This window comes from Sturnus vulgaris, chromosome 1, assembly GCF_052056855.1.
Source record: "Sturnus vulgaris isolate bStuVul1 chromosome 1, bStuVul1.hap1, whole genome shotgun sequence".
Taxonomy (NCBI): Eukaryota; Metazoa; Chordata; class Aves; order Passeriformes; family Sturnidae; genus Sturnus; species Sturnus vulgaris.
The window spans coordinates 108,861,123-109,005,301 of NC_142243.1; the positions used below are offsets into that span (position 1 = coordinate 108,861,123).

The window sequence follows — 144,179 nt, forward strand, 5'->3', positions numbered from 1 at the left end:
ATCCATCAGAAGAATCCCTAAAATGCTAAAGATGGATATGACTGCAGCTCAAAGATGTGTTGGTAGCAGACAGCTCAGATGCAGATCTCCAAATATTTGAAGACATCACCTCTGTACAGCTAGCAGGCAATTTTTATCCAGAGTCAGAGCTGAGTCAATGCCTACAAGAGAAAAAATCTTGCAAAAAATATTCTCCAAAGCCGTTAGTATGGGAGCCTCCTAGTCATTCTTTCGAACTGTCCTCTTAAAAGTATTCACAACAGGCAGCCACCATGCACGAGGCAGCTGAAAGGAAAAGGCTCTTTACATCCCTACCCATTAGAGCCAAACTGTGCTGTGCACACAGCCTATCCATTCATTCATCCCTCCTTTCTCAGATCAGTGCTGTTCACCTGCCTGGGCTTCAATCTCTGCTGCACATCTGGGGAAACTTCAGGGTCCAGTTTTGAGAGCACCTTTACCTCATCTGAACATAAACCTTTTATATCAACAAATGAGAGCATTTAAGACTTAAGATACTTAATCTGTAGATGCAGATACAAAAAATTATGAGAGCTAAATACTGTCATTTGACCTCGAACATTTTCTAACATAATTCTGAATTGGTTTCCCATTCATTTGCCCATTTATAGCAAATTGTCTAGCCATTTGGTTTAAAAGGCCTCATACTCAGAAACAGGCATTTTGTCCAAATAAGGACTGAGCACACCTCGAAGGTTTGCCCTTCTTCAGTTGTGATGGAAATTGTTTGCATTATATTTATTTCTTTCTGCTATGTATAATTTTGCCATACGAGAGAATAGACAAAAACTGGGATTGTCCTTATAGTATCCAAAATGCCATGCTTTTCAAACCACTCTGTTCCTGTAAGCTTTATGTCCAACCACACAGTCAGATCTGATTGCTTATAAATTCATACTTGTCAAAAAGAAGTGAATAAATATCCCTGACTATGCCTTCACAGGAAGCTTCACTTCCAAAAGTGCACCCTGTTGACAGCTCCCAAAGCCTGGGGTGCAGCCTGGGGCTCTGGCCAGCTGTGACCATGAACAAAGCCAGGCTCAGGGCACCACAGCTCCCGTGGGATGGATGAGACCAGAGCCTGCCTCCCCACTTCTGCCGGGTGATAAGTGAGGCTGCCTGCAAACAGCGGGACTTCACGCCAGCTGAATCCCCTCCTGCAGCAATATCACACACACTCCTGTCACCTAAAGTCTTGCTGGTTGGAAACACTGGGGGTTTGGTTCTCTCTTCTGCTTTACAGGATGACCAGGAAGGTTTATCAGCAGTTTAATAAAAAGAGGAAAAAGGGCAGGGGCAGTGGGCTGTCACCGTTAGACAAGAGCACATCCCCCAACCAGCACAGTGCCTTCAGAAACAGAACGGAGAGCTTCCCTGCAGAGATCCCTGCAGCAATTTAGTCTGAAGGAATATGCCTCCCTCAGGACTCTTCTTATGGCTGCCAGAGTTATGAGGGCCAAGCACCGCCACATCATTTATACGGTGTGTTTAATTAGCACATACATGTTTGTGCTCTTTCTTTCGAAATAATCCAAAACCACATGCACCGTGCAAACTCTCTGCGTTAAAATAACATAATAAATCGCAGCAATAAAGGCAGCAATCTATGAGAGTAACACATTGCAGAAAAAAAGATCAAGAACAAGAAACAGAGACAAATAAATAGCAAACTAAAATAAAGAGATAGTGAAGAAGGGAAGGAGTTAATGGAAGTCTTTATAGGACACAAAAGATTAAAAGAAGATTTTAAGGCATTAACAGGGCTAGCATTTCTGGAATGTAAAATAGCATTCAGATTACACAGCTCAATATCATGCCAGGACTTTATATGCTCTGAAATGTAGTAGAATTTAAGAAGGTCATTGTTTTGTGTAATCATGGTCCTTTTGGTGGTGTTCCTGTTGGGATTCATAAGGTGATAGTTTCTTATGGAGGGTTGGCAACTTTTCTTCTTAATGAACAAGATTTCCTCTCATCAATGGCAAGATAATGAGAAAGGAATATTTCCACATCCCAGGTTCATTAAAGCCTGAATTCTGTATCAAAGAATTTTGCGTAGCTTTCCTCATGTGAAGAGATTGTGTTCAAATGGATCAGCAGAGATGCTCCCACCAGCCATCCACACAGTAAATGTGGAGATGCTGCAGCATGAGGACCTTAGCTAGCCCTCCCTTCTTGGCTTGATAGAGCCTGAATTTATTTCCTTAATGGCATGGTTCAAGGTCTGCTGATAATGCCAGCATTTCTCTGAGGAGTTTTAGCACACAGCCAAGTTATCACTGAGGGTCTGATTGTGGTTTTATTTATCCTTTATATTGGAACTTGCTTTGCATCTTTTGTCTGCAGCTGCATACATGACCTCAGAGACCTTTTAAAATTAAGAACACCTTATTAATGCGAGTGTGAGCTCCTCATCTGTTTTTCCTGTTTGTGCAGTTCCTAGAAAAATGGGGGGCTTGACTGTGGCAGAGCTCCTAGTTGCTATGGCAATACAAGTAATAAATAAATAGTAAAAATAATACATTGGAATAAAATATTCTGATTCTGTAAGCATGATCTCCAGAATTATAATAACTGCACTTACTTACAATTTAGCATTTCTGAGCAAATTTCTGAGTGACTGGGTGCCCCAAAGCACTTGTTAACTATCACACCTTGTACACACCAGAAAATGGTAATGTGGCTCTAACATGTATTGCTGCAGCATTTTGGCAGTTCTGGTCGTGACTTTGCATGTTGCCAGAGGTGTGACTGGCAGGAGACGTGTGTGTGTGGGCATGTGAGTGCACAGGTCAAAGCCGGGCATGTCCAAACCCGTGCGTTGGCACATATGGAGGACACCAATAACTTCATGGGCTTCTCTTTCTCTGCAATACCATGACACGCCCACTCTCGTTCAGATGAGACCTTTTTAAACTTCTCCAGCTGTGCAAAAAAAAGACACAAAATACCTTTAATTTACATTTATACTCGCATTAAAGAATAATTATATTTATTATATAACAATAATTAAGCTCATGTGGCCAAGATGCAACAGGAAGCTGCAGGTCAAGAGTTATATTTGAAAGAGCTACAGAACTGGTGTTTCTTGAATAATCTCCAAAATATGAGATTCTTCAATATCCCTTTTTTTTTTTTTCTGGAGTGTGCAATAACATGCCTTTCCACTGTAGATGGACATCAGTTTTAGAAATCAAAGCCATGCAGAAAAATAGCTGCTCTTCCTCCTGTTTTTTAGGGGAAAATAACAAATATTGGTAGAATCTGAAGTGCCTATAGATTTGGTTTGTTTATTGAAACAAAATTATATTTAATCCTATAAGAATGGTACATTAAGTTCATACAGAGAGAAATAGCTATGTTCATATGCATGTGTATTGATCACATATAAACTACTGCTAGGGGTATTTAGAAATTAAGGAAGTATAAATCTTCATTATTGCAGTAACAGATATATCTTATAACATCCAGGAGCTCCACCGGTCATTGGAATGTTTAAGTACATTTTTGCCTGTTGACACTTTTCTAAAAGAGATGAAAAATTAAATGTTAAAAATAGGAAATGTAAACATTGCTGGCTTGCAAAGAGAGAAGAAAGTTAAATCTACAGTTCTCAGAGATAGAATAAAGACCCTAATGATGTTGTGCAGATATAAAAGAAGCTCATGTTTCTAAAGACAAACCTTGAAAAATTAAGTTGATAATTTATTGCATCTTCCTTGCAACATATTGCACTACATAGGACTAAGGACCAGCAGTAACATACGGGAACTGTGGTTGCTTACTACTGCAAGTTTTTTAAAAAGTGACTTATTCTGAAATAGTTATTAGTTACAGAAAACACTTCTGAAGAATTAAAGTACAGCAGTAACAATTTCGTTTGGTTTTTTTTAATGGCAGGCCTCAGCAGGGAAGAATGGCAAAATAAAAAAAAATATCCTACCTTTTCCCAAATCCTCTGGTTACAGAAGACACTCCTCCAATTCACATCATCTTAACAGCAGCACAGCAAAGAGTAATATGGCTTTATATCATAACAAGCATTCTTTGAAAGAAGACATTACTTGTGAGAAAAGTTAAATTGCAGTTCAACCACAGCCAAAGTGGCATTCTGCTCTTTTGAAGACAGCAGGTTATGAACGATCACTCTGACTTTTCCATGGGAAAACAAGTGGCCAGAGATGCAACCGGGGAGAGCAGTAGGATGAGCCCCCTATTTCTCCAGCTCACAGCTAATCACTGGCGTCTGCCTGATTCTGCACCCTACAGAGTCACTACAGGGGTGACATCCCTCAGAAGCACACCTAACAGACAGCACCCTGAGCAGTGAGTAGGTGAGGTAACATCTGGATCCTGGCAGACAGCCCAACACTTGTTCATGTCAGGACATTAGGCAGTCAAGTGGAAATGTCTGCCCACAGAAAATGTCTGGCCACAGAAAACTGATGTGTGTTGCCAGGACAAGGAGATACACCAGTGAACTTCAAACATCTGCACAGCTGGGTGGGAGGTACATGAACACTGTGCTCTCTCAGGCACCAGGCCATCTCCTCCTCCTGATGTCTCCAGCCCTCAATGTCAAACCCTAGGGTATATCTATCACCAACGAACAAAGTAAATTTATTATGACAAGCACAATGATCCAGGAGCATCCAGTTCATGCTTTACCTCAGATCAGAGACAAGCTGCTTGTTAGCAGCAGTAACCTGATGCACATTTTTAGTGCCAACTTTTGCCCAAAATAGTTTTTTTGCTGTGTGTTGAAAACCCAAAATCAAGTGAGAAAATGAAGGCATATAGTGTGGTAAAAGAGAAGCCTAATACTTGTTTTCCATGTCTTTATCCTCCTAAAGCTGCAAAAACATTCAGTGCTGCTGGTTAGGGAGTCAAATTTTGAGCTGGTAAGTAGTGGCAAACTTAATGTTCAAATTTGTGTCATTTAAACATTTAAGCCTAAAAAAATAAGATTTGTAATAGGATGTGCACTATCTGTTCAGAGTTAGAATAATCAATACAAGTGGGTTCCTGCATCAGCTTTACGTAGAGAATAGCCCAAATTGTCAGGCTAAACTGGGTTACTCTTAATCTTTCTGATTGAGCAGAGCATGGCTTACCAAAGGGCCACCCACCCTCCCCCTACACCTTTGGCAAAGGCATTGGGGCCACCCCTGCAGAACTGATCCCCCAAGAACTTTTCCAGGTTTCCCTGCTGAGAGTTAATTAAAGAGAATAACATTTGTGTTCAATATCATTCTACATCAGTGTCCACATTAAAGCACTGTCTGCAAGTGCTCATCTGCTGCATTTGCAAGTGGCAGCAGCACAAGAGGGAAGCCTCTCTGAGCTCCCCTTTGTACTGACCATGAATGTTAAGCTGTGCAAAAATGAGGGTTTGTGAAAAAAATTGTTGAAACTTTACCACAACTGGAAAGACAGATCTCCTTCACAGACTCTTCCATGTGCAGAGTGAGGAAAGCAGAGGGCTTGGCTTCTCCAAGGCTGATGAAGGCATACAAGTAACTGTGGGCATTGTGGAAAGGTATCTGACTTGGAGCTCACAGTCATTACCACAATTACTTCTAGCAAAACTGGAACTCATAACTCTCTCTCTTCTCTCTTCTAAAATCCTTAAAAGTTACTCCTTAAAAGGATTAAAAGTCCTAAAATGCTCCTTAAAAAACAATCTGATTACTTTTTGCTGGCTTGGAAACATAAGAAAACCCCAGCACCCAACCTAACCTCAGTGTAGATGGCACTTTTGAATCATCTGATATTAATTGCACCCTCTTTTCCACCAAGATGAAAAACTCACTATAGAATGACACTCTCTGATCAGCTTGGCTTTTCCCATGTGGTTGGCATAAGTTACTCAACAAAGTGATAGATCTGTCAACAAAAGACAATTTGATATGTGTGCATCCCTATCAGAACGGACCTCAGTGCTGAAGCTCAGCTCCTTGCCAATACAAACCATTACCTGAAGTTTTCCCTGACCATATTGTCTATGTGCTGGCACCAACAAACTTTGCTGGTTGAGTTGAGTCCTCTTTCCTGTAGGTATCTTCTTATTCTGTAGCACTATTCCCCTTTTTGAGCTACATGCAGACTTCTTGCTGAATTCATGGACTCCCACTTGCCTTTGCTCCTGACCATGAGAGGCTCTTTGCTGTGAAACCTGCCCTGGTGGCAGCAGAGGTGGTATGTTGTGGAAGCATCACAAACAAACATTTCTTGTCATGGGTGTAAAGAACACAGTCTGTTATTTTTGTCTTTATAAACCCATCTGGACATCTTCAGCTCACCAGATTTTTTTTTCTGATTAAGGCAACCAGACTCTAACAAAGCCCTGCTGGCTTATGTCTTTCACTGTGATGCAGAGTATCTTAGTTCCAAGTGGTTGGAGAAAGGCAGCAGCATTTCCTACCCCTTTTGTATTCCTACAGCAATAAGCCTAGGCTGATTTCTCTGCATGCAGAAAGTCATTGGAATCCAGAGGGAATCTGTACTTGAAAGGGCTTCAGCCATGAAATGCAGCAAGCCCCAGCAGCATCTCACCGTGAGATTCAAAGGAATATGACATTCTTTAGGTATTGTGAATCGTGACAGATATTTTAGGGGTATCTCTTTTTGCCTACATGGCTACACTATAGTCTCTGTACAATTGGATGTGTGTATATATATGAAAAAGATAAAATTTAAAAAAAAAAGCAATTCCAGTTTTTGACCAAGCTGGTGAAAGTCTCAGACTGGGCGAAAAAATATGTGATTTCTTCAATCACTACAAGTTGTTGGGCAAGATGTGGAAACACCTGAAGCTGGTGTTCAAATATGTGGCTTTGCATTACAAAAGCACACTGAAGCACTGGTGGGTTTACTTGTGGTTTCGTTGCAAAAATTCACTCCTAGGTTTCAAACTCGGGCTCTGGAGCTATATGGAAAGCATCACAAAGCTATCACACAGTGCTTTCTCATGGTGCTCATTCTAAAGGCATTGTTAGAGAAACAGAAGTCAGAATGCTCCTGAGACACAAAAAGCCGTACTGCGTATAAACACAAAGTTTATAAATAGCTTGAAAGTCATAGCAAGAAATTTTAATAACCCCTAAATTGTGAACAAGGTAGGAAGAATGGACAGAAAATAATAATTCAGATAAAATTTGTGTATTTTTTTCATCATCTCCAACAGCCAACATGTATCCTGTCTTGGAATATACAAGTAATGATACTTTGACTTTAGATACTCAGAGGTGTCTTCAGAGGGTTGTTATGCATGTAACAATCTAATTTATCAAAACACAAGAATGTATAGTGCCTAACTAAATTGGGATATTCATTGCTAAAGTAAAGTTAAAAATAAAAATTTACTTTAAAAGGTAGCCACTAAATCAATGAATGTCCACCTGGTCTGTTAAACACTCATATAGAGGCAGCTTATATATAAGTAGCAAGTACTTAATTTACTGATAGCCAGATGCTCATTTTGGCAAAGATAGCCCTTTGGCATGCCCAGATTTAGAGACATTTCTTAAACTGTTGATGACCATCAGAAACAGGCTGCTGGGCTAGCCTTTGGCCTGGTCCATATGGAAGCTCTTATGGTCTTGCTAGTAGAGCAGAGCAGGAAAGCAATCAGTTCTTATTTTTCACAATTCAAAGGTGGGGGAGCAAAGTTCTTCTGGTTTGGTGCCTTCTCGAGGCCTCTGCACAGAGCTGCAGCAGAGCCTGTGGACACCCCCTGTTCCTGCCTCATAGTCCAGCCTGTCCCTGAGTGCAGGCATGGTATTCATTGCCATTTAAAAACTAATTTTCCACCTGTCTTCTACCTATAACAGGGGAATCTAACAAACTCCTGTTGGCTTTTGTTTTCACTGTCTGTACATCCTAATTCCAGGCAGAGGCATTTTGCTGAGGAGTCAGAGGATGCATTATCCCTCTTTTATCAGTACACAACCCCAGTCATAATGTATGCCCACAGGAAGAAACGTTTCCCATGCAGGGAATGACTCAGACTAGGTCAAAGCAGAGATATAAAGAGTGTGGAGAAAAGTGAACAGTAACTGCAGCTTATAAAAGGTAGCATTTATCTTAACAGAGTGACAGCTGCTCACAGCAAAGTTACAAGGGAGTACTGTGATTTTCTGACTCTGAAGCCCACCCTTTAGGAACCACTGATCTGGAATACAAAAAGACTGCACACACTGAAAAAGTCTTTTTTAATGAGACAAGGTCAGATTTTGATGAAGCTCACTTAGGTTGAGTACTCAGGCATTCTCCTTGTTTTGGCCCCATTGACATTAACACTATAATTATTAGCAAAATAAAGGTGAACACAATGCAAATGCAATTGTGTTCCTGTTGTGTACTAATAATTGACGATTAATAGATTTCAATAGATTCCAATGTTTTTATTTTTTCTGAGCGAACACCTCTACTGAGAGGTAACAACAGTATGGGGTTGCCCTGGTAGGACTCTTGTAATGAAGTGAGGTACAACAACTATCAGGCATGAAGTTGACTCTCTGTTTATAAGATTAAACAATGACTAAGCTTTAAAAAATGCATAAACAGTGGTGTAGTAAGGCTGTCATTGAAGTATAAGGACTAAAATGAAACTGGTAAAAAACATAACTACATTTTATCATAGCAAGTGAAACACAATCAGAAAACTTCTTCCTTTCAGTCTAATTGTTCTACCTGCCTGCATACAGCATGCTGCACAAAGTCCTGGGCTTAATCACCTCTTAGCTGTGTCATGGCTCTTTCCTGATGCAAAACACAGCAATGCACCAAATCAACTAGACACACCAGAAATTATTAAACATGCATAACCTTAAAGAGTCAGGCCAGCCTTTCTTAGTTTTTGTGTATTCATTGGCCCAGGAAAATAAAATAGATAAAATCTACAGAAGTTGTACAAAAGCAGATTAACTATTCGATTTGTATCAGAGATGAGTCGTGCCTTGTAATGTCTATCAGTTGGGCTGTGCTGAGGACAGATGCCAAAAGACTGAAGCTCTAACCCGTGTGGCACAAGAAGTGCATCCTGGGTCTGACACAGAGGAAGAAGACTCATAACCTGAGAACAGCCTGGCTGCAGCTCATTTATGGAGAGAATGCACTGGTCTTCCCTTGTTCTGGCCGTGAGTCTGGTTTCAGAGGTGTCTCTCAGAGGAGGAATGAGCTGGATTCCTCAGGCTATGGTGTGCCAGAACCTGTATGATACCCTTGGGCTAAAACTCCATGAGGAAACTCATTGGCCCACAGAAGGTCTTGGGAGAAAAGACGGCTGAAGAGAGTGGCTGTGAGTAGCTTTATATGAGGCAGATACAAACAGAGGTTGTGCTGAGCGGGCTAGGTGGGTCTGACTTTGCTCAGCTTCATCTTTTTTTTATCCTTGAGACTGGGGAAAGCTGCTTTGCTCAGTTATCATTTGAACAGACCTCACGTTTTTCATTTGTGCTTTTTAATCTCAGCACTCCTGAGAAAGATGTCTCAAGGTACTATTTGCAAGGTCATCAGCTAATCTGACTTTAAAAACGCAGATACCTCATTAAATTAAACTCTCTGATTTACTATAAAAGACTAGAGAATCAAGATACATTTAAAAATCAAGCAAGAAACTAGGAGAAAGTGGGAAGAAAGTTTCCTTTATTTTTAAGCACCAAGAACGAGAAAAGCAGAGATGTAAAGGGAAAAACTTAGAGCCAGAAGATCCAAACTTCCCCTTGATTCTAAACTTAGCTCAGCCACTGGCCCACCGTGCAGATGACTCAGTGCACTTCCTTGAACTTAAATCATTCCTCTTACAAAACTTGTTAAAGAAAGACGTCAGTGTAAATTAGATGTTGTGTCTAAGTTTAGCTATGGCCAATACATAAATATCGAAACTTTAATGTGTTCTCATTCTTGTCTGCTTAAGAAAGATGTGTATATACATGCACATATGCATATATATACATAGCAAGGGAGAGAAAGACTTCTTTGCGCTATTTTTACAGTTTCATTTGCATATATTGTTATTTTGCTGGTGACATAAGAGCTCACAGCTGAATAGAAGTTTAACCATTTTCAGAGCTGCCTGATTGCCACAACGCCCAAGCACTCTTCATTCTCTCAAACTGTCAGGAAACTTTCAATCCCATCCAAGCAGTGGGAGCTGAGAGAGTATACATTCGGCATATAACATACATGATGGCTGATTTCTTGTGACACTAATCTTCACTCCTGGGGGAAAGGCAGTCATTTATTCATAACTCCACCACTCAAAAGTAACCATTCTTCTCACCATGGAGATAAATGTCAAAACAGAGACCATCCATAGGCTGAGTCTAATCTAATCTGTCCAAAATGAATATATATTTAGATCTGTTGTCAAATCTTGAATAGCAAACCCTTTAGCCTGGGCAACAATTTCCTCAGTCTGCCCTCTACTTCTATAAATATGCATATCAGAATGGATATGTGCTATCAGAGAAACATATTAATACTGCTAACATGGACAGGATATGGTGCTGACCAACCTTTCTGATACAAGCAAAGAGTCAGACAACAAAGCACAAGACTTCCAGAAATGTGCAACAGAGAGGGAAAAAATATATTAATTTTTGTTAAAATATCTCTATCATTCAATACACACCTAAAATCAGCAGGCCCTCCACTCCCAAGTGTCTGGTCCAACAAATGAGAAAAGCAGGGTCCTACCTGGATGTCTGCAGAAGATGGCAATGGAAATTTCCTTCCTCATAAAACTGTTAATTCTCATTGTCCCTCTCCTTTCTCCAGTTCACATTTCCATTTTGGAGATGTCAGCTGGGAGATGTTTATTTATGCTACATCCTTTCCCATCAGATTGTACCTATGGAGTTCCTCATATCCTCTTAAAAATGGTTGTCACAATTTTCAAGAACGAGGATGACCCCAGAAACTACAGGCCTGTCCGTCTCACTTTGGTGACCAGTGAAATCATGGAAAAGGTTATTCTGGAAGGTATGGAAAAATACCTGAAGGACAATGCAGTCATCAGTTACAGACAGCATAGCTTCATGAGGGGAAAGTCCTGCTTGCCCAATTTGATTTCCTTCTATGACAGGGTAAACCACCAACCTGATCTAGGAAAGCCAGTAGATGCAATCTTTTTGGACCTCAGCAAAGATTTTCATATTGTCTGACACAGAATCCTTCTGGATAAAATGCTCTGCAGGCCTCCATTATTGGTCCTGTCCCCTTCAACATCTTCATAAATTACTTGGAAGCATGACTGGAAGGAATACTAAGTAAGTTTGCCAATGCCACTAAACTATGAGGAGTTGTTGACTCCATCAAAGGCAAGGAGGCCCTGCAGAAAACATCAACAAATTAGAGATATGGGCAGTCACCAATCATGTGAAGTTTAACAAGGGAAACTGCCAGATTCTGCACCTGGGATGGGGCAATCCTGGATGTACATAATGCTGGAAAGCAGTGCTGCAAAAAGGGACTTGGGGGCAAGTTGAATCTGAGTCAGCAGTGCCCTGGCAGCCAGGAGGGCCAACCCTGTCCTGGGGTGAATCAGGCACAGCATCACAGCCGGGCAAGGGAGGGATTGTCCTGCCCTGCTCTGAGCTGGAGCAGCCTCACCTCCAGTGCTGGGGGCAGTTTCAGGCACTACAAGATAAAAATAACATTAAACTCCTAGAGCGTGTCCAAAGGAAGGCCACAAGGAGGGTGAAGGATTTGGAGGAAAAGCCATACAGGGAGCAGCTTAGATCGCTTTGCTTGTCCAGCCTGGAGAGGAAGAGACTGAGTGAAGACCTCACTGTAGTCTTCAACATCCTCACCAGGGGAAGTGGAGGGGCAGGTGCTGATGTCTTCTCTCTGGTGCCCAGTTTCAGGACACAAGGAAATGTCATGAAGCTGAGCCAGGGGAGATTTAGGCTGGATATCAAGAAAAGGTTCTTTACCTAGAGTGGTCAGACACTGGAACAGGTTCCCCAGGGAAGTGGTCACAGCACCAACCCTGAAAGAGTTCAAGAAGTGTATGGAAAATGCTCTCAGGCACATGGTGTGATTTTTGAGGTATCCTGCACAAGGCCAGGAGTTGAACTCAATGATCATGATGGGTTCCTCCCAGCACAGTATATTCTATGATTCTATGATTCTATGATTCTATGACTCTATGATATTCTATGATATCCTGGTACTGAGGCACTGGACACCATAGAAAAAGCAGAGGTGACTGTTCTTTTTATGTCCACTCCTCTATTTCATACTACCATGAATCTCCATGAAGTTCTTTTTGAAGTGGAATTCCTGAAACGTCTCAGAGCCTGAAGAGAAAGAAATCTTCTTGCTGTGATCCTCACAAAGGAATTGTGCTGTTTCAGAGAACCACATCTCTATCTCTTGTAGATATTTCATTATCAAAGTTGCACAACAAACACTATTGCATAAATGGTAAACATAGTTTACACTGCTTGTAAACTGTCCTATTTCTGGTGCTCTAATATATTTGTTCAAAACTAAATTCCTTTTTTACATATGGATGAATCTTATCAGCCAATTAACTAATTATTTCAAAATATTATTTAGGTTTTACACTTATTCTACCTTAGCAGTTCAACCGCATTACCATTAATGCATCATGAACCATTTTTCTTTTCTGTGTATTCCAGGTGAGTAACTGAGCCATGGTTGTATTAAAAAGCTCTTTCAGATGTCCCACATAGTTATAGAGTGAATGGGACCTCAGCTATGCCGGCATGGGATTGCCTCTAGGAACCCAAGTGCAAAAGGCCAGCAACTTGCTATGAGTCACTCTGACTTGCTCTGTCACAGGATTTGCACTTACATGTGGGTCAGATCCTTATCTGGAATAGTAAGACAGATCTTCACTGCAGCAGGATTGAGCCCATGTATCACAATGCACAAATACGCAAGCAGCCTTTTTAGAAAGGGTCTGCTTTCTAAAGGTGGCAGAAATGAGTACCGGTGACAGCTGAGATGGCACAGAATGGTCTTTGCGCAGGAAAAAATGAATGTTTTGCAAAGTAATAGCTCAGTAATGTAAAATAACCAGGAAAAAACATACTTTAACACAACATAAAACAATAGTACAAAATAGGAACCAAGAACCGTGGTGTCACTTCCAGGCCATGGCTTCTGTGCATGTGAAGTAATCATCTGGAAAAGAAGCTAGCTGTGGGAGAGGATTATCAACAGGTTGTGATCTCACAGCATGACAAAATGGCCAAGAGAGCAAATGCAAACCTTGCAATGAGCAGCACCTGCAGAAGGAGGACTTAAAGAAGAAGTTGCTACTTTTTGTCATATCTTCAAGGTGGTCGTTGCTAGGTACTGCAACCATCTCTAGTCTCAACAAGTTAGCAAGGATGTTAATAAATACAAATGGTTCAGAGATAGTGCCACCTGAGGAAAATCTCCCTCATGCTGAGCACTTAAAGATCAACTTCACTACCTCAAAGAAAGGGCACAGAGGAAAGCAAATCTCTGCCTAAGACTACCTATGTGGAGAGGGAAATCTACAGGCATTAGAGATTCTTCAGCTGGCTACAAATCTCTTGGACTCAAAAATGAGACAAAGAACAGAGTGCTAAACTGCCACATTTGGAACAACTTATCCAGTAAATTTGCCATCTCTGCTAGCCTTGTAATCAATACTGCTGTCATACAGAATAGTTCATTCAGAAATGAAATGCTGGATGAAGGAGTGTATGAAATCCTATGCCCTGTATTATCTAAAACAGAGTAGATGATCATAGGAGTCCACTTGGCTCTTAAAAATCCATGAGTGTAGTTCAGAGGACATGTAGTTCTAGAGGTCCTTACATTTTTCAGGATGAGATTTCCCTGAAGGTTTTTCCTGAAGACAAAATTATTTGTCCTATAACTGAAAAGCAAGCTGCAAAGGTATGAAGTAGCAAGCCCCCAAAAGATCAAATTTCCTCCTGTTCTCCTATTTTCCTTAATTCTAGGTGAAAACATGTACAGACATTAGACAAACTTTGTGTTTTGAAGAAGACCGAAAGGTTCTGAAGGCACATGGAGAGGAGGTCAACTCGCTCACAAGCAAATCTTGTGAAAGGCAGATACTGGCTGCATCTGCGTTTACAACAGGACTTTGTAGAAATTCGCTTTTCTGGTTTTGATGACCTATGTAGCTCTGTGACAGATGTGGTGTTGTACCACATTTCCAAGGGGTGGAATCCACAGCCTCCTTTACTACATAACTGGATTTTATCACTTTGACTGAATGTCAGGAGGTTTTTACCTCCTGTGAGGCTCCAAAACCATGTCTTGCCATCATTCTTGTTTCCTCAGCCAGTTTTATCCATTTCTGCTCCTAGGTGTATAGCAGCATACAGAACTCCAGTAATGCCCACAAAACTCCTACTGTAAGACTCAGTACTGCACATTTTCCAAGGGTATAATTTAAGATGGCACTTTAAATCACTGGGAACTGAGCTGAGCTTTTCCATTAAATTGTACTTTGATTTGGTAAAGAGGAATTTCAGTAGAGTGAGGCTAGAACTATCTCTATGTGATTTACAGCAGAATTTCCATCTTTTGCACATCTTCAACATATACCAGGACTTGATGAAGACCTTACTTTTCAGGTGGACCAATTCTAAGTTTCATGTTCTAGCTACCAACACGAAGAAGGTATTCAGCTTGATTGTCTTAATCACATTGTCAGTTTTGATGGGCAGGAAATGTAGTGTGGTTATATGTGTGAGCCCTGAATAAGCTTAAGAGCAGGTGTTTGCTGCATGCTGGTTTTGGGAAACAGTGGCTGGATTTCGTTATGCTGTAAGTCCGGGAAATCACTCACATCTCCCCCTCTCCCTCAATAGGTATGTTTTGCGGGGCATGGGGGGTTGGCATTCTTCTCTGACCTGGTCTGCATTTAATCAACACTTTTATCTCATTTTGCAGTAACTCCTAGCATGTACCTCTGACATCTTCCAGTTTGTCAGTGAAACACTGCTGTTGAAACCAGTTTAGAAGGTGAATTCATGGCAGAGAGGACATGACCAGCCTGTCTCAAATCCTGGACTTAGAGTTTTGAAAAATAAATTGCTAGGAAATTGTCATTTAAATTTCCGTGCTTTGTTTTTTAATTGTACTATGTTAGAAAGAAGTAGAGTTTAGTTTAAACTAAATTGCTACAACTTTTCAACATCCTTGAGTAAAGTCCTGGAGCTACAATAGAAATAATTAATATAAGCAGCTGTTGCTAAGCTAAAGTGAGAATTTAAGTTCTGACTCCACTTTGTGCTGACAAACTACCCTGTGCTTTTTTGCTGTAGCCACATACTACCCTGAAAAACTCAAGGAACTCTTTGTCGTGTAATTTGCAGTGTAATTTTTTTAGGACAGCTAGTTCATCTTTAATCCAAAGAAAGATGCTGCCGTTGCCCAAGCCGGGTGACACTTGGAAGCACATTATCGCATACAGAATGTTCATTAAAAGCGGATTAGGAGAAGATCTCATCAAACATACCAATTCCGCTTGAAATAAACGGCTTCTAAGCACAGGAATTGTTAGAGGAATGGACCGCAGGCGCCGACTAGTTTGGTTTGCATATTTTAGAGAGGGTTTTGAGCTGATGTGTGTGGGACTAAGCTCTTTACTCCGGCAGTTCTGCTTAGTTTACTCGTACAGAGTAGAGGGGATAAAATGTGGAAACAGTGAAAAGATATCCCGGGCATGAAACACTGCAGAAGAATTCTGCTTAATAATAAACTAATTAAAAAACAAATTAAATGAAATGCAGCTTTCACTGTCAGGTTCTAGATTTCTCTCCCCCAAACATTAGACGAAATTGCATTGTTTACAAAAATTTATTAATACAAACTTTACACACTTTATATAACAGTTATCAAAGTCCTAGTTATAGATATCATGTGTGTAATAATACTTTGTTTAAGTTCTTTTTATATTCATTTGCACACAAAATAAGTTCTCCAAGACTAACATCTACCTACTATGACTGTATCTCAAATCTGCTCAAATTTTGGTAAGGCTGTTGGCGTTTCTGAAAAAAAAAAAAAAAAAAGGAAAAAGAAAGAAAGAAATCGTACAAAGGATAATAACCTAGGTGATCACTTCGTAATGCTTGCGACTAGCCACTGAACTCTAACTGATAAGGTCATAAACAAAAAGTCAAGAGAGCCCTATGTAATTATACCACAGCCGACACAAACACAGCGCACTCTGCCCATGGCCAAAGAACAGAAGGACGACTAAAACGCAAGCCGATGTGTTGCAGCATCGTAGGGCCACTAAATAGCCATCCGTGAACTCGTGGCGATTTACAAGGTGAAGAGAAGGCACGAAAGCTGCACACTGCGCCCCGCGTCCCCGCGCCCCGGGAGCGCGCCCGGGCAGCCCGAGCAGCGCGGCCGGAGCCGCCGGGGCAGCGCGGGCGGTGCCGGCAGCGCCTGCCCGCCCCGACGGGCTCGGCCCGGCCCGCTCCGCTCCTCCTGGCCGGGCAAGGAAGCTTTTACCCGCCAGGGTTTGTTGGGGGGGTTGGGGGGTTGCTTTCCGACGTCTTGAATGCGGGGCTCGTTTTGTGTCTTTGGAAAGACTCCTGTAAGGTTTGTGTGGTGAGCTGGAAGGAAGCGGGTACCTACGTGTCCTCCTTCGCTCCCGGCCCGGGCGGGGGACGGGACCAGCCCCCGGGCAGACGGTAAGATAGGAGTCCGTACATAGAGAGATGAGGTGAAAATGGTTTATCTCGTTAGAAACCGGACCACAGGTGAACACTACACATTCTTTTATGACAAAAGTTTGTTTTATGAAATAAATTTTACTAAGCAATAAGCCAGAATGTAGAAAAATACATTTTACCTCCAAACTCAATAAACAAGGAACAAAAACTTTCGTAGTAGTGCATAATTCTTTAGTGGTAGCTACAACAGGGGTTCCTAAACTTGTACAATAAGAGCTTGCATAAAACAGAACAAAGGAGTGAGAGAGCGTTCACAATCTTTTTTTTTTTTTTTTTTCCAAAAAGAACATAACCCAAAAAGGTGACTCAGGTGGGTTAAACAGAGCTCGGAAAAGTTCGAAGAGAGGATGAGAGGCGGGAGGTCCTACAAGAAAAAGCAATCAAAGAAAAGAGCAACTCCGACCGAAAAATGCAAAGGCGAGAACCCTGCTCATTATTACACATGATGAGAAGCATGGACAGCACTGGAGAGTAACACACTGTACTTTGCATCCAGGTCCAGTACCGAGCTGCCCGGGGCAGTTGGGTAGCGGATCGGAGGTGGGATCGCCTCGTCTTACCTCGACCCTGCGGCACCGGCTCCGGTACCGGCTCCGGCCCCGGGGCGCGCCGGGGGCCGCCCCCGCTCACTTCCCCACTCTTTCCAAACGGGTCCTGTCTCTGCTTTGGCTTTGTTCTGCAACTCTGCCCAGACAGCCTGAAGAGCAGTGCACGGGGCTTAGTACTTACTACCCTTGCTGCTGGTTCGGGATTTTGGGGTTGGGGTTTTGAGTTTGGCTATTTTTGGTTTTATATTTAATTTCTTTTGTTGTTATTATTATTTTAGTTTGGGGGTTTTTAACTATTTCTCCCTCCAATAGGCAACAGAGATGCAAAATTTGGATCGAGCTGTTGTTTTCACAAGATAATTATCCTCTAAGCTCATTGTCTGAGGATACACTAATAGAGATACAACTGGAATCAAAGAAAGCAGGAGAGAAAAAAAATAATCGAAATCTAGAAGAAAAGGGACGCTGCCCCTTTAGAGAGGCTAGTGGCAAAGGAGCCTGCCTTAAGACTCACCAGGGGAAGAATCTGCTTCACCAATTCTCCCAAATCAATTTCCTCATAATCCCCCTGGGAGCAGGTCATCCTTCTCTATGTACAGTAGCAAATGGTGAAAATTAATGTCTTCGACCCTGTCGCGGATAAAAATACTATCCTTTTAATTTCTGTTACAAAAATAGGAGTAATATTCAAAACAATGATTGTCTCTTTTTTTCTATTTATTTTATATAAAAACATAAACAGCTCAGGCGAATTCTTGTTCTTGTGCAGGCTTTTCATGAAGAATTGTTCTTTACTATTCTTAGTAGTATTTATATATATATATTTATATATTATATATAACTTAATGATTGGTCCACAAAGTAGATCTGTGCGTTTCTCTAGTGCTTTTTGTACAAAAGAAAAACAATATTATTATCAAAATATTCATTTAATGGCTTTACTTCATACATAAATACATGTTTAGATAACACAGGAGCGGTGATTGTTCAGTCAGTTTGGAAATGACTTTTGTTTTTGTTTAGATTTTTTTGTTGTTGTTGTTGGGTTTATCTCTCTCTCTCTCTCTCTCTTTCTCTCTCTCTCTCTCTCTCTCTTAGGACTTTGTATACACAGGAGTGGCTGGTTACTCACATCGCTACAAATACGCTACTCGGCGTCCTTTGTTTTTAACTCTTTGTTTATACCTTTTCCCCAGGACGGCTGCTAAGTATTTCTTGACAGCCATTTGTTTCCGGTAGCGGCTGTAGCTGTCCGTGAAGATGCCGTCTATGTGCCGCTTGGTCAGCGGTTCCGCATCGTCCCCCAGGCCGCCGCTGGCACCGCTGCAAGCACCGAGAAGCACAGCTGCATCAGGCGGGGCCGCTCCGCCCCCCTCCGCGCCCCTCCGCACCGCCCCTGCCCTGCGCGGCCCCGCGCCCGCCGCTGCCCCCGGCGCAACACGTTGCGCGGAAGATGCGCGGGGAGACAAAGGCCGCGCCGAAACCCGGTCCCGACGCTGTGCGCGCAAGTGGCGGCGGCGGGAGAGACAATATCTCCCCGCCATGAATTATTCATTAAGGCCGCGAAAGCTGCTCTCCCTGGGGCTTCATTAACGTGTTACCTTCTGCCGAAGGACAGCGGGTGGCACCGGGCTCGCCCCTGCCCCCCGCCAGCGGCAGGGAGCCCCGGGGAGCCCCGCCCGGCGGCTGGGGGTGCGCAGGGCTGCAACCGAGCCTCCACTACTGCAGCTGAGCCCTCGATCATCGCTCTCCGTAAGCTGCTCCCCCCGGCAAACCGTAAGGGCTGCCCAACTTGCTAATTTTAAATCGGTTGATTATAAAAATTTATAGCGACATTATAGGTAGATAGCTATAGATATAGATATAGATATACAGACATGCATGTGTGTGTATGTATATCTATATACACATCCTTATGCCCGAGCGTAGTAACCCAAACAAACCTCCGCGAACACCCGCGCTGACAACCTGAGCAGGGAGCGGCCGGGGGTGGCCAGTGCTTGGGGAGCCGGACTCCACCAGACTCATCACGGGTACAACACATTCCCGGCTGGGGCAGCTTTGTTCCCCCCAGCCGCAGCGCTTCCAGCGTCTCTGCTCCAGCAGCACCAACGCCCACCGCGGAAAAGACGAAGCAGAGAGCCTTACCCGACCCGTTTGGCCATCAGGGAGTGCAGATATTTCCTGGCAGATAACTGGCCTAGGAGTTTCCTGTAGGCTTTGTTGAAGATCCCATCGGCGTGCCTGGGCAGAGGGAAGAGCCCGCGGGTGAGCGGCGAGGCCCGGGAGCCGGCTGCGGCGGGTTGCGGGAGCCCGGGCGGTAGCGGTGACCATCCCTCTCCGCCGGCGAGCGGAGGGCGGCATCTCCCCGCGTCCCCCGGGACCCCTCGTCCCCACCCAGATCCCTCCCCGCCGCGCTGGCTCGGTTCCGCGCCGGCTGGGCATTTCTGCTCCGTTTGCGGGAGCATCGCTAGCCCTCCTCGGCGCGGGCGGCTCCCCCGCTCCCTCCCCCGCGCTGCTGGAGGTAAGGCGGCTTTTCCATTTCTTCTGAGCTTTACACTGGGCACCGGGATCTGGGCAGTACTGTCGTTCGTTTGGGTTCGGGATTTTTATTTTGTTCTTGTTGCTGTTTGCTTGTTAGGTATCATTACTATTTTTCCCCCAATCGGTTCTGCCAGACCCGTTTATCTCCCTACTCCAAATTCGCGCCTGACACCCCCGCGAGTTGCAGTCACCTCTTTTCCGGTGGGTAATACAAGGTGTACATCTCGCCGATCATGGAGGACGGATTCGCTATACCGAGGGGTTCGTGGTCGTAGGCGAAGTCCTGCAGGGTGTTCCCGTCCTCGTCGTAGACTTCATCCTCCAGCCTGGCAACGAGAGCAGCAAGGAGAAGGAGTCAGCCGGGCTCCGCGGGGCGCTCCCCTCCGCTCCCCACTGCCGGCTTCCGGCTGCCTCGGTGGCCACCCCTCGGCGGAGCCGACCCGGGAGCCCCGGGAGCCCCGTCCGACTGCCCCATCCCCTCCCTGCACCCGCCCGCTCCCCATCCCCGCCCTCTCCTCTGCGGGGCAGGACCGCGGAGGAGGGAACACACCCGCCGTCAGCCGTGCTCCAAGAAACCCCCCAAACATGCCCCCCCCCTCCCCCCGCCCTCTGCGGCCCACGCCCCGGCCCGAGAAACATCCCCTCTCTTCCACAGCCGCGGCTGGTGCTTCCCGAGCGGAGCGCACGCCCAGGCGCGCAGGCTGCCGCGCACACACGCGTTCGTGTGCCAGGGGCTGGGCTGGAGCCGAGCAGCCTCGGCAGCGGAGACGGGGCGGTGAGCGGCAGCCCCGCCGCCGGGGCCGGGGACCGCGCCCCGCTCCTCCCCGCAGCGCCCGCCGGGACGGGGGGGCTTCGCCCGTTAATTTTCGTTGAACGGTGCCTCTGCCCTTTGAGATCTCGCCAGTTTTGTGTGTGTCCCAGCCCCCCAGCCCCCGCTCTCTGCCTCCCTCTCTGCAGTACGATGTAGGTCATTGCACGTTACAGGCAGCTATTTTTGTCTGTGAGCTTTAGCGGAGGTATTAATAATAGATGCCGCTAAAGTGTTTCACTCCTGCTAATTCAGGCGCTTGAATGAAGAAAGCCGGCTTGCTGCCGGCTAATGGCCCCTCAGGCCACCGAGCCCTCTGCCCCCTAGCCGCACTGCCCAGGAAGATGACGGGGGCTGCTCCGAGCCAGCCCCAACGGGCTCCCGGTTACTGCAAGGACACCTCGGAGCCCCAAAAAGGACACCCACCTCGGACAACCTTGTGCTCCTGGCATCGCCCCCCCCCCCACTTCATCTCCGCTCACCGCACGGTAGTGACCCCCGCAGAGCACCCCAGAACAGAGCCAAGCGCCGGTGGAGCAGGACGACAGCACCGAGCCCAAAACTCCCCCCAAGCCAAGCAGCACCGGTCGCCCGAGCAGGCGACAAGCAGGATGAGAACAGGCTGCCATCGGCCGTCCCGGACCAGATGCCTTGAGCCCCCAGCCGCAGACCAGCGTAGGAAACTCCCTTGTGCTGGTGCCTCTGGGTGTCCTCCACTTCTGCCTCAAACGCAGAGAGATTCAAACACCCACGGCTCCCAGCTGGAAAGGGACAGCACAGGCATTAGCCTGCGCTGGAGCCCAGCAAGACAACTCCGAATACAGAAAACCAAACAACCTTGTACCAGCCCCTTTCCCTCTTGAGAAGGGCTGTCATACACAGACAGGTAAACAGGGGGAGAGACCGAATCCCCACGAGCTCCAATGCCACTGCACGAACCATGACAGCTCCCACATGCTTGCAGACAGCGGCGCACCCGTGCCCGCGCTCCGCTTCCCCTGAGCCGGACAGGCGATGCCCGGCGCTCACCCTGGACGAGCGGGCAACCGGAGAGTGCCAAGAGCTCCGCAGAACAGGGGGCAGACGGCAGAGGAGCTTTTGGGCCCCATCGACATGCAACCGGGACCTCGGCCCGCTCCCACCGATACGCAGAAGAGTCCCCCACTCCCGGGGACTCCACCGGGGACAAGAAGCCGTGGGTTACAGCACCGGGGTCCCGAGGAGCGGACCTGGGGGATGCCAGTGCTGCAGCCGGAGGGGGTCCTATGCTGCGGTGGAGGGGGTGGGCACACAGCCCAAGAGGAGGGGATTTCCTTTGGTGACTCTACTCCACATCACCTCTCATTTTCCTCCCTAGTAATATTCCGCTGCCCTTAGCTAAACTGGGGCTGAGAGGGGCATAAATGGTCCCGACGGAGCTCCCGAACAGCTGACGGACCTACCTGAGCGCCGGGTACTGAAGTCCGGCCGCAGGTGAGCAGTAGACGCTGCAGTGCATTATTATGCCATAGACCAGGAGTGCTAAGATCGCTTTGCTACACATTGCCACTCTGTGCGGGAGGGAAAGGAAACTGCTGTAAAAAAAATCCACAAAAAAAAAAAAAAAAAAAAAAAAAAAAAAAAAAAAAGCAAACAAACAAAAAAAAATCACTAACAAAAACCCAAAGAAACCACCCCACGGCTCACCAAACCCCTGGCCTCGCCTACCGGAAAATGAGGCAGCGCGGCCCCGAGGGACAAGCGCCCTGGGCACCGGGTGCCGGCGCGGAGCGGCACGGAGAGGAGCAGAGCGGTGCCCGGTTCAGAGAGCTGCGGCCGCCGCCCGCCCCGTCGGTGCCCGCTTGCCCGCCCGCCCCGGGACCGCTGCGGGAAGGCCCGGCGAGCCACCTCGTGTCCTTACCATTAAACTCTAGACACCCGGCACTGAGAGCGTTTGGCTGCGAAACTAAAACGGCAGGTCTTGGGGGGGTCGAAAAGAAATAAAGACCCAAAATAGGGAGGGGGAGAAATCGAGCTCTCTCCCAAGTTGCGTCCAAAAGGAGTTAAAACCCTCGTGACATCCCCTCTCCGATGGGCGAAGAACCGTCAGGATGCAGAAGATGCAGAAGCGGCAGCTTAGTTGTTTGCTGGTTTTAGGGCAATCCACTCCAAAAAGAAAAAGAAAGACAGGAGGGGGGGGGCAAAGATAAAGGAAAAAAGTTTGCAGGCAGCAGCACAGATCTGGAGTGGAGTCTACAGGGGAACTGAGAAAGAGGGATGGAGCGGTATGTCGCCGGAGAACCGAGCACTGGGGAAGAGGGAAGAGAGGGAACGAGTCCGGGAGGGAGCGGAGGCGGGAGCCACGGGCTGGCTGCGTGCGATGTTGTCTTCCCCAGATCTCTCCCCTCACTGAGCGCCTTCAGCCTTCTCTTCTTTTCCTGCTCGGTGGCTCCAAACTTGACCAGCCTTCCGCAGCCTTCCGTCTGATACGCAATTAGCAAGAAAATCTTTGCAAACACCCGGCTTCAGCAAGAGCCCTCTTCGTAAACATTTGCCTGCTTGTTACCTTAGAGGACGGGCAATATTGTTTGTTGCCCCCGTAGTGGTGTCCGGATTTTTATTCATGAATCAAATGCCTTTTTTTTTTTTTCTCAGTCACGTAATAATCGGGTATCAGAAAAGACGTCACCACCCCAATTCCTCAAGGAACACAGTTCTGTGTCGTCCTCAAAGATGAGCTTATCAGGAGTCATAAAGCTTCTCATAAACACCAACTCACACTCCCCCCCCCCCCCAAAAAAAAAAAAGAAAAAGAAAACCCAACAATCAAACAAACACGCAGATAAACCCCACCGCACAAACCTAAAAGGATGTTCGCCACAGTAAAGTTTTACCTGACGTGGGAAGGGAAGCGGAGGAGAGCAGTTAGGGGTGGGGTGGGGGTCCCCGGTCTTATTGGGCTCTCCCACGGCTTTGCTCTGGGTCTTTCCTCGGGGCCGGCTCACCCCACGCGCAGCCCGGGGCCGCCGCTGGGCGCAGGCCCCCGCGGAGCCGCCCGGCTCTGAGCGCGCAGGCGGAGCAGCCCTGGCGCGGAACCCCCCACTTCCGCGGAGATTTAAGAATATAAGTACCTATTTTTTTTCCCAGCCCCTCCTTTTATTTTTTCTTTTCCCCTTTTTCTTTGTCTTTTCCTTTTCTTTTTTTTTCTTTTTTTTTTTCTTTTTTTTTTTTTGTTAAGGTTTGTTAATATTGTTCTCATTACACAAGGCTCCCCCCCCGGGGAAACCAGCAGCTCCGTGACCACTCTGCGTGTATTGAAGCCGCGGGGCGTGGGGGGCAAGCTCCACTGCAGAGCTGCAAGGAGGGTCCCACGCTCGGCTGGCGCTGCCCGGGGAGGAAGGGGAAGGCTTTTCCCCCCCACTCCCCTGGCCCGACCCTCTCGTCTCTCCGCCTTGTGCAGAGACAGATGTGCGGCTCGCGGCGCTTGGCAGAGAGGGAGGGAAGAGCATCGCCATGAGGGGGGGGGAAAAAAAGTTGATTTGCCGGAGGGACCGGGAAGGAAATCCCTTCTCTGGGGACTTCCCCGCCGCCGGAATAATTTTCCCCCGAAGTGATGCGCCGGGCGCGGGCCACCGGCGGGCTCCCAGCCGTGCAATTGCTGCTCGTCTCCGCACTCCCCTCCCTCCGCGACCGAAAATGTGCCCTTCATTTCCGAGAATTACCCAAAGAAATCCAGGCTGCAGGAGCCATTACTCGACATTTTAATTATTGGGATCATAAGCAGAGCGTTCAGGAAGCAGCAATAATATAGTTCTCCTGTTTCCTATTTGAATGGGTTTGGTGTAACATGCTTGGATGAGTTATTTGAGCCCAAATCGATTTCTCAAAAACAACAACAACAAAAAACACACTATACAATTACATTCCTATTACGGTCATTTAAGGTTTCAATATTTTCCGGAGATAAAGGAAAATTGACGTGAATGAATGATTCCCGTAGAAATGGCCAACGACGCGATCCCGGGCAGGGACGCAGGACTAGGGACGGAGTGGGACGCTATCCCCGTTGTCATTCTTTCATTTGTGTCAGGTGTTTCGGGCCGGGAAGGACCGCCGACAGGAGAGGGAACGGGGCAGGGCAGGGCGCCAGGCGGGGCTGCCGGGGAAGCGGTCACTTCACCGCTCCCGGTAGGAAAAGAGTCACCTCACCGCTTCCGATAGGAAAAGGGTCACCCCTCGGCTCCCCCTGGGAAAAGGGTCACCCCACGGCTCCCCCTGGGAAAAGGGTCACCCACAGCCGCCCCCCGGCCCGCAGCGCTGGGGCTCCCCCGCCGCTCCCCGCGGGCGCGCACGGTCCGTGAGCGGAGGGCGCCACCGCGCGGGCAGCTGCGCACCTGCGGCCGCCGCCGCGGAGCCGCCGTCGGGCGGGCGGGACGGCCCGGCCCCGTCCCCGACCGGGAGAGAGAAAACCCCGAGGTCCCGCCGGGCTCCCCGGCGCGGCTGTGAGAGACCAGCGGGAAAGGGCTGCCCGCTGCTCCCCTTCACCTGGAAAGGGCTGGTGGGGTTTGTGCTGGGGGTTTTTTTGTTTCCTGTGTCATGACTTGGCGGTAGCAGGTGTAAACACGGGCTTTTCTACCTTTTTCTTTTCTTTTTCCACATGTGAATCACGCCTTCTAAAGAACACACACTCCATCTAAAGAGCAGGAAAAAACATTCCTTCTCTCCAAAATGACGAGACACACGCAGGTAATACATTTTAAAGCTGTGGCTGTTTTCACTTTAGAAAAGCCGCTTTCAGCTACTTTTGATAGATACAGCAGCATATCCTCTCCTCCAGCTCCTCTCCCCTAGGTCCTTACAGAAAGTATGAGGATGCCTGAAATAACAGGCATTAGCAGCAGAGAGGTAGAGATACACATAAAACAAACCTGAAGCTACAGACCCCACGCAGAGACCCTGTACCACCCTGGTGGTACTGTGCATGCAGCAGCAATGTCAGGATGGTTTGCAAAAAATGCATCTTCTAAGCTCTCGCTTATGGCGAGTGAATAACTCACACACAGTTTGTACCAATAAAAGTTTCATATCATCTCAGTCTACGTCACAGGGGTGTGTGTGCAAAGTGAATATGATTATGACATGACTGCGGTTTAGGCTGAGGAAGTAAAGGTTTTAATCTGGTCTCTGCGTACAAGTAAATTTCTCAATAGCTGTCATTTCAAGGCTGAGAGGGATTTAAGGCATATAATACTTGCCTCTCGGGCAAATTCCTAAGGCAGCATCTGAAGAAAAGCAGGTTTTTTTTTTATTGGCAGAACTTCTTTCATCTTCCCCCTACCAGCTTAAATTAGACCTTTTAATTTATCTGGCTATTCTATTTTAAATATCTATTTTATTAACTACAGCATTATAATTCTATAGAAGTTTCTAGAGGAGCTTGCATCCTGTGAGCCTTGTCAAGCCTGACTGCAGCTGATTGCAACTGACTGCTTGAAACCTTGCTGCTATAGCTCTAATTCAAAGGAGCATATTTCATCATGTACCATGATGGGCATCTTTTTGACTCCTCAGAAATCTCCTTTTTATATTTATGTATATGTTATATAATATACTGTGAGTAATCTATCAAACTGTCAGGAAACCCTATTGGTCCATAAAGCCAGATATCTCACGCACACTGGTTGGATGTCCAGCCAGTATTTCTATTTTCTCAGTACGTCCCAACTTAGCTGTATATTTTAAAAAGAAGCTGGAAGAATTGATGTACCTGGAGTACATAATTTTATCATGAAAGGACACATGTAGTTCTTCCAATCTATAAAAGGATGAATTCTTCTTTCTCAAAAGCAAGCAATCCTGTCAAACCAGTTGTCTCTCCCTCTCACACACACTTTAGGGGTTTACCATCTATCTTGTAACTACCTCTGCCAGGCCTCCTTTCTTACTGGAGTGGCTTGGGGAACCTATTACTAACCAGTATGCCAGTGGATACTTGTCTGCATCTGTTTAACAAACATGACACCAGCCTTCAGCTTTTCCTGGCTTTTCTGACTCCTCCTCCTCCCCAAGGGCCAGCTCCTGGGTAGGATGAATATGTCAGAGGGAAGATTAACCCTGAAATCCATGAAATCATTCAGCTGTAGCTGTGGTCATCTGTAAAAGGCTAATTAGGAATAGCCTGGCATCAGAACAGAAGGTATTAATAGCTCAAGCATGCCTTGGAGGACATTTCAGCACTTCCAGCTGAGACGTGGAACCTGCAGTAGAGGCGGAAAAGCCCCACTTTCCTCCTGTAGGCTAGATGTCAATCCACCCAGGGATAGAAAGAGCTGAAGTATTTCGTTCACAGAGTTGTTTTTCTTTTATTAAACCATTCCTTCTCATGCTTTCCTTATGTCAAAGCCGCTTAGGCACACCGTAGAAAACACAAACATCTGTGTGCTTTCTCATGCCCAAAGGGACAAAGCTGCAATCCAGACAAGCTTGGTCACCCAGGAATATTCTGGGCAGAATGTACAAATTCCAAAAAAAAAAAAACAAACCCAGAGAGCAAAAAACAGGGACAGTATTGCGACTACAAATCTCTCAAGAGATGGTAGAGGCAAGCCTCACCTGGTGGCCAGGACCCTTGTCAGCCTCTTTGCATTAGACCACCAAGCATTAGCAAAGTCTCTCTGAAAATCTTCCAGATAATTCCTTGCTACCTTTTATAACCTTACTTCCAAGTAAAGAGTATAAAAAGAAAAAAAAAAAAAAGAAAAAGACTGGCCTTTTTAGTTTTTTTCTTTCCTTCTCTGAAGTGAGGAGGCAGAACAGTACTTGCCATGGCAGCAGTGTAGGACCACCAGCAGCCCAGTCACTCTGCTCTTGCCACTGCTTAGAACTCACGGTGAGAGACAAGGCCAGTGGGTTGCCTGTGTCTCGCATGAGTGCCCACACAGAAGCAAAATGTTCAATCTTACCCCGTGGGTGTCCTCCTCCCCTTATTCAGTAAATGAAGGCAGATGACTGCAACAATACAGAGGCAGAGTCATCCCCATCCAAATGCAAAGGCAGGAAAATCACTTTCTAAATAAATGAATGACCAAGCAGTGGACTTGGTTTCAAGCGGAGGTAGCACCACGCTATGCCTGTGACAGAAAATTTCCTTGGATGACCAATAGGTTTATTTATAATCTCTCATCTTTCACCCAAATAAACTCATATGCTGCAAGAGAAGAAAAGAATTGTCCTTGATGCTCTCTGACAGTGGTTCTTTGATCAATCATTTATATATGAAAACTAAAAAAATAAATTATGAAAGGCAAAAAATAACAACAAACAAAGGACTTCTTTTAAGACTTAATATTCCAAAGGCCTATTCTACACTAAAGCCAGCAACCTATAAAATGCCACTAAAGACCTCACTAGTCCACAGGGCAGAATAAAAGGCTTAAGCACTGGCAGCAGATCTATCCCCACTCTCATTTCCATTTGGTCCAGGACTCAGGGGGAGGGTAAACCCTTAAGCAGTCTGAATATACAAAGTTTCACAAGTGCTGCCAAGATACAATAATTTATATTGGACAAATAACAGCCACAATATTTTTGTGTTCCGGGTTGCTTTAGATGCAGCTGTAGCCCAAGGTGAATGACGAGTTCTAGTTTTGTACCCAAATGTGACAGAATTTTGGGTACACCTTTAGAAACAGTGGGACTGCCATGTGCCCGTGTCCAGAAACAAAAATCCATCTGTAGTTCTGAGGTATTGCTAATGGCATAGCTAAAGTTATTCATAGTTTACATTTACCAGAAATAGTTGGAACAAATTAATAATGAATTAGAACATTTCTTATCATCGCAGGGAGCGAGAGGGAATAAATAGAATCATCCATATTTTCTTATTACAAAACAGTGTGCAGCCTATTACCAAACACTAATTTAGTGTTGCTTGTACTGGAAAACTGTTGAAGGGTCTCTGGCTCCTGACAGTGCAGCTTAATTCAGTCTGACGAGAGCAAGGCTGCAGAGAAGCAGTGCAGGGTGAGCAGGTGAGGACCATCCCAACAGGGGTGAATCCCAGCCTGCCAGAGCTGGGCGCCGCTCAATAATTCCAATTAACCACGCTAAAGATGACAGGGACGGGTCACGCAGAGCCCACTAAATATCAATCAGAACCACATTATTTTGATGAGAGAATAGCAAAGTCTTTCTCATTAAGGAAAAAAGACATTTGTTTGGGTATAGAAGCCTGTTCTCCGTGGCTTGTGCACCCTGCAGTGCAGCCTCTGCCTTGTGGGGCTGGCAGACCATGCTGGCCACAGCCAAAGCTGCCCTGAGCATGGGAGCCCTCCACATGGCTTAGCTCCCTGTTATGTGCCTAGTGAGCACCAGCGAGAGCCCCCACATCCCTTAGCAGCACAGGAGGGCCTGTGCTCCATAGCTCCAGAAATGTGGGGTGGGGTGAGACTGGGGAGCTCGGTCTTCTGGCCTCTGTGCCATGAGTTGGCTGGACAGCAGACACTGGGGCCACCAGCCAGACATAGGGGCCAGGCAAGAGCACATCATCTTTGCTGTCATAACTTAAATGAAGTACTCGAGTCTACTTAGCCTAGAGGAAAATGTGTGGTTCTTAGGTTTTTATATTTAAAGATAGCACAAAGAATTTCTTGTGTGTGGCCTTATGGTCCGATCCATCTCTATCTTCTAATAAAATGCATTTCTGTAACAGCCAAGGCAATTAATCACTTAAACAGAATTGGATTACAATCTCCATTACTAGAAAATCTTTAAAGTCAGGCTTGCTATCTTTCTAAAAGATCTCAAGCTATCGAGTCATTCTTTGCCCTGCTTTATGCAAAGGTCAGACTGGATGTTTGTAATGGCCTCTTCTAATGTCAAAAATCAGTCTCTGACCCTTGTAATGCCACTCACTGATTACAGACAGAACTGCACTGGATTTATTGACCCTTCTCATTAGGAATGAGGATTGTCTGCAGAAACTCCTATGTGATTTCATAACTCCAGGTATATGTCTATTGAGCTCATTATGTAAATACTGATGTCTTTAGTCGGTTTTGAATTTCATAGGAAATGAAATGAAATTTGCAGAGTACAGCAGAAACCAGAAATTGCTAGGACATTGAAAGAGTGAGCTCTCTCTTTTGATCCCCAAATCTGTGTTCAGTCTCCAGAGGTAACTGTGTATGTCAATAACAACATAATTGTAAACAATGATACTCTATAGGTATGTTTTAAATCCTGAAACTTAAATATGGTTGTAGAAAAAGTCAATTTCCTGGGGATTTCTTGCTTCCAAGGGCAAGCATATTATTGACTTTGATACATGTTTTCAGAAAAAACAATTATTTCCATATAATTTGGAGTGATTCTTTGACATATTTTACTCTATAGCAAACGTAATTTTGCTCTAAGTCTCAGTAACACTTGAGATTGGTCTAAAATATGTATTGGTATTAACTGTTAATGTTTTAAACGTTTTTTAAATGTTATTGGTTTTAACATTGCATAAATAACTTTGGTTAGTTTATCTGATGAAATATCTGCATGTGACATCAATTTGCTCTGAAACACAAGAGACAAGAAGTTTGAGCAAGGAAATGCAGAAATATCATCTAATGCTAACACTTAAAGGTGTTTCAGCTTTTGGGTTTGGCTCTGGTTTGATTTTTTTAGTAAGGACTCCACAGGGAGATATATTTACATGTTTCACATACCTTTCTGGGATAAAAAATATTATCCCGTTCAAAAGACAGCCATTGTCAAGAACATTATTTATTCAAACATCTCCTCTATGGAAGGTAAATAACTCTGGTTTTAATATAGCTCCTGACCCTTATCTCCTCAGATCAGTTCTACCAGTTCTGTTCTAAGACAGAATTACTTCTGATGTACTGTTCATTTCCACATAGTCTCTCTTTCTTTCCTCCCATTCCTAATGTAGAATATTTTTATATAATTATCACAGAGGTAAACCTGTTTACTACAAGATAAATACTGGAATAGGAGAACAAAGTTCTGTTTATGAAAGGGGAAAATATTTGTTCAGGATTGAGAAAATTGTGCTAAAACCCCCACATCACAGATTTAGAAAAAATAGATATTTTATTTTAAATGAAAACAATCTGCATGTGACCTGGGTATATGCCCATACTTAATGTGGGTTCTTTATCCTTATAAAATATGCTACAATTACATAATAAGTTTCATCTAAATGCATCTCACATCTGAGATGCATTCATCTGAGTTTCATCTCACTAATCTCACAATATTCTTATGTCATATAATTCTTCTAAGAATAATTCTAATAAGCCATAAACATATTACATCTGTTTTATCCAGTAAAGTACGAAATACAGCAAACTCAGTGACTTTCTTGGGAGCACATAGCTAAAACACACAAATAGTTCTAAAACAAATACCTGACCCCATTGATGCCAAAGGCAAAGATCCTGACTACTTTAGTGGGGTCAAATGGTCACTTTTGGTAATCTGACTCCCAAGTTTTTACCAATGTTGGAGGTTTACCACTCGGGAATAATACCTCTTGTGACTCCAAACACTCACTGCCGCTAATCTATAAAGTAACTATCTGCCAGTAAGTTCTGTCATGGGTTCAAGGGAGATTAGTACTTAGCCTCTCTGAAGAGTGATTTCAGTTGAAGAAAGTCCTGTCCCAGCCCCTAAACTTGTAATCACCGTGTGACGATCTCCACCAGTGTATGTAGAAATCAGTAACACTTAGATGGCAAAGAAAATGTCTCCAAGAAAAAGAAAATGTACAGTCAATGACATGAAACACAAGTGAATCCATATATTTGTTACTAGTTTGAAGATGATTAATAACCTTGAACTAAACTAAAAAGAATTAAAACAACATTACTCATTGTCTGAGAACAGGGTAATCAAAGGAGATTTTGCAACTGAGTAAAAGCTGTCCTTCAAAAGAAATCTTTCTCCATCTTCCAGTGTTGATTAGTGAATAATACTGCTAGTCATTACACTCAATAGAATTTGTGCTCTTCCTTGGTTTTCGTGCAGGAAGAAGAGGCAGTAAGGAGAGCTGAGTCACAAGTTTTCCTCATATTTTTTCTTAATGAACAATGGTGAACACAGCTGCTCTGGAAAACAGTGACAGGTAAAGTCAGCACAGTCACTGCAATGCACTAGAAAGATGGCAAAGGTTCCCAAGCATTGACTCACAGATAAAAGGTATAAACTTGGTATTAGGATGTGAAGAAAAGTGTAATGTCCAGTGATTCCTCTTGTTTTCAACATCTGCATTTAGTTTAAGTACCTAAACCTATAGTAAATACTTTTTTCAGGATGCTCCTCACCATTCGTGTAGATTCTACAGGATGGGAGACAAACCAGACCAGAATGCATGATCCATAGTTACAAAATTCAGGGATGTTAACTGGGAAAAGTGTTGCAAATCATTACATCCTGGAGGTATTTTGTGCTGTGATACATTAGTCCTAAATGAGCCTGGAACAAAAGGGAAGCTGCACTTGAAGAAGAAAACATTTTTTAGGTAATATAAGACTGAAAAGTCAAAGAGATACTAAAATTCAATTTTTTAAACCAATAAGAAATGGAGAAAAGGTGAGAGGGTGGTGGGGTTCTCAATTCAGATGGTTTTTTTGGAAGAAGCAAGGTGGATTGAAGTCACGTACAGCTTTTTAGTTCCCCAGAGGTCTGTGAGCAGAGCACTTACAGTTGCTTTAGTTCATAGTTGCTGCCTTACTTTTGCTGAGCACTGCATACCTGCAACTCCCAGTGAACTATTACATGTGACTAATATCCTTACATGGTCTGGAGTCCTATTTATAAAAGCAGTAAGTTTTAAATATATGAATACAACAAATGGGAGCTCTAAATGTTTGTCTTCCTTGAGACTGGGCTGTTAATGGCACCTGCATAATATTGGCTGTAGGAACTGTTTATTCCACAGTGTCTTAAACCTTTCGATTATCTTCCAGGTAGAATGTTAAGGCAGGGTAAAAGGAAAAATTTTAGGGATGACACCTTCACACTATTTTCCCAACGGGACCAGCAGAAGCTGTACCTCTGATAGAAGCTCCTTAAACATTTTTTGCACAAGGCATCTGAAAGTAAGTTATAAGGAAAACCTTGTCTGTGAATGAAGCAGTATTGCAGAGAAATCAGTAGACACATTGCAAAGAAAATCTGTAGTGCACTTTTTAATAACTCAGCATCAGATTTTCTCTCTTTCTATCACATCCTCATCCCTCAGTTTTGCTTGGGCAAAAGCTACAGCAGCATGAGATGCATCCATCCACTCTGTCCTGTCCTGTCCACCCCTAGAAAGCCATAAGTGTCACAGATGCATCATATACAACAGAGGTATCACAAATATACCAAGGAGGGGTTCATCTGTGAAAGAAAATCCAGTTGTATTCCCACCATAGCATCACCAAGGTGCCAGTGCAGAAGATTGTGGCAGACTCCTGTGTAAGTGATTTGCTCATTTTCCTGGCTGTTAGATCTGTTACAGATTAGGCTGTGAGCAGCAGGACTAGAAGAGATATTGGGAATATCTGCTGTTAGTTTGATCTCTCACTGCCCTGTTACATAAGACCTGCTGTAGCCACAAGAGTGCTGTGGGCATGGGGTACACTTGTGGAACAGACACTTAGGGATCTGGCCATCTCAGCCAAGGCTTGACATTTTACGTGTTGGAGAGGCATCCTCCAGTGCCACAGGCCATACAAAACAAAGCGTGATGGACATCCTGAGGGACACCAGGAAGGGAGGATTTGTGCAGGAGCAGGTGTACGCACAGGCTGGTTTTCACTTAGCCAGGCTGAGAAGCAGCAGCCTCAAGGACACAGCGACCCTGGCTTTGGCACACAAGGCTGCTCCGCGGCTGTCCCACTGTGAGCTCTGCGGGCCGGGGGAATTCAGCGGCAGCAGCAGGAGCGATGGCCGGGCGCTGCTCCACGGCACACGCCGGGCAGGGGAAGCGCAGACCCTTCGTGCCACCTTGTGGCTGCCGGGTGGCGGCTGGCACAGGGGGATGCGCTCCCGCAACAAAAGCACTCTCGCCTCCTGCAAGCTGTGGGGATGTCAGCGCGTCTCTTTGGGGGTGAGCCCCCTCCCCGAGCATCTCCTAGAGGCGCATTAAGGGCCTGAGTCATGCCGAGGTGCGCTGGGATGCAGCGAGCCCTGTGCAAGGCGAGCAGGGGCAGTGCCGATCCCACCGGCTGTGCCTGCGAGCCCGATGGAAAATCGCCTCCCGGGCTGGGTACGCGATGTTCTAAGTGCGCTCTCTGACTGGCCATGGTGAGAAAAACATTTTCTTGTTCTCTCCCAGTGCATTATGAAAACCCACTAAAAGGTGCTTTTCGCACCACAAAACCTTTTAAAAGGATTCTGTCAACACAAAAACAACACTGACAGCAGTTGCCTTTAAAAGTTCTTGAGTCTTCAAACTCTGAAATATGCTTTTTTTTTTTTTTTTAATTTTCCAGACTTGGTCTACTACCAGGCTTCAGAGAAATGTTTTCTGTAATTGCATTACAGTAAGAAAATGCATTGTGAGATTAATGCACATAAGTGTTATTAAAACAATTTGTAAACGTATTCTCCACAAAATGGATATTAAAACATGGATCTTTGCCTCAGTAATAAAATAAAATTGTTGCAGAGAAAATTCATCAGACATATTGACAGGACTATGAGACCCATTTGCATGTGGTGCACATGGCCCAGGTCATGACACCAAGTGGTCACAGTTTTCTGCTGTATTTTTTTTTCTCTTCTCCTTTCATGTGCATCACCATCCTGGCACTCCTTCATTCATCTGTATCACCATCCTGGCACTGGGTGATAGGATGCACAAATCTGGTTTTGCTAACAGATATTTTCCTCTGCTTCTGATGATATTTAGAGACAAATTGCCACACAGAAAGCAACATGCCCATCTCACATACTTCAAGTACACTGATGTCATTGCTGTCTCTGGGAAAACATATGGATGGGCCACAACTTTCACCCTCTCCTTTCTCAGCAATTAGAGAAGCAATTTTTGATCATATAGGATGGGCACTCAGAGTCCTGCAACTTCTTTGGCTTTCATTCTGATCATCTCATTATTGTAAAACTCGTGTAAATGCTTCCTATAGAGCAATTTCAGCATAGAAATTGGCAGCTGAAATCAGATAATGAGTTTACAAATTATGAGTCTTCCATATTTTTGGAAAAAACCTACAGCTGTGGCCACTGCAGCAGCATGCAGTTAAGGAAGAAAAAAACTAGAAAATCTTAGTGTTGGAACTGTTGAGAAGGAATCATGTGCTGCAGTCGTTTTTTGTGCTGAAAGAAATTGGTATTACAGTAAGGAAGCATTCACTGTTTTGGAATAGTACCAAACAGCAGCTTATTTTTTATTTTAAAGGATTTTTATTTGTTCATTCAATAGGAAGCATCAAAGATGCTAAAAGCTAAAAATTAATCACTCTGCACCAAAATATCCTGCTTCCAGAAATAATCATACAAGTGATAAAACCACTGGTCATCTGTTGCTTTGGAAAACTTTTTCAATTTCTAAGATGGAAACCCACAGCTTGCATCAATGCCTTGGCCAGCAGAGATTAGCAAACCTGATTGGACAGCTAGTAAAAATGAAATTTCAGCTATTCAGAACCAATTCATCCACTGAAGACTGTAGAGCTCAGGTTAACTACCAACCCTGACACCTGCCAGTAGGAGTTTCATTTCAGTGCTATGCAGTAACAGATCCCCAAAGAGCTTCAATATTTTGCCCTTATATCAGGAACTCAGAAGCAGTCACTGGAGAATATCCTTCGGTAAGGATAATTTATGGTTATAAAAAATGCAAAATGCATAATACAAAATTCAACTGTGGTGATTTCTGGTTTGTTTTTTCATTTTTCTTTTTTTTTTTTTTTTTTTTTTTTAGGATTAAAACAACATGTCCAAAGAATAAACAAAACCGACCTCACATCAATACTGAAGACCTATACCAAGGCTGCAATATAATAAACTTTGAAGACTACAAAAGATCCATAAGGAACATTCTGCATCTAAGGATCCTGCAGAAAGGTCTAAAAGATGGAGGTGACTAATCTGGCCTCTTTAATGACTAGGAAAAGAAAAAATTGGAAAATAACCACCTCCCAGGCCTCACTTTGTGCAGTGACCTGGAAAAGAAACCCTATTGGCACCAGCAATCAAGCTTTCCTGTATTATCTTCCCAGGGGGTTGATTACACTGTCCTAAATATTGGGTGAGTGCCTGAGGTCCAGAATTCTTTACACTGAAGTTATTCCTCAAGAATCCAAACACAATTAGAAAAGCAGAAACACGCAGTGGTAGTCAGTATACAGTCTGGCATTACAGTAACAACAGTTCAGAATTGCAAGTCAGGAGGGGCAGCAAAACAAGGATAGAGCATGCCAGCTGCTGCCTTTATGATTTTCAAGGCACCTTTCACAATAGGAGCAAAAACGTACTTCAGAAAACTGGAAAGCATGACAGTATCACATCTGTTTTTCCCAAACTGACAATTTTTGTAGTCAAATGAAAAAAAAAAAAATCATAGAATCATAGACTCATTGAAATGGGAAAAGACCTCTAAAGTCATTGAGTCTAGCTGTGAACCCAGCACCATTAATTCTACCCCTAAACCACATCCCCAAGTGCAACATCTACATCCCTTTTGAACACTTCAAGCATGGTGGTTCCACCACTTCCCTGGGCAGCCTTTTCCAATGTCTAATAATCTTTTCAGTGAAGAATTTTTTCCTAATATCTGTTCTAAACCTCCCTTGGAGCAACTTGAGACCATTTCCTCTCATCGTGGTGTTTCACAGGACCTGACACTTTGCCTTGTTGAATCTTGTACAATTCAGGTACCATTCTCCAGAACCCATTCTCTTCTAATCTACTAGAAAAAGTTCTAGTTTTATCTGGCACATATGATTTAATCAAAGGATGCTTGAAAAGTAAACTTCTGAAGCCAGCAAAAGCCTTTAAGCATTCTAAATAAGTGATGGGTTTGTTTCTCTCACGTTTCTAACTTAGATTAAACCAAACAAAGAACAGAAAATGTTTTTTCAATATTACCTTATTACATTGGCAGAGAGCTCCTCAATGTTCCACTCACATTTTTGCTCCTACTATGGTGAAATCACAATGTGCTGGCTAGTACAGGCAGTGCACTGTCAGGCACTGTATGCACTTGTTGGAAACTGTTCTTACCCAGAGGCTTCACAATCTGAAAAGAAAGGACAGGCATGAATAAGAAACTGTAAGGACAAGAGAGACTGATTCTCTGTGATTATATAGGAAAAGTGGTCTCAAAGTGGGAAATAAACTCCACATCCGCTGCTCTCTTTCAGCACATTACTTAGAAGTACACAACCAGGGTTTTTTCTCTTCATTTTTTTTCATGGTTTGGGCATTAATTAGCCTTGGTTTCACTGGCCAATTCCAGCTAAAGATCACGGGAAATGTGTTCTGTTAAATGCAAGTCTCTGGCCAAATTTTTGCCTGCTACCTAATCTTCAGTATTACTGTGCTGATAATTTCTTCTCTTGTGGTGTTCACACTTGAAAGAGAGGTCAGATTGTATGGACAATTTTTTGTCTTCAATCTGATAAGCAAGTATACCTGCTGCTTGGACTCCTGCAGGGAGTTCACATCCAGCACTATAATTTTCAATTCCTTAGCCCAAGTACTATTGATGTTTCATTTCATAGCAGGCAGAAGAGAAAGAAGTGGAGGTTTTTTTCTGCTCTCAGAGGCCTTAAGGAGGAAAAAAATTAAGAAATGTAAGGAAAAAAACAGTAAAATTCACATGACAGTTGCATACACCCTTATTGCATCACTAATACACTGCAGTGGAGGTCAGCTGGTATTAAAGATCACATATTCTTATTTGCTTTATATGCTAATTGCACATGCTTGTTTATTGTAAGGTCTGGAAAAAATACCCTTCTATAGCAAATTAATCTCAATCACATTACTTTAGTTGGAAATTGTTCTCAAGAAACTTTGCTTAAAGTGCTTTAAAGATGGAAGACGTGCATATTTACACATTTTATTGGATTCATGTTATTGTAAGGATAAACCTGAAGTGGACATTTCTTCTGTTGAGCTGCAATCTGATTTGAGAAGCTTTTTAGAAGTAGAGGTTTTACATCACTCTACAGAAAGCTTCAGCCCTGAGGTGATGATATCACCCTGAATGCCACATGGAGAGAATGCCATTCAGTAAGCAGGGATCTAGTTGAAAAGATCAAGAAAGTAATTTGTGGCCTTTTACATCTTTAATGCAGCACAGAGTTTAGTCATTTTGGACTGAGATAAATTAGATGTGTCTGGGTGAGTAACCTGAGGGCAATTCATTAATTAGGGAGAACATGCAGCTGCATATGGGCAAAATTAGGAAGAAAACACATTTGTAGATGCATGAATGGCAGCATGGACAATTCTTTCTCAGTTTTCTTGCTTAAACTGTCATAAAAGCTTGATTTTATTCTGAAAATTGATCATTTCTTTTTGGACATTCTAGAGGTGCCTGGATAAGTACAGGTGGATGAAGTCCATACAACTGAAATCCTATTTCAAATTGCTTTGCTTCAGCTCCTAATGGTTCATTTCAGATCTGCAGTGTCTGGTGTTTTGGGCAAGTCAAATACTGTGTTCAACTGACACACGAAACTAGATTTGGGACCTGAGTGGCTGAATGGTAATAAGCAAAATAAAAGATCAGACCCAGTAGTGCAAGAGAGGTCATGAAATGAAACAACTTTTATGAAACTGTAAATATCTGGTACCGTCTCAAACTGCAAATTTCTGATGAATAAGAATACATACCGAAATCCTATTTAACCAATACTGCCAAAATAATGAACATCACTAGTCACCATTTCCCTGTTCTCCTGGGAAAATGATTGCTTAGAGACTACAGATAAAGGCAATTTGAAGTTAGACGTCCCTAAACATGGTGGAAGAAGAGGAAGAATTGACAGTGTAGTACTTTCTCATTTTAAAGAACATTTTCCTCTATACATTATACTTCAAAGATCAGACATATCACTTTTATTTGCACTTAATTTCATTACTGACAGAAGATACTGAGAGAGGAGAAAAACAGCTAAGCAAGCAGAATTGCAAGATTCTCTGTTTAACACAAGAAATGAGGATTCAACATTTTCCTCCACACATTTTATAAATGAAGATGTCCCAGTTCCCACATTTAGACCACCTGGAATACGCTTTGTGGTTCTAAAGTAATAAAAATAAAATATTTTAATATGCTGAATTTTCTATTTGTATTTTATTACTTGAAATTCTAGCCAAAGTGTATGAATTAAAAATAATAGAGAAAAGTCCTCAGGCATCAAGTGTAACAAGTAGGCAAAGTAAGGAACACAGCTGGGTGCTATCATACTATTATTTCCTAAAGTGATCATGAGTACCTCTAGCTGAGAAACGTCTTCAATTCCTCACCAGCTCAATTGAATTCCCATTCCTCCCCAACCAAAAATACTTGCAATGAAGATGAATGATGAAATTTAGCAAATAGTGGGATTGGTGAGAAAAAGAGTCATAGCTGAAGGCTGGGTGTTTTGAAGGTCAGGCTCAGATGTGTTGACAGGGTAGGAGTTTGTGCAATAAACTCATCTGCCCTGCCTGTTGAAAGGCTAGTGCTGGTAACTTCTGTATGCAAATCAGTCAGATGTAATATAGGCTTAGACTGCCAGAGATTTAGGTGATTTCCATGCATGGCAACAGATTTTTTTTAATGGAACCCAAGACTTATTTTGACTATGCTTAATAACATTGCAAGTCAGCTTTCTTTCAGGACTATACATCATATTTTGGGAGCCTGATGTCATAGAAAAGGTGCATGTGAGTAGACTCCCAGAAATACCCATCTCTCACTTGGGCATCAGAAGAGGTTCCAGAAATTCACACACTTGGAAGTGAGTTCTGGGTTTATTTGAATATCTGGACTAGAAGTACTGCAAAGGTGAGTGTTTAAAAGCTTGACAGTCATTATCCCTTTGCAGGTGCTGAGTCTCTTTAATAATCTGTCTCTTAGTAAGTCGTTGAAAATTAATATGCTCAAAACAGTATGGCAGGAAAGATAAATAATAACATATTATTAGAGAAATAATTTGGCATGGCCATTCACTAAGCTTCTGAACTGTCAGGGGTTACCATTCCTGGTTTTTTTACTGTTTTATCTTAATTGAACCATAAAAGCCTAAAAGACATCACAGCAGTGTCAGTTAATATTGAAATGGAAGCCATATATTAAAAAAATATATAAAGAATCACGAAACAGAAATGCCAAAGACAAAATGAGACACTATTAACAAATGACTTCTGTATGTGCCTGATGAGGAAGGGCACAAGAGCATGAATAATGTAAGTTGTGCACATACTTACAGGAAAACAGGTGCTTACAAACTTTAAGACCAAAAACCAAGTATAAAATCCTTCAGCTACCATAGTTACTTTGCTACAGTGTGGATGGACTTCAAGTTAGTAGTTTTGAACATGTCAGAGTGAAAGTAAAATCCTTGGCAGAATGCAAAACTACGATAGCTTAAAAGACTAATTCCTTGAGGAAAAATGTGAGAGGCAGAACAGATGTTCCACTTTGCAGATAAGATGTCTTCAGCAAACCCATGTATCCACTGTAGTTTAATTGGAGAACTGTCCATCCTACATTTTCAGAAGGTGAAGGAGACTCTTGTTTACTGATGGAAGGGAGTTAACAGTTACTTCTTCTTTTCCAATAAATATTTCATTATATAACTACAAAGAGAGACAAATGAAACCTCCAAACACCAGCTAATAGGTCCAAATCTTAATGGTTTTTTACAAGGCAAAGGACACATGACAGTTCTTCCCCATATTTTCGTAAAATGATTAAGCACCACCATTCCGAGAAAAAAAAAAAAAAAGTATTCTGGTAAATTACTTTTGTGACATCAGGAAAAAATAGACTTCTTTGCAGACATATAATAGTCTCTAATGGCAAGATATTTATTTACAAGTAAATATAAACAGTCCGTTTGGGGTTTAGTCAATTCATACTTCATTTCAACTAAAAAAGCCAAAGAGGATAGGAAAAAATGTCATTGTCAGATGACAGTATATCATATCTAACCTTGATTTGTGACTTTGGAAATTTAAGAACCTGGTTTTGAGAGAGGCTCTGCTTTCACCCAGGAGGCTGCATCTCTGTAGTCACGAGTGAATTTCTTCAGCCCACATTTTATTTGGGAATGAAGGACTGTGACTCAAACCCACAGCAGTGAATAGGAGGAACTGTGGCTCTGCTCTTGGCAATTCTGATCCATGTTTTTCAACTTTTTTTGTTTCACACCAGAGGGGAAAACTAATTTGTTTAGTTTCATTTATTCAATATAATTTATCTAAATATAGAACCAAATAAGTTTTGAGTTGACCAAACCTCATTTTGGCCAAAGAAACAGATACGGTTCTGAGTTTGGTTTGAAGATATTTAGGAACACAAATTTGTCTCCTTGTCATAGCTTGTCCCAAAGATCCTAGCAAAACCTTGAAGGAAATCTGACTCAACCCAAAGCTTATCCAGGCAATAGAGAGAAACATGATGGGATTCATTCCTTACTACCCGAAGAATTCTTCATTTGACATTAGTTTCAGCAGTTCTTCATGCAGACACGTGGAGAGGTGACAATATCTGAGCAGCACACAGACAACTTGGAAAAGAAGGCAAGTGTCAAGTCTTCAGGTGTGCCCAGAACTTAAACTGCCCAGCCCTTGCATCTGCTGCTCTGGCACTGTGCATGCTACTGGGACATGACCCATTTCAGACAAAACATGCTTACACAGATATTTTATCAGCATGACATTTTTCAGCTCTACATATCTTGTGACACTTAGAAAGAACTTTTGACCCTCATGTTTTTCATAGTTGGATTGATTCATTGATAACTCTGCACAGAGAAGGACCAGGTTTCTGCTCTATGGAAACCAACTCTGCCTTGCAAAACACAGATAAAAGGAGTGCACTAGTCACAGCACTCGTGCCAAAGGATAGTATCAAACTGGTTACTCTAAAAAGACTTATCAGCACCTCATATCCACCAGATATTTGTGCCTTAAGTGCAACTGGTTGAGAAGGATGGAGAGGAGGACAAGCTTCAAAATTCAGGCAGTGTCATAGCCCTGAGGCACTGCCAGCCCTGCTTGTCCCTCTCCATCCCTCCAGGGCTCCCCCTACCCTGCCCACAGCCCAGAACTTCATGTCAGCTTGCCGTGGCCATCAGCCCCCTGTCCCAAAACCAGAGCAGGGCCATCTCCAGCTTCCCACTGCCCTGCTTCAACCCACAGGTCCACACCTTGGCCTGTCCCCAGGGAGGTGCCTAATGCTCCTGGCTGTGCTGTGGGATGAGCCCCAGCTGCCAGAACCTGCCCTGACAGACCCAGCAGGGAGCTCTCATGGTCCCCAGGGAGCCACCAGCTCCCAGCCCTGGAGGTGCCCTGATGGGATGGGAGATAAATTTTACAGCTCCAGTCAGATGAGCTGGATTTTCCAACACGCAAAAATGCCACTGGATTTTCCAACAGTTTTCCCTGAAGAAAGCTGCAATACAACTCTAGATATATGCTTTTGAGGCATCCCTGTGCTGTCACTTCAACAGTGTGCCCCAGCAGCAGCACAACATCTGCTGCAGCTGGAGCCCCTCCAAGTCCAGTCCTGCTTCTTCCACCCTTTCAGATCCTCCTGAACAAGTTAATTTTGAGCTTTTCCTGGACTTTTTTTGCAAGTCTTCTTGAATAACCTGTTTGATTTAAAAGCACAGGGATCTTGAAGCCGCACCAGGAGTGAGAAGCAGCGATGGAGTTCAGAGAGTTTAGTTTCTCTGATCCCAGCAAGTGCTTCTGCAAGGGCTGAAGTGTGTCCTAGCTGGAAAACCCTTCATGGTGCTGGTGGCACCAGGGCAGTGTCAATGTGTTAATGTGAGGTGACTGCAGGGCCTTTTTTCTGACTTTATTGAAAAGGATGGAACACCTCTCCCATGAGGAAAGTCTGAGAGAATTGGACTTGTTCTGCTTGGAGAAGAGAAGGCTCTGGAGAGACCTTATTGTGGCCTTTCAGCAGGGACTACAAGAGAGCTGGGGAGGGACTTTTTGCAAGGCCATGCAGTGACACAAAAAGGGAGAATGGCTTTAAACTGAAAAGCGTTATGTTTATTATTAGATATTAGGAAGGGATTCTTTACTGTGAGGGTGGTGAGGCACTGGAACAAGTTGCCCAGAGAAAATGAGGATGCCCCATCCCTGGAAGTGTTCAGGGCCAAGTTAGATGGGGCTCTGAGCTACCTGGTCTATTGGAGGACAGCCCTGGCCATGGCAGGGGTTTGGAACTAGATGGCTTTTAAAGTCTCTTCCAAACTGCCAAATCTCCTTCGTTCAAGGCATTCATGAGTTATTTGACAAACATCTTTGCCAGTGGCCTAGATATACCTGATGCCTTTCAGCAAAAAATTAGATTAGAATACTTATTGCAGTCTTTAACATTAGATTTCTATGATTCCTATTTCTACTACTGCTAAGAGCAAGGAATTTTTGCACTATAGATTTAAGAACAGTATTTTATCCATATTTCTTACATAGCATTTAACCACATGTCTTTTGCAGCATGAGCCTCTCATAGTCCAAAAAATAGGAAGAAAAAAAGGAACAAAACCATGTTTTGCTCCTGCCACTCCTAAAAAAAAGATTGTCTTTGATACCTTTGCATTAAAACAAAATTGTGGAAAGCAGGAGGTTTTGCCAGCCTTCAGGAAAATAAAAACAAAATAAAATCCAGAATGAGAATTTGACTTATTCTTCCATTTTAAAAGAAAACTAAAAGGAAGAAGGAATCATCTCTTCTAAAAGTGCTAATCCCAGAAGCATTATAATAGCTGAAAAATATCTTCTTCACATTCCCTATGCAAATAATCTTTATCCACTTTTAGATAATGACATTTGGTTAGAGAAGAATAGGTTTCCTTTGGGAACGCTTTTATGTCATGTGGCATGCAGTTCCTGAAAACAGCAATTGATCTGTGATTAAGATATGATTAATATTACCAGAAATTAGTCCCTCAATAGTCTCTTTTTGAGACACAATACCAATAATCAGCTGGCTTCATTTCCATGCACACATAACACATACCATATTGCTGTTACTTTGCAGAGTTTGTATTTAGCATTTATCCCATTTTTGGATTCACTCTTTTGTTGGTATTATTAGACATAAGCCCATAAAACTAATTTCCACCAGCATTAGTACAATCTACATGGCCCGAGGCCCACAGTTTTAGCAGTATTTTTGCTATATTAGCCACGGATCTCTTGTGAGAAAACTGCTGTGCAGAAATTTTACTGTGCTTATGTGACAGCTGCTCACCATGTGTTTGAAAGGAACTATCAGGTGTGTTTCTAATTAAAGTGTTTAAAGAATCATCAACTGAAAATGGCAGCTGACAAAATCCAGGTTTTCCCCTAATCTAAGCCAAGGTTTTGGTGAGAGGAATTTATTGCAGAAACAATAGCAGACGTTAATAACAGTTTGCTGAGATGTAGGTTTGATACCCTGCTCCGAGCACTCTGACATTTGCTTGGACAGACACAGGAGGAAATTCACAAGACCTTATAGATACTATAAATTTCTGTGGATCTTTGTTTTTTTCTTTTATGAAAACTATTCTGCTTAGAATACTTGTATGAAAAAGCACTCAGCCCCACATTTGAGGTGTCTTTTTGCAATGCAGTACATCCAAAAGGAAGCCTCTGGGACTGCAGGACCTAAGAGTTGTAGTGAGCAGAGCTGGAGATGTAAAAGCATCAAAACTGTTTAATTGTGTCAGACCAGTGGTCCATCAAAACTGCTTGCCTACCTCCAATAGCAGCTGCTAACAGATGCTTAGGAAAGACCACAAGAACACCACATGCCTACATTGACACTTTTCCCCCAAAACTTACAGATTCTAGTTGTTTGTGGCTCAAGGAATTATTGAGGTATTAAGTGCATCCTCATTCTGATGTTCTGTCCTTGTTTGACTTTTCCTTATGAATGTGTCTAATTGCATTTTGAACAGTTTTATACCTTTGACTTGCATCAGCTACGTGAAATGAGTTTCACAGCTTAATTAGACGTTGTGCCAAATCAACTGTCTATTCCAGGCTGGACTTTCAGGTTTGTGTCCCCTCCCTGTCCCCACCTCCCTACTGAAATCTTACTTCAAATGTGACTAGAATTTCAAAGTTAAACACTTAATAAGTGAGAACTACCACCTACTTCATTCCTTTGCTGTGAAATTGCACTCTGTGGATGACAGCTATGTGCTTCATTTACATATTAACATTACTGACTTGTCCCTCAAACATAACCAGAGTCCACAATGAAGTTTGGAGACTGGGTACTGCAAAAGAGTACCTCCAGGAGCCTGAGGACAAACATGCTCAGAACTTATTGCCAAGCAGGTTTAACTTACACTACAGCTCTGCAAGTGAGGCAGATGTGAAATACCAGTGTGGTATGTCCAAGTGGCTACACTCACCTTATCAGGCAAGAGGAAGAGATAAATTAATTGTTTGATCAGGTTTAGCATTCTCAGATAGTACTGTGTCAGCAATACCTGTTTATAAGCAAAATTCATTCAATATTGTAGATTAAAATGTTAGTTCTAGAGTAGCCAGTTATGCAAATGGCAAAGAACTGCATCTCAGTTTTTACATCAGAGCAATGTATGGTGCCTGCTCTATGCTGACCAGTCTGATACCCTGGAGGCTTCTCTGAGAATTCCCCACCTGCAATTTATATAGAATACTTGGAAAGCCCAGAGTTGATGTGAATCTACCCACTGCTGTGCAGGTAAGGATGAGGGTTCAATAACATTTTTCAGATGTATTAGACCATCCATTTCAATGTCAGTGCAGGCTAGAAAGAAAATCATGGCCAAGAGGCACACAGAATGAAACTAGTGAAAACCCCTCAGGCCCTATCTTGTCCTCTCCTAGAGACCCTAGCACAAGGAGCATTTCAGAAAACACAGATTATGGATTTGTGCAGGTCTTTCTCTTATGCCAACCATTCCCAGATATTTCAGCAGCCAACAAAGGCAAATGCAGCAGAGATTTAAAATTACTAAAGAGCCCAGTACAGCTTAGGATCTGAGTGGCTGAGGAGAAGCCTTGCTGAAGGGTCCAGGAACACATCAAAAGCTGAACATGAGTCAGCAGAGCATGGCTGCAGCAACAAAGTCAAACTGGACCCTGGGCTGCAGCCACAGGGGCATTACTGGCAGGGATGGAGATGTGACCATTCCACTCAGGGCTGGTCAGGTTGCATCTGAACTGCTGTGTCCAATTCTGGTTACTACACTTCATGAAAGACAGAAGCAGACTGGAGAGGGTTCAAACGAAGGCTGCAAAGATGATCAAAGGGCTAGAGAACCTGCCCCATGAGGAAAGGCTGAAGGAGTAGGATCTTTCATCCATGCAGAAGAGAAGACTTATGGAGATCTCATCACGGTATTCCAGTACCTAGAGAGCAGATACAAGGAGGAGAGAGGATCCTTCTTCACAAGGAGACACATGGAAAAGACAAGAGGCAGTGGGTACAAGTTGTATTAGGAGACATTTCATCTTGATTTAAGAAAGAAATTTTTTACAGTGAGAATAATAAATAATTCAGTGGAACAACCTTGCCAGGAAAATGATCCCCATCACAGAAGGTTTTCAGTTTGAGACCCATCAGGTTGCTAGACAATCTCATTGAGGCTCCCTTTCCCAAGAAAACTTGGATCAGATGAACTTTTGAGGTCCCTTCCAACCTGGGCTGTTCCATGGTTCTGTGATTCTATGATTTAAATTAGGGTAGGAGTACACTGCACAAAGGGCCACTGCAAGCTCCAAGGAGATCAGAAGGTTTGTGCCATTTTTCCAGGCTTGCTCCAAGAGGACATCTTGCTCAAGTTGCACTGGACCCCACAGTTGTAGCTGGCATTTGGTTGCAGAAGTGCTGCTCTTTTTTGAGGCAGTGTCTGCAGAGCTGTTAGAGCTGGGCCAAGCACTAATTGTACAAAATTTTCAGGGAAGGGGACAAAATTTACCTCTGAAAGACAAATGAACTGGTTAATTGACCTTGTTGAGAAAACAATGTCAGAACATAGAATTCACTTTCCTTATCATTGATGCATTTGCAAAATAGAATAAGTTTCTCAGTAATTTAATTCAACAAAGGAGAAAAGAAAGGGAGAGGAGTTGTGAAAATTATGCACAATGTTCTTTTGTCATTTGTAGAAAAATTCTGAAGTGATTTTTTCTCTTCCCCAAAAGGACTGTTAATTTAATTTTATATTTTATCATAAAATATTAAATTTCCACATCTCAAAACGAAGTATCCAGGTCGACCCAACACTAATTCTTTATGAAATATACTTCTGCATAGAACTTGTGGAGTTATTGGTGCCATAGCTAATGAGGATGAGTGGGCAGTCTTTTGCCAAAGAGAATTTCGGTCTTCTGCAAGTCTCTGCTAATAAACTGTGACTCCACGGGGTCTGGAAGATCATGTTCTTTTTCACTGCACACTTGCAAGAATCATTTCCTCACCATGGATAACAGCAGCTTGGGGACAAATGATTATATGGTCTCAATACCAGATTGCTTGGCCTGACACAACTTCTTCTGAATGATTTCTAAGTTAGTTTCTAGGAGTTAACTTTTGCTGCTGATGTTGTCCCCAGCTCATGTAGCATGGATACTCATTATTTCTCCACTCTCTCACAAGGTTTTTAATACCACAGTGTGGTATGGTGGTAAGCTTAGAACTGTGCCCATCCTTTTATTACTGGTAGGTATCATGTCTTCCATCACCCTTTCACAATCCACTTATTTTTCTCCTTCATCTGCTCTAGCTTGTCTCATAGCTGATGCTCTCTTTGAGGCACATATTGTCATTTTCCAAATGCATGGGCATGACACCAACCACAAAGTAAAAGTCCAGGACATCTGAGAAATGCTGTGACATAATTGCCCAATAATTGTAATTATCATCAGAGACAGGTGCCTAATTACAGGCAGGTTACTAATCATAAAAACATCTAGCCTTCTTTTCTGCTTCCTGTCATGTTCTTATTTTCCTTCTTGCATTTCTTTATACTATTTTTTTTCTGAAGAGACGCCTTCAAATAACAGGCTCATCAATGGAACTCTCCCTCTGCATTGATCTGGTAAGAATGCTGACAGCATCCTAATTCCAGACTGTCACAAGTGAGTTTTTTTAGGTGACTGGCTAAATTTATGTCCATTTCCAGAGTGTCACAGAAATATTATTGTGCTGAAGTTAAATACGGATGTGCTCTGGTTCATTTCCCATGCTCTGCTGCAAACTGCATTAGCGTTCCTTCCTGGAGAGAGGTGGCTGCAAGCAAGGTGTCAGCTAAGAAGCATCTGCCTGAGCCAGCTGCAGCAGATTTCATAGGCCACTCGCATACAAGGCTGGCAATGTCCCACATGTCACCTCCACGGCCTCAAATCTTCCTTCTGTCCTAGCTCAGCCAGGCTGCCCTAGTTCAACAGGCAGACAGATGGATGACTCCTACTTCCCTTATTCCCCGTCAGTGAAAGGAAAACTAAACTAAACTGGGGAGACAGTGCGAGTCTATCACTACTCAGCCCTCGCAGACTTGGCTCTGCATGCTCCGTGATTTTGCTTCATGACCACAAGATGTCTCCTGTAATCCATGGAAACAGCGAAAGGCGGGCAGACAGGCCAAGGACGTGCACCCGTACAGAAAAAAGCGAGCAGCCTCCAGGAAACGCCTGAGAGGAGCTTCACGATGCACGTCCCGTCTCCCGCCCGAGAGAAGAGATCTCCCATCCCAGAAGAAAATTATCAGCTTTGAAAAGAGAAGGAAAATCTGATTAAACTTCTCCTTGAAGCAACAGATTAACTGGAGCAACTTGTAAACATTCACAGTTTATAAGCACCCCATGTTTAAAGGAAAGACCAATAGACTGACAAAGCGCTGAGAAATGGCTGTGAAATACACATGCACAGAAACGAGCTTCAAGCCTCCTTGAACTGCATTATTTCCACGACAGAACCTTGAAGAACCATAATTAATTTGTTTGGGCAAACGCAACAAATATCAGGCTCTACTTTTCGCAGACTTCCTTTCTAGCCTTGTCCAATATTGGTTATTGTCTCAGTCCACAGTGGAGCAGCACCGTGCGCAGCCTGCAGTCATTGACTCCCATCATTTCCAGGCAGGCCCGCGGCATGTTTTGGTTAATGAATTTCTTTATCCATACTCTAATGTCACACTAAAGAGCAGACTTGCCCTTGCACTGCTCTGCTTCTAGTTTTGGTTGTCCTTTTAGGGATGCAATTGCTTGTAACATGTAATGTAACTGGATTTTCCACTTTGAAGTTAGAGCTAGTCAGGATGCTTGAGGGTATATATTTCTAAAACTTTCCATTAAAAAGGAACGGAGGGGAAACTGTCATGTATTTCGAAATTCAGCACACTGTTAAAAAAAAAACAAAAACCCAAACCACCTGACATTTCCACTGTCAATATTTTTTCAGCCTGAAATTGGGGGAATTTTTAAAATACACTAGACAAATCTTTAGAAATCTCCTAACAAATATTTTTGCCCTCATCAATTACCATTTGCTGGAAGAAACTCATACTGAAACAAGTGCTTATAATTGAAAGTATCTGTCATATTAAATGATACACTCTTGTAAGTATGTAATTTAATTTGCAATTTCTAATTGCAACTTGTAAGGCACAAAAGCATGCAAAACAAAATTAAGTAATATTAATTGCTTTATTCAGACTGACAGGAGAACTCCCATGACTTAGGCAAATCATAGAAATGGAGGAAACCCTGTTCTTGGGATTACCAGTGGTGTAGTAGACCAACAGACCTGCATAGACTTCTGAATCAGATTTCCCACCTGAAGTCAGTGTCAGGGTGGTTATCATGGTACTTCCTCAAGCAGCAAGCTCTGCAAGAAAGAAGCCTTAAGGAACAAGCAGATGTTGAGAATGATGGCCTGCAGTGTAACTCCCAAAGGCTGTGTTTAAAACTAGAGCCACTACAGACAGACAGGAGGCTAACTTGTTCCTCTTCTTTCTAGGCCCTGGAACCCAGTATTAGAGCATCCATCCCAGCAATTGGCTTTAACTCCACATTTTAAGATGCCAAAAGCCCCACCCATTTCATGCACTTGTCTGCTATTTACCTCTTTTAGAACAAGCACATGTGATACATGTATTGGTGTAGTTGAAGGCAAAAGTGTCTGTTGCAATGAGAAGGGTGTAACAACCTCAGTACTTTTGCCATGTTCATTTTTATTAAAGGGTGGTCTCTTCCCAACAGCGTTTTGTCTCATGAGCAGCTCCACTGAGGTCAGTGAGACTGCTTTACAGGCTGAAGGATTTACCTCTTGATAAATATAGTCCATAAAAAGACAAGTGGAAAATCCTCCTGGCTTTTGAATAAGGTTTTATAAGATATCTACATGATTCTAGAGGTGGTTCCGAGGTATAATACTGGCTTGTGGTTTTCATGTGAAATTGAATAAATACCTCCAAAGTGTATTATTAAATATTCTAGTATGAAAGATCACTCTGAGCACTTTTGTAAATTTCTATTCTTAAAATATTGATTCAACTGTTTTGAAGAACACTATGGTTTTCTATAAACACTAAACCAAGCTAGCCACAAAATTTGTTGTATGAGTGCACAGGCTACTGCATTCCTCTATGCAATGTGCATTATGCAATTTATTATTTATGTATGCTGTTCCTTATCCATGATGAATAATCTGAGATGAGCTCAGTTGATTAGAGCATGGTGCTGATAACACCAAGGTCACATAATTGATCCCCATATGGGCCATTCACTCATTGGACTAGATGATCCTTGTGGGTTCCTTCCAACTCAGAATATTCTGTGATTCTGTGATTGTTACAAAGAGATGTAACTAAAAATACTTAGAAAAATGGGTGAATGGTTTACTTTAAAATTAACTGTGGAAAAGGTATAAATAAATTGGAATTACTATTGTCTGAGTTCTATGATGGTAACTACTGGGCTTAATGAGAATTTGAGTGATAGCCACTGTCTCTGATAAAATCGATAACTAGGCCTTGAGCTGAAGTATTCTGTTTTTCTGAAACCTTCTCACAGTGATACCTCAATTCCTCAGTTTTCTTATAGCCCATACATTTTATCACATATGTGTGTGTGTGTGTGTGTATTTCCTGCATGGGACACTGAGAACACCAGTTAATGTTTGATTTGTACACACACTTTTTATATAGGTGTGTTTGTTTTCTTGCTGGTCTTAGCCAGCATACCTGACACCTGAGTAAAACCTTTGAACTCTCAAGTGTCATTTATCGGTGGAGTCAAACAATATTTACTCAGCACTAGCTCTAAAGTAATCAAAATTGGCCTTGTCCAATTTAATCTATCCTGTTCTTCCCCAAAAATACAATAGCTGAACTTTCATTAGGAGGCCCTTGCCTCCTCTGAAAGAGTCAACATTGCCAGAAGCAAGCACTAACCAAAACAATCTTGAACTAGTCTAATACTTCCCTCATCTTAGCATCTACCAGGTTCATCAAGAAACTAAACCATAATCCTTTTAGAAGTTCCTCCATTTTCCTGAATTCTTCAGATTCTTGTGAACCAAACTTTAACGTTAACCCAACCACAGAGCTGACATATACCAATCTTCTCCATCACCAGCCCAAACAGTGAGTTAATTTTCCCTACCAGGGTCATCTGCAGCCTGACTCAACACATCTCTTCAATCCAGCAGTCATTTGGCTCTTCAGGCCTCTTAAACCCTGGATTAGGGTGAAACTCTAACCCTAGTTTTAACCAGAACTCAGAGTTTAATCTGTAGTTGTGACTAGCATCACCCCTGCTACCTCTCTGGATCAGCCTTTCCCATCTGAACCTCTAGCTGCAGCTCCAGCTTTCACTGAAAGAACCCATATCCTGTCCTGCCCAGTTACCCTGAATTGTCCCCTACCAGCCTTAGTCCCCATTCTAACTTTAATGTTCTTGTAGGAATGCACAATAAATACAAATTTTCCAAGTTTTCTTTTGGAAAACACTAATCTTTACCCCAATCCTAAGACTAGGCTCAGAACTGACCCTTCTCAGTTCATCCCTACCACCTGCAGCCACATCCCATTTCTGTGACAGCAAGGAATGAAGAAATTCAACAATATCCTTCAGCATGCATGTGGAGAAGGGCTGAGGTTACTGTAGGAAAGGAGATTGTTTAGGTGTAAGGAGTGGGTGATTTTGGGTCCGTGATGCAAGGCATGATTACAATTAGAGCTAAAATTCACCAGCAATACTGAGACTAATGAAGAACTTACATTCCTAGTCCCTGCAAAGTGCATGGTGTTAGGTAAGAGCTTCTTCTGTGAGGAATGAGTGATGCCTGCAAGATTTTGTAGGCTGCATCTAGCAGAGAATGTTTAATATTCAAGTTAGTTTTCAGAAGAAATGAGCTGAGGGGGGATTTTGCTGATTGTTGAGATTTTCAAAGCCTAATACTTGGAGCACCATCTTAACTGGATGTGGTGGTTGAACACCAGATGGCAACTAAGTTCCATGCAGCTTCTCCCTCACCTCCCCCCAGCGGGCTGGGGGAGAGAATTGGAAGAGTAAAAGTGAGAAAACTCATAGGTTGAGAAAAAAGACAGTTTCAGAGGTAAAGCAAAAGTTTTGCACACAAGCAAAGCAAATCATTCACCATTCCCCATGGGTAGGGAGGTGTCCAGCCAACTCCAAGAAAGCCAGGCTCTATCCCACTTTACAGTGACTTGGGAACACAAACTCTGTCACTCTGAATGTTCCCCTGCTTCCTTCTTCTTCTTCCCCCAGCTCTATATGCTGAGCATGATGCCACATGATATGGAATATTCCTCTGGATAAGTGGGGTCACCTGTACCGGCTGTGTCCTCTCCCAGCTCCCTGTGCACCCCCAGCCTGCTCACTGGTGGGGTGTGAGGAGCAGAAAATGCCTGGACTCTGATTTAAGCACTGCTCAGCAACAGCTAAGACATCTCTGTTATCAACCCTATTTTCAGTATACTTAAAGTGTGGGATAAGGGGCCAGTGCCAGGGATGTGGGGCTGTATCTGTTACAGATGCTTAGGAGTATAAAGTGGGGGATCAATACTAGGAGTTGGAAATGGCTTTTTATTATTTACTAGCCATGCAGGAACTGTTTTAGGCAGTACTTTGTAATATAGGTTGTAGATCCGTGGTTTTCAGCAATGGGTTTCTTTTTAAATGAGGCTGAATATACTCCTTTCCCCAAGAGAGACTGGGAAATCAGCTGGAGTCATGTAGAGACATGAGGCATGGCTACAGTGGTGAATTCTGGGTAGGTGAGCTTGAAAGAAACTTGGATTACAGAGCACTAGGTGATGTGCCAGGATTTCAGCAGGGAAGTAACCTCTGTGGCAGGCACCCAGGGAAACAGGCAGGCTGGTTCAAGTGCAAGACACTGCAGTGTGGGATCATTGCTGAAGTGCTCAGAGTGATATAATTAACTTGAAAGGGGGATGCAGCTGCATAAACTTCACATCCATACTTGCTCTAGAGGAGGAGCAAGCTCTTGTGGTTGAAATGTGCTAAGAGGATTCCTTCTGAGTTTGGCAGCATGAAGTGTGCACACAGAGCTCCAAAAAGCAGCTTTTTCATACATGAGGATGCTTGTTAATTCTTTTTCCTACCAACCTCTGTGTACTTCCATGCCCTGTAGAAAGATGCAATGAAATTACAATGTTAACAATCATGAGGGTACTTGGCCAGTGTCTTCCCCTTTGTGATAGCCCACAGAGACCAAAGTCGGCCAGGCTGTGTGAGCCACCCCCTCTGGAGACCGGCAACCACAGCTGCTCCTCCTGGGTCAGCTGGCACAGTGTCAGACCTACCACTGTTCCACCAGAAATACACAAAGTGCAGCAGATGCCTAACAGGGAGAGTAAAATGAGGCTTTACCCTCATCTGGGGTAAAGTATCATATTACTGACTGCAGAAACGTGTACCATTCCAGGATGGCAAAGGTCCTTTAAAGCACACAGCAAAAGTGCAGTGGAGAAACAAGCAGAAATACAAATTTTAAACACTGTGGAACTTCAAAAATGCAGAAGTTGTGTCATAGGTAAGACAATGTGAGCATCAGACCAGGACTTCTGAAACTCAGCTTCAAACTTTCAATCATCTTGAATTGGGTTGCCCCGCCCAGAGGTGTCTATAGGTTTTATTTCACTGCTCAGCGAGACATGCTGGCAGTGCAAGAACATGTTCAGACATAAAAATTCAAATCAACTCACCTCATTAAATTCTACATAGGGGATACATACATACATACTGTATGACAGTTACTTTCTTTTCTTGTTTCTGGTGTTGTTTTTTTTTTATCTAGCCATTTGCAGAGAGCAAGACAAATTCTTCCATCTTTCTAACTGACACCAAATCAGATTATGGTTAAATTCTTTTCTCTGAGAAAGAGCATCTGTGCTGTGGCCCCTAAAAACAAGTGCTACTTACCTCAGACTTTAATGCCTTTGAATACTTCGTGTATTAGAATCTATATTTAAAAATTTCAATATAATTTATTTTAAAATTACTCATGGAAAATGATAATTTCACAAATACCTTGTTACTTTTGGGCCATTTTTGCTCTTTTGTCAGTGTCTCTGCTTATGAAGGATACTATGAAGGATATTTTTTAAAAATCATTTTTCCTTCATTTAATTTTAGTCAGGAAGTCCTTGTGTCCCTACTAACAGTAAAAAACAACAAAAAAAAAGTTTGAGGCTTTTTTTTCAGGAAAATTTATTTCCTGCAAACTATTTTTCTTTTTTTAAACTAAGATAAATATTGTACAATACTCTGTGCAAGCCCTTATAATGCAGAGTAGGAGGTGGATATGCCAATATATATGCTTCAGAAGTTAAAGGAGTTCTGGCTTCCTCTGCCTCTACTTCTCATAGATCAGAGTACAAATGCATTCATGACTTTAAAGGCACTTCTTTTATCCAAAGTGTCTGCAGCAGTTGCACGGAAAAGATGATAGGTTGGGATTTATAAGAGTTCAAACTTAAACCTTCTTTGTGCAACCTAACCTACTCCCTTCAGAAGTGTATATGCCTTCAAAAACATGCACTATTTCCATTAGCACATACAGAGAGATTGACATCTGTATTCATGGATTTGTACAAATAGAGAAAGAATATAAACTATTTTTCAGGTCTGTGCTGGATACTTATACTTAATTATTGTCCTTAGACTTACTTGTAAATGTACAATTTCTATGCATATAGCCATACCAACAGTTTCTCTTGAAAAATATATTATGACAGAGATTCCCACAAAAGCCACGGGCAGGAAGGTCTCCCAGGGTGCCTTTGAAGGTCTTCCCCACAGAAGTTTGTCTTCAAAAGTTTTCCCGGTTCAGACATTCCAAAGTTGCAGCTTATTCTTTTGAAGTTCTCCAGGAAGCTTTGTTGCTGTGTGGCCTTAGTACACTTCTGCTATTTGTTTTCTTTTGACTAGTTCAGACAAAAATTAACCAGGTGGTACCAGGAAACCAAAATAATCTACTTAGCAGCTTCCACAAGAGGGTGCAGTTGCATTTTGTTAAATCCAGAGCCGACCATATTTAATAAAAGGATTGCAGCAACAGCTGCCAAGCTGCCTACAGAAATGACTAACGAAACAATTATAGAAAAAAAATCATCAAATGTGGTGAAAGATGAGAAAAATTATATTGAAACAAACTGATTGTATCAATAAACAGCACTGTCAGGTGATGTTGAATTTTAAAAAGTGGCCTTTCAAACCTCTGTGGGATCCATTCATAATTTGTTTTCTTTGAGCTAATGAAGAGCCATAAACATTCCAAGGGAAAGCCCCCAGCTATGAAATCCACACTTCCATTTTAATTTGACTTCCCAGACATTCTCAGAAACATCATGAAGCAAATAGAGCATTTATTGATTTCACCAGGATAAATCCGCAGTGACCACGGGCCCTTCAATAGCTCACCCTGAATTCACTGCGGTGTGGTGAAGCTCAGAGTTGTCAGTGGCCATTTTGCATACTGGACTAGCAAAGATTGTTTATTTTACTATACTTTTTATTATGAAAGTCCCTAACAGACCTGCTGTAAGGACCAGTATTCATTGTGAAAAGTGCACAGAGAAAGAACATAAAAAATTACACACTCCTGCAAGAACCAGGTGAGAGTTCACATAAGTTCACTGACCAAATGATCCATGTGCCAACAGGCACGATGCCAACAAACATCTTCAAATGCCCATCAGCCTTTGTTTGTTGCTCTGCTCTCCTTCCTTGTTGGGCCCTTAAGCCTGTTCTGCCCAAAGCTCTGCAATCCCCATCTCTAAGAGCCTTCTATCCCAATGGGACACTTCAGACTGGCACAAGAGACAGGGTCCAAATGTGGGTGCAATTGGAAAAGTGGTGATAGATATTCAAAGTGCTTGACACTGGCTGGTCTGTTGGTCACTGCTGCACTTAAACTTGGTGAATCACCTGTTTGTACTCAGAAAAGCATGTGATTAACTTGGGTAATAGGGAATAACAGGCTCTGTCTCCTACCCACTCTTGACAAGATGAAGCTTGCCCTGATGTAGGAAGAAGCCAGCACACACTTTGTCACATTTAAAGCACGGGTTCCCTGGACAAATAAGCATTGAGATAGCCATCAGTTCTAGCAAATCAGCAACTCATGGCAACTTCTACAAGGATATAAAATGTCCTGGCAGGTTATCCTAACTACCTGTATCCTAAAAATTCAGTAAGAATATGGCAACCCTTATCTTTCCTGAAAATACTTTGCTGTCTTAAAAAAGAGGTTTGTGCCCATTTTTTAAAAACAAATTTAGGAATATGCCTCGAAACATTAAATAATGATGAATTTAGCTACACATTTTTAAAGCTAAAAGTTTGTTTTTAGACATACAAATTTTTGCTTGGTGGACTGAGACTTTTTTTTTTAAAGTAATGTTCACTTTTTTCTTAAAATGCCCAGTCCTAGCAAAACAGTTGTGAAATCTCAGATGTGATTTTTCATGTCAAAGGCCCAAGCCTTCACCAGAGCTCTTTCAAATTTTTACAGTTCTCAAGTGACTCTGTCAAACATCATATTTCAAAGGTGTTGAAACACACCAAGTTATGCTACATGGATTTCATGAGGTTATGTTTGTTGTCTAGGAAATACACTTACCTTGAAATAAAATTCTTATTGCTAGGTTGGAGCAGTCATAAGATTCTCCTGAGAGGACATTTCCAAATGCACTTGGTTTTGGCTTGACTACTTCGCTCTATATCTGCTCCAGAATTTTCTGTTCACAGTTTTTAATAAAAAAGTGGTTTCTGTAATTTTTTTTTTCCACAGGAAAAAGTTGGTTGTGTCAAAACAATATAATGTCCCTTCAGGAAAATAAAAAAAAAATAATCCAAAATGTTTTGAACTGTCCAAGCAAATCTAAATGTTTGGCTTCAGGATGGTTTGTCATTACTCATCATGAGTTTTTCATGGTTTAGGTTCCTCATTTTCCCCCATCATCTCGGGTTCCTGAATGGATTCCATTTTCCATCAAGAACAGTAATGTCCCTTCTGCTGTTATGATGATGCATAAAAGATGTCCGAGCCCACATTTTAAAACCAAGATACTTTGGAACTTTCTGTGTTTTTGTTTTTCTTCCCAATTAGAAAACAAAAGCAAAAATGTGGGGCAATTTTGAACACACAGTCTGATTTACAATAGGCTCCATTTTGAAGGAAAGAGGAGTAGGGAATCCTTGTGCTTTGGAAAATCTCACTTTAACCAAAAGTGAAAGGAAAAATAAGTAGAAGGAAGCAGTATGTGAGCCATATTACTAATGTAATCCTTAATGTCATACAACTTTCTTTAGTTGGTATTTTCTTCTTTCATTTAGCTACATTTATCTGCATATTATTAACTAGCATTGTCCCTTTTAAGAATTTAAAACGTATCTTTTTTTCCCATCACTTAAAACTTATGCCATGAGAAATGAAATACCAACACACAATGGTATCTGGCTTCAACAAACTGTTTAATGAAATGTATGAAACAAACGAAAATAGTGGAGTATGTTTTTACTTTTAAAAATAAATAAATAAAGATTTTTACATTCTCTCCGAAGTTTTACAGTTATCTGAAACAACAGGATCAATTACTTGCATATTCAAAGAAGTAGACGGGGGGAAAGGACTATTTCCCAGCTGCCTTTCTTAGAATTACTCAAAATTTGTATGCATATATGTTGGTAAAACCTCTCTTTTCTAAACAAATTTGTCTTTTTTATAGCTTGCAATTCTAAATTCATGGCATATACTTAGTTCTTCTGAACCTTTATAGCAGTCTTTTCTTTTTTCTTGTGAAGAGTATGAACAAAAAGGTTCTGGGCAGCTGTGACGTACCATCACCAGCTTCAGCACTCATAAGGCTTTTTTTCAGGCTCAGGTTTGGTTCTGTTCTGCTCCTTTTTTTTCTCCTGCAAGCCAGATGACCAAGAAACACAGTGATAGAACACCAGGACAAATCAGAAGCCTGCAGAACAAAGAGAAGAGTAACTCAAAAGTAGTTTTCCTTCTTTATTAATTCATGTATATTTTTTTTTCTTTTTGAGCTAAGGGTAGAGAAGGTTAGAGCTGCTAATATTTTCCCACAATAGTTCTTGCATGGTGGGAGGTTTGATCCAGCTCTGTGTTCCTACCTAATTGCAAAGAAGTGCTGGCTAAGCCTTTGAAGCCTTGGAACAGAGCATCTCCAACCTCCTTGGAGAGTTTTTGGAGAACTCACCTTAGATCTACCAAGCCTCTACATAAGAAGTGAGACTGTGCAGAAGCTTACTTGCCTTTGGATCAGGTATGGATGTACTATTAACACCTGCTGCAAAATGCATGTCCCTGACATCTGCAGGGGAGACTTGGGACATTTCAAATGGTTGTGTCCAGTTTGGAAGCAGAAGTGCTGCTCTACAACTTAGCTGGCAAAGTTGCTTCCTTCTAACATGAGAAAGCAGCAGATTTTCACCTTACAAATGTCAGAGCAGTGAGTCAGGCAATTGCCAAGAACAATCTTTGCCTAGAAAAAGTGGAAGCTGGATGGTTATAGGCAACTGAAAACTCTCACACTCAATAGCAACAACTAACAACAAGGAAATCATACAAGCTCTGCTTTTAATAAACCCAGGCTTCTCTTCATGTCTTTTTCAGATGTTAAGAATCAAGCTCTCTACAAGTGCATCCCCTTGAGTAGCTGTTACCTGGGCTGGCTCCATGACTCCCTCATTCAGCCCCCATAGAGATGCTTGGGGAAGAATGGAAGAGGCTGTGGCTGCTTCAAGGTAACACAGCAGACAGTGATAAGCAAACCAAAGGGTATTTACCTGAAGTGAGGTGGAAACTGAAAAACATTCATGCATAAACATGTAACAGTTAAACATCAGGAAAACAGAGCCCTCTAGCCTTTCCTATTCCCCAGCATCATTGCCCTCTCTTCATTTATTAATGCAATCACACTGGATTTTCCTAAATTGTGAAATTTCAGAAAATTCAGACTGTTCTGGCTGTAGGTGGGTTAAGTCACTGGTGTCCCTATGTCATTATCTCTTTGCTCATGCCAGTGAACACAACAGTATATACATAATTCCCTAGCAAAATTGCCTGAACATGTTCTTGGTTTATAGAAAACTATTAGGAGACATAAACTAAGATCATGTTGGCAGAGCTGAAAAACTGTAGGAAAAAAAATTACAGTTGTAGTTACAGTAGACCTGAGGGGACTGTAGCCTCCACCTGAAGGAGTGGTGATGAGAAAATTAAAGTCATGAGGAAAACAATAGAGAGGGCATGCTGAGAAAACAAGCCCACATATCTGACAGATGTCCAGTTTTCTCAGATCTCTAAATGGTGCACAACAGTGATGTCCACCTCTAGCGACGAACAGCCCCATCCTGATCCAAGCTCCATTCTAAGGATTTGTTTGATGTCACAGATTGAGGGGATGATTTTGCTCCTGGAACTATTCCCAAAGTAATAAATTTCATCACATTTATCTCTAAATTAAGAAGGAAGGCTTTCTGATCCTCGGGGTTGTGACAAACAATTGTCTTTAAAACATACATTAAGGCAGAAAAGATCTCTTAAGCATCAGAGTATAATAAAGGGCACTCACACAGCCTGAGGAATTTATTCATCTTTAAGCAAGGTGATAGCTCAGAGGAAAAGACCATACAGAGTCCCAAGTAAGGTTTAACTACTGATGATAGGAGAATAAGATTTTTTTAAAATTCTATTTCACTTGGCTTTGTTTTATGAAATCATGTATAAAAGCACTACAACAGCATGTGTGTTCAACAGTAAAAATTCAGGATACCTTGGAAAATAGGACATTTTGATGCAGAATCCCCTGCCAGTGCTCCCTAAATGCCATTTTAACTTCAATTCTGCAGCAACTAATAATATTAAGCATTACTCCCACAATAATGCCTTAGGTCGTCTGTTCAAGAAAAACAAAATACCTATAGCCAGTATGTACATGTGCAAGTCTTCCAAAGTCAGCAGAAATTACCTCTTTATATTGGCTATCAATGAGGTCAGAAGTCTCTTAAAGGCTATGAAAGATTCTGGCAGTGATGTCAAAACCAACCCCAGTTCAGGTCAGCTTTAACTGCACAAACTTCTTTTCCTCCTACTCTTTGTCCTTTTCCACTCTCCCTAAGAGTACATGACCTGCTTTGTGAGGAAGGCATACATTCCAAATCTCTTAGAAGAGCACAGTGGTACAAGTAAATATATTATTTTGTCTGAACATGTATGATTTCACAGGTTTCAGATTTTTCAAATATGAAATTTAAATGAAAAATAAAAAAAGAATGTGTGCAAGCTTCCCAGCTGAATCATGCAAGAGCCAAAGACACAGGATGTGAGGTTGCTGCCAAAGCAGGGTTGAGTGTTAAGCGTTCATCATATATAGCACTGCCCTTGAAACAAAAGCAGTAGTTATTTTAAGTAACCATAAGCAATACTCGTGTGCAATTCAAAGGAGATCGGATATAACGAGATAAAGATTAGAGTACAGCAATACGGCTTTCATTATACAATGTAATCCAGCGTGTCTGATGTAACTGGACGTGACACAAATGTAAATTAGCAACAGGTTTGGGAATACAGGCTTTTCAAAGTCTAACATGCTTTTAAGCATAACTTTTAGTAAGTTCAAAAACAATCTTTGAAACAATGTCTTTCAAAAAGAACCCTCCACATATTTGCTAGAAGTATAATATGCATAAATAATTAGACATGTTATGCAAGATCAAACAGAAGAGCTATTTGAGAGAGAACAGAGTATTTAAATACACAAATAGATGTAGGCACCAAACACAAAGGTCCTTTGGCCATTTGGAGACGCAGATGCATTTGCAGGCAAAACGGGACATCTTAAAATTTTTAAGATTAACATAAGGCTTAAATAGGATACTTGCTCCAGAATAGGAAATAATTACAGATCCACCACACAGTGACTTAGCACTCCATTTCCTTATTGAACTACTATACTGGCATGTAATTTGCATTATATCCAAGGAAGATGTTTCACTTTTAAACATCAATGATTTTATTAATAGCTTTTGGAATATTAAATAGAAATTAACATGATAAAAACCACCCACTTATTCGACTTATGCTTAGAATATTCGGATTCAAAAGAAATATATTTGAGATTAAAAAGAAATATGTATATTTTGCTAAATAATGTGTTCTTAAAATATTGATCCAAGATCTTCAAAGTAAGCAAGTGACTAATACTAATTCCAAGATGAACTGCTTTTTTGTAATGTGATCACACAGTACAATGAGCAATGGGAACTTTGCACAAGAATTTTAAGAGGTGCTGCTATAAAATACCATTGTTTTCCACACTTTTGAAGAATAATAGCTAGAATGAGGGCTTGACTACCTCAGTTATTTCTCAAAAGGAGGGAATTAATTTAGGTCCAGAAACATTTTTTATTTCTTTTAAAATAAAAAAATTGTTTGCCCATGAACCACTATAGTGTTTTTCTATTTATTCTGAATTGTTAGAAAGCAATCCCACCAAGTGTTTTCAAGGTTAGTGCCATGTGTCCCATAGATTAACTTTTGGCATGTAGTGTTAAAGTTTTTCAGATAATCAATCTGCCCATCTCATTCAGTATCTCAGATGCAAGTCCTGTATGCCCAGTTACAAACCACTGAACCCATAACATTGTTTGAAATAGCTTAGTCTGCCTTTCTCCATCTCTCTTCCTCTGTTCTTCCTTCTTTCTGCTCTTACACCCCCATATTCCCCCATATCACCCTAAAATACTTTATTTGGCAAAATATGTACCTGATCCTATCAAATATTTTTTGGGTTTTTTTCCAAATTATTCAAAAACATTAAGGAGTGTATAAGTATAAACGATTACTTACTTTAGAAAATAATTCAAATATATGAATATTTCAAAGATGGTACATGGAGAATGCCTTCCTAGATATAGGCTATTTGCACAAATCATCAAGATTAACTAACCACGCAACACAGATGAGGAGTTAGTGAATGCTAAGCCTGTCTGAAGGGCTATTTGGGAAACTGTGTCCAGAAAATGTCAGCAATGAACCCCTGCATCACTAACTTCCTATACTATATTCCAGCCATGCTAAAGCATTCGAGGGCAGCTCCTCCTTCCTCCTTCCCCAGCAAGGTCAAAAATATTAATTTAAAACAAAGGAATAAAAGAGAGGGGAAATTCCTAGAAGCAGGCACTGGCCTTGCCTGACTAGCAGCTGAGACTTGTGGTAGTTTTGGCTGATTCACTCAATCTCCTAAGTGAATACCAAATGGTGTCCGTCCATCTGCACTGCAATACATTTGAGAGCCCACTCAGGAATGGCTGTGGTAAGGGAGCTTTACCCAGGTATCATGTGGCAGACAAGTTGCAGACTGCCTGGCTGGCAGGTAAAAGGTGGCAATGACACCTTGAGTCCCATCCTGTGCAGGACTAATCAAGCTGAACCACCAACAGTTTGATCATTTTAAGTCACCTGTTCAACATTTCCTTATAAAAGGCAGACTGAGGAACACTCAGACTATCAGTGGCAAGTGCAGGACAATTTAAGATGCAGCCAATTTTTCCACTGCAATGAAAGCATGTCTAGCCTCCAAGACTCCCAACTCAAGCCCTCATCTACTCTTTCATGCCCATATGGTGTGAGTCTGAGCTTGCTCTCAGCTATGGGACTGCCCAGCTCGTCTTCTCCCCAACTGCTCTGCTATTTTAATCACACTGTGCTTGAAATTAAGCGTGACAGTCTCTCCCACTACTGACCGAGTCAATCACTGGTGCAGCCCCAGTACTGTCTGCGGCAGCCAATAGCACACATACACGTAAGACAGCAAGTAGAGGACACAGTTAATAGCTCAGCCTTTCAGAAACCCACCAAATCATTCCTTATATTGGTCTTTAGGGGAGAAAGCAACAGGAGAGGTGTGATGAACTGAGAATCCCAACAAACCTTTCGGTACTACACAGGCATCGCCAGGTGCCGTGAGAAAGGACTACGATATAATCCCATCCATCAACACCAAACCTGAAACCCAGAAGTCAAATTACAGCGACAGCTGGCAAGAGCCAGTATGTCTCTAACCATGAAGCTTTAGTCCAATGCTGCAAAATTTCTTAAGCGAGTCATTTCAAAACATAAGGAAGATGATAACACAACTAGGTCTCATGTTTTTCAGATATGCAAGTTATATTGTGCTGTAAAATTAACCAATCAGCAACACTTGCCTATGTATACAAAACCTCACAATGATACTGGAGTTCAAACCTTGCTCTCACTCAAGATTACCATAAACCCAGTTGGAGCTGTGAAGCCATGGCAGACCTAGAGCTTTAACCAGTCTGCAAACTGTTAAGTAATTAATTGCCAAGGTCAATTTGTAAAACTCACAATTACTCTTTAAATTAAAAATCAATTATGTATAAAGTGAGTTAGATTTCTGTCAGAACAGGAAATGATAAAACTCCACCACTCTAAGAGGGTTGCATGAGAACAATTTGTGGTATTGAGTCTCCAAATGTAGAACAATTTTGTGTATTTCGTACTTTGTTAACTGTTTAAGTGAATCTATGGTCCTCTAAAAGAAAATACATGTATTTGTTTTATCTGAAATTCAAAATACAAGTTGCTCTACTCTGCAGCATTGCCTGCAAAATAAACTGGACATCCTGACTCAATTCTTTTTCTTAAGAATGAACTGTATTAGATTATCATTAGTGATTGATACAATTACTCTTTTATGATCAGCCTTTAAAGAAAATGAAGCAGGGAGAGATGTACATTTGACTACTAGAGAGCTGGAAACAATAAAAAGATAATGCTGAATGAGAATTACTGATTTACCCATGTAAACCACAGTAACTTTGTCTCTTTAGGTTCATTTTTTTCTGTTCTTTCTGTTCTGCTCCTTCCTGCAGTCTGCATCACCTTTTTCCATGAAGCCCACCTTGACACAGACCCGATTTTTTATTTCTTAAAACACGAAACACTGATTTATGGAACCGCGACGAGTGGGAAACCCGTAGGGTAAAATTCCCCGGAGTTGCTGATGCGGAATTTGCAGGCTCGTTCTTTAAAGGCTCGGTGTTTGGCGACAGGTCTGTTCCGTGGTGCCGCTCCCCGCCGCCCGCCGCAGCACCCGCACTGCCGGAGGGCCATCTTTGCTTCTGTCTGACCCACTGGAAATTAAACGTACCGAGCCTAAGCCGTGGCCCACCTGAAAATGCCTAGGCGAGGAGTTTTAAAAGTTATTTTGTTCGCTTTTCACGCCGCAGGGCTCCGCTGCCGGAATCTTTCACGTTCACCTTCTCTGGGGCAAGAGACGCTCACGGAGCTCACCAGCCCAGCCCGGCACGGCGGGAGGAGCAGCTCCCCCAGATTTACCCCGCGGCCCAAGGCCGGGAGTAGGCGGCCGCCCTCGGGCGAGCCGCGGGGCAGGGCAAGCCCCGGCTGCCTCCCCGCCGCCCCGCACGCCTCCACCATGTTGTCTCGGTGCGCAGCGGCGCGCAGGAGGCACCGCCGCCGCCAGCCCGGCTCCGCGGGGGCCGCCCGGCTCCTCCCCGCGGCCTCCGGTTCGGGAGCGGAGGTGTTGCCCCGGCCGGGAGGCGCGGCGATCCCGGCCCGGAGCGCATGGAGGGAAACACGGTGCGGAGGAGGGGCCGCGGTGCCCAGCGGAGATCCCGGCCATAGGGGCGGGGAGTCTCCTCCTCCTCCTCCTCCTCCTCCCGCAGCGAGGCTCCAGCTCCCCGCACGCACCGGAGCGCTCGGCTCCCTCCTCCTCGTCCCTCCTCCCTTCCCCTCCTCCCCGCTTCCCTCCCCGGGTCGCCGCGGCTCCGGGAGGAGCGGGGGGGCCCCCGCTTCCTTCCCTCCCCCCCTCCTTCTCCCACCCGCCACGCCGAGGAGAGGCAGGTGAGGCCCCGGCCGCGTCCCCGCTCCGCCGCCCCACGGGAGCGGCGGCCGCGATGGCGGCGGCGATGGAGGCGCTAGGCCCCGGCCGCCCGCCCCCGGCCTCGCCCCGCCGCCGCGCCCCGGGGGCGGGGGGCGTCCCGCACCCCCGGCCCCTTCTCCTCTGCAGAAACTTTCTCGGCAACTTTCTCCCGGGCCCGAGCCCCAGCCCGCGGGGCCGAGGGGTCGGGCGGGCGGGAGCCGGGCTGGGCTGGGCGGGCTGCGTGGGGCGGGCTGCGGGCAGTAAGTTGGTGAGGGAGGGCCCCGTGCCCCCCGCTCGGCCCGGTTCCCTCCCGGCCCTGGCCCCTGCCCCGGCTCCCGCCCGCCGCGCTGCCGCGGGCGCTGCGGGGCGGCTGCTCGTCCCCCGGCGGAGGCGGCGTCCACCGCCCGGCTGGTGCTCGGCGTGAGCCGCTCCCGGCTCCGCTCCCGGCGCGGGGCCGGAGGATGTAAAAGGGCAAAATTCAGGAGTCGCCTGTAGCTTGGCCTGCGCGGTTTTATCTTCTGTTAATTTTTCTTCCCCCCGCCCCACTGTTCTGGTTTATATCCCATTATCGAGCCTGGGACACGACCGCTTTACGTTTCTGAGTCATTAATTTCAATGTTCAATTATCACACCTCATCAAGGCTCCTTGTCTTCCTTACAGTTTAAAAAAAATGTGTTGGACACACACAGGCCCCTGTTCCTGCGGAGTCTGCACATAACTTTCTGCTTTGTGTGGACCCGCAGGTTTGATGTGCTTAAAGTTGTGTGCTCAGGCCAAGGGCTAGCATGCCGACTTCTCCAGTATTCAGTAGTACAAATATGTGAAGTTTATAATATGGTTATTTATTATATTTATATATGGGCGTGTCTTGTATGCATGTGGGTATGGTCCACTTGGCACAGGAAAAAGTAGGACAGAAATATTTCTGAAGCTCATTGTAAAGATGTATTCAGAGGTACCTGCTGGATTTAACCCTAGGCAGAGGCCGGTCATTAATTAAAAATTAGATGTTTGAATTTACTTAAAGTGGCAGAATGTTCCAAAACCAGTTTTGAAAGTTGGAGTATGTTGACAAAGAAAGTGTACTGGTTTTCACGTAATAATTCATAGACAATTGAATGATATTTCAGGCAAATTTTGCAAGTGAAATTGATCTTAAATCAGGGGAGCTAGATAGAGAAGTTTACTTCAGAATCTTTTGCTTTCTTTTTTGGAAAGTAAGACGTTGAAGAGGGATAAAATTGCCTTTCAGTTACCTTTGTAGTACCTCTGTTGATAGGTAGTACAGTTCAGCCATAACCATGTTTTCATAGGCTTCACAGAAGTAAGAATATTTTCTTTCCAAAAAACAAAATCCTGCACTTCCACTCTTCTTTCTGATGTGCATCTGTAAACTTAGTTATAGGAGGTTCTTACTGAGCATAAGCATAGAGTGGAGGCTATGTGTGTGTTTTGCACAGCCAGAGTGCTGTGGCTAATGTTGGGACAAGGTAGCATCTGTGATGGCAGCAGAGACAGCAGCATGGACACTGTGCTTCTGCTGAATTTCAAAGAAAAAGATCCAGTGGTACCAGGTATGACAGTAGTTAGTAGCAGGAATTACCAATAGATAATTATTCCACGTGCTTTGTTAGCTTTATTTCTTTAACAGGTGCAGCTCAAATAGAAGTATAATCTTTGTATGCCTTCAGTGCCTCTAATAACACTTCTGGCTGTTAGAAGATTTCAAATAAATTTGGCAGCAGAGGTCTCCCAGGTGAGCAGTTTCTGTAAAATTTCTGGAAGTAAGGAAGCCAGGTAGAACAGAGCTTTCAACCTGCACGCCGGAGAGTTCACGGCAACGCTTACCTCAAGCTGGAAATTGATGCAGGAAATGGGGCCTCCCTGGTTTTGCTGCTTGCAGAGCTGGTTTTCAATAGTTATTTAATACCTGGACCCCAGCGCTGTTCTATCTGGAATGAGACTGGTGAGCCTAAGGTAGCTTTAATCTGTATTTTGTATTATAAAGACAGCTTTTCAAGGAAATATTTGTTACTCAACAACAGTTCTTTGGCTAGAAAACAAATGAATGGAATTGAAAGTATACTTAAATTGCTGCTTATTTTGAAATAGCTGGAAAAATACTTAATACATTTTTGGTGTGTTGCATACCGCATAACGGAATTATTGAAAAACTTCACAGTATAGGGGGTTTTATCAATATTCATGCAACAGAGCAGAGAACTATTCTTCTGCACTAAATAAATGCTCTTTCTTTGGAGCACTTCTGCACACTTCTGCAGCCCCTGAAGAATGAAATCATTACTCTCTTTGGTCTGATAAATCATGGCCGTCATGTGACAGTGATATGAAAGTCTGCGGTGTGGCGCATGTCAGATTATGTGGTCAAAGTTTACTTTTTGAACAAACTGGCTGCATGGTTTTACTTTTCCATATGCACTACCTGTGGACAAAAGCTGTGTATTTTTAATAGATAATTCCATGTGTTCAAAACATTAGTTAAAAGAAATAAGTTCTTTCATCCATATTCCCTACTTGCATCCAACCATTTTGCTGCATGGTTTGATCCCAGTTGGAGTAAGATCCCTTGATGTTAATTTAAAAATTGGTGTCAGTACTAACACAAATAGGACTTTAGGAACACATCCTTATTCTGCTGTGTCGCATCAAGCAGCCTTTTCCAGGTAGGACGCCTTCTGTGCGTATGTACGCAGCCTGTGGTTTCTGTGAAGTCCTCCTCAAAGGTTTCAGGCTTCTAGTATTGGAAGTCTTGTGCCTTTTGATGGAACAGATTGATCCCTGCAGTTTCTCTAAGTACTGTAACAGAACGGGTTCGTTTTTGTCTTGGAGGAACCATCTCCAAATACAAGTAGATAACAAGGTCTGAGGATTTATTTCATTCCTGTTCTCCTTGAGAGTGCCAATAGGAGGCTGTTTCACAGTGATGGATTTTATGATGTGGCAACAACTATTTTTCGTAATTCTTTAAAAATACAAATTGTTTTACAGTTGCCATATGAGAACTTCTTTCAATCACTCCAGTCCCTGTCTGCATTCACACCAGTGATTAGAGCTTTAGGGTTCCAAATTGTATCACCAGTTGCTGGGTTTTGAAGGTAAACCTGGACAACTTCCCATGCGTATGCTGAGTTTAGTAGGGAAAAAGTAATATTGAAAAGATGGACAAGTTTATTTTTATGTTATGAGAGGTCATTCTTAATGCCTTTTGCACTTATGGGGGTTTATCCTTGATGGTGCCAGTGCATTAAAACAGAAACTGGCACCAAAGTTATTGAAACGAGTAGAACTGCACCCTTAGGTAAAGTTAACATGCACGGCTAATTGCAGGATCAGAGATCAAGATTTTAGTAACTTTAATGCTAGAAATTGAGTAAGTAAACACTATTACTTATGAATGAGTTTTGTTCCCTTTAGATTTAAACACATATTCTTTGAAAATATAAAGGGTAGCTGGAAATAGGATAGGAAACACTCTCTGTTATTATTTTGGGTAGGCACCACATGGAGCGCTGGGTTTCATGCTGTGTCCCCTAAGTCAGTGGACCAAAGCCATGCACAGCTGAAATGAAGCCCTAGAGCTGGACTTCTAGCTAGTCCTGGCTTGTATCCCAGCCCCACAGCTCGGTGGGATACTGCTGCAGAGATCATCGCTAACTGCATTTAAGGCTGTGTTGACTGCTGTGGCCAAGACTGGGGTTTTGTTTCGACTTTTCTTGACTGTAGTATTAGGTAATGTTATAGAGCATGGCTGGAGAATGCTGAGGAAGTAAAATCTCAGACTGGAATAATTTGTATTTTACCTTCTTGAACATTGTTAGCTGTTGAGTAGGGAATTGGATAACGTTTTTGCTAACCTGGCTGTATTTTATCTTTGTAGTTTTGGAAGGCAAATGCTTTTATAGTAGTGTTACTTGAGGCTTTAATAAGTATCAATATTGACAGCACCTATATCTTAAATGTGTATATAAATTTTGAATTCTGATGGCACTACTGAACATCAAATAATTTGTCTTTCAAATTGTCACTTCAGGGAGATGAAAAACTTATAGTTTAAGATGTTCTGTGGCTTTCTTCGCACCAGAAGTCTAGAGTAGTCTGGGAAAAATAAATGATTCTTCAGAAGTGATGAACCCTTTTCGTTGAAATTTTAGGATTATCTAGACCAGACTTACAAGAGTGAATAACTTTATTTAACTCAATTGACAGTGAAGTTGAGTAAACACACCCACATAAGTAAATCTTTGTAGATCAGGACCTTTAACTTTGTTTTGGAGAAACTTTCCTGAGAATTTTGTTGCATTAATTACACGTGTAAACTCAGTCTTCTTATTGGAGGAGCTTGGTTTAGTAGGGTAACTTCCTTTGCACATGCCCAAAGCACTGTCTCGTGTTGCAAAATTGAGGCAGTAGTAGTGTTTTATTCATAATGTGAATTATGGAGTATAAATGCAGTCAGGCCTCAGGTATGCTTCCCAGGACTGACAGCCCTTGTAGAAAAGAAGAGTCCAAGATGGTGTTCATGTTCCAAATGTTTGCCCATAGTTCAGGCACACATTTTGATGGTGCGTGCAAACTTCAGAAATAAAGTGTCTGGGCTAAAGGTTTTGAAATTTTCAACCCTACCTAATGACCTCACAATTGTAAGGAAAGGCAGTGCTTGTTCGAGGTATTTAAAGAGTAATTAGAGGGTGCTATGGATCTCTTGTGTATTGCAATTGTATAGCATTATAACTGTTTTGGCAGTCAGCCAGGAAAGGGAGACTTAAAACAAATTAATACTGAACAATCCAGTTTTAATAAGTTATTTTAAGTATGGTTAGATAACAACATTACTGTTTATGCTTAAAGTGTGACAAAGAAAAAACAGATCTCAGTTGTATCTTCTTGCTTTTCAAGAACATTTTATTGACAACTAAAATCACGACTGACACTTGTAACCACAGAAGATTAGAAAAACCCTCCAAAGTCCTCTTTCTTTACATACTCTTCCTGTATCTTTTTGATTTTTTACTAGCTCAGCCTGTTCAACGTAAAGACTTTATTTTGCCAGTAATAGTACTCCAAAGTCCAGAGGCTAAAAGACTGCACCAAGGACAGCATGGCCACAGGCTTTCCTAATTCTTAGGCTCCCTTCCTGAGCATCCAGTATTGCCCAGCATTTCAGATGGTGCAGGCCCGTGGTGAACCTCTGGTCTGACTCAGAGGTGTTTGGGCTTGATAGACTTCTGGTCTAATTCATAAAAACTGGCCTTTCAATAGGTTTAACATGTGCCTCACAGATGAACAATGATTTTAAGGTTTTGGTCAAATTATGCCTCACTGAAAAATGAATATAGAATTAATGTCTAGAAAATAATCTTGTTTTCAAAGTGCACATATATCTGAAACTAACATTTGTTTGCCAAACTTGGGAAAGAAAACATTATCGAAACTGAGGTTGGGTGAGGAAATTTAAAAATAAATACAAAAGTTCTGAATTCCATGGTAAAGTGTTAAAAACAAATCACCAGGATTAGTCATAGATCTTTTTAGTTCGCTTGCACTTCCTTTCTTGGCCTTGATTTTGATCTGCTTTTTTGGGGGTCCTCAATTTGAGATAAAAACCTTATGTTACTGATTCCCAAACCGAGGTCTTCAGAAGAATATTAACAGGAGAAATATGTAGCGCTTCAGTTAGAAGTTGATCAGACTTAGTCTGTGAGACACACAGAGTTAAGTGTGACATTTAAGTCTGAAATTTGTATAAAACAGGGATCTCGAGACATCTTCGTAATTACAGATCTGCACCAAACCTGGTAGCAAAGTTCAAATTTTAAAAATCTCTAAAGACACAGCATTTATATTCATGTAAAGACTAAGCAAGGGTGGGATGAAATGGGAGCAACGCTTATGGTGGTTTGCGTCCTTCATCCTGTACCTTCTTGAGCTGAAAACAGATCATGCCAGCAGAACATTTTACGACTTCTGGTGTTTTGTTGATACCTAGTATTTAATGTTTGTGGCCAGCTCTGATTGCAGAAGTTCTGTTGAAATACTTCACGTTCTCTTAGAGATGTGAACTTGTAGCCATGCTCTGATGAAGCTGTGAACGTACTTAGTAATGCATCTCATGAGCTCGTAGGTAATCTTTCCCAATAGAAAATCCTGCAATACTTCATTGGCAGCCGAACGTGAAAATATGGATTTTGTCGTCTTTTTCCTAATGCAGATTTATGCAAGGCTTAAGTAAGTTCTGCAGGGCAAAGATCATTCTTTGCTCTGTGATGACTAGCCCAGGTGGGTTGTGTATCATTCTTAAAAGATGGCTGTCCCTTACTGAATAGGGATGGAAGACTTGTAGTTTTCTTGATTGTTTGGGGGTTTTTATCCTAAATCTGAACAGAGCTTCTCTTTGACACACATGTTCTTTAACTGAAGCTTACTGAAAGAGCAGTTGTTATAAATCAGATTGGAAGCCTATCTAGGCAAATATTTGTTGTCTTGATTTTTTTTTTTTTTTTCAATCCACTCCATTCAGGATAAATTCTTAGTGCCTCAAGTAAAAGTTCTTGGAAGTTTAGTTAGAGCCTAATTTTCAGAATGGGTTCTTTGAGCAACAGATGGTACTTCTCATTCTGCCTGTTCTAAATAAAAAGTATTCAGGTTTTTCCAGCAGCAGTGTCTTAAAATGTAAGTGTGCTCTCTGGCTTCTGAGACATGCGATATGTGGAATTTTGACCAAAATATGTTCTTTGGTTTTGTTTTTTTGGGATTCCCCCTGCCATGTGTTTTAGAATAGAAGTTGCATTATAGAATGACAAAGCCCTTAAAGCAAAGAGAGGATGGGTTTGTTTAGCTGATACTGATGTTAAATATTTGTTTAATGGACAATTAAAGGTTATAATAGCCTTGGCCACATCAGCTCATCTATACCTAACTGAAAAACATTCACTGGAGAGAGAAAAAGAGTATTTTAGTTTCACTGTAGATAGTCATGTTGAATTAAATTTTCATAGTAAAGTTAAATATTCTATTCAGGAACACTTAGAGCATAGAGCAAAATACTATTCCTTTTGAAAACAATTACCCATGAAGAAAAGAGAAGGGAAAACATGGGTAATTCCTGAGATGTTACTACTAGTCAGATGGGGAAATTTTCTGGAGTAACATTTGTTTTCTCAAGCCTGAGAAGAGTGTATTAACATTCTGTAGTTGGTGGGATAAAAAGGGTTATGTGTTTTTGTTTAGTGGGTTTTATGAGTTTTGGTAATTTTTTTTGTTGTTGTTTTTTGTTGTTCTTCTTCTTTGGTTTTGAGTGAGACAGCAAAATGCAAGTACAAAATTTTCAGCTTGAGAACACACAAGAATTAAATGCTAACTGGATATTGCTTTAGAGGCTAGGATGCAATAGTAATACGGGTACCTTTTTTCTTATTTTCAAGTACAATTCTGTACTTTATTTTAAGTACAGCTACACACTTAAAACACAATTCATAAATCATAGTGATTGAGGCTATTTAAAGTGATAAGCTTTCAAAATATCTTGCTGAATAATTGCACATTATGTAATTTGCTAAAGATATCCATCTTTTTCGTTTTAGGAATTATTTCTTGGCTTGTATGCTGTAGAAGCCGTAGAACTGATTGATTCAGGCTATCGTGATGTACGTAAAATGAGACAAGTGTTAGTTTATAGATGAAAAATTATTTCCCTGGAAACGTTTGACTTGTTCATGCATAGTAGGTGTATTTAAATATTCTGGAATTCATTTGCATTGGTTATTAAATCTTGGGCTCTTTGATTACCTCCCCTTCCCTTTTCCTTAGGTCTGACATATCATCAGAATACTATTTAAATATGGTGTATGCATGGTGAAATCATAGCTAAGTTAATACGTGACTTACATTAACAAGCATGATACCTTTATTTTATATGGTTATTTAAAATTACTATTTTACCTCAGACTTATGCTTGGGCTTCTTCGTTCTTTTCCCAAAGAAGGAGCTTGAGCCTTACTAGTCAGTAAAATATATTGACTCTACATATTAGGTTTACACTAATCCTGTTAGCTTTTTGCCAGGGGCATAGATTTTCTGTGTGTATATTTAATGTAATAATAAAGTGTCTTAATAATTCTCTTAAGCTATATACATAATTATTTAAGCAATGAAAATGTAATTTCTATGCAAGACATTTTTATTTCTTCCTAGTTTGTGCTCAGTGGCATTTGAATGGAAATTCTGATTTAAATTCATATCAGTCACCAGTGTTACATTTTAAAGTACAGGTTAATACGTTACTTCCTGGATAAGGATATAGAGGGCAATAATTCTCATGCAAGCCCAATTTTGCTTTAAATCTGATAGATTTATTTACAAAAGAGAGTATTAGCTTTAGTTTGAGAATAATTTTTGGTGACCACAACCTCCAAGGCATTAGAATGGATAGAGCCCATACTTCCAAGTTTTCATTTTCTTTGAAAGTAGAAACAAAAAAATCTCTGTAATTTAAACTTGTCTTGACTAAATGTTTCTAAGATTCTAGATAACATTGAGGGGTGGAATATTCTTTACACTTGCAACAGTTTATGTTACTTTAGATATTTGAGTATGCAAATTGTGATTTCAGGTGGTTATGAATTAGCTCTGCCAGTTTGGTGATTTAAATTTGTTTAAAGCTTTGGTGGCTAACAACATCGTTTGAATATGTTTTAAAATTCCGTATAGGTTATCCTAAAAGTAAATCTGTGTCTTTCTAAAAATTTCAGTTTAAAAAAGAAATTTTCTCCAGTTTAAATATTAAAAAAATGCCATCAGAAGAGTAACTTACTATTATAACCATATATGACATGTGGTCAGTGAGCATATGACTTAATTTGACTTCATAGGTGTGTTGTACTCCATTTTTGCTGTTATACAAATAGTCAGAAGTAAACATTGTTTACTGCATTGTGTGCATTACAGTGTAGCGAGGTAATTTATGTGATGGAATCAAATCATATTTAGGCCAACGGAGTAACCTGCAAAAACTTCTGAGCCTGTCTATTTATTACAGCCTAAGAAGTTCTTGAGGAAATCCTGATTGCTCTGATGGAAAATTGAAAAGTTTGCAAGTGTTACTGCTGCAGGATATCTACAGTTTGGAAACCATGCCATTAAACTGTTGCTTCTCTTAAAATACTTCCTCGATTTGATGGATTTTTACTTTTCCCTCAAGTTCCCCTGGAACTGAAAGCCAAAGCAGATGCCGATTCTACAGTTGTTCAGTCAGAATATCTGAATGGGCTCATTCTCTTCAAAAATATTGCCATGTAAAATAACTTCTCACATGGTTTAAACTTAAATGGAAATTTGACTTTTTTCCTTTTTAAAAACTTTGTTTCAGGATAGCTTGATTGTCTGGGGCATTTTTTGGCTAATTAGGAACTGGAAAATCTGAACCTGTTTTTATTCACAGATATTTTGGCGCTGCTATTCTAGGATGTGATCCTTTTTCACACTGAAGTCAAGTGCAAAATTCCCCTTGACTTCAGGGAGAGCTGGATTAGCTTTACACAAAAGGACTAAATTGTCCTCTGGGATAAGTGGAGGCAACTCTATTGAAGTAGACTTCATTAGAGTATGAAATGAAGACAAAAAAAGCGTTGCCTGCCTTAACAGGCAGTGAAATTGGATCTGTTAGCTCAAGCAGCTAGGTTAATTTAGCAGTTGAATCAAAGATTTTTGCCCTTTTTCAATTGGATTGTAGTTATATTAGTTCACTACATTGAGCAGTGAATAACATGTGTCACTTAACCTTGACTACAAATATTTTACAGAAACTAGAATCTCTTTATGAACCTCTTTGTGTGGCATAAGAATTATCATGAGAAAACAAACATTTGGTAAACGTTAAGCAAACTTTTGAGGAGTTTATCCTTAAGTAGATTAAAGGAATCTGTTTAAATTGCTGTTTAAATCTAGGCTTTATATGACAAGTTGTGTGAGGTTTGAGGAGCCTTATTTGTACTTTCAGCCTCAGGCTGGCATCCTGAGTGGCTTTATGTAGTCTTGCTGAGGTGAGAAGTGGGTAATTCATTTACACCGAAAATTGAACTGGATGTTATCTCAAATTGAACTGGATGTTATCTCGGGTGTTTGCTGGTGGTGTCTGGAGTAATCCCATAGAGTTCCACAGTCGACAATAGTGCGTTTGGCATCTTCCACTAATGCTTTATACAACGGTATCTGTTTCGTGTACACAAATGATGAAGAAGTAATATTTGACAAATTAACTCAAATGCAGAGATTACATATGTAATATTCTGCTATGCTTCTTTTAAAATTTATCATTCGCACTCCTGCATATCAAGTTTTTTTTCTGGTGCTTCTGGTATCTGTTGGAATCATGAATTAATTCAATTGTCTTTGTAATTATTATGACCTAAGCACTTTCTGTATGGTTTTCTTATACTTCCTCTTTGAAATATCACAAGGGGAGGGGGGATGGGAGTATTGTAATCCCCTTAGAATAATTTGAGAATGAGCCCTTAAATGCTGCCCTGCATTTCTTTATTAATGCTTGAGAGGCGAAACAAAATCTACTCCCCAGGAAACTTCACAGAGGTCTTAGCTGTTTAGCATACATAGCTCTGGAAAAAAACCCTCCACAAATAACTGTTGCTGCAATATTTAGCTGGTGTTAGGGGTTTAAGTAGTAAACTGAAATTCTCTGAAACACTTGAGATGCTAAATTTACAAAACAAGGCACGAGAACTGTTTTAAGATTAGTCATAGTTAGGAAGCTTATTGAAGTACCGGCATCTTCCTGGATACATCCTGTACTTTTGTGTCTTCAGCTTGCTTCATCTATTCACGGTCCTAACTGCTTTTTGGTTTTTAGAAACTCTTGCTGCAACTTCTTTTTGACTAAGATGCATTGTCAATCAGTCGGTCCTCCCCATGCCAGCCAACTGCCCCCTTAATGCAGCAATTCATTGGATGAATAGTGCTCATGCTTTAAGGAGACAATTGTCTACCAGAGAGAGTGCCAAGTAGATTTAACTTTGTACGAGTGTGAAAGAGTTTTTAAATGGGTGCTGTCAACTAGCATTGGCCCAGAGCATCGGTTGCTTGAAAATTGTTATAATCTGATTGGGATTACATCAGAATTTGTTCAAAATATTTTAGTCAATCACTGGGCTGCAGAGAGCATTAGTACCCCAGAGGTGGCTGTCAGACAATCGTCCGTGGTCGGTCGGAACTGTAGCAGACGTGTCCTGGCTGGATGTACTACACAGCTTTTAAAATGGACTCCTTTTTGGCAGCACATTGCTAAATTAGTGAAAGAATACAGGATTTATGTTGCGATCTGCTCTTCCAGTTCCATTTAATGCCACAGTGTGTGTTTGAAACACTTAGTTGGATGTGTAATACAGTGTAAAACCACAACTGTAGCCTGTCATTACTGTAGTGTCTACAGAGCTGAGCTACCATTTAGCCAAGCCAGCTACTTGGATAATCCATTACCTGGAACGGTTTAAAAGTGGAGAGAATTTATGAAAATTGCATCGTTTCTTTACTGACCGAAATTTTTGATGCATTTTTAGTTTTAGTGGAGGTTGAAAGGATGCTTACCTTCTAGGTACACCATCACTTGAGTGCAGAGGGTTTAGTGCTGTGCTTTCCTTCATTCCTGATAGTGTAAGGATGGACCTTTCCTAAGCATTGTTTGGGTCCTGATACTTCTTCGCTGCACTTCTGAAGGGTAGGGAGAAGGTAAAAAAAATTAAGAAAAAAACACATGGAGAAGATGCTCCCTGAAATTCCTCATGTTTCTTTTTCAGGGAGGCCAGGAAACCTGAAAAAAAAAAGTTATTTCTGTCAAGAGCCTGACAAAATATGGTTATTATCCTAAATGTGTAGAAAGGATGCTGTTAACAAAATACTCAGTTTAAAGGAGAGAAAATTTCTTATGGTCCTGGTGGTAAGTATATTTGGGGGCAGGGAGGGAGAGTGTTTTCCTTGCTTCTCTGAGGTCATTAGGCCATTACAGCTGCAACAACATTGCTACTGGCTTACATACATTTGTGGAGAAAAAAAGAAGCATTGTTATTTCAGTGCCTGGCTGAAATGAGTAGTTTGTTAAGCAGTGTTGTGAGATTGTTAGTTGTTTTAGGGACATCTCCATTAGTAGATGTGCAACTATTAGTAAGTGTATTGTAGACATCAAAAGAAACAAAACAAAAGCTTAGATTGGAGAAGATGAAGAACAGGAGCTAGAATAACTTTCAAATATGAAAGACAAGACGTTGATTTGGATTTGTCAGCATAGCATGGAGAAGAAATCATGTTTAACCACCTTATGTGATGAGATTGGCTGGGTAGAGAAGAGCAGTGACAATTGTTTATCTTGACTTCAGTGAGGCTTTTGCCATGATCTCCCATAGCATCCTTCTAAACAAACTGATGAAGTGCATGCCAGGTGGATGAACAGTGAAAAAGACTGGAAACTGACTGACCTGATGGACATCAGTGGCACAACGTCACAAGTGGCTCAAAAGCTGGTGGCCAGTCACTAGCAGTGTACCCCGGGGCTCAGTACCAGAGAATCCTGTTTGACGCCTTTGTTACTGACCTCGGGGTCACACAGAGGTGCACCCTCAGCAAGCTTGCAGGAGGAGCTGATAGACCAAAGAGAGTTGTGCTCATGTCCAAAGGGACATTGACAGAAGAATTGTCTGATGGGAGCCTCCAGAAGTTCAGTAAAGGGAAATTCAGTGATCGTGGGGAGGAACAACTGCAGGCTCCAATATGTGGTAGGGTCCAATCAGCTGAAAAAAAAAAGTGCACTAAAGGACCCAGGGGTCCTGGTGGGAAAGATGTATGTGAGCCATCAATGTGCATTTTAAACAAAGAAGGCCAGAAGTGTTCTGGATACATTAGGAAAAGTTACCAGCAGATCAAGGTGGTGATCTTTTCCCCCTACTCACCGCTGGTAAGGCCATGCTTCGAGTGCTGTGTGCTTCTGGGCTCCCCAGTACAAGAGAGACAGGGACATACTGGAGAGAGTCCAACAAAGGGCCGCTAAGATGAATGACTAAGGGTCTGGAGAATTTCTCTTATGAGGAAAAGCTGAGAAAGGTAGGATTGCTCAGCCTGGAGAAAAGAATTCTGGGGGCACCCTACGTGTGTAAAATAACCTAATGGGGTGGAATAAAGAGGATAGAGTCAGGCTGCTCTCAGTAGTTTCTACTGATAGCATGACGTAATAGGCACAAATTGTAACACAGGAAATTCTATTTAAGCAAAAGAAAAACTAGGTTTTTTTATGTTAAGGGTGATAGATCGCTGGAACAGGTGCCAAAAAAATGCTATGGATTCTCCGTCCTTGGCAATAACTCAAAACCCAGCTAGACACAGCCCTGAGCAACTTGCTGTCATTGACATACTTTGAGCAGGGGGGTTGGGGTAGGCATCCTCCAGATGTCACTTCCAGTTTCAGCTGTTCTTTAATTTTTATTAAATTATTTAAGAGGGCCAAACAAGTAAGTGTGGCAGTTGAAATGAAACAAAATACAGGTGTTGAAAGGCAGAATATTTTTGTTTGTATTCACAGACAAGTTTGTTTGTTTGTTTGTTCCTTCTTATGACAGCTTAGGAAGAGGGGAGAGAACTCTTTGCAACTGCATTGTTGTCTTAGCTTTCTGCTATTAATATCAAGGCTGTGTATGGCTTTATTGTCAGCTGTGTCCTCTCACTCCTGCAGCAGCAGCAGCAGTGAGGCTACTGTTAACTTTCCTGCTGCCCAGAAGACTGAGCAGCATTAGAGGCTTTAAGACAAGGAAAAGTTTTCATCTCATATCAGAAAGATGTTTTTTCAACATCTGTAATTAGGGTAATTTTTTTTTTTCTTCTTAATGCTGTAAAAACATAAGGATGTGAACACTATGCTTACTCCAGTGGTCTTTTTACCAATCTTGATAGTGTTTTTATTTTCTCCTTACATTTGATTTAAACATACTGAATTGATGAATCCATGCTGCTCTTCTGTTGTTATTAGAACTACAAGCTTCTATTAGACTGATGCGAAATACGGAGGTATAAAATACTGATGCAAAAAGGAGCTGAAACAGTTGCATATGGATTTAAACACACAGTTATATGTAACTGTAACATCCTGCCAGTAGAAATACGGTCACAATGAACCTGGCATTTGAGCTTGCACCACAGAAAAGCACTTGATCAGTTTTTAAGACTAATTTTTAACTCTTTGGATATGTAAGTTAAAGAGATGAAAGTTGGCACTATGTTGAAGAACATTTGTGTGAATTTAAACCTGAAACTTAGATGGCGTTTAAAAACTTTTGTGTTGTAAAATCAACTTCACACAAAATTAGTGAGCCTAAAAATACTTGTGTACATTGATTTAGTCCTTATCTCAAGTTACCTGCTCGTTGGTTGTAATTTCCACAGAAGTTCTCAATTCTAGAAAGATGTTAAAAGTTTTACTTTTCTTTGAGTGCTATCTCATTTGCAAATGAATAACTGTGTCTTCACAAGCTCATTTGTGTTTTCTGGTAATTAGGACAGCTATTACATAGTTGAATGGCTACTGCTGCACAGGAGCATATATTTATGGAATTATTATTTACAGACTAGAAAGATGAGAGAGACTTTTTGATGCAATTAAATGTTTGTAGTATTACTGTTACAGTAAATTTTTATCATGTACTGATCTTCCTAAAGATAATGCTTAAACGTTCTGTGGAAAAGATGAAAACCACTTCCATATCTTTAGAGAGGCCTGCTTTGCCTTTTAGAAGTACAGCTTTCCAAACAGCAAGCAAGCAAGGATCATTGTACTGTAGACAATATGCAACAAATACAACATCTAGGTAAGATACAAATTTGTGTGTGTGTGATCTATAGTGTCCTAATCTGTATGTGGCACTATTTTTAAAAAAGCCTTCAGGACAGATCTGGGGAGCTACAGATTACTAAGCCTGACATCTGTTCCAAGTATATCAGTCAAAATAATAATAATGAAAATAACATGGATAAACATGATGTATTGAGGAAGAGTTAGAAGCCTGCTGTGAAGGGATGTCATGTTTTGCAAAATCACTGGAGGTTTTTTGAAGGCAAGTACATGAATAAGCAAGATCTGACAGAAGCAGTTTCCTTGGATGTCCAACAAACATTTGACAAGGATCACCACCAAAGAATTTTGAAGAAAACAAGCAGTTACAGGATAGGGGGGAAATATTTTATGTGGTTAAATCAATGACTAAAATATAAGAGGAAGAGTTGGAGTAAATAGAGTAGAGAGGGGCTCCAGGTAATAATTCTCCAGGATTATGTTAAGAGAGCATGTTCAAGTTAATAAGGTGTATAAAAGAAAAGTGAGTTCACAGACTTCACTGATGGGTAGCAGATGCAAAGGCAGACCCTAGCATTGCACAGGGGCCTGACATTGCTCAGCAACCAGACATTAAAATGGCAGATGAAATTTCCCATATATTTGGAGGTGGGGAAGAACAAGCTTGCATCTAAAAAGATGAGTTCAAAGCTGACTGTTGCCAGTAGAAATGGTTAGGAAAGAAAGGGAGAATAATGATTATAACGTTTGAGAAATTCAATCATCTTATGTAGTTTTGCCCTGCTTACACCTATCCCTGTCATTGCTGTAAAAATAACATAGTTGAAGGAAGAGAAGATCTGAAATATGGAACAATTTCTGTAAGAGGAGCAGCACGAATCTGTTAAGGTAGAAAAGGTGACCAAAAACTGGTGTGACCGCATCCTGTTAAGTGTTTAGCAACCAATGGGACAAAAATAGGAGGTGTTTATTCACTGTCTTGTTTTAGTGCACGCACACTAAGAGGTATCTAATGAAAATAGCAGCTGATGAATTGAAAACAGACAAAAGGAGGTGGTTCACAACAGAACGTGTAATTAAGCTATAGAATTTCTTGCCTCAGGAATTTAAGGAGTCTAAACATTACATCAGTGTAGAGGGAAACTGCTGTTTCGTGGGAGAATCATCAAATATCTACCTATTCTTGTTCAGGAAATCCTGCTTCTGCAAACCTTTGGGGGATCAATTCTGGGGAAACATTGCTGTGTATTTATTGTATTCTTGCATGCTGCACTCTTGACTGCTGTTAGTGAGAGAATATTTGAATGGACACAGACCTCTGGCTCTTGCTTAGTACAGCCATTACTTTGTTTCAAAGCCTGCCCTTTTTTTTTATTTTTATTTCTCTGTTACTAGTTTTCCAGAATCCTTTCTAACAGTAGCACTCAAACTTTGGCCCACACTGGGGTGCTAAGATATATAAGGGGGGTTTTAGGGCCACTGGTTACGTATTCTTTGTGAGACTGTGTGCGTGCCACCAAAATATAAAATCTGATCATGTTCAGACCCGGGATAGGACTGCAGGTACGTGTCAGTCAATGGCTTAATTTCATAAGACTTTATCCTCTTACTGGTGCAGAGAACATTTTGGTCATGTAATAGATGTTCTAAGGAAGAAGTGGTTTTGAGTGTGTATGGGTCGAACAAAGGCATGGACTGGGCTGCCTATAGGCAGATTATTTCTGCTCTCCCTTCTGACTCCTTTGCAGTAATTTTGTATTGCACTTCCTCCTCCAGACATGCTCATTGATAAAAATACACTTCTCTGTGTCTCTAATGACTATTGAAATAATCAAGAGATCTTACTACTTGTAAATTAAGAAGTAATACTGTGTCAAACGGCAATATTCCATTTGAAAATCTTCACTCTTTGAAACAAGAGACTGCTATTTAGTACAGCTGCCTTGTTCCTTTTGTGAAGGTGGAAGCTCTGCAAATAACAGAATTTAACTGTTTGGTTCAATCATAATAGATTATTTTTATTTGGTAGTATACTTTGCTAAGTAACTCATTATTAAACCCTTAGTTCCTGCTTTCTGTAGAAACATTTTTGAACTTTAGGCTGAGGTTAAGGAATTAGTAGACTTCATAAAATATTTTCATCCACATTATTTTCTGAAGATCTGGACTTCCTGATAGCTTTCTTTATATAGTTGCCTTATTTTAAAATAACTATTTCCTACTCAACAGATACCAAGATTTGTACAAAGATGTCAGAAGCATGTGTAATTTTATTTGAAAGGTGTGCTTATTTTTCCATGAACAAACGTCTATCTCTTGTGCAAGGGGGAAAATAGTGGGTGCTAATGTTTACATACAACTTAATCTAATTCCAGTTGCTAATTTGTGGCAGTGCTGCTTCTCGCCCTGTTGAAGGATAACTTTTCTAGCCTCATTTTTTGAGTCAGTGGAAGGGGATGACCATTAGGCATGCCATGCCACCTAAACTTGTGCATTAGCTGTCAGGAGACAGGTTGGTTAATGCCAGCTTTGGCATGAGCTAGTTCTGTAGGCTCCTGTTATAGTCAGTGGAGAGAAATAAGCACTTTCACTGCATGATTCATCTCACCCCCAGATGGATGTCTAAATTTGGAAGATGAATTCCACCTGAAGTCCATTACAGAATATAAATGTCATTAGTTTAAACTAGGGAATTGTTTTTAAAGGACACTAGTTGGACTGGCACAGCAATTGAGTAGAAGTCTTTTGTTTTCTTCCATGAATTGCGTTTCAGAGGTTTAAAATCAGCGCTCTGTAGCCTGTTTCATGTTTTGTGTTGTTTGGAGCAGCTCTGCTTTTACAGCAGGTTTGAAAGTTACAAGTCAGATACATTCATATTACTTAATTTCTAAGTATCTAACTCTGCCAGGCTATCTGACTCTTCCTGACAACTGGTTTGATTGGTGGAATAAGGGGATGACAACACGGTTATGTGCCTTGCTCTTCTCATTTTGGTAGCTCTTGTTGTCAGAAAGATGTCTTTCTGCTTGGAACTTTCTGCTAAATGTTAGAAATTTTTTAAAAGTTCAGTGTCCCTAAAATCACTGCTCCTCTACAGGAGCCTGTGTCTCTACAGTGGTTTTACACAGTGTCTGTGTGAGGTGATCCAGCTTTCAAATTTTCAGGTATGGAAGGCAGGCAGTGCAAATACCTTTTTTATTTCTGTTTGTCTGAAACAGACACTTGGTATGACTGGTATCCTTTTAAAGTGCTTTTCATGCTGTGCCATGCTCACCCCCTCCCCCTGCTTCATTTTTCCTGTTTATAGGTCTTGATTCCTGTCGTGGGCAATCTCCTGTTCTTTTCTTTCTTTTTTTTTTTTTTTTCCTTTTGGAAACTACTTTTTATGTCATGATTTCTGGCAGTTTTTCCCTCATGATTACACTGATCAAGTCTTGCCATCAGATTCTATCCTAATACTTGAATCAAATATAAAGAATTATTACAGTCCCATTGCTATTGTACCACTTTTATTTTTCTGTACCATTTACTATTCTTACATTCAGTTATCTATCAAGGATGGTAGAGTACTGTTAGGTTTGTTGGGTTTGGGGGATTTTTTGCATTGAAATGAGTGGTTTTTAGTTCCTACATCAGCCTGAAGGTTCTAGAAAAGTAGTTGGGGATTAGAAAATGACTCACAAGAACATTTGAGGTTATGTATACAATAGAAAAGTGTATCCTTTGAACATTTTACTCCACCAGATATAACCACGGTGAGGAGAGGAGTTCCTTACTAGGAGCTTAGGAGAGATCAGTAGTTGGAAACTTGGACTCAAAAGGTTATTTGGGTTCCTAATTGGGAGAACTGGATGTTGTACAGATATTGTATAGGCTCCTTACTTGTACTGACAAGTAATGCAGTTCTAACAAAAATAGCAAAAGTCAGAAGTAATAGCTATGTCAAACTATGGAAAGATACAAGGGCAGGTAAAACACATCACCAGCCCTCAGCTCTAGCAGAGAGTTTATCATGTAGAAATTGCCAGGTGCTTTTTAGAAAAAAATATTTTCCCTCAAAGAGGGGACATAAAAAAAAACCCATTAATGTCTACCAGTTGAGAGTGGTTGGATAATTCTCCCCATTCCTAGCCTGGCAGTTTAATGCTTGGTGTTGTATGAGCAGAAAATACAAACCTGTCAGTTTGTGTGATAAGGAGCAATTGCTGAGCTCTCCGTTTGATGCCGAATAGGACTTTGCTTGGGGACAATATCCTTTCTTCCTGTTGAGTTACAGCCAGTACTTGGTAGAAATATGAAGTGTTACCTGCTGCTTCCCTGTAGGCAGTTCCAAAGAGTTTACTTCCTTCTGTGTATTTCTCCTTTCTTTCTACTGTGTATTTGGGTTTAGTTTTGCATTGTGCTGCTCTTACCTTAGACCGATCACCAGTGAACTGTGCCACTCCTTTGGTGGCTGCAGGTACAGGTATTTACCTCTAATTCTGTTCAGGCTCAGTCATCCCTCTTAATACTACTCTTAGTGAATAGCACAGATTGCACTAAACAGCTGAACCCGTTTTACAGCAGATCCATTTTGTGTTTAGTCCAAAAGATAGTCTTCAAAAACATGCAAAATTAATTCTTAAAGCTAACCTGTGGAATGATAATTTCGCATTGCTTCCTACTAGAAAGATGACATTTAGAAGTATTAAGTTTATAAAGCTGGTAAGGACTTAAGGCGTTTTGGAAGTTTAGGAGCTTAGCTAAGAAATCCCTCTTCTGCTGGATAGGCATGATATTTAACTTTTTCTCAGATACATCTTCCTATGTCAACCTATGAGAAGTGAGAAATGCAAGTTTTTGCATATCTGTAAGCCATCAGTATAAGAAGAACCAAAACAGTGAAATGAGTAAGAACACTACATAAAAGGACTTAAAATATGTCACCTCCCCCACCTTCCAGAAGAGACATAGAGCATTCCTTTTTCTTGTTTTATGGTGACATGATAAAATGGCTTTATTTTAAATGCTTATATTTTTTATTTGTTTCTAATAAATACATGGGCGTATTGGAATTTTCAATCAGAGATGCAAATCTGCAGCAAAGTGGTTTTCATTTAAGCTGGTTTCTTCATGCTGCTTATTTTTGAAGATTAACAGTTCTGTCATCAAAATATTAGGCAACATTAGTTCTTTTTGAATAGTGTAAATTCGTTGTTTCCTTGTTACTCATTACTGAAATCCTTCTGACCTGGGACCAAAATTTTAACAACTCATGCAGGTTACTAATGAGTAAGTTGTTTGATGTGCATGCTTCTACTAAATCTCTAACATCTTCCTTCCACCCTTCAATTTAACATTTAATTGAAATGGAAATTGTCCTTCCTTCTGGCAGTACTTCTGGAGTCAAAATAATATCTCTGAAAGCCCTGCTTACTGGTTAGCAGCAAGAATATTTGTTACTAAAGAGCAGTTATTTAGCCTGAAGAGAATTCTTAAATATATGTTGTTTACTCCTGAAAACAAGGTACCTGAGTGATTGAGAGCACGAAATAGCCAAGGCTTTTACTTACCTATTTAGAAATGCATTGCCTGAACTGATCAATAAAAACTGAAGAGTGTCTTTGTGCTGTGGTGTACCCTTTTGGACGTTAACAGTATTTACTTACATGAAATGTGTCAAAACTATTTCCTATTGCTCTTTGATTATTAGTGGTTTGTTTCTCTTTTAAAGATAACTTTTGGCCCTCTAGTTGTTGTTCCAGTATCTGTTCACTCTCTTTTACTCGGCCTTCTCTCATCTCTTACAGTTTTATTGGGTATCGTGTGCCATGGCTAAAACTTACCAAAGTTATCTGTTGTGTTCATTTTGCTCATGTTCGGGGAGTAATGACTGGTAATGTATGTTATGTGTTGTTGGCTAGCTCATGCTTGGAATATGCTAAATTAGAGGGAAGGCCCATTGGCTGATATGGAAAACCTTTTAAAAAGAGGAAACAGAAAACTGATGTCATCTCTAAAATATCATTAGAAGACTTCAACATTGTTTTTAAGCTGTATGTTGATAAAGCTCCCCATCACAGGAAATACTAAAATGACTTCCCTCTGTTTCACTCCATCAGATAAGAACACCCTCAGGAAAAGTTTTTCTTTGACATCTTTTGTAGAAATGCTTTTAAACTGTGTTTAAAGCCCTTACAGTGGATTTAAGTGGTAGAGTGAAAATCAGCAGAAGGGGCGTCAAAATGAAAGCAAACAGAGAATGGGAAGCAAACACTGTGTTTTCACGTTACATGCCATCATTGCAGGCTTGGTACAAGTCTCTAATTGCTAGTCTGGAGCTCGAAAGGGGCGAACATTTTGATCCCTTAAGCAAATGAAACAACATGAATGTAAGGGAAAGTAGTATCCTAGTTTTAGACAGCAAAGAATGATTTTTTTTTTTTTCAGTAGCAAGTTAATGAAATCAGTAGTGAAATATCCACATTTGGAACAAAATTTTTCTGTTGGAGACAGGATACACCTACTTTGTAGGAACCAGCCCTTGTTTAGGGCAAGTGGCTGTAACCTACATATAATAAATAATCGTCCTGCTTACAAAGACAGGAAGAATGGAAGTGCTTTCCTGTGGTGGTGTGCTTGCTGAGGTGCAGCAGAAATGTCTTCATCCTGCAGAAGCAGATGAACTTGGAAGGTAGAACTGCTGCATAGCTGAGATCCATGCACATTGCAAAACATGGTGCAAGTATTTGCAGGGCAGATGATGAGCAAGACAATGGAGTGTTGGAGATAATCGTAAGAAAGGCTGGGTAGGGTAATGGTGAGACTCTTACTGTGTCCTGATATGTCCACTTTCAGATGAATGATAGACTTTTGAAATATTTTTTCCAAATTTTTCTCACAGCACCAGGATTGGAGTTACCTGGATTAACTGAGACACATGCCTGTTTAATACAGAAGAATTCTAATAGTACATTTAGTACGAAGGATATGCACCACGCTTTCAGGATGTGGAAATTTCTGTTCAAAGGCAGTGCTGCAAAAGACCTAAGAATCATAAGGCTGCTATCCAAAATAAATGCTAAAGATCTCAACTGGACTCGGGGAACCATCATGATTTTCCACTAGGTAAAATGTGAGGTCCTGCTCCTGGATCAGGAAAATCCCTAGGAGCAATACAGACTGGAGGAGTAATTAATTGAGAGCAGTCCTGCGAAGAAAAAATAGATGTTGGTGGATGAAAAATTGGGCATGAGGCGGCCATATGCTGGGCAGCATCAGAAGAGGTGTGGCCAGTAGGTCAGGGGAGGTGATTCTGCCCCTCTGCTCTGCTCTCTCACTACCTCGCCTGGAATGCTGCATCCCCAATGCTGGTGCCCCAAACAAAAGAGCAGTGTAGAAGTGTTAGAGCAGTCCAGAGGAGACCATGAAGATGATTGCAAGGCTGGGGCACCTCTGCTATGAGGACAGACTGAGAGAATTCGGATTGTTCGGTCCAGAGAAGAAATGACTCCAGGAAGAGTTATTGTGGATTTTCAGTACATAAATGGAGCATGTTAGAAGCATGGAGACTTTTACCAGAGACTGTAGTGACCGATCAAGGGGTAGCAGTTTTAAACTGAACGACCATAGTTTGGTATCAGATACAAGTAAGAAGTATTTCAGGATGAGGGTGGTTAGACACTGTAACAAATCTCACTTGGAGTTGTGGATGTCCCGTCCCTGGAAGTGTTCACAGCCAGGTTGCATGGGGCCCTGAGATATCCCCACTCAGGGTCATGTGGGCTGGAACTAGATGATTTTTGAAATTCCTTCCCAATCCAAAGCATTCTGTGATTATATGAAAGAAGGATTATGGGATATCCCCTATCCTGAATGCCATGTCTGTTCCTAGTGATCACTGTTAATGGAAGTTCCTGAAAAACTGAAGAATCTTGGAGAAAATGAGGTGGTTGAGTGACTGAAGAGCTGCTTGATAGACTGGAGTCTAGGGGGTCTGAACAAGTCTTGTCCAAGGGAAGGTTTAAGAGAGCTGTGATCTTTCTTACACAGGAAACAGGAACAGGGTAGTGGTAGGTCTCCAAGGCAAAGGTATTTCCTCAATGTTGGTATTAAATTCAGATGGGATGTGAGGCATGTACTCTTAATGGTCACTGTGTTCAAAACGTAGTATTTGTCCAGACTGTGGGTGAGCTTTCCATAACAGTCATTTTGAATGAGTTCGAGTATGTGTGTACATTCAAGACCATAAAAGGAAAAAGTAATTTAGGGCAGCCCTATGGTCTCTGTTTTGCAAGATGCCTGACATGGTAATTAAGATAATTTCTCCTGGTCTTCTTGCCTATGAACACTACTATATCTGTCAGTAGAGAAGCAATAGAAGAGCACTAATGATAGCTGTTAGGGTAATAACTTTTGTTTAGTTAAAACATCGTCCAGCTCTTTTCTTTTCATAAGGAATTTCATTTTATTTCACAGGTGTAATTTTTTTTTGCTTGTTTTGTTTTGAATTTCTTTGCAATTTAATTGTACTTTTTTATGTACAAAGGAAAAACACAAGCTATTGATTAATGAAGAATAATGTATATGTGTGTTTGTAATTGTTTATACATACTTTTACTTTTTGCTTTAGTCCAAAGGTTGGTATTTTCCAGCTGTCTTCTTGAAATCCTGTTGTTCAGCAAAGAGCTAATTGTTGAAAGAGGTCTGGGTACATGGTCCTTGAATAAATGAGCTGCAAATTTTGTCAGTAATGGACTTAAATACTTTAATTACTGATTTTTCTTAACGTGATAATCATGTCAAGTATATTAGGATGAAACAGCATTGAGAATAAAGGAGAATTTGCTTTCAGTTTAGGGTGATGTTTGGCAAAGAGTAGATGGGAAATTCATGGCAAAGCAGGAATATGCAAATGTAAAATACAGTGTATCAAACACACAGCAAATAATGTCTTAAGTTCCATGAGATTTCTTATCAGTGTGCTGTAATTTGGGTGGATATAACATTGTAGGGTCTTTCATTGATTTATCTTTTTAAGTTGCTGCAACTGTTCCTTTCCTTTATATTTCTAAGTTGACTAATGAAGTTGCAAGAGGATTCTTGCTGATACTGAATTTCTCTGTCATCCTAAAGTATGCCCAGCTGACAACATGAAAATGATTCATAAAAATTTCAGGATCTCTGAGTTTCTGGGAGCTTGCAAATGTTGTAGTCCATTTTTCATATGTAGTTCATAGTTGAACATTGAAAGAAATTGCTTCTTAAATTATCTTTTCAGAACAAAAATGCCATTTGTTCTTCTACCATATAAGTTTTGTGTTGCTTTTTCTGTAAGACAAATGTCCCTTGGGAAGATGTTTTGCATGCTTCGTGCTGTGAGGCCCAGAAAGCAATGTTAGTTTACTTCAATAAACAAAATTTAAAAGTGGTTTTTAAATAACTTTTGTAGAATTTTTTTTTAAATACTTAAATAGAATGTCTGAAAACTGATTATGTGAAAATGATCTATGATATCAAGCGTAGGTTTGTTGTTTTCCAAATAAAATTAAATGAAAACAAAATATTTCTATTTATAAATTGATTCCTACATCCTGTCTAAAATATCCAGGATATCTTTGACAAGGTATGACATGCCTTAGAATCTGAAACAATCTTTTGGCCAGACTTCTTAAACATACCAAACTTTCAGCTTTTAAGATACTTGCAATTATTTGCAAGTTAATGAAAATTGCCATTACTATTTAAAAAACCCAGCAGAATGGTTCTTTTCTGCATTTATTTATTGACTATATACTTAAATGTTCAAGATATTAGAGCAGCAGTAATATTGTCTAGACAATATATTGGTTGTTTTGTCTGTGGTATCATCCGTTGTCAGAGAAAATACTTTGTGTGGTAATGGCTTGAAATTGTATGGCTAGACATTGTAAGTCTAAATTTTTAAAATGGTCTCATGTATATATATATCATCACATAAAACTACTTTTGCAATTCTAATATTTTAGTTTATCTCTCCCTTGTGATCGTGACTGCTGGAATAAAGAAAATTTATCCACCATTTTGCATCATCTGCCTTTTCACCCTCTCTGAAAGTGAAAAAATAAGTTGACTTCACTCAAAATTCAGTATACATCCTGAAAACAAGCATTTTTTTATGTAGAAGCTCTATTTGGCAGTTGGTAGGGATTTAAAAAATTAATTTTAACTATTTAAGTTTACCATATTTTCTCTGCTCTGCTTTCGAAGTTAGAAACAGCTCCCTCTGGATGCATGTCAGCTACCCTCAGCTGGCTTTGTGCCTGCTGCAGGTGGGTTTGGGGTGTTAGGGGTTTTTTTTTTGTTTCCTTGGGGTTTTTCCCACCCAGCAACTTCTTTCTTTTGTGCTTCCTATTGTTTTGCACAAAAGGTGGGCAGCTTCCAGCTGAAGTGGAGATTGCTCCTGTGGGCAGCTGGAAGACAAGGGGATTGATGGTGGGAGTGTGCTTTTTCAGATGCTTGAGCAGTTTGGATGAGGAAGCCTTGCACTCGTGTATCAAACTAGAAGTCAGGCTGCTACAGTTGCACTTGCAAGGTCTTAGTCCTGGCCTTGGCTGTGACACCCCTTGTGGGTTTTCCTAAGCCTTATCTAGATCAGAATGTTTCTGATGTTTAAGACAATGTTATTATAGTAGTAACTAAGATATACTAGAATGCAAATCCTGCATTTGTTGATGTTGCATCAACATAAGTACGCTGGTTTAAATTCATAAGCTGGGACATAGCTGTTGGAGTTTTTTTCAGGTAGCTGAGTCCTTTGTCTTTGAGTGGAGTTTCTGAGCTACAGGTTGGTGGAGGTCAGAGCAGTCTGCACTGATCCTGCTTGTCTCGTGTCTCAATGCATCTGCTGATGGCTCTTTATAAAAAGACACAGCCTTACTCTTTGTCACAGTCCAGACCCATGGTGAAGATACAACTCCTGGTTAGAGGCAAAGACCACTATTGAAGACAGAATACTAAACTAGGTCTTCTTTCACTAGAAGCGTGTTTAAAATTGCAGTAGGCTTGCTTTCTTCTACCTCTGGTCTGTCATTCTTGGCCACTTCCTAGTCTAATTGGAAGAGCCACCTTTTCGTGCATATAACATCTATTCAAAGAAAAGCTACTACCCTAGATAGTGTACGTGAAACTGACTATAAATAAGCACAACTTTATGAACATATATGTTTTGCAGAGCCAGCCACGTATCATCCATGACATGGTCATTGTCTCCAGTATGTTCTTGGAGCCTTTGTCTGTCTCTAAGGTGAAAGGTACTTTACACAAATATGTACCTCTGCAAATTCAGCTGTCCTGGTACAGAGTGACTGGGAGGAGATCCTACATATTTGGCCCAGATAAAAGGAAGAATGTAACTGAGATGAAAAACAGAGAGTATCACCTCTCTCCTAACTTTGCCTCACTGATAACCCTCAATTCCACTTTTGATTTTAGAACTTTTCATTGCCATAGTATATTTTTCCTTCAACTTTGCAACCTAGTATTCAATGGGACCTTGCAGTTGGATTGCTAGGGCCTGTTGTGCTCTGGTATGAGGGTTGTACCGCCTGCTGGGGCAGTTCCATCTCATACCCATTAGTCCCAACAAGGAAATAGGTGTTTCTTCATTAGAGAAGCCTTTGTCTGGGACAATCCAAATTGGAGGACTAAATCCTTAGACTCCTGCATGGGTACAATGTTGAAAGTCTGATACATCTGGGCAAATCTCCCATGCCAAAGCCATTCAAACCTCAGAGGAAAAAAACTTCTATTGAACTTCTTCCATTTAAAAAAAAAGTCAGGGAATCAGGGAAGGACATGAAGGATTGAAGGACCTTATTCTTTTAGCAATTACTGCTTCTCCTTATTTTTCAGGTAGTATTTTGGAATACGGTTTTCCTTCAGAGCACAGTTGCTGTGATCTTGTAAACCAGTTAACTGGTTCCTCCAGTAGAAGGATCAGTATCAATCTAATTTAAAGCAAATTCAAAATTCTGAGTCCTGTAAAAAACACAAACCAGAATAGAAATATGTAATATTTCTGATATCTTTTGACTCTGAAATGCAAAATGTCCACCCAAAAAGCATTTTTATACTCGTTTTTTCTCTGTACAGAATCATGTTTGCTACAATGGGTTTGCTAGCTGTAGCTTTATTAGAAAACAATCTGGGGGTCTGTTCTGCTGCTGTGAAATCAAAATCATAACCACAGCAGACTCAGATTTTTTTGTTTAATATGCTTGTATAGTCATGATTAAAAAAGGACTACATCTGTGCAACTATTAGGATTCAAAAGTTCAGATTGCATTAGTAATAAAGAGGATGGTTTTAAATACCTATTTTAAGTGTATGGGCCAGCTAAGCTCTAGTAATACTGGGTTATCGTTATTTTTTGGTGTAGAACTGCACAAAGATGTGTGGTAAACATTGAAATTCAAGTAGCATAAATGCTTGCTTCGGTGGGGTTTTTTATAATGCCTCTTCCTTTATCTTCAGTTTTTGCTCCTTATTAGATTGTTAATTGCAAGGTCATGTCAGTTGCATTTTAAATGCATAATGATGCAGACTCTCTAAGGCCTCATTACACTAATGTTACTGATAATTATAAAACTGAATACAGTAGAACATCATTCTTTGAAATGTCATGGGTTGTTCATGGTAAAGTAAGCAAACCCTGCAATTTATGACAGCTCATAAAAGATAAATTATATCCCATGATAAAAGCCGCATAATTTCTAAAAATTTCATGTACTCTGCAAAGAACACAGGGCAATTCTTTAGTTTACTGTCCTTTATAAATAAGGCAGGTTGTTTTGTAGACAAGAATGCTCACTCTTGTTTTCATACCAAAGCAGTGACCTGTTAAAGATGGACTGAATTAGCTGGATGTTACAGTATTGGATAAAGACTTGTTAGCCTCTTTACTAGTGGTTTTCATTTTTTTCAGTCTATGTCACATCTAATAAATGATTTTTCAATACCACCAGCTGAAATCAGCTGTTTGGCTCTATGCTGTTTGCTCAGTGTACAAAAAGCCAGTGTAGGTTCTATGTCTCCGGTGACATGTGGAATCAGCTCTACACTTGTTTGAGCAAATAGACAGCTGCCAGCTAATGGATCCATTAGCAAACTTCCCACTGAATATCCTGTCTTTATCACTGCATGAAATTTTAATAACTTTAAATCATTACTATAGTTGAAAGTTAAGAAGGCCTTTTTGTAAGACCTTTTTTAAGGCATTTGTTTCACAGAAGTGAAGACATGTCTTTTCTCGACAGATTATTTTTTTCATGCTAACATTGAGAAGTGAAGCTGTAGTAGCAGTGGAAATCTTCAATGTTTTCTTCATCTTTTTATTAGCCATTTATGAACCTCAAAATAAATTATTTTTCTGTTAGATAGCATGAGGAGTTACTTTTTAGTTGGAGGATTTTTTGTATGTTTTAGGCAGTCTTGCCTTTGTAGTGAAAAATCACGTATGTGCTCTTTTTTAGCCATATTAATAATTTCAGAAATGAAAAGTAATGAAATCAAAATGTTGCAAACTGCCCTTCTTATTGATTTTCTTTTGCTGTACCTCTTAGTTTTGGTACAGTACCCGGTTTATATGAGAAGTTGAAAAGAGAGGAAGGCCCTAGAGCATATGTCACTTTGTGGCACATTGAAACTGTTACATGTGACTGTCACTCCTGGCCTTACCTCAATGGTGAAGTCTCCAGAAGGCAACTGGCACATGCTGCACTGTAATAGAAGAGCAAGATCAGAGGATTTTTCAGTTGGCCCAAAAAGGAAAAACACCAGTTTTCTTGGGTGATTTTTGTTCAGTTGTTGTTTTTGTTTTTCGTTTCTTTTTTTTTAATAGTGTATGGGTTTTGTTTTTAAACACATTACAGCAAATGAAACAAACATGAGGCTCTCCCAGCCCTTGGTCTTCAGGGTTTCAGATGCTAACACCTGTCTTCAAAGTGCTGATGGGTAGAGTATGGGGGAAAGGGAACAATGTTTGGAGATATTTGCAGGCAGCTTTGCTCTAAGACATGTGACTGGAACAAACAGTTTATCCACCCAAGTTGAAATCACCTCTTTCAATGAAAACTTTATCTAATCTTCCTTCATGCCAGTAGGAGACCTTCCTTGAGCCACTCCTAACAATGCTGTGTCCCAAGGAACCAAGGAGTAACTTCTTTAACTGCCAGCTGGACGGAGCAAAGACACATCAGATAAATAAGTGGTTTCCTTGTGACACCCACCTCTCTGGGCTGGATGGAGAGCCTGTGGACACCCTGAGCGAATTTGTCATTATGCTAAGATACAATGGCTTTAGAAGAAAAATTTGTTTTTCTTGTTCTAGTAGCTCATCCTTAAAGGAAAGCAGAAAAAAGCCAACACAAAGACTTTACTGGCCACACTTTTCAATTGTTGTTGAAAGCTTTCCTCGTGATCTGGCACTCTGCTATAAAAAGGAGTTGGAAAGATAAGAGGGCAGCATTGACTTTCTTGGAGCTCTCATCTTGTCAGTGTTTCTTAAGGGTCTACTTCATTGTCTGAGATGTTTGTAGAGTATTGAATGAAAATTAACTGTTGCCTTTTATAGGACTTCTCCAAAGAGTGCAAATCCAGAGATGCTACTAAAGATGATGCTGTTAAAGATGATAAAGATGCTCATTTGATTCCTACTGAGAATACTGAAGTACTCTCATTCTTCTATTGATTTCGGTGGGCATCCTGTTAACCTTCAACTATCCTTAACAATGATCCTTTTAGCTTCTGTTTCTACTTGAAAACATTTGAATATAGGTTTGTTTTCATCTAGAAGGCAGAACAAGACAGCTGGGCATGCAGTCCATGCCTTTCTGAACATGGTTTCCTGATAGAGCTCCAGCAAGCTGACTTGCCACCTTCTCCCACCCAAAATGTATGGGCACAGTGATCAGAATCAATAGGTGAATGTTTGTTTCAAAGAAAGAACGAGATGCTGAAGTTACTCAAATAGGTTGCCTCAGACACCAGTCTTGTGTGAAATAATGATCTGACTAGTGGGAAGTCAGTGGCTTGTGAATAAGATACCTTGGGACAGCATTTCTTTAAATAAATGGATTTCTGGAGTGCAAATAGGAAATTTTCCATCTGAATCTATTTCTAAAGAGTTCAGTGTGTCAGAAAGAGAGCTGTTAGCTTTTTTGACAAAAATGTATTCCTTAATGTGTTTTTGCTGGCCAGGTAAAGGTTGATAAAAAAAGTTTTTTCAGTTACATACATTTTTGATAACAAATGCAGTACCAGAATAATCAAATCCAACATTCCGCATCAGCTGCTTAGGGATTTTTTGTTCTTTATCCAGCAATTTATTACAAGACTAAACAGTACTAAGTCGTTGGGGGTTTCCCCCCACAGGATGGACAGTCAGGGTTTTCTTACTACTCGCTCTTGGTTTATGTCATCTTCCCTCCCTTCACGCCTCTAATTCCTCCTCACAAATGCATATACGGAGTCTTACTGCAGTTTGCAACTGGTTTTTTTGCTTTTGAAAGGTAAGAAATTTGCTCAATTTTGTTTTGTGGGTATGCAGTTATAAAAGTAGTTTACGTTTATGTCTGCTTATTTCTGAATGTCTTTTTCTTTGAAGTGCTGATTGAATCTCTTGAATCTCTGCAGTTAATCTCTTTAACCCCTGAAAGAAGATTACCTTAACAGTGAAGTGGCTGGGGAGGGGAGAAGCAAGGGAGAGGCTGATTCTGTTTTTCTAGAATGAATTCAGGTCTTCAATAAAGGCTTTTTTTGTAACCCTCAAGCATACCAATAGTAAGTTCTTGTCACTAACACAGCCTTAGGAGGTGAGCACGTATGAGTGATAGTTAAGAGCCGTTCAATCAAATCAGCAATTCCTTGGGCAGAATCCAGCAGTTTTACCGGACTTGGTAAATTTTTTACTATCTTCTTTGTTTGTTTTGTTTTTTTTTTAATATTGACGTCTTATCAGCCTGCTACAAGTTAGATAAATGCCAGAAGGAAGGAAAAGCATTTGTGATGGACATTTGGACTGATGTCTCTGTACTTCCTTTTCATCTACTTGATTAACATTTGTAGTGTGCTGGACTTTTGAATTGTGTGCTTAACTTCCAGCCAAAGGCAAGGAATCAGTGCTTTTAGAAAAGACATTTTTGTAAAGGTGATTGGATTTTTATTCAATGCTAGAAAGAAAACATTGATTCAAGTTTTTTAAAAATAGTCAAGTAGGTCTCAGAGGATGACAAGAATTCACAATAGGCAGCCACATGGCCAAAAGAAGGTATTTTGGATTACAGTGTCTCTTTGCAGTGGTAGAGAAATTAAAAGGATGTGATTCTGATGTTTGGCTTCTATTGTGAATTAATAACTGGCTTTTCTACTGTAGATAATAAGGTGTTTTCTGTAAAGTAGTTAGGCACATTGCATTCATATGTGTATATTCAAGCCTTGCTCTGTTAACATTTGTTCATAGATAATAAGTTGGCATTAATAGTCTAAGAAGTAAAAATAATTGAAAAGGTATGCTTTGTGATGATTTGTTATTCTATGGAAAACCTTAAATGTGATTTGTAAAAGGGCAGTTACTTGACTTTGTTGCTGCTTGTTTCTGCATCAGTAATTGTATTACATTGCAGTATTAGGGGCTGAAATGACAAGGTGAATATACTTAATCTTTTTGAGCATTAAATTTTATAAGGTATTTCACTGTCTGTGGACCTTGTTCTTTCCAGGAACTCTGATTCATGGTTCTTGAGGAAATGACAGTATCTTTATTATTGTAACAGTTAGCTATACTGAGGGTATTATTTTCTCAGTGTGACTATATTAAGGCAGTGTTGGTTTAGTAAAATTTGCTTCGTTCCATATTTCTGTGTCTAATAGTTAACAAGGTAAGAAGGAATTGAGAAGGAAGAAAAGAATTAGTCACACATTGGGAAATACCGTGTTTCCCTAATTGTTAGTTAGTCCATGAAATTATTGTTGTACTTATCAAAATACATGGTTTTCATGCTTTCAAACTCCCGCCCTTTATTCTTTTTATTGATTCGTTAGAGAATGTGGAGTAGTTGATTTCCTGTGTCTGTAGTGGTTTTACTTTTGTAGTTAGAGCAGATTTTTAAATCCCCTCCTGCAAATAATGCAGGACTTTTTATGCCATACTAGAGCTGCATCTAATAGATGCTGCTATTTTCTTCCTGATTTGTTTCCCAACTGGGGTAAGCCAGAAAATGCCTGCTACCATTTGTCACCACGTGATAAATGGCAGGTGGTGACTTCTTAAGGCTCAGCCGGTGTTAATTGCTGGCGACAGGTCTCTCTGATTCCCTTCAGCAGCAGGTAATAGGTGCCCCCACGGTAATCAGCTCTGGCACTGTCTGCCTGTAGTGGGAGCTGGTGGCAGCCCTGGGCCATTAGGGATATAAATTATCACCTGTCCAGGCACGGTTCTGTTTCTAAATCCCTTAGGATATTGCAATTATTCTTGGTTTTTCTGTAGTTTTAGTTACTCTAGAGCTTAACCCTATCCTGTGGCTGTGAATATCTGAGGTTTGTTCGTGAGTTGTATTTGGGGGCTGGCAATGGATGAAAACTTCTTTGTCTTTAAAGATGTCACCAGTTGGTCAAGACTTCATTGCACAGATGCTTAAAAAAGAAAGCAGGAATGCCTCATTCGTTTTCTTTGTATAATTGCTTTGGATTTGCTTCGTATAATTGACTCTGGATTTGTCACATCTGTTTCCCCCTCCACACTGCTATAGAAGACTCCAGTGTTTTTTCCTCATTTGTTGCCCAATTCCCCCTTTCGTTCTTTGTTACCATTTACAGTCCATCAAGTAAGCAGGATGAAGAATCCAAATGTGCTGTTACTATGTGAAGTTGTAAGGGAAAATAATTAGGGCTTCCCTGGTCTGGTAATAATTTAGATTTTATTCCAGAACACTTTTTCAGAGTTTACACTCTGCATGGGGTTTAACAAGAATAAATTAGCATTTGGATTAACTTTTTGGGACTATTCTCTGCTAGCTGTCTAAAGACAACATGAAGGTGAACTCTTTTTTTTTCTTTTTTTTTTTCCCCTCTCATTCTCACAGAAGCAGCCATGGGGTGTATTAAAAGCAAAGAAGGTAAAGGCCCAGCCATGAAATACAGAACTGAAAATGCTCCAGAACCTGTTATTTCCCATGTCAGTCATTATGGATCAGATTCCAGCCAAGCAACACAGTCGCCGTCAATAAAGGGATCAGCAGTTAATTTTAATAGTCATTCCATGACTCCTTTTGGAGGGCCTTCAGGAATGACACCCTTTGGAGGAGCATCATCTTCATTTTCAGCTGTGCCAAGTACATATCCTAGTACTTTAACAGGTGAGTGTTACATAAAATGATGCTCTTATTATTTAGTATTATAGCCACTTGACAGTCATAGTCAAAAAAATACTATGACAACTTGCCACACAGAAATAAATCGCAAATTTAAAATAAATTGCCTTTTAGAGATTCCTGATTTTCCATATCTTTATACTGCTCAGATAATAATTCAGCCTGTATTCACTAGTGACTGAAGGTTGAGTGTTAAGGCTTTTATTTTTGTGGAGACAATTAGGATCACAGCATAGAGAAATTTAAGATTTACTAAAGACAATAATGGGAGTAGTTGATACAATTAAATTAGAAGTTTTAAGGTCTTGAAAGGATGCATATAGGATAATGGCTTTAAATTTGGAGAGGTGAGCAAAATGAAAAACACTTCAGATTCAAGAAATTGAAAGTAATCAGACTTAAAATCAGTTTAAAATATCAAGTTATATTAATACAACATTGAATCAATTTATAAAGCTAAGCAGGATTTGCATTATATTCTATGTACTTTACTATGGGAACAATATGTGTGAAATGAAAGAGCAGAATTCCCATTGTTGGTGGTCGTATTAAAACCAAAATGGAAAATGTAAAAATAGAATTTGCGACACAGAGAGACCTTCTTGGCTGAGATATAGGAGATACAGTATTTTAAAGCAACATGCACATTTGATGTTATAAACCCACCTTTCTATCAAAATCTTAAAACTCACAAAAATTATTTTGTCCATATAACTAAGTTCATGGTTTGGTTGGATATTTTTGAGAAGAAGCTGTGATTTACCCTTTTTTTGAGAGACATTAAAAAGACTAATTTATTCTAGAAGCTCTGTACAGAAACTTCACAAAATAATAAAATAATAATTTCTTATTAGTCTATTTCTAGTTTTCCCTCTAATGTTAGCACAGTTGTGGTGCTTAAGTGTTTGGATTGTTCCAGTGGCATATAAAGTCTTTTAAACACAAGTAATTTGAGATCCATGAAAATGCATTCTGACCTTGGCATTAAGCAATTCAGGAAACCAAATATGAATTGTCAGGTAATGATCACCTCGTAGTCCTTTTCTTGGGAATACATTAAAGACCAAATAATTAAAATGAACATCTAGCCTGTATCATTTATGAGTCAGCTCTGAATCCCTGTTGTGGATGAACATATGCAGAAATTAAAAATGGGCAGCATTCCTTTATTTCCTTTATTCCTTTATTTTCATTAGCCCTACTGTGTTGTATTTCATTTCCCTCAAGAGCCTTGGCATATTTCTTCTTACTAGATCTGGTTGTTTGGTCATGTAGGAAGCTCCAGCAGTGCATGCAGGCACTCCTGTGCATAGTCAGACATCAGAGATGTAGCCCCCCACTGGGTACCACAAATCCTTTGCTGCAAAGACCAGAAAGGATGTCCTCTTGCCTGTTCCTGGTGGTTGTTAAGCATGTTATATCTTGAACCAGAGTCAACAAAAGAGATTTCTCATGAAGAGAGAGTCTTAATATCTCATTAGTGTGAAATCAGTTATCAGCAGGCAGGCTGATTTGTGTGAATGTTCCCATTGATTTGCAATTAGGTAAAACGATACTGCATATGAAATTATTCCTCTTCGTTCTGTAAAACTAGCCCATCCACAAAAAACCATACATTTAAATAAATACATACATAAGTAAAATTGTGCTAACAATTATTTGGTACATTCAGTACTGCTTTCAGATAAACTAAAATTGGGTGTTTTTGTGAGTGAGTGAGATGACAGCCTTCATCTCCTGTAAGCTTTTTGTATTTGTGACCAATAAAACACTGGATCACATTCTGTCACCCTTTGCTTCACAAGAGAGGAGAATAGATGGGCTTGTCAAACAGGATGTAAGTGTCAGTAGTACTTACCCAGTCGATCAGTGATGTGTGACAAGAGGATGATATGGTTGTCATCATGGCCTGTAGTGAGGCTGAAAAGAGTTGAGCCCTCTTTTATTCCTCTAAAGCAGTTAAGGAGAAGAAATCTGAGTTAGTCACACTGCTCCTGTGTTACACACTGTCTGTCTTTAGATACTTTGAATTCATAGAATATTGCTGAAAATCAAAACAGAAAAATGGACTGCTGTTCTTGCCTTCCATGAAGCTGTGCTAGTGCTCTGTAATCCCCATGCTGAACAAGAAGGTAAAGTCTTCTCTCCAAAACCAGTCATAAATTAGAGGATGGAATACTGACCTAATAAAAGGAAAATCTTTAAGAGAAGCCTTGTGGCTACAGATAGCTTGAGCAGCTAAACTAGATCACCTCACAGTGTTCACAAAGAAAACAGCTGCAAGAGACTTGAAATATCATTTGACAGTATTTTTGTATAAATCTGTGTTGGTGCTGCTCTCTCAAGTATTTTATTATTCTTTGCTATGAAAAAATAACACTTGTGACTGAGAATAAAAAGGTTTTATGGTAGCTGAAGTTTTTTCAGTTTCTTTAGATGCATCTAAAAGCTTTTGTGATAATGTGACTTGAGAGTATTGATTGTTTTCATCTGCTGAAGAACTCTTTGGCAATGGTTTATTTCCTTAACACTTGCTTTCTGTTTGTGTGAATACGGTTATATCCTCACTGTTTTCTTGCTCCACATAGCAGTTTGTGTCATCAAAATAATGTAGTAATAAAAATTGGTAGAATTGTTTTGATTTTTAACTTAAATTAGGAGCTGCTAACTTGTAAGGAATATTCTAATTCATTTTCAGTTCATAAATCACACTTTAAAAAAACACCCTCAATTACTCTAACCTCCTGTGGGGATTTTGTTCTGTTTTTCCTAGCGGAACTATAAATTCATTTCCAGCCAAGGCCTGCTGAGAGATTGTAACCACAGGAAGACTCCAAATCAAATGAAAATACTTAGGTGATTAGGAGCTCTTATGTCAGAAAGTGTACATTGCAAAAGAATATTGAATATAGACTGCCTTCATTGCATTATGTGTTCTTCCTTTCTGATCACTGTCATGCTGATTGTAAGATCTAAAATTATTTGTGACATATTTCTCTTGGTGGACTTTCATATATATTCTGATATGTATATGTGCATATTAGAGAGGTAGTGTTATACATTTAAAAATATGTTATTGCTTGGATGATCATTAGGCTTCTTAAATGTTCATCAGACTAAGAAACAGCATTTCTAGGGCTTAAAAAGTCTTTCTGAATTGTCTATTCATGATTTTCTATTTTAACTTTCTCCTAGTTATGGTACATGGTTCTTTATTTTTGCAAGTAGCTTGTACATCTCGAACAACCTGTTCTCTTTTCCCTCTTCCTCCTATTCCCAGTTTTGTAGATTAGTTCTTTGAAGTATAGAAAAAGGTTTCCTGCTGGTAGGTGTGGAAGCCTTCCTACCATCCACCTCTCTCACATATGTCCTGTTTGGGGGACATGTTCAAGAGCATGCCCTATGCCAGAAGTGGGATGGGAAGGTGGATTCCTTGGGGTTGCTGGAGTGCAGCTGTTCCTCGTGACCTGTCTTGGCCCTCGTTCTCTGGAGTAATGCACTGATGGATCATCCTCAGCAAGGGTCTGCTTCACATGCAGGGACACTTGGTGGAATCAAAAAAATCATCAGTGCTAAAGCAGAGGAATGTCTTTGTTTGTAAGAGAATACTTTTATTTCTGGTTCAGTTCCTTGGAGTTCTTGATGTGTAACCTCAGAAAGTTGGGAATGCATCAGTTATTTATAGCTGAGTGCAACAGGAACTTTTGCTTCTGTGAAAATTAGTGGCTGATGGTTCACCACTGTGGTGGTGTAGATTCTTCCAGAATTGCATTTCTTAACAAGAAGCAAGCTTAATAAAGAAGCTATGGGTTTTGTTTTTTTTAAATGATGATGCGTCATGCAGGTTTCTGTATATAAGTGCTGTAATTATTAATGTAGTTCCAGTGATGTGTCTAGTGGTCTTTTGTGGTGTGGAAGCATATTTTCAGAATGTCTGTTTATAGGCTTTGCTCTGTCCTAAGAAATTAGCAGGTTATTCATCTGTCTTCCAAAATGAGATGCAACTCAGAGTGTTTAGTTGCTTCAAAATCAAAACTGATTAATTGTTTCATGGACAAGTACTTAAATCAGGTTGCAACATTACTGCTATATCATATTGGATTTTTTTTTCTTTTTCCTAAGGTGGTGTTACTGTATTTGTGGCCTTATATGATTATGAAGCTAGAACTACAGATGACCTTTCATTTAAGAAAGGTGAACGGTTCCAGATAATAAATAACACGTAAGTGTTCTCATTCACAGACCTTACTGGGTTGTTTGGAATAATTAGATTCAATTTGTTTTTAAATCTCTGTATCCCATTTTAGTGAAGGGTAGATTGATGGTTTTTTGTTTTTTGGGGGTTTTTTTAATACATTCAATATTCAACAAGCATGAGGTTAAAATATATAATATTATTAAGACCATAACTTCTCAGGTTGTGATCAGGGTTTGGGTGCAGGTATAGCACTGTAACAACTGTGGTAACCCCATGCCTCTTTTCAGTTGGGTGACTTCCTTCCCTTCCCTGCCCCAGCAAGGCACAGCTACCCCCTTTGGGGCAGCAAAAGTGGGGACAGGTCCGTTCCAGACTCTACACCTGGATTTACTCTCTGATCTGGAGAGGCAGATGAAGACTAGACAACTCAGAAGTTTATTTACACATCTCTGCCATAATACATTCTGGTTTTACATTAAAAAAACAACCCCAAATCTTTAAAATATGAAATTCCACTAAGAGGCATTTGTGTTGCTCACAACATGAGATGTATGTAGGTGTAGCACAAACTAGTTTAGATGCCTTCATAATTAAAATACCATGTTACCTAAATTTACCTGCCTTTCATATGTGAGTACGTTACAGGTGCCATGGAATTGTGTTGTTTATATGTGGAAGAGGTAATGATATTTCATTGCAGGGAAGGAGACTGGTGGGAAGCAAGATCTATTGCTACAGGAAAGACTGGCTACATCCCAAGCAATTATGTAGCTCCTGCAGACTCCATTCAAGCCGAAGAGTAAGACACTCTATCCTGTCAATCTTATACACTTTGTACCCTGTGGTGATACCGTTTTTTAAATTCATTATATGTAACATTTAAAGGTAGAGTAGGAAAATACTATTAATGATAGAGTATCAGTGCTATATCAGTGCTACTTGGATTATGTCAAAGGTATAATTATTACTGAGAATGTGGTGGGCACACACACGATGTTTCATGCCTGTTTGCTACATGTGGGGCTAAAGGAGAAAGGATGGGAGAATTCAATAATGATAAAAATTGAAGGGCACACTTTGTGTATCATATAAAGCAAAAATGGATGGGTTTTAGCTAAAGAGTTCAGACACAATCAACTCTAGGTTTTTATCCTTATCTTTCTTTGCCAAACCTTAAGTCAAGATCGGCTATATATACTTGGTATGACCTAACCATAAATTCTAAAAAACCATTCGTGTGCACAATTATTGCTCATCTGTTAATCCTGTAGTAACTTCTTGGTGACAAAATTTTTTGGTATGCTAAGGACTGCTATGAATTTGGAAAATTATACTGTTTTGTGTACCGTTACTTACTACATTTATTTACTAACATCCTGGAGTCCTTAGACAGTCACATAAAATGAGCCCATAGGTTGGAGTAGAGTTTTAGCTTATACTTGTTCCAAGGGATTGTATTTGTTGTACTAGAAATACAAAGTTGCACAGCTCTTGTTTCAATATACAGGCATGATACTGTCAATCAGCAGTTCACTGATATGTGATCTGTGCACTTCTCTGTTTGATACTGCATGTCTGGGAAAAGTGCCTGATTTTCAAGATGTTTCCTGAATCTCAAGCTGAGACTTTAGCATCTTGCTGCTGCTGCTCTCACTTGGCTCTTAGCTATTAAAAAATGATTGCATCAAAGATGCTCTGTTATTTTACACCCTTGACTTTCATCTGGGTTTAAAATTATTAACTCTTGTTTATTTTTTGGGGAAAAAAAAGTCAAATATTTCTTCTTTTTTTTTTTTAAACTATGCAGTAAAAGTTTGTCATTACAACTGCAGTGGTGGTAAAATGGAAATAATAGCCCTTTTCAAAGAAAGTATGGCTCCTAAACACTGGCCAGAACAGTGGTGAGATTTGTCATAGGTTTATGTAATGACTAGAGGTGAGTGTGAAGGATGATGAATGAGGAAGATTTTAAAAACTGTTTAATTTAAAGAACCAGTGCTAATTTTATGAAATATCCCCACAGTATTTGGAATACAGTTAATTTGCTTTGGAGTTTGTTAGCCCTGTGCTTTGATAGCGTGTAGATTTTGTGTTGTGACTGCAATTAGAGTTATGAATGCAAATGCAATACAGAGCCCCAAGTTGCCTGTGGCCTTTTCTAAGCCTAGAGGCATTTATAACAGAAACTGCTTATGATAGGTTCCATATTATTTGTGTACTTTTTTAATGACACCATAATATAAATGTTTAATTGTCTCTAAAAAAGAAAGCAATTCAACTCTACTATTATTTTATAGGTAGTGAAGTAAAACAGCACTTTACAATATCATTTGTAAATTGTTGTTGTAGTCTGACGAAGAGGCATTTTCATGTGAAGTTATGAGCTAGAATTCAGGTTTGCTTCTGTAAGATTATAGATTACATCCAAATTGTCTCCAGTGTGTATGCTTTCATATCCATTTCTAACTTAGCACATCTCCTTCAACACTCAAACTGCAAATACAACAAAATGTAAGAATAAGTTTCAAATTTCCATGTGATTGCAGAGGCCATTCTGTTCAACAAAGTGATGCCTCTTTAGCTACATTTTTTCCCAGAAATGTTTCACCCAGAAAGCCATTATTTTGCAACAGTTTCTAGTATTAATTTTCCCATCACTTACGTAGCCAAATTAGCTTGATGATAAGATAGTGACAGACGAAAATGTTTGAAATTTACACTTTATGTCACTTTGTAACTTTTGAGGTAGCTAATAAAAACAAAATGTAGATAGAAATAAGTCTTATTCCAAAGTCTGGGGATTCATCTGAAGATGCACCTTAAAATTATCGCTGGCTCAGGACAGTGCTGTGTGCAGGCTGTTCATCAGGATGAGCACACTGTGGGAATGTAAAAGAAAAAGCTCTTCTGTGAAAGAGCTGAAGGCAAGAAAAAATGCAAATCTTTTGAAACGTCTGTGTTCTTTTCGGTATCAGAATGATTCAGCAGTTTGGAATGTTACAGAGAAGTAAATGATACCTGCCATAGGGTTGTTCCTGAATGATCAGTAAAAAAAAGTGCTACCTCTACTGAGGTAGAGAAAGATGGGAGGGAACAGAAACTGAAACAGGAGAGTTTCCAGCTGAATATAAGAAACGTTTTTACCTGAGGACAGCCAAGAACCTGGCCACAGGTTGCACAGGTAGACGGTCTGTCCTTCAAGTGTTTCAGGCCTGAAGCTGACTACATCCTGAGCAAATAGGTCTAATGTCACTGCTGACCCTGCCTACAGCAGGAGGCTGCACCAGAGAACTCCAAGGGTCCTTCCAGTCTGAATGAACCTGTCATCCAGTGATATTTATGCACACTCACTTTGCATTAAGTACTGTTTTCTAAAATAAAGCCTGAACTTTTTAAAGAAGGGAGTTTCAACTCCTGCAGCGTTGAATGTGCTACTAAAGTGTGTCATCTGATTCATCTTGGCCTGTAAAGTTAGCCTGAGGAGGGTGTTCCTTTCAATGTTAAGAACAGTTGATGTCTGTTGTTAAACCAGCAGAAAACTATAGTGTTTGCATATACAGGCCTCTTTACATGTATTTTGTAAATTATAGAAATGAGAATATATAAAATGGAAATAGATCATATTAATATTGTGTTTATATTGATGTCATTGCTTTTGTTGATCTGTATTTTTTTGGGATACTTGTAGCCCAGTAGCTGTTTTGGAATAGTTCAGTCAGTGCTTGAGATTTCTAAATCTTTTGCTTACATGAGTACCAAAGCATAGGAAGATTTTTTTGTTTACACATTTCCCTTTAAATTTTCTAGGTGGTATTTTGGTAAGATGGGCAGGAAGGATGCAGAAAGACTACTCTTAAATCCTGGGAACCAGCGTGGTATTTTCCTAGTAAGAGAGAGTGAAACCACTAAAGGTATGTATATGTCTGTGTATCTTTCCTCTTTCCCATTCCCTGCTCTCCCCAACACCAAAGTGAACATTTTTATGCCTATCCCATGATACACCTGAATGTGCACACCATATATCTGTACAATGACAGCTGGGGAGATATGTTAAAAACCTTTTTTATGTTTTGGTGAAGAACCAGTATGTGACTTTTTTCCTAGGTGCTTATTCCCTTTCTATACGTGACTGGGATGAGGTCAGAGGTGATAATGTAAAACACTACAAAATCAGGAAACTTGACAATGGTGGATACTATATCACAACCAGAGCACAATTTGAATCTCTACAGAAGCTGGTGAAACACTACAGAGGTAAGCCCAAGTTCCAGTGTCCCAATGTTACCCTGTGCCTACTGTGAGGAAGGACTGCATACATAGCTTATTCTTAAAATTCACAACTATAAAATTTCTGATTTCAACAAAAAGTAAATGGACTAGTTCTTTTTTATCAACATTAAGATGTTGCTTTTGTTAAAGTCTTGCTCCTGCTTAACTGTGAAGCTATTAACTATTTTTCCTATTTTCCAGAACATGCTGATGGTCTGTGTCATAAGCTAACAACTGTATGTCCCACTGTGAAACCACAAACGCAGGGACTAGCAAAAGATGCCTGGGAAATTCCTAGAGAATCCTTGAGATTGGAAGTTAAATTGGGCCAAGGATGTTTTGGTGAAGTATGGATGGGTAAGAGTTTAATATGACACATTTCAGTTGTTCCTGTGATGTTTTAATGGTATTTTAAGTAAATCAGTATCGAGATATGAAAAGATAGTATCATAGAGAAATGAAGGAAAAAATGCCAGTTATGATCATGCATGTAATGGTAAAATTGATACTCAATATAGTTCTATTTATGATTATTCAGTTAGCTAAGAAAACAGAAGCAAGAAAGAGTTTGAGCAGAGAATTTCTTCTCTAATACAATGGGGAATAAAACCTGATCTGTTTCCCTAGGAACATGGAATGGAACCACAAAAGTAGCAATCAAGACACTAAAACCTGGTACAATGATGCCAGAAGCTTTCCTGCAGGAGGCTCAGATCATGAAGAAACTGCGACACGACAAGCTTGTTCCGCTGTACGCCGTTGTTTCTGAGGAACCAATCTACATCGTCACTGAATTCATGACAAAAGGTGTGGGACAGGATAGTTAAAAATACTACATTTAAAAGGTTATTTAACACCTCAGCAATAAATCAAATGTTTAATTAATGTTAGGTATAAGCTAACTGGAGTACAAGCGTTAATTTTGATTAAATTAAAATGAGCAACGCTTGACCTACTTGGAGCAGTTCTGATTTAGATTATGGGCAGAGGCATGATTCTTTTGCACATCTGTGTCACCCTTGCTAATCTTCCAAGTACAAGATTGGGGATTTTTTCCTCCTCATTTTTAGTGTGTAGTGTCCCTCACATTTAAATGAAACGGTGTAGCTGGGAATATTACTATGAGGTTATGCCTGTCTGTAGACAGGTCATGCTAACAACAAAACATGTTGAGCTTTGGGTTATTTGGTGTTTCTTTCCCAGCAGTGTAATAGTAAACTTTAAAAAGGTTGAGCATTTTTTCCCCAGACTCCCTCCTTTATCCTCTTGTTTTCAGTCTTTGATCCTTCTTCCTTTGCTCTGTATCATTTCCCCCTCCCCCTGCTGCTGAAACAGAGATTTAGAGATTTAGGCAGAATGTAGAAATAAACATCATAAGCATATTAGTGTTAAGAAGCAGCAGATTTCCAAGTCAATTACTCTATTTTTTATAAAATGCAGGCTTCTGTTCGACTCATAGAGAAATTTTGCTATCCTCATAGGGATATATTCTCAAGGGAGTGGCTAGTTGTGTTCAGTACTGCACCACAAATGTATGAGTTTGCTTTTTTCCTGTTTGGATGGGGTTTTTAAAGGGTTGTATAATTTTGAAAAGGTAAAAAGGAACAGAAAATGGAAAAAGTTCCTTCTGCATTTTTGTTCCTAAATAACACTAGACAGCCATGCAAAATCAGTTTTCATTGTTCAGAAATCAGGTTTCAGCAAGGCAGTAAGGAAAAAAATACTTAAAACTGTCTAAAAAAAAGCGAAACTCACTACCAGAACTGGTTACCTTGCAAAAGCAGAAGAATTGTAATTGGTCTAAATTATGGATTCAAAATCCTGTTGGAAGCTTCTTTTTCTAGCTTTCCTTTGACAATTTTCTCACATCTTACAAAAAACCCATAGAACTTCTTTGTTCTAAGCTAGTAAAGCAATTTATTTTTATTTATATTTCCCCTTTCACAAGGAAAAGAAGCGGGTACAAAATGCAAACTATCCAACTGTTTTTTGCAGTGTGGGCAGGTTACTAGAGATCAGTGTGAAATCTTTGCTCCTCTTCAGTCGTTTGATCTCATGAACCAAGGTCAGAAAAAGTCTGTGCAAACACACACAGCAAACAGCAGCAGCAGTGTGGGTCTGGCCTGCCACATTTTTACTTTCACTGTGCAAAAGTGCAGTAAGTCACTAAACTTATGTTGGAGAAATCTAATTCAGCGTTACTGCTATGAATCCACTTCAGGATATACAATCAAGTGGTTTCTTTCCCCACCGTGGCCACACTTCTAATTTTGTTACTGTAGTTTTGACTGTGACAAGAGTGATTTGTTATGAGTCTTCACCAGTTTCTTAGCAAAGAGGTCATATTCTTACCTGGGGTGACATAATGCCACCTGTAGAGAGAACTGTTACATTGAGACAAAGTTTAATGGCACAAGTAAAGGTTGTTGTCCTAACAGAGCACAAATCCTTGCAACTGATTTTCAGATCCTGCTCATGTAATGCTCTGGGTACGATTGCATTATATTAATGGGAGAAAATAAGGTATTGTAAGGAATGGAAGATAGTTTTCTCTGTAAGAATGAAAAAGTGACAAAAAGAGCAACAATTTCACAATAATTTCTCTAATATTCTCTAATATATGATTTGGGCTGGCAGAAAAATGTAAGTAAGGGATAGAGGTTTTTTTGTTCTGTAATTATAAATCTCATAGTAGAAGAAAGTCCAGCTAGGAGGAGTACTGATACCAACAACATTGGAAAAATTCTAACGTAGTGCCAAAACCAGCAGTCTGTTTTATTAGTGTTTAGTTATTTGCATTATTGAAGTGGATTCCAAACCACTTGGATAGAATTGCACTAACAAGTTATCAGTGCAGAGGTAACTATGGGCATGATCATTGGGTCACATATTCTGGTAAATGATGGATTTTCAAACACAGATTTCATGAGGTAAATGTGTCAATTATAATGTCTAAGAAAAAAATCTTATTTGTGTTTTTAGGTCAAGTTAATGTTTTTGGGGTTTTTTTCCCCCCCAAAATGTCATGTTTTACAGGCAGCTTGCTAGACTTCCTTAAAGAAGGGGAAGGGAAATACTTAAAACTCCCACAGCTGGTCGACATGGCTGCTCAGGTACCAAAAAAAACTGTATTTTGTGCTTAGAGAAGAGGTATCAGATGTCAACTAAACATAAATATTGAATGCTCTGGCTGTTGTTTGCTGCTATGTCTTGCACCTTCTGTTATGGACTTGTAATTTGTCAGAAAGGAAACAGTCTGGTTTGCAATTAGCAGATACTGCATAGCCAGACACACTAATCAGTGCCAAGCTCTTGATTGCTATGCTATAATTCCTATATTTACACAATGGGAATGGAGCTAAAATAAGGGGGTGCTGCTTAATACTTGGGAGAAATGTATATAGTCATGAAAAATAACCTTTTATAACACTTTTCTTTTTGAGATTGCGGATGGCATGGCTTACATTGAAAGAATGAACTACATCCACAGGGACCTCCGGGCAGCTAACATTCTTGTAGGAGACAATCTTGTATGCAAAATAGCAGATTTTGGTTTAGCAAGGTTAATAGAGGACAATGAGTACACTGCAAGACAAGGTAAGGCCAGTTAATTTATTTAACTTATAAGACTGGTTGCCTTTCAATTGCTTAGAACTATTACATTCAGCAGAACATGCCTGTGTATTCTGTATTCATGGATAAAGATCACGTATGGAGCTGTGCTTTCACAGCTGTGTTTAGGTGAGCTCCTTGCCTATGTGTAATCCTGGTAAACTTCCTGTGTTCAAAGTTATGTGGCAGTTAGTTTGTGTTTTCAGAAAGCATTTTTAATTATATTTGGGAGATAAAACATGTTACAGTTTGAAGAAAGATGAGATTCCAGAGAAGCTGTTCGTCAGATTCATTTTTTGAAACGTATTTAAGTGAGACTCTCAGATGTCTTTAGTGCTTCCAGACATTGTAGCCAGTAGTTGCTGTCCTAGTTTGAGAAATATTAAAATACTATACCACCTTGAATTTTATCAATAAAGCAAAGTATAAAAATTCTTTTAATGCATTATTCTTTTCAAAATATTTTGAATTGTAAGAAATTGTGGATTATCAAGGGAAAATTGAGACTCTGTCTTTGCGATGTTTGTAGGAGCCAAATTTCCAATTAAATGGACCGCTCCAGAAGCAGCGTTGTATGGTCGGTTTACAATCAAGTCGGATGTGTGGTCATTTGGAATTCTACTGACAGAGCTGGTAACTAAGGGGAGAGTGCCATATCCAGGTAACAGGAAGATTTAATGTATTTTTCTTTTCTTTGTTGTATTCTGTGCCTCTGAAGTTACCTTTTTTACTTTTTCCCTTCATTCTGAGCCCACAGTTGACAAGCAGAGACAAAAACTTAGTCACACCTCACTGGCTCCTTTGTTCACAAAGATACTTTGGTTTATTTTCAGATTAAATATTGCATATTTTAAAGTGTTTTAAAATAATAGCACTTCTAAATGTGACTGACAGTTTATTTCAGATTAGTGGTATCTTTGTGTTTCCTATCTGTCTATTCCTGATATTTCTACTTTTGACATTTTTCCCAGGCTGCAGAGAGCATCAGTACACTGAAGTTGCTAAACCAGTTTTTGAAACTAGACATTTTTTCAGCAGATATTTTGCTGGATCTGTAATTTGTAAGGCAGTTATGTTAGGGATATATAAATCCTTTTTCTTGGCCTGATTTCAAATTAAATGGTCCTTGAGTGGAACCTAAGGCAGGGAGAAGCTATTTGTGCTTGAGTCTCCTTTCTGAAATGACCTGTCCAAAACAGTGAGAAAGGGAAAAGGACCAGGTGTTGAGGAATTACCAGTGTACTGAAATAATGTTCAGAAAATGTATTTAATGCAGAACGTAAAAAAATCATTCACTATAAAGCGTGTTCATTAAAGGTTCTGTTCTGGTAGAACCACATGTATTGCAACTGCAGAGGTTCTTGAAAAACTTTGGGAAACTGTTCTTTACATAATGTCCTTCAGAGCTAATATGCTTTCCTTTTAGGAATGGTGAATCGAGAAGTTCTGGAGCAAGTGGAACGTGGTTATAGGATGCCTTGTCCACAAGGCTGCCCAGAGTCTCTCCACGAGTTAATGAAACTGTGTTGGAAGAAGGACCCTGATGAGAGGCCAACGTTTGAGTATATACAGTCTTTCTTGGAGGACTACTTTACTGCTACAGAACCACAGTACCAGCCTGGAGACAATTTATAAGCCAACAGTCTATATAACATGCACAAATCTGCCAAATGTTAAAGACTTGCAAAGAATTCCTGAAGTCTCTAAGGAATCACAGGAAAGAAAATCTTCGCTACTTTGCATGCTCTTAATGGCAAACTGGAATTTCATGATGCAGTTGCACAAAACCACTTTTAAAGTGTTATACTCTGATTTACCAATGACATGTTTTTATTTTTTTCCTCTTTCCCAACTTATTTTCAGGGTCCAAAGGAAGCTTACTGAAAATACAGGGCAGAAAAAATGAGTGTTGGTGCGAACAATAGCAGAAAAACCAATGTTTCAAATCCTTTATTCTCCCAGTATTTGCTAATCATCCTACTAATGAGAGAATTGTCTGGAATTAGTGATCTTGGGGTAAGGCCTTTTTAAAGCAGAAGAACTTTGTTGGGACCAAGCAGTTCTATTCCAGTTTAGTAAAACTCCCTGTGTTTAAAACTACATGTGTGTGCCCCCACCCCCACAAAACAAAAGATGGTACAACTGTATTTGATTTATAGTCTTGATCTTTAAGCTTCCACTTTCATGGACTTAATTAGGGTAGGCAGGTAAGAAGAGAAATTGGAACAGTGAATGAGAAACTTGATCTAAATGGTAGACCTCAATAGCGAGATTAGAGAGCATAATGCACTGTGTTAATACTTGTATTACTATAACTGGAAAGTAGCATGAGAGATTTTTCCTTTTTTCTTTCTGCATAGCTTATTAAGAATAATGAAGGTAACTAGAAAATGAGGTAATATTTTATAAAATTGTGTTGATAAAGTATGATGATATTTGAACTTGAAGCTATGTAATACAATCACGGAGGGAAAACCTTTAATCCTTTAAGCTCCAATGGAACAGCGAGTTTTTGTATGGGAAGACTACCTGAACAAAGTTCACCAGGAAAGCAAGACTGAAGCTGGTAAATGGCCACCTTTTAGTCCTTTTTCAGAGACAGGTTTGGTACTGTTGTATGTGGCTTGTAAGTGTTAACGAGGGTGGGTGCCACAAGTGCTATCTGTCACTGGTTCAGGGATTTGATTGCACTTTTGCTTTTCTTGATTATTAAGACACACACACAGTTGCTCTTCCCACTTCCGCCCTTCCTACAGAATTATTTAACTAAAAATAAATGAAAGAAAATGTGAAAGTTTAAAAAGTAAAGGGATAAAATATATTTAATATTGTCCAAGTAATGAAATTTGCTGGCATTCAGCCCAGCTGACACTACATATAGATGATTTTTTTTTTTTTTGCTACTGACATATCAAGCAATAACGTCATGTCTTTTACTCAACAATTTGCATGAGGTTCTTGAATTTTCTGATCAAGCTTATATACTTTAATTTTGAAACACTCATACTTAGTTACTGGCTTGGAATTCATATTATCATTGTAAAGCTATCCAACAAATGAATTCAGAAAAGCTGGTAATATAGTTCTGGTACTAAACTTAACATTCATGAGTTTGGTTTACACTACATTGAATCCAACTACCAAACAGATATGTGTAGAAACAGTGCCATCATTTTTCATTTTCCCTCATCATTGCTCATCAACTATACATCTGTGGTTATCAAATTTTAAAAGGGCTTTCTGTAAGAAAAACAAAACAAAAAAACACACACAAAATACTCAACCCAAAAAATATGATGAAATTTTAATTTTTCTAAATATTTTAAAATGAATAACACAATCATATGAGTTTATGTATTAATACAGTCATAACAAAAAATGCCAAAAATTACACTGGCATTATATGGATTTTTAATTACTGAATGGAACAGTTCATTGTAATAACACTTGTATAGTAAAGGAATAAAACACTAACTTAATGAACGTGTTCATTGTAAATGGTTGTGTATTATAAAACTTCTCCAAAAGAGTTTGTATGTTTATGAAAATTTATTTGTTTCACCTGAAGACCTTGATGTGGTTCTTACCCTAACAGAGTTTAAAATTCACATTCACACTTTTTATATAAATAGTAATAAGTTTAATTATGTAACTAAGTATTTTTATAAAGTATGGCATTGTTGAACTGTTTTGCAGAATTGGTTCAAAATAAATTTCACCTTGATTGCATCTGCTTATTTGAGGTGGGGGAGGGGAGAAGGTGGGAGGGGGAAAAAAGCAGAGTAGCCTTCACATTGAGGGAAGAAGGACGGGAATAAAACATTCATGAGGTTTTTTTTATCCTCTGTAAATTGTAGTTCCATACAGGATTGTGAGTTCATTGTGCATTATTGCTGTTAAAACACATTTTCTAGACTGGTTCACAGGTCCTTGGAAGGAATAGGTTAGAACAATTCTGCCTGGGCTTAAAACAAACCCCTGTGGTGGACAGACAGATGGACTTGGGATCCTTGTGAGAGCAAGTCCAACTTAAAACTCTCAGCTGGCAGTCACTGCCATGCTGTAAGGCAAGCACATATCTTCCCTCTTGGTTTCTCTGGGATTAGCAGCCACTGTTCACTTCTGTCTGATCTTTCAGGGAATTTTATACATTTGTTCTTGTGATAGCCAGTGTTTTATCTCAACCTCATTGAATGTTGCCTGTCTCAATGACCAGTACAACTCAAAGTGCAGATCCTGGCATGTAGGTCAAGGAGCTAGTACTGTTTGAGTTTCAATAATGACTAACACAGCACTAAAACCATTCTTACAGAACTTATAAACTGCAAAGTTTACTGTATTTTTAGTATTTCTGTAATGTAATTAATGTTTTACTATTTTTGATGAGAACAATCATGTAATTTCTGGTAATCTATACTCCTCCCTGTTGTCCATCCAAATCTTGTGATTCCCATTCTGCATGCTAGGCCTGCAGACTGTTTCTGTCATGCATTGTTTCAAGCTGCAGTATTTTAAGAATATGTTTGTAGTATTTTTGAGTAAACTTCCTAACATAAACATGTGTACAGTCCTACTATTTAGATAAAATACATTCCTACTGTAGCATAAAGCATTATGGAAAGAACCTTGTGTGTTCTTACCCTCGCAACCACTGAATTGTCATGTCACCAGGCTTGTGAGTAGCCCTTACAACTGAAAAGTAGCCTTGGAAAGGTGTGGAGGGGGTTGGTGGGTTATTTTAGTTGGTTGGAGTTTATTTTTTGGCTTAAAGACAGAGTTTGCTGATGGGCAGAAACAAGACAGAACGCTGTCTTACCCACAGTCATCTACAATACTGTTTATTCTAAAACACGTTTTCTGCAGCTGGAGTGAGTATAAAGAAGTAAACTTAATGAGCCCCCACTTTTGTTATTTATTTTCAACTATTCAATAAACTTCTCAGTTTTTAAGTTTTCCGTGGAGATGCTGTAAATGTTTGTATTTGTGCCAACATTTCCCCGACACGACTTCACTTAGAGCTACGCTGTCATGTTGGATTTAAACCACAGGAGCACTCAACGTAAGCTAAGCAGGAGACTCAAGTCCTCACACCTGGCTTAAGGAATTTAGGGCTAGATTAGAACAACTGATATGGGCACCAGAAGCAGGTCTGGGTGGATAACTGAGTCCAGAACTGTGATTCACCCAATAACTGTTGCCTTGTGCAGTAGGTACCTGGGCTCTGTGCAAATGTCTGAAAGTGTAAGTGCCTTCATAGACACACATCTTGCTCCCACTTCAGCCTCATTGTAGTACAGAAATGAGACTGTCTTTGACCTTCCAGGCACTGCAGGAGAGTGACTCTCACTGTGGGGCTGGGAGCATCCCACCCCGAATATACATCTCTGACAGATAACTTTCCAAGACAGGATGGGAAGAGTCAGGAGTTGGAAATGAGGTGGTTGTATCTATTCTTGATGTAACAGCCTTGACTGCAAAACCTGGGTTCTGTTCAAGAATCCTGGCTAGCTGGGTGTCAGCTGTGAGAGACTGTTGAGAGTTGGAAGCAGAACTCACTGCAGAACTTCGCCCTCAGCTGCAGACTTTAACATTTCCTCAAGGACCAGATTATTTTCTCTGTACTTTTTCCTGGTGACACAGAGAGAGTGTTAGCTACAGAAACAGCAACAGCTTCCCTGCTTCTTTCTCCCTTAGCATAGGGGAGGAAAAGGAGGAGAGTGAGATAGAAGTCAAGCAGCTGAGGTACCACACTTCACTGGGCAGAGGGAAGCAGGCTCAGGGGTGTGGCATGGCAGATGTCATATAGTCTCATCTCTGTCATATTTTGAAAAAGAGGTAGAAATGCAGGGGAGCTGAAGAGCATCTGTTCCTTTGTGCACAGTGGAAATGGGGCAAGTCTAATGCCAAGTGCTGCTTCTTTTTCTCTCTGGTGATTCTGGGCAGCTCACCCTGACTGGTTTCTAGCAGAGTTCCTTCATATTAGTTGGGTAGTCTCAAGCATTGTTTTGCCATCAGAAATTTCTGAGAATGAACATTGATCAGCTCATAGGAAATTAAAATATATACTGAGAGCCTGACCAGGGAGTTACTGGCCCCTGGATCCCAAATAGTGTATCAGACTCTGGGAATATATGTGGATGTAGGATTTTGTGTCAGATTTCCCTCCTCTCCATGTATGGGTATGGTGTGCCTAAGAATTTCACAGAGTTCAGACATTACCCATGGGACCCATGTTCTTCTCTGGTCCTACTCTTTGACCTTATTTTCCTTGTCAGTTCTGCTTGCAATCATGCTTTTTGTAGGTAGCACATTGATTATATTTTTTAACATTCTCTTGAAAGGCATAGTTTTTGTCAAATTGTAACAACCACTGTTGTTGCAGTATCAAAGTACTTATAGCACTGTGTATCTTTACAGAACACTGTCCATCTTCTCTTAGTATTTAATTTCCTGTAGGCAAGGAGAAACGTGTTGGCCATTGTGTTGTTTTTGTTTTGTTCTTAAAGAAGACAGGACAGATTCCCAGTTAAACTCAGCAGGGTCTGAGAAACAGACTGAAAATCTAAAAGGGAAACCTGAATACAAGCAGTCTTGATGAATTAGTCATGTACCAACTGGAAAGCTGACTACTGTGAAAGCATTCTTTCTTTAATCAAAAAGCTACTGCCAGTAGGAGCACTTCCTTTGTGCCCTGCTGCTAGGTTATTGAGTGTCTGTCTGAGGCTGCTGGTAAGTACATACTGGGAAATGGATAGATCTGTGTATTTTACCTTTGCCCCTGAAAATCCATCCCAGGCATGCTTAATGATTCACCTTTTTTTCTGCACCTCCACAGGTGCCAGCTGCTGGATTCACCATTCATTCAATACCCTCCACACACACATTTATTCACATTTGGGGCAGCCTTCCAGGGGATAAATGGCTGTTGATCCTTCTCTTGGCTTTACTGTTTGGCAGTGCCAGGGGTGTATTTGCTGAAGTAAGGGAGGATAAGGAAGTATTTCTGCTCTTTCAAAAACAAAATATGATAAATCTCAGTTCAGTATGACTCCTATGATAAAAGTACCACACATCAAGAGAATATCTAAGCATTTGACTGCTTCATCATGAGAACAGTGAGGATTTTTCTCTGCTTCTCTAGCAAATGTAGAAAATGCCACTCAGGGAGAAGCTCATGGTGTGCTGTGAGGGAATTACCATGCTAAATTGCAGCCCCTGTTCAGTCCTGCCAAGCATGCCAAGTCAGTGATTCTGTTCTTGTGGAGAGTTCCCAGGAAAAGGAAAGAGTGTTGGTTCACATTCCTAAGAGTGAAAGCTGGTGACTAGATGACTTAGGTTCTTTGCATGCCTCTATCTCCTCAGTTCTAGCTGGGGTGTTTACAACCAATCAGCTTTTATTTCTCCATCATGTCTGTGCAGTAGTACCATGGACACATATAAGAATTCACAGGCTGGTGTTTTCTCTTTTAAGTGGAGGGTGCCTGGCAAATTAAGTAGCTTTATAAGAGCAAGGTCAGATCTGTACCCCTTTCACTGGAGTTTTGATTTTGTTCTATATTATCCTCTTTACTTCTGGAATTACTCTGACTTTCAAAGAGGCTTATGACTACCACAAATATATATTATTTCCATTATGCTAAAAGACTAGAAGTGCAATAGAAAAAAATTCCATATTTACATTTTAGTCTAATGTTACTGCATCAAAATCTGCCCATTTAATTTTCTTGACATCTTTATCAAAGGACTGCCATTTGCAAGGAGAGGATTTTTTTTCCACATGGAATGAAGTTCAATCAATTGCTTCAGTGAGTTAAAGGTTATAATGAGCAGACTACAAGTAGGCTAAATATGAGCTCTGGCGCCACTGTCATTAGAATGGCCCCAGCCTTTTCAGACTGCTACTGAAAGTGTTCTGAAGAGCAAGTATGTATATACTTAGCAATAGATATGCCCCTGACTTTAATTGATCAGTAAAGTAGGAAGGAATGACCCTTTTTGCAACCTGGGGATGACAAAGAGCATTTAGGGGGATAGTGGGATACACATCCACTATGACAGGTCAGCATATCTGGTGGAATTGCTCTTGATCTATTGACAAAATAGCCTGGGCTTCATTTGTTCTTTGTTCCAAGACAGACGCTGTTACGCCAGGCAATAAGCAGAAATCTACTGATAGGCAGCATCTCTCCCAGTGGTTTCCAAGGAATTTACCATCTTGCCCAACAACCCTTATTCTCTAATACATAGCATTTCTGACACACTCGCAAGCAAACGAGATCAGTGTCATTATCTTTGTCATTACCTTTTATCAAGGGAAGACGGAGTATTTTGACTCACCCAGGGTCAAGTCAAAGACTGTGATCAAGCAGCAGCCAGTTCCTTTCAGTTGGACAATTTTAGCATTACCTACCAACCTTGACTTCTTGAGTCTTGAGCTTGGAGAAGAAAAGTTGCAGTAATTTGGATGCCTGAGCTACTAAAATAAATAAATAAATAAATAAATAACTTTTTAAAAAATTAAAAAAATAAAAGAGAATAAACTTGTATAAAACCTATGCCTGTGGGGCCTGCACAATCTGGCTTGCCCAGGGGGCCCTGGGATGCAGCTAGCCACCTTTCAGACAGCCCACATGTGGGTGAGAGCTGGACCTTGGTCTGTGAAAACAACAGTGACTGTCAATGGGATCTGCCTTCCCAGGTCACTGAGCTGCCACATCTCAGACACATGGTCAGCAGGGCAGGAGGCTTTTGTCAGGCAGTTTGGACAGGACACAGTTTCTCTGACTGTTCCACAAGCACTGTCCAGTTAGCATATTCATGACTTCCCCTACAGTTCTTATTGCTCCTTTCTTGTACCTTGGTGTGGGCTCCAGACATCACTGGTTTGCAGCTGTGCCCTTTCAGCCATAGACCAGAGAATGAGCACTTCCTTCTTTGCCACTCCAGTCTGTTTCACTGACACTGTGGATATGTCAAAACCCTCTAAGGACTCAGCTGAACACCCACAAAACCTCTGACTTGATGGTATCATGCCTTTTCCTCCTCCAATCTACCTTTGCAATTGTTTCTCACAGAAACATCTCGTTAGGTTTTTTTTTTTTATTCACTTAGAATCTGGCAAGTACATACTCAGTTATTTTAAGCTTCTTTAGGAACAAACCATTATCTTTAGTCAGCCTAAGGTTGGAGTCTGTGTACCACCTGGTTTGTTATAAGATGCTGAAAACCCTTCCCATCGTCATGGGTGAAATGTTCGTAGTACAACCTGCCTAGATACATAAAATGTATCTCAGTACCTCAGATACTGAGATACCTCAGATACCTCAGATACTGTAGTACATGATTCATCACATCCAAGAAAAGTGGGATGGGATGATGTTCCCACAGTGCAGGTGGGAACAGCAGAGGAACTGAGACATTGGCAAGGAAAATGTCTTAGCCAGAACCATACAAAGGATTCTCACAAAAACTGTTTCAGACATTGATTACTTGTATCTTAAGCAAATACTCTAAGCAGGGGAGAACTCACAGAACTGGAATCGCTCTCTTAACTCTCAAGACTGTTTATTCCATGCTGCTGAAGAAAATGATGTTTGGCACAAGGCTTATGCTCTGTCTGTCCTTTCTCTGACACTCTGCAGTTTGCTGAAGAAGATTGGCATGTGGTTTATCCTTTGTTTGGAATAAATGTTGACATTGAGTAGTGCTATGTGGGACTGCAAATAACCAATTCTGGTGCAGCCCTGAGTCTTGGGGACTTGAAACAGCTGGAGCACAACTGCCATTACCTCACTACCAGAAACAGAATGCCTTATGAGGAAATGAGAACTTGAACGTGGCTGCAAGTACCAAAACAGCTCAGGGAGATGCAGCGGTGGCTGGAAAGAGATGATATGTAAATGCTGTCTAATTTGGAGAAATGCTCTTTTCCTTACAGAATAATGGGATCTGATGACCTCTGTCTCTTTAACAGTGTTTTGAACTGCCAGTCCAGGTTGGCTATTTTCTTCCTCTATGGAGTGGGAGGTGATACTGAAAAACTTTCATCTTGGAAGCCCTTTGTGATTATTAATTTTTTTGAGGAAGGGGTAAGCATCTGGAAGCAGGAAGTACAAGATGAAACATGGCCACTCCACTAAACTGACAGTGGCCACCCAGGTCTGGGCGCAAAATGAATGGTTCCGTGCCAGTATTTCAAATTCACAGACTGTCTGAAAAGGTTAATTCTCAAAGTACCAGCTGAGGAAGAAGCCACAGTCCTTCTGTTATAGGCATTTGGATGTAATGAGGCAGTAAATTTGGCTATGCTTGGCAGTCATGTGTGCTGTCAAGGCTTTCTTTATTCATGTGGTCAATAGAGACATGGGAGAAATTGTCAACAACTTTGAAGGCTTCACCAGAGAGGTTACCAGCAACAGGAAACTCTGCTGTGAGACACATTTTAGGGTGCCCTCGTGAAAATGATAGTAACAAACCTAAGTTGTGAATTTTCACAAAATAGTTCCATTTACATTCTTAGAAATTGGGAACACATGTGGTTCTCAGGCAAGCCAGTGTGAAAGTGACCAGTCAGAATTCCAGGGGAGTATTTGATGCAAGTTGCACATTTCTGCACCTTTTCTTTTTTGTGATTTTTAATCAATATTAATTGTTCTTTCCCCTCCCACTCCTCCCCAGTATCAGTGACTTTTCCCCTTGCTGTGTTATCAACAGTGCAGTTTTTTAACCGTGGGGAGCAAAATATCATCCTACAGAAACTGAGATTCAGTGAGTATCAAACCACTGTGGATGACACTGAGGAGTCTACAACTTTTTGCTTGGTAGATTGGACCAGAGAAGGGCACTGCCCACTTGGCTATAGCTGCTGTGAAAAAGCAGCTATAGCTGCTCCTGAAAGTTCTGTGGGCCAAACAAGAGGGAAAGGTGACACCCCTGGAACCCCAGAGTAAGAATGCTCATTAATTCAGAGAGATTCCCTGCTCCTGGTTGCCCTTATGGGCATGTGGTCTTGATTTTGAAGTAATCTATACATTTTATTGGCTTTAAAATATCAAATAAAGTACAGTCAGCACTGAGTTCTTGGAGTCTCTGCACAGCCCTTAGTGCTGGAATTGGTCAGAATATTACAGAACAATTTTGTGGAACTCTGGCATTTCTCAAAGAAAATATTTTCGCCGAGTCTTATTTCTTCGTATGCCCTTCTCTTGATTTCATCTTTCTTACTCACAAATTTTAATGTGAGATTTTCACCTTTTAGACATTTCCCTACTGAATATGCTGTTGATCTGGGAACCAAATCTTGCATATTTAATATGTTACTATTTATTAAAAATAAATAGGAGCCATAAAGACAGCCTAGTTAGAAAGGAAAATTAGTGAACAAAAGATATTGTCTGCTCAAAAAGCCCTGATATAGAAAGGGTTGCCTGGAACTTCGAGCCTGGGGGACTAACCCTGTGAACTAGTGAAAAACATCCTTGAAAAGGGCAACTGGCCTCTTTGAAGTGCAGCCGAGGTACCTAGAAACCAGAAACATCCACTGATAAGCACCAAACAAGGAGACTGTAACAACAATTTGTCATGCGAAGGTGGAAAACAGTCGGAAAAAAAATAGCTCTGAAGGAACAGAAAACAGCATCTCCAATTGTCTGTGAAAAACAGAAGATAAACAGGATTTATTGGCTGCTCAATGCCCCACTTCCTCTTATGACTACATTTATGTTTATCCAAAAATGAGCCTGAGAACTTCTTGGTTGAATCCCACACTACCTTTCTATGAGCATTTGGGCTCTCCCCAGGGACACCTGACTAAAAAGAGTCTGTGATATGGATCATTTTGGAAATGGGACTCTACCAGTTCTCTTACTGTCTAGGTCTGTCCTCCTCTCTTTCAGGAAGGGTTGGTCCCCCCAGGTTATTCCCACCTTTTGAGATGGTTTTGCTGCTTTTGAAATGTGGCTAATTCACTTCATATCAATAGCATAAATATTAATATAAGTAATCATAAAAATATCTGCTTTTATATAATAGATAAATTTGCTCCATTCATGATAAATAGTAATCTAAAATAGTATATAAGTACTTGGCCTCTGATGTCATTGGTTGTACCACAGTACTGATTCCTGTTATTATTTATTGATACCATGCTGTTGTTTGATAATATATGTTACTGATGGCAGAGAGTAATTTGTAATAACTTGGTGTATATTCATTCATATTCATTTTATTAACCATAGATATGTTTTCTAGTGGCAATTTTTGTGGTATTTGTGGTAATCTGTAATAAAGGAAAGAAATTTAGGGGACAAAGCTTTCATGTCCTTGTGTATTACAGATTCCCACAAACCCATAGGCATTATCTCTCCGCACTTTTTTAATAATCACTCTACCATTACTGCTTCCATAGTGAAACCAGGTTTAAAAGGTTCCTCAGTCCGTAATGATTTTCAGGAGAAAGCATCAAATGTTCTTGCTTGGTGTTGAGAACCACTTTGCTTTGGTGTCAGGAATTAATTCTGCATACCAAATGTAAATGTTACTTGCATTTTGTGACATTTCATCATAAAGAAAAAAGCGTCTGTTTGTTATAGCATCGCTGTGGTTCCAGTTATTTAATTTGGTTTGTTTTCTAGTTTATGTGAAAGTTACAGGTCAACATGTCAGAAAGTCTAAAGGAAATGGTCCCTGTTAGAAGAGTACATGCTTTCAGCTGGCATCCAAACTAAAATGGTCTTCCAGCTCATTTCAGACAGAAGCTGTGTCACTGGCAGGGAGTTTTGCTTTCTGCCCAGAGAAGTCCTTTCCTCCCAACATACCCTCTTCCAGTGTCTGCTCTCGAGCAGAGATGCAAACTAGCCCCTCTCCTGGGGAAGCTCTACAGCTTGTCTTTGCCCTCCCTAGCATCTCATCTGGCAGTGGGGCTGATGTCTACAGCTATAGGAAGCTGGGTATTTAAATAAGGTGCTTTAATCTGTAGGTCTTTGTTTAGGGTTTGGATTAGAAGCTGCTTTTCTTTAAGTCTGGATAATTGGGAGTTTGTTTTAGTTTTTTTTAACGGCTGGGGGCTTTTTCTCGAAAGCAACTCCTTACCGAAAACTACAAATTTGTAATTTAATTGCCTGTGCTACCATTGTCTGCTAATAAACGCTTGGCCTTTATGTGTTGATCTGTTCGCTGAAGTGATCAGTCATTTTGGGAGGAATTACTTTCAGTATTAAGATCTAAAAGATCCCATTCTAAACTAACTTGGTATTTCCTTTTCTCAGAGCAGGAGGTATGAGAATAGGGGTGCTTCTCTGTTTTAATTTGACAGCTAAAATTCAGTGTGACTTGGCTTTCCTGTTTAATCTTTTACTCCTGCTTGGATAGAGTTTAAAAAGAAGCTGAAAAGTGCTTATTATCAACTATTCACAGCCATGAAATCAGGCAAACACACATTTGGCAGTGCAACACAAGCTGATGAGGGAGGGGTGTGTGAAGGTTTAGAATATCTGCTGTTTCAACTCTCTGCTTGCTTCAGAAAAATGGAGAAAAGATTGGCAGCCATTCCTCAACTGACTAGCATTACTTAATCTTTTTTTATCATACTATTTTATCAAGCTATGGGTTTTTAAAAATTTTATATGTCATATTTGAAGCAGGCTGCCAAGCATTTGCTATTCTGCATGGAATACAGATATATTACTGGTGTGTTACCAGAAGAGGAAGCTTGTGGTAAGTCATCTTTCCTTCAAAGCTGGAGTTTTGGTACCCTCCATTTTCCTAATCCTGGGCTTCTCTCATCAGTTTTGATGGGAGTAACTCTGTCACACCATCAGCCTGTGAGACTGACAGGCTGGAGGAACAGTGGTAATGATGAAATCTGGAGTGTGAGGAGAATTTGATCCAGTTCAGTGTAATTTCATATTCATTCTTGTTCCCATACAGAAATACTCCAAGAAAAGAAAGGCGTGAGCTTAAATACATCTGTACCTGATGAAAACAATTACTTTGCAACTCAGAGAGTGGGAAGGGGATTGTGTGAGATGAAGCCTGTTGTTCGCTGGCATCTTCTTGTGTGTCCCAGCACTGCAATGTCAAACATTAGGTTTGTGCCATACTGGTGATTGTTTTGCCATGTAACTCTTTGCACTGGGTTAGCAAGGAGCTCTGCTTCTTCCAAGGATTTATCTGCTTTGCAGTTCTCTTGCAATAAAGTATCCAGGGAGAAGAGAGAAGGGCTTATTTGGCCAAATTGATCTATTTGATTAAAATGCCAGGTTTTGGGAAAAATAATTAAAAACATCTCCAATCCTTACGTTTTCCCAAATAACGTTCTTTGATGAATTATTTAACAAAATAATAAACTTGGATAGCTACACTGAGAAGCACAGTACCCTTGACCTGTGGTAACTTCATGGATGAGAAATGGGGATGTCATCTTCAGAGTCAACAAGAACCTCAACATTTGATAAATGCTGGTTTAATCTAGAAATTCTGGTTGCCATCACTGTGAGCGATACTCTGGAACTGTCAGTGGCAGAGGGCCCTTGACTTCCTTCATAAACAGCATCCTTATTGTCAGAGAGAGCTGCATGGGCTTGGCTTTCTGTCTCAGTTTATTGGTGTCAGATCAAGTTAATACAGCTGGCATTTTTCTTTCAGAATATATACACCTTGGTATACCTAGCAATACTGTTGCCAAGTTATGGGATGTTCATACTTGGATTAGAAAAATTTGTTATTTGTTACGCTTAGCTGGGTTGAGGAATTGATTCAACTGTATGTTACTGATATATCTGATATCATTTTGTGATGGTTTCTTCTAGCTGCTTGTGATGAAGAAATAAAAAGCTTATTGTAATTACATGTAAATTAATATTATTCTAGATGCAGCGTGGTGGAGTTATTTGGAGATGTATAATTAATTGATCTGACTTTGCTTGCAATTGCACACATAAGGCCTTGAGAGAAGGCTGGATAATGGATAGTAAACACTTGAATTGAGTGTTACAGTTCTGTATTGTATGCTTTGAAAGGACAAACTGGGCCTAGTCCAACTCATGCAGGTCTGTGATATGGGCAATGATGACTTCGCTTCTGTATTTCTCCCAGACTCTCTCCCTCTCCACTACTGCATAATGCTGCATTGCAGGAAAGCAGGAGTGGTGTGGGAAAGCTGAGGGCTGATCACAAGTGAAGATAAACGCATTTCCGTTGACTTATAAAACGCCATCGCTGTTTTATTTTCAGAGTAGGATGAAGCTTACTCACAAGGGAGAAGTAACAAGGAAGTTCTTTCTGTAAGACAGTGATGCTAAAATTGTAAAACCCAGTTTATGGATTCCAGTTTATGGCCCCATTAATCATTCAGAAGAGATCTATTTCATGTTCCAAGTATGCATATACATTCAAAGTAAAAGTGGGTGCTTATCTACAGGATGATATTTACAGATTGAGGTCTATACAAGAAATGATTGGCCAGACAAAATAACTGTGAATATCACTTTTTGCTACTATACTATTTTTTATTTAAAATCATTAGATGAAATATCTCTTATATGCATTTATTGACAAATATTGTTTTTTTCCTTCTTCAAATCCTGAATAACAAAATCAACAAATGTTGATACATTTCAACGAACAGCAGTATTGGAGTTGACAGAAGTAGATTTATTACTAAGAATTTTATCCTGTATTTCTGTGTCAGAAATTCGAGTCTGCAGGAGAGCCCCACTACCAGGATTGTCTTCTAGAAGATTTAAAGTGGCTTTTCTGTCCAGGGAGGCTTCCAGTGTAAAGCCTGTTAATAATCTTAATGGATATGTGGTCAAAAACAAGCTGGAAAATAAGTTATTCAAACTAAAATATTTGAGTAAAAATTAAAAAGTAGATGGAAGTAATTCATTTTTATTTTGAAATGTTACTCTGTTGACTGCTATGGGTCAGATTCTTTGCCCCATATGTTCACTGACACACCACAGCTGCTGACCTACTCTGAGTGCTACGGTGCAGCAAAAAGCTTTAATGGGATGCCATAAATCGTGGAATGCTGAACCAAGAACTCTGTCAATATAGAATGGCAAAGACCTGAAGAGCCTGCAGAGGAATTATGATGTAATTTTCAGATGATTCATTTTTATAGAAAGAAAAATTCTCTCTTGTGTGGGAGAGAAATACTGCTTCAAAAACTCGTCTTATTTAAACTACTGCACTTTTTTTTTGTCAAGAAGTTTTTCTGTTAAAAATTTCAGGCAGCCATGTCCATGTTTTAGGGTGCTTTACTTAAGTATGTGCTGCCAAAGATACCAAAGATATACTCATTCCCACAGAAGGTTGCTCTACTTCCTACAGGTTCTGATCTGCTTAGTTTGAACCTAGTCTGGATATTGACATAGTCATTGCAACTCTGCATAAGATTAGCCAAAAGTAAAATATAGACAGAACAGCAGTTCCAACTTTTCATTTGCTTTCTATTTCCTGAATTTCTACCACTTCATAAAAATTTTGCAGCTTGACAGAAAAAATAACTCTATAGAAACCTTCACTGTATTTGATTTTTTTTTTCTTATCCCAGATGCCAAATGCAAAGCAAAAATGGGAAATAAAGGAAGCAATAGAGTGGGTCACTGAACCAGCTGAGTTTAAACCCTTATGTATTAAGGAGCCAACTTTTCCAGATGAGGATATGCATATCCAGATGGGACATGCAACTGTTTCAAAGCTTGGAGGTTTAATATTTTATTTCCATAATACTAGATTGACTCCAGACAGTACTGATGTAATGTTGATACTGTTCCTTCACATATTCAGAGTTCAGTTTGAACTAGTGATTCAGAATACTATTAAATGTATTTGCTACAGGATCTTGATACATATTCTGCACCTGTATTCCCTTAAGTTTAAATAAATCGTTTCTTTCTAAAAAAAAATATGTAAAAAGACTGCAATGCTTGCATAAGGAAGGCAGCCAACATTTAGTATGAAATGGGAATGGAGTTTTTTTTAAATGTGTGATTTCCGGTGAGATTGGAAGTTTGATTCAGAATTTGTATTCCCAACATGCTATACTTAGCAGTCTTGTTAAAACCCCATATGTACTGTATGTGCATCTCTTTTACTGCTCCACACACCCTGTTATATAATTATTTACACTGCTTGTGGACAAGAGAAAACAGAAAAAAATCAATAAAAAAGTTTTATAATATGTGTTACATTTTCCATAAAACACATAGAAAAGAGTGCCCTTTTATTCCATTCTTTATGCTACTGAGTAACTCCACTGGGAATTCAGAAAACCAGAAGCAAGTCTTGAATTTTTGTTATTTCCTTGCAGGCCTTAACAGTGCTAGGAATTGCTGCAGCAACCAGAGAACATGTGAGTGTATGTATAAGTGCTGTGGGCTTTTTCTTAATTACTGTTTGTTTAATGAATCTACTGCATAACCTTTGGAGCAGGTGCCAAAACTCCTTTGTGTGAAGTTAAATACTAAATCTGAAAATTACTTGGTCTCTGTTTCAGCTATTCTCTACCAAGGTTGCCTCTCTTCACCTAATCTCCCTAGTTCCTTCTTCCTGCATGCAATTTCTGTGAACAACCTAGAAATGACTGATTTTATTTCTGTTTTTCACTATTATTATGAAAGTAATTGCCAAAATTTTATATTCTTACATCAGTAAGAAATATGAAAGAATGTGATTGTGATAGCCCAAAAGAAGGGTGGAGAAGCAAAGTAAGAAGATGAAGTCCATGCTGCTCTGGAGCACACTGCAGGTCCATGAGACAGCCTGGAAAACATTTGTGCAGAACAGTGCAGGCTGGATAATGTGGTCTGTGGAGCACTGAAGGGCTGATGAAGCTGATATCCCCTGTAGCCCAAGGATGATTATCCAGCTTCCATTTTCATTTTGCTCATTGGGTTTGGTGCTTCAGCCAGTGTTTTGCTCAGCACAGCAGTGCATGTGTAGACATGACCCCGCAGTGGCTATATGAAGGAGTGGGGTTTAGAGGGGAGAGGATACAGGCTCCTCTAATTGCACCAACTCTCTTTGTGCTGCCCTAACTCAGCTGTAAATATCAAAATTCATGAAACCATGCTGTTTGCAAACTGCAAGTCATCCTCTCGGTGTCACTGGTGGCACTGCCAGGGCTGCGGGAGGAATGGGGAGCCAGGAGCATGGCTGGCAAGACGGGTCTGAGGGAACAGTCAGGACCGAGAAGGTTCTGACAAGGTTATGGTGCCAAGACAGCTCTGAGGGCAAGGTGTGCCCCAGTGACAGGGACCAGGATCAGACAGAGCTCAGGGACTGCCAGCCCGCCCGTGGTGATGAGGCCAGGCCCAGGGCAAGCAGGGCCTGCAGTTTAGGGTTGGATCAGGGAGGCCATGGCTGTGCACAGCTGCCATCACACCTGGGGCAGGTGAGGCCATGGCTGTGCACAGCTGCCATCACAGCTCAGGCAGGGACTGGGGGATGTCCTGAGCTGAGGGGATCCGAGGGCAGGGCTGATGGGGGAGAGCTTCTTGTGAGGCTGGGCAGGGCCAGCAGGGCTGCTCCTGCCCTCAGCGCCCTGCCTGGAGCTCCCTCCAAGACAGATGTGTCCTCTCACCCAACAGAGAAGTGGGTTCTGACGGGATTTGCTGAAGAGGAATTTAGTTGTTGTGGGGTGTAGGAGGCATTTCAGGGGACACAGAACCAGGGCAGGGACACAGAAATGGGAAAGGGACAGGGATAGTTGGAGCCAGGTAGAGGGCTCAAGCAGACCTTGTGTAGCCCCAGAGCCCTGCCAGGTTTATGGGTGGGAGTCAAAGTGGGAATTTTCAGATGGCCCCTGAAGAGCATCCTGTCCCCCATATGAGGGGTTCACTCAGACTCACGTTTGGGCACGTTTGCTGTGGGAGGGTGTGCTGGTTTTGGCTGGAGTAGAGTTAATTTTTTCACAGTGGCTAGGAAAGGGATGTGTTTTGGATTTGTGCTGAGCACAGAGTTGATAATATAGAAATGTTTTCGTTATTGCTGAGCAGCGCTTACGCAAGGCCAAGGCCTTTTCTGCTTTTCGTACTGCCATGCTGGCAAGGAAGTTGAGCGTGCCTGGGAGGTTGGGAGGAGACACAACTAGGACAGGAGACCCAAAATGACTGAAGACCGTGTGGTGTCATGCTCAGTGTATAAAGTGGGGGGAAGAAGTAGGAAGGGGAATGTTCGGAGGGGTAGTGATTGTCTTCCCAAGTAATCATTATGTGTGATAGGGCCCTGCTCTCCTGGAGATGTCTGAACACCTGCCTGCCCGTGGGAAGCAGTGAATTCATTCTTTGTTTTGCTTTGTTTGTGTACACAGCTTTCGCTTTCCCCAATAAACTGTCTATATCTCAAACCGTGAATTTTCCAGCTTTTTCCCTTCCAATTCCACCCCCGATCCCGATGGTGGGGGAATGAGCAATCTCCTCCTTGGGGCTGGATTGCTGGCTGGGGTTAAACAGAGGGTCAGAGCCCAGAGTCACGTTTGTAGGGCAAGCGCAGCTGCAGGCCTGGCTCTGCACTACTGCCTTAGGGTTTGAGGCAGCCTGAGATACCTGGCAGGCAGGACACCATGGGGGCCAGCTGCTCCCAAGGACTGGGAGCTGTCAGGGAGCCCCATGGGGACAACAGGGCAGAGTCCTCCCTGCCAGCCCTATCCCACTTCCATTAAGGAGCAGGGGTGGCAGAGGGCAGTGAGGTGGCCCCAGCCTCAAGTTCTGGGCACTTCCCTGGGGATTGGGATGAGCAGAGGCCAGGAGTGAGGACAGCCACGGTCAGACATGGCCCAGGTTATGTCCAGCCAGGATGGGGTGTTGTTCCATGGCCAGACATGTCCACAGCTGTAGCACAGCTGGAGGCAGGTACACCTGCCATGCAACGCAGGCAGAAACTAAGGCCCGTGGGCAGGGGGTCCGAGCCCCAGGTGAGACTGGTCATGGTGAGGTCTGCCAGTGCACTCAGAGCCCTGTCTGACCTTAGGAGGAATTTGTTATATTTGCAGCTATTTTAAAAGGGTAAAACCTGTCTTTCCCCCAAGGAAATTCATTGCTAGCATTAGTAATAAGTCTGCCATCAGCTATATTTAAATACCTTTTGCATGAAATATTTTTAATGAGTCCAAAGACCAGAACTAACTCCCAGATATATCATAAATAGCGAGGTCTCAGCAGACAGATACTTTTTATAATATCAGTCTCCAGATTAAAGTAAATTGGTTTTTATTGCACCTATCTCTTTGCCAAGTATTGACACCAAATCTATAGAGCCAAACAATGTGAATTAACAAATTCTCGGTTCTCTGCAGCAACTGGAAACAACAATGATGACATTAGCATAAATTTCTCTGATGCCAGTTGCTCATGCCAAGACCTGCTATAAACATATTTAATTGTACTTCTCACTCTCAGCTGCTGTCTATAGTAGATAGGATACTATTTGCAGAGGAGGGTGTTTTATACTGTCTATCTAGTAGGATGGGTTTGAATTACCCATTAGTATAGCTTTGCTCTACAAATTACAGGCCAGTCCTGAATTTTGGCTTTCCTGAATGTTTTATATAACCTTTTTCTTCTTTTCACCATAGCATCTGAGAACCACATAAACATTTAATGTATTTATCCGCAGAATTCCCATGTGAATAAGGAGAATACAATTATTTGTACTAGAAACATGGGAAATTAATATGAGGCCTGAACTGACAAAACAACGTAGTCAAGCTCCAGACAGGAAATCTGTAGAACAGCTAGAAATTGAATCCTGACTTTTATCCAAGTGTATCTCAGCTACAAGGCCATTTCTCATCTGGCTGGACTGGTCTCCAGGAGGAAGAATGATTTCCTACAGCAGAATCACTACTATTTTCACTTCAGCTGCCTCAAAATGGGAATAGCTGCTCATTCACACAGGCAAGCACATCCCAAAGCTGTGCAGTCCCAAGCATGCTGAGTCCTGTCCCCAGAGTGCCCCTAGTGCCCCTGTCTGTGGACACAGGTGACCAGAGGGGTGTGAGTTGGCTCCTAAACGAGCCTAAATGCTAAAAAGATTTTGAAGTGTGTGAGGCAATTATCTGGCAGAGTTACCCAATTTGTGTGAGCATTTCATAATAGCCTCACTACAAACTCGGCATGCCTTTGTGCACGTTAAGCCCATGTCCATGGCCTGGAACAGAGCAGCCATTTTCACTTGGCATTTTCACTTCACTTTCACTTTCGAGATTCAACATCCAGTTAAGTGGCAGTAATTTCCAAACTCAATCCTGTACAACCCTGCCCTTTGGCACACACTGATTTTTATTCAGTGTACCTCAGTTCACTGTGTCAGGTGTAGTGTTCTTGACATTACAAGTATAAGCTGATTTTTAATACTGATAACATGCTTGAAGTTCATCCAAATTCTCATGTGATCTCTCATTTAAATTTAAATAATTTGAATTTATAGAGACACACAGAGGAGGGACACAAATGCTTTTGTATGAGTTCCCAGCAGCTCTTATGTTAATTTGGGAGTTTCCAGGTCTTAACTTTCCATTTTCTCCCTTACACAGCCACAAGAGAGTGATATTTAAACATCTTCTACAAGCCAAGGCCTTGAGGTGTCTCCAAATTGACAGCTGCAGGCTGGGAAGTGTGAATGAAAGCTTGTCTGTGCTGCTGATGGCCAAAAACTTCCAGAGAAATGCTCTGCAAAATGCAGAAGCAATGAGAAAATCTTTCTCTCCCCATCCTTCAAGGCAGTCTGATTAGTTTCTTCAGCTGTCATGATTGTGATTCCTGAGCATAAGCTTGCATGCACTGCTGTAATTTTTGTTGTTTCATGACATGCACTGAAAGGCTTTGGATGTCTTAGTGTGGCAGTCATCTTCCGTATGGATTAGGGGGCCTCTGTCAATTAGTCCAGCACTTGATAATGTTTGATCATATCTGATCAAGTATCTAAAACACTTGAAAACAGGTTAGTTATATAAAAAAATTCCAGTAACAACTGACTATGGTGATTCCTCTTTTTTTTCCTTAAAAAACACGTTGCTGCATAGTGATCACAGCATGCATTTGTGTTGTTACCCCACAAGCTCACCTTCCTGTGGGATGCGAAGGGAAGTTAGAAGGGTTGGTTAAACTTTACACAGGTGAACGTGAACCGTTTGTGGTTTTAATGAAAGCATTTGAAACCTGGGCTGCATTCCACATTCAGACACTTCACAGGTGCCAGTCACTATGGTGACAAACACACCAAGTCAGGCTCTTTAGAAGACTTGATTTTGATGGCTGATCAGATGGATGTTTGTCTCAAAAACTCAGTTCTTCCTTTTCTGACCCTTCATCTACCACCATCTACTTTGTGGTACTGCAGTAAGGCAAATTTTGCTGCATATCATAACATGTCAGAAACAGCATGGGTTACAAAACTCACCTAAGAAGGTGGAATGTAGAAGGTGATATTTGACCAAAGTGGTAAGAAATTTCATTGCTACCTCTGAGTTGCTGAATGGCCCTTGGAAAGTGGAGAAATGATATAAGAATGCATCTCTTGAAAATATCATGAAATGTCCCATCTTTTGTCTAAAATACTGCTCTGAATATGGCCTGCAGTCATACTAGTAATCTTGGCAGCATGAACTGTTAATATTTTGCAAATCAAAATTCCTTGAGTACCTCCTGTTTAGCTCTATATATTAAAATTATTTGAATATTCATATTTTTGCATGAAAGCTCCTAGAAGTCTCATACCTACAGATTTTAAAGTGTATTTTTATTTTTACTCACATTAAAGTGTGCTGTTGAAATGCTTTTTACATCTTTCTGATCTTTAGAGCACCATAAACCTTCTTGGTCTTCAAGGTACAAGCTTCATTTCAACAGCTACTTGTAGTAAATTGTGCTGATAAAGGAAAAAAGTGGACTTGCAATTAATTCCCATACTAAAAACTAGGAGCTCTTCCAGAGCTATAGAGACTGGTCTGCTTATGTATGTTATATATGTCTATACACCTAACTCCTCTGCAATTTATGAAGAAAAGCAAATGATTCCCATTCTGAATTCTTCTCTTGGCTAGGTATTCCTGTCCTGGATAACCACTGAGACTGCTAATTCCCACTAGTAAAGCCCTGAGGCCAGCTTTATTTCACATAATCTCTGGCTACACTTGCTAAAATGTCCTGCGGAATCCACCTTATCTGCAGTGTTACATAAAGTGGTTTCCAGCAAAAGGAACTTTACTTGCTAAGTGTAGGCAGAACTGTTAAGTGAATGTGCAGCTTAATCTGTTTCCTTGTACTTTAGAGGACTGTAGGAACACTCAAGAACCTTTAAAAAGTATGCACACAGTAAGAACCTTTAACTTACAAAAGTATGCAACAGTCAGTCGACTGACAACCTACAGCTGGGACATACCACTAATGAAAACCTAACACCTGGACTATCTGAACTAGCTGACATTAGAATATCAGACTAGAAGAGCTGAGATGAAGTTTATTAGGAGGAGCATGTGACAAAGCTCTCAGATGTGGTAACAAGAACGCTGCTACTACCTGTGAGTTCAGTAATTTGAGAGAAGACCCAAATGTGTTCAACTACAGGTTGGCTACTGAGTGTCCACTTAATGCAGCCTCAGAAAAGGATGAGGTATGACCATTCCAAGCTTCTCACAGGATCTATGCTGAAAGAACATATATAGTCTGATCATTTCTCTTCAAGAATGATGCACTACAGTGCATATTACAAACCTTTCTAATAAGCAGTGGTTTCTTTACATTTGGTTTGCTTACAACAGGCTGAGATTTTTTTTCTGTGAGATCTTCTTGTTCTGGGCTAAATGTAAAGAAAAGAAAACATCTTTTTGTGGTACAAAAAAAAGTAGTCATATCAGTGATCAGTATAAGGAAAATCAGCATAATGACATATGCAAATAATTTTTATACAAAGTATGCTTTTCAAAGTTGTGATCAGTTTGGTTTAAGAAAGATTCAATGGTCCTCTTATGCAGGACCCTGAATGAAAGCACACTGATTATTAAATTCTTAGAATTATCTGAAAGTGTACACTTTTACAATACTTACCAGTTTATTGACTTTAAAATTTAATTTAAAAAATTAAGCATTTTTCCACATGCTCAAATATATATTGTGTGTCCTATGTCTGAATATTAACCACACATCTACTCACAATTAAATTCCTGAAGAGGAATTTTGTAAGTTACTGCAGAAGTTATAAGGATAAGGAAACTTGAAAGCTGAATTCTGCTACAATTTAATTAATGAACTCCATTCCTAAAAATACTATGATCCCTAGGTTTTACTGCTCCAGGCTGCAAAATTAGTCCATATGTTTGTGGGATCTGGTTTTAAATGGTGACAGACAGCTGATTACTAATATTATCTGGTAACCTCTTCTTTGCAACTCTCTTTGATTTATATCAAGTCAGTAATCTATGTAGGGTTGGGGAACAAAAAAAATTGCTGCTGCAAAGCCATTATGCAGAGATTGCATTTCCAGCAAGGTTCCAATAAAATCTTTTGCCCTCCTGATGGTTCATCTGTGAAGACCAAAGGAAGTTTGTTTTTCCTTGCCAGATGTTACCCTCCAAGACACTTTGCTTTCCAACCCTTTTTTACTACTCACTATAAAAAACCACACCAGAATTAAATATGCATCATGCCTTCCAGAAGATTTTTTTAAAAAAGCTTTATTAAACATATTTAACGATTTCTCCCACCTTGAAGGAATCCTCTATCATACATATTTTCAGTACCAAATCAAGCACATAAGCCCGTGCTAGTCACACACAGTAACTGAGTTTTTAACAGAAATGGCCACTGGTAACTAAAACATGTGGAAAAGTAGCTCTGTAACAACTTAAAACTGTGTTAACATCTGCACAGCATATTAGGAATAATCATCTGTCCTGTACAACTGCAGAGTAGCATTGAAGTCAAATCTGGTCTGTGACTATTTAACAATAAAGCAAATACCTTTTGAAGTATATAAAAGCCCCACTACTTTAGAGAAACTAAGTAGCTTAGGTACATTTCCACATTAATATTTAATGCTGGTTTATACCATTAGACAGCCATCTCCATTTTAATAAATGGATGAGGATTATAATCTTCAATCTGAAAATCTTCGGCCTTAAAGTCGCTGATGTCTTTAATCTCACGAAGAATTCTGAGTTTGGGGAAAGGTCTTGGTTCCCTCTGAAGCTGAAATAAAAGCAAGCTTACTGTATAAAGCTAATACTTGAAAGCAGAGACTTCGTGTTCTCAATCTCAAAAAAGATTGCACTATGTAGGCTTTCCTTTCCCACCAAGAAGACTTATAGTAAGAAGAAAAAAACTGAAGAAAATTCCAATACAGTTAGGTAGAATCTACCTTAGTATTTTCACATGGAGCAGTAACATAATTTTCAGGTGAATTCCCTGGTCATCCAAATACACTGCAAGTATTTTCAGTTGGCAAATCAGTTCTGGTGGTTACAGATTCTATTCCTTCCAGGGGAAATTAAATTGGAAAATCTGACCCAAACATGCATCAAATATTTTACAGCTTCTCACTTCTCATCATTCAAGTCTAAATCAATATCTACTTCTCTGGATGGTTTTGAACCATACTAATAATGAGGACATTCAGTCCAAGCTTAGTCTAATCAAATCAAACACTGATTTTATCCTACTACAACAAATTACTTCCTGAGGAAAATGTAGCCTTTCTCAGTCAAGTAGTATTACTGATTAACTCTGTGAATTTTAAGTTATCCTTTTCTGATATATTACAATGATATTTTATTTTGCGTTACTGGATTAGGTGGATTTTTTTTCAAAGTTAAAAGTACAGATTCTGGATCTCTAATTTGGTTCTAGAGTAGTACACAGATGTATATTTCAATCATGCTTGTATTGTATTTGTTTGCAACCTGAATTGAACAGGTATTAAGATACTACAGTTACAAGGATAGAAATGAGAAAAAAAGCCACACAAATTAATATCTGCAATAGGATATTTAAAATATCAAGGTAATTTTGCATTGAATAAGCACTCTGGAAGATAAAATGATAGAGTACAGAATAAGTACTTACTTGGACTTTTAGAGGTTCCACGTGGTTCAGATATATGTGAGCATCCCCTAAGGTGTGTATGAACTCTCCAGGCTGAAAAGAATGAAGAATATATGTGGCTTTCCAACAGTCAGGTTCCAAGAAAGCAAAACATTACAATGATTACAGTATTGATCCTCAGCATCTGGCTAGTGTGGAATTGCAGCTTCTGTACTGGATTGTATCCTTGAAAGCTGTGAAGAGCACAAGCTTCTTTGACTAATGCATTATTAATGGAAAATAAAATGAAATTTCCACTAGCTTACCAAAAAATTTATCTTTCAAATCCTGCTATGATAGTAGCTTTGGTAATTGAATGGAGCAATACTGACTGCTCACTGACAGAAACAGGTGCAGCAGTGACATCCAGCTTTTCCACTCCACTTCCAGTAAGTACAATTTGCCAAAGCTGGCTTCAGAGCAGTTGCCTCAGCCACTACTAAACAGAAGTGGAGGTGTCAGGCATAGGCAAGCATCCAGATGGGGTTTGCAAGCTTGCAAGTTCTGTGACTTCAGCAGCCCCTGAGCAATAGAATTTAACGTGGGGAAGTTTCATTAGCTCTTTTACCAGCCTCTGACCAATGTCCATCAGCCCTCAGATATGTTACACTGAAAACCAACAAAGCCACAAGAGGAAGTGGCTGAGAGGCAACAGCTGGACATAACGTTAAACTTCACTTTCTTTTTTAGTACTTTGGACGAATTTCTGCAGTTGCTGTGAAGTCTGACTCTTCCCTATTGCCCTGCTTTAAGAAGTTCCCCTTCGTGTTGCTGGTGGCAGGAGGATTAGGTGCAGAAGGCCTTTCTAGTGTAATTTTTTACATGCCCTAAAGAAAAAGGGTTTTCCCTGGTACAAGACTGTTGTGCATTTAAGTTTCTCTGCCAAATTACAAAATACGGCTCTGAAGTCAGGGCAGGAGCTATTTGAGCACATACTACCACTTTACATAACCATCTACAGTAGGAAATCAAAGAAATACACAGCTGAAATTATAGCCGTAAGTTAGGTGGGCAGAACATCCAAATTACAACCTTGACAGCAACTGCTGAGCTACTGTTCACTTCCAATAAACACATGCTATGAAATCTAATCACTTGTATATTACTATCCTATGAGGACAAGCACTCAGTTCAGATTTCTAAGACTAGTGAACAGGTCAGTCTTGACACAGTCAAGACATGAAAGAATCTTCTGCTTAACCTGAATTTTAAAATTCTTACATGGCTGATTCTAACTGCCCATAAAAACCAGAAGCAATTCACATCAAATTCACAGGGCCCTTTTCTACACATATTTCAGCAAGATTTCAAACAGTATGTTCATTCCAGTTTTTCTTGGACATGACATGAAGAGCCTTATCTTTTAGTCCCTCATTTCTCAGACAAGAATAAAAAAAAATATTAAATAGCTTACCTTCAGCCCTGTGACATGGGCAATCATGTAAGTGAGCAGTGAATAGCTGGCAATATTAAAAGGCACTCCTAGTCCCATGTCTCCAGACCTCTGATAGAGTTGGCAAGACAATTCACCTTTTAGAACATAGAACTGGCAAAGGGCATGGCATGGAGGCAAAGCCATCTGGGAAATATCTAGGAATTGAGGTACAGAAGGGGGAGGGGAGGGAACAGTAACAGCATTAGTGTGTTATGAATATAGAAGATGCAAAACCTAAACAAGCATGTAAAGAGATACAGTAGAGAGCCAACTTTCACTGTCGTTCTGTTGCTTTTTCTCTTGTTTATAAGCACCTGTTGCCCAAGCAATTAAGTCTAGGTCATGACAAGCTGTCTCCTGGGTTATATGACCAGAAAGTCATCAACAGATATTCCACAGAACAGATTTATGCCATAATGCTGCACAGCAGTTTATTTCTACTCACCTTGGTGAGACAGTTGAATTCCCTAAAGGAAGACATTAAGAGCAAAGCAGATTCCAACTGCTCCATCTTACTCTCTTCCCACTGCAATGTGCTTGTTGAGATATAAAAGTAGTGATAATTTTTAAAAAATCAGAAACCAAAAGGTTTGAGTGTTTTTCTATACTTATAAAGTAAAAAGAGTAAAATTGCAGCTTGGTGAAAACTTTCACCAGATATCTTCTGAGAATGTTTACCCTTGAAAATAACTGCAATAGTATGTGACATACCCTTTCAGACAACTGTGGAAAGTGCTGTGTGATTTTTTTGGAGCACAGATCTATCACTGGTGAAAGTTAAACATCCTCTTGCAGTAGCTCTTGTTTACAAGTTGCCCTACAGCGTGACTAGATATCTATGTATAAACTGACCCTATCATTCATATGATACACATTCATCATGTGAACCCACATTCAAGGAGAAGATTGCAACACAAATAACACTTTTGTTCTCTAGTTTTAAGGGTTAAGTTTACAATAGATTACATGGCTAAAAGCAAGACACATTGCTTTAATATAGTTTTCATGGTTTGGGTTTTTACCTTTTTAAAATAAGAGTTACTGTCTTTGAATAGACTGTGTGTCAAAGACACTGGTGTGTCCCTCACTTTAACCTGGTGAGAAAAACTCTGAAGAAATGGTTCATTATTTTTGAGGTCTGAACATGAGGATTAAGTAGAAAGAGAAATACAGATTACAACCCCCAGGCATTTTTACCACACTCCTGGTAGTTTCATAAAGAATGAACAAGGACACCAAATGGAACTGACTGTTAACACAGGAACATAATTTAGCACACAGCAATATAATGTGCAACTGCATTCACTTTCTGCCAGCTGTTTAGTACCTTTGGGATTCCAAGCACATATAATGATTCTTCTGTCATTTGGGTTGGTTTTGATCGTTTCAATCACTCTTTGCAACTGATCAACTCCTTGGTCAGAGTAATCTGAAGAAATATAAAAAATAAGATGTAAACCAGAGTCAAGTCATGGTATTTTTTAACACCCAGTCCATGTCCCACTGAAAAGTGATAACCAAATGACAACTTCTGAAGATTTTACTGCAACTTTGAAACTGATTAATAAGTTGGCACCATCCAAACATTGGTTGGTCTTGGTCTGTCTTAGGACGCTCCAGAGCTTGTAAAATTCTCATGGTATTTCTGCGTGACCTCTCAATTCTTTTGTGTGCTTTGAGTAACTTTAGCACCCACTGAAATAGGACCATTCCTATTTATTCCATTTTCAACAACCTGACATATTTTAAGACCAACTATGTCTGTATAATCACTAAACCCCAAGAAATCAAAGTTGCAATAAAAAAAAATAGCTGGACAAAGCATGGTATTTTATCTCTCATGGTGACTTGTTACCAAAATAGGACAAGAGCTGTACTGGAGTGGACAAGATATTACCACCTAGTCAGTCACGGTATTTAGACTGATTTTCTTATTGCATTTCTGGATTAAAATGCCTTTATAAACATTCAATTTGCATGCTACAGTGCTCCTTCTTACATATATATAAAAAAATTATGCCCAGACCAGTGTGCCAGGTGCCAGCATTCTTTACACACTCAAAAGTACTAAGTTTTTGACAGATAAATAAATGCATCCATCTAGCACTCTCAACGTCATGTATAAAAACTAAATTGCCATAGCATTTAGCTCCAGAAAGGATCGTTAATCACATGCAGCACAGGATATTATATATCACCCAATGACACTCTTAGGCTGAATTTTAGGCTCAATACAAGTTATGTAAGAAATTTTCTGAAATTAACTGACCATTAGAATGGATTTCAGAATAAAAGTGTCATTAGCTGTTAATCATTGTTCTGACACCAGTGAATCAGCATGGCTGGTTAACTACTTTTTTCTAGTAACTCTATTTCAGCAACACCAAATTATGGTTACAGGGAGATCCAAACTGGCAAACAAGGTAGTAATACACAAATAGCATCTCAGAGAATTCTTCTGCCAGCAATACTGTGCCAGAAGCCTTGTCAAATGGTTATGGTTAGTTCCTGAAGCTAGTTACCTATCCATTACTAATGCAACTTAAGAAAATCTATTAGTAAAGAAAACTATGGGAATTTATCTTGTTCTTTATTTCCATGCTATGTTCTGCCTTAGACCTTTAAAGATGAGAAACTCTGTAAGTTTTCAGATGTGTCAGTTCACAATTTACATCATTTGTGTTACCATAAAACTGTATTCTGCTAGTGATCAACATGTCAATACTAAGTCTAATATCTGTAATTAATGTGAGCTACAATTTGAGGCTGTACTGAAAACAACAACAACAAAAAACCCCACAAAACAAGAAACCCCACCTAGATAACTATGTTGTTAATCCAAGTGAAAAAAACACACCAGATAGTGACAATTTGGTTTTTGACCCCTTTTTCTTAATGGCAGTCCTCTAAGCATTTTCTACATCGTCTCCTTCAGTGACTTGGAAAAGAGGAATCAATACATTTGAGAGTAAGTTTACTAAACTAGTTCCACTGAAAATACCAACAGGTACTGCATCACATCACAACTTGTTACAGCTGTTCTGTCCACAGCATCATCAGCTATGGAAACATCCTACTTTGTTCCAGATGCAGAATGGAAAAATCTTTCTCTTCCATTGCCTCCAGTGAATGTAGTGCACTTATGCCAGTTCTTTCCAGCACAACAATTTCATAGACCATGGTCTGTAGACCACTGGTATACAGAGATGGCAGCCTGTGCTCCACTGTTATCAAAGGGAGCTAACTCAAGTTTCTGGACTGCAGCACACATATCCTTCCAGCTATCAGCAACCACATCTGCTCTAGGTAAAAGAGTAACAGTGTGTGCCTTATGACTCATCTGTTCCACAAATACCAAACTACAGTATACAAAGCTACATCTTTTACCATAATTAAGACTAAGTAAGAAAAAAAAAATAACTCTCTCAAACAGTCTTTATTCTGGCTATCAGTTTGCTGTCAATGTCTCTTTAAGAACAGTCCATTCCATGCAGACTTCTGGAAGTAATGTGTCACAGCTGTCTCACTGAACAATCAAGACTGTATTTGGATATGATTACCTGTGTGCATATCTTTGTATTCTGCTCCAAAATGCCTCCACTGGAAACCATACACTGGTCCCAAATCACCCTCCTCTCTGCTGCTGAAACCCTGCTTATCCAGGAACTCGCGTGACCCATTAGCATCCCAAATCTTCACACCTTTTGCAGAGAGCTCTTTGGCATTTGTAGAACCCTATAAAACACAGAAGTCTGCATCCTAATTCCAACACAGAGGACATGATTTAAAACAGCTGTATTAAGCTTTTCTAGTCCACAGTATTTCTCCACTTATAAAGGATGAACAGTGCAATTAATGTCCTGGATAAGGTTCTTGCACACGGACAAAACAAAACTTGTGAGCAGCATCCTGTGATGGAGTTTGAAGTGCCATGCTGCTGTTGCTTAACTCAGGATTCCCACACTTTGTGAACGCGCTAACAGCCTCAAGGTCAATTGTGCAATGTCATTTCATACTTGCAGAAAGCAAGATGTTACTTTACAGTCTGGTGAAAACAGATTAACAAAAAATGTATGGCCTAGGCACGGTCTGTGCCATGCCAAGCTTAAGGTCTTAAAAATACTTTTCTTAAAATGACAAAAATGACAAAATAACCCAGAAAAACATCACTGAATCCTTCAAGAGGTCCAAATCAGGACACTCAAAAATACAACACAGAAATTATGCTGTTTTGGGGAGTGTCTAGTCTTTTACATTTGAAAAACAAACAAACAAGGTATTAAAAAAGAATGTGTATTTAAGTCCTACTATCTAGCAAACAGTTATGTAGACTCTCCCCTACCTGCACAATATCACAACATATAAAGGAGCACTTACATTGTAATGAACTACCTATTACTGAATTTTATTACATTAGGTACAGCTATTAGCTCTGTTAGATCTCATTTTTTGCTGCTAAAAAGCCTAGCATTTACATCAGTCTTACTTCACCTGTGGTTCCACACTGCTTGTTTCTGTTCAAATCAAGCTATCTCAATATTAAAAAGCAGATAATTAGATTGCCTACTATCTACCTAGTATTATTATTTCTGATTAAAACACGAAGAAAAGAGACTGCATTAGGCCTTATAGCTGTGGAGTATATTCAAATTAGTCCAAGCCCTCACTATTTCAAATTTTCTCCCTTAAAAAGACATAGATGAGAAACTGTTCTGATTACAATGCTAGCAAAAATGCACTAAAATGCAGAATGTCTGGAAGATAATGGCTTTCCATGTGTGGTCACAGTATTAGGGGGTTAGGGTCACATTTAGGGGGTCTGTCGTAGGAACAGAAGCATCTGCAGTTACCCACATGCCTTAATCCACTGCCCACCAGTTCTGTTTATGCCACTCTCGGGCCCACCACCCCAGAGACACTCAAATACCGAACCTTGATGAACCACAGCAGCTCCTCCAGCACTCCCTTCCAGAACACCTTCTTCGTTGTGAGCAGCGGAAACTGATCTGGAAAAGAGTTCCCGAGAACTTGAGCTTTTCCCCACAGAGAGCGCAATGCCACCACCTGATTTTGTGAGGTTGGGATATGAAGTAAGGATGTGTAACTCCCATGCTCAGATCCCTGGGGTGGGAAGGAACGGGACAGCCCCGGCATGTGAGACCCCCACACTCAGCCCGGCTCAGGGGGCAGGGGCAGGAGCAGGGGGAAGGAGCAAGCGCAGGGGGTCCCGGCGGTGCCCACCTCTCAGGCTGTACCGCGCCTGCATGCCGAACACGGAGATGGTGCCGGTGCCGGTGCGATCCTCCCGCCGGTGGCCGTGCTGCAGGATGTACCCCACCTGCTGCAGGTACTGATGCTCGCCGGGCTCCGGGCGGGGGGCGGCGGCGGCGCTCAGCAGTTCCCCATCGGCGGGCATGGCGGGCGAGCGGCTCCTGCAGCGCGGCTGTCCCGAGCCCGCCAAAGTCCTTCTTCCCGCCTAAAAGCCCCGTTTCCCGCCCAACGGCCCCGAGGGGCGGGCGGAGAGGAGCGGCACCGCCGCCACCTCCTCCCTCGCCCGTCCCCTTCCCCTTCCCCTTCCCTTTCCCCTTCCCCTTCCCCCACCCCTTCCTCTTTCAGTACCTGGGGGTCCTCAGCGCCGCCGGCTCCAGCACTGCCCGCTGTGGTGCTGCGGGGAGCTGCTCCCTCTGAGGGAGGGCTGGTCCGAGGCAGTGCCCCGAACCACCAGCTCGTTTAGGTTGGATATTTGGAAGAGTTTCTTCACAGAAAGGTTGATCATATATCGGAATGGGCTGCCCAGGGAGGTGGTGGAGCCCCCGTCCCTGGAGGTGTTTGAGGAAAGACAAGGTGGCATGAAGTGCCGTGGTCTAGGTGACATGGCGGTGTTCCGTCAAAGGTTGGACCCAGTGAGCTCAGAGGTCTTTCGGTACTTGATTGATTGTGTGATTTTTTTGATACTCGATTGACTGTGTGATTTTGTGACTTCGTTCTGCTCTAGCGGCACCGTAAGCGCTCTCCTGGCTCATCCCGTGCCGGAAAGTGCT

At 40.6% G+C, this 144,179-nt stretch overlaps 3 protein-coding genes and 2 long non-coding RNA genes across 8 annotated transcripts; 2 read left to right on the forward strand and 3 right to left on the reverse strand.

Annotated features, from left to right (window-relative positions):
• Positions 1 to 18,209: 18,209 nt before the first annotated feature.
• Positions 18,210 to 23,683, reverse strand: ADCYAP1 (adenylate cyclase activating polypeptide 1). 3 transcript variants are annotated; one of them, XM_088173754.1, is made up of 5 exons: positions 23,525 to 23,683; positions 22,094 to 22,201; positions 20,035 to 20,169; positions 19,448 to 19,543; positions 18,210 to 18,622 (listed from the first exon to the last, which is right to left on the reverse strand). In XM_088173754.1, exons 2-5 carry the CDS (start codon positions 22,192 to 22,194, stop codon positions 18,436 to 18,438), a joined length of 519 nt encoding a protein of 172 aa, XP_088029880.1. In that variant the 5' UTR covers positions 22,195 to 22,201; positions 23,525 to 23,683; the 3' UTR covers positions 18,210 to 18,435. The 3 variants fall into 3 exon arrangements, with proteins under 3 accessions (XP_088029880.1, XP_014726810.1, XP_088029866.1); XM_014871324.2 differs by lacking the exon at positions 23,525 to 23,683 and adding an exon at positions 22,552 to 23,381 and having other exon boundaries at positions 22,094 to 22,225; XM_088173740.1 differs by lacking the exon at positions 23,525 to 23,683 and adding an exon at positions 22,552 to 23,255.
• Positions 23,684 to 25,231: 1,548 nt separating this feature from the next.
• LOC148225400 (uncharacterized) lies at positions 25,232 to 38,877 on the forward strand. Its single transcript, XR_015803929.1, has 3 exons — positions 25,232 to 25,376; positions 31,671 to 31,767; positions 35,575 to 38,877. It is a non-coding gene; the product is annotated as an uncharacterized LOC148225400 (long non-coding RNA).
• Positions 38,878 to 57,817: 18,940 nt separating this feature from the next.
• On the reverse strand, positions 57,818 to 64,792 carry LOC148225401 (uncharacterized). The gene is made up of 2 exons (XR_015806996.1): positions 59,052 to 64,792; positions 57,818 to 58,333 (listed from the first exon to the last, which is right to left on the reverse strand). It is a non-coding gene; the product is annotated as an uncharacterized LOC148225401 (long non-coding RNA).
• A 309-nt stretch (positions 64,793 to 65,101) lies between these two features.
• YES1 (YES proto-oncogene 1, Src family tyrosine kinase) lies at positions 65,102 to 114,351 on the forward strand. Of its 2 annotated transcripts, none has more exons than XM_014871271.2 (12): positions 65,102 to 65,277; positions 98,256 to 98,528; positions 102,666 to 102,765; positions 103,442 to 103,540; positions 106,549 to 106,652; positions 106,846 to 106,995; positions 107,212 to 107,367; positions 107,638 to 107,817; positions 110,047 to 110,123; positions 110,454 to 110,607; positions 111,152 to 111,283; positions 112,049 to 114,351. In XM_014871271.2, the coding sequence occupies exons 2-12, from the start codon at positions 98,264 to 98,266 to the stop codon at positions 112,255 to 112,257; spliced, it is 1,626 nt and encodes a 541-aa protein (XP_014726757.1). In that variant the 5' UTR covers positions 65,102 to 65,277; positions 98,256 to 98,263; the 3' UTR covers positions 112,258 to 114,351. The 2 variants fall into 2 exon arrangements, with proteins under 2 accessions (XP_014726757.1, XP_088029899.1); XM_088173773.1 differs by lacking the exon at positions 65,102 to 65,277 and adding an exon at positions 66,937 to 67,053.
• A 20,929-nt stretch (positions 114,352 to 135,280) lies between these two features.
• On the reverse strand, positions 135,281 to 143,632 carry TYMS (thymidylate synthetase). The gene is made up of 7 exons (XM_014871325.2): positions 143,380 to 143,632; positions 143,071 to 143,144; positions 141,699 to 141,873; positions 139,466 to 139,567; positions 138,118 to 138,293; positions 136,686 to 136,757; positions 135,281 to 135,812 (listed from the first exon to the last, which is right to left on the reverse strand). Exons 1-7 carry the CDS (start codon positions 143,552 to 143,554, stop codon positions 135,675 to 135,677), a joined length of 912 nt encoding a protein of 303 aa, XP_014726811.1. The 5' UTR covers positions 143,555 to 143,632; the 3' UTR covers positions 135,281 to 135,674.
• Between the last annotated feature and the right edge of the window lie 547 nt (positions 143,633 to 144,179).

Excerpts from the sequence above, each read along its gene's own strand:
- TYMS (XM_014871325.2), bottom strand. The coding sequence starts at position 143,554 with ATGCCCGCCGATGGGGAACTGCTGAGCGCCGCCGCCGCCCCCCGCCCG. Across the intron at positions 136,758-138,117 it reads CCCATGTCACAGGGCTGAAG|CCTGGAGAGTTCATACACAC; the intron begins GTAAGCTATTTA and ends CATTCTTTTCAG. Across the intron at positions 135,813-136,685 it reads TGGAACCTCTAAAAGTCCAA|CTTCAGAGGGAACCAAGACC; the intron begins GTAAGTACTTAT and ends CTTTTATTTCAG.
- YES1 (XM_014871271.2), top strand. The coding sequence starts at position 98,264 with ATGGGGTGTATTAAAAGCAAAGAAGGTAAAGGCCCAGCCATGAAATAC. Across the intron at positions 107,818-110,046 it reads CACTGAATTCATGACAAAAG|GCAGCTTGCTAGACTTCCTT; the intron begins GTGTGGGACAGG and ends CATGTTTTACAG. Across the intron at positions 111,284-112,048 it reads GGGGAGAGTGCCATATCCAG|GAATGGTGAATCGAGAAGTT; the intron begins GTAACAGGAAGA and ends CTTTCCTTTTAG.
- ADCYAP1 (XM_088173754.1), bottom strand. The coding sequence starts at position 22,194 with ATGTGTAGCAAAGCGATCTTAGCACTCCTGGTCTATGGCATAATAATG. Across the intron at positions 19,544-20,034 it reads TATTACCCACCGGAAAAGAG|GCACGCCGATGGGATCTTCA; the intron begins GTGACTGCAACT and ends CCCTCTGCCCAG. Across the intron at positions 18,623-19,447 it reads CTGATGGCCAAACGGGTCGG|CGGTGCCAGCGGCGGCCTGG; the intron begins GTAAGGCTCTCT and ends CGGTGCTTGCAG.